The sequence below is a fragment of the Trichomycterus rosablanca genome, chromosome 11 (genome assembly GCF_030014385.1).
Source record: "Trichomycterus rosablanca isolate fTriRos1 chromosome 11, fTriRos1.hap1, whole genome shotgun sequence".
NCBI lineage: Eukaryota > Metazoa > Chordata > Actinopteri > Siluriformes > Trichomycteridae > Trichomycterus > Trichomycterus rosablanca.
This window is the reverse complement of record NC_085998.1, coordinates 32,367,516-32,489,411: the sequence shown is the minus strand read 5'-3', so window position 1 is coordinate 32,489,411 and position 121,896 is coordinate 32,367,516. Positions and strand designations below refer to the sequence as shown.

General features: G+C 37.0%; 4 protein-coding genes across 9 annotated transcripts in view; 2 read left to right on the top strand and 2 right to left on the bottom strand.

Annotated features, from left to right (window-relative positions):
* Positions 1 to 1,044: 1,044 nt before the first annotated feature.
* Positions 1,045 to 18,236, bottom strand: slc6a15 (solute carrier family 6 member 15). The gene is made up of 11 exons (XM_063004742.1): positions 17,827 to 18,236; positions 13,229 to 13,386; positions 12,926 to 13,052; positions 11,324 to 11,505; positions 7,087 to 7,197; positions 5,783 to 6,024; positions 4,976 to 5,165; positions 3,436 to 3,628; positions 3,040 to 3,199; positions 2,200 to 2,362; positions 1,045 to 1,416 (listed from the first exon to the last, which is right to left on the bottom strand). The coding sequence occupies exons 1-11, from the start codon at positions 18,140 to 18,142 to the stop codon at positions 1,045 to 1,047; spliced, it is 2,214 nt and encodes a 737-aa protein (XP_062860812.1). The 5' UTR covers positions 18,143 to 18,236.
* A 10,106-nt stretch (positions 18,237 to 28,342) lies between these two features.
* lrriq1 (leucine-rich repeats and IQ motif containing 1) lies at positions 28,343 to 66,446 on the top strand. 6 transcript variants are annotated; one of them, XM_063004186.1, is made up of 27 exons: positions 28,343 to 28,417; positions 29,197 to 29,323; positions 29,462 to 29,558; positions 29,643 to 29,743; positions 31,003 to 31,069; positions 31,740 to 31,957; positions 32,069 to 32,143; positions 33,043 to 35,079; positions 35,643 to 35,795; positions 35,881 to 36,031; positions 37,226 to 37,419; positions 38,935 to 39,062; positions 39,242 to 39,315; positions 39,957 to 40,050; positions 44,018 to 44,188; positions 47,636 to 48,052; positions 48,314 to 48,488; positions 50,119 to 50,238; positions 50,687 to 50,770; positions 51,750 to 51,874; positions 52,417 to 52,488; positions 52,814 to 52,905; positions 54,537 to 54,638; positions 61,931 to 62,054; positions 63,345 to 63,405; positions 63,530 to 63,644; positions 65,829 to 66,446. In XM_063004186.1, exons 2-27 carry the CDS (start codon positions 29,198 to 29,200, stop codon positions 65,966 to 65,968), a joined length of 5,313 nt encoding a protein of 1,770 aa, XP_062860256.1. In that variant the 5' UTR covers positions 28,343 to 28,417; position 29,197; the 3' UTR covers positions 65,969 to 66,446. The 6 variants fall into 6 exon arrangements, with proteins under 6 accessions (XP_062860256.1, XP_062860258.1, XP_062860260.1 ...); XM_063004187.1 differs by lacking the exon at positions 28,343 to 28,417 and having other exon boundaries at positions 29,301 to 29,323; positions 29,425 to 29,558; XM_063004188.1 differs by lacking the exons at positions 63,530 to 63,644; positions 65,829 to 66,446 and having other exon boundaries at positions 63,362 to 63,383.
* Positions 66,447 to 70,801: 4,355 nt separating this feature from the next.
* On the top strand, positions 70,802 to 76,810 carry alx1 (ALX homeobox 1). Its single transcript, XM_063004794.1, has 4 exons — positions 70,802 to 71,006; positions 72,696 to 72,970; positions 74,841 to 74,969; positions 76,041 to 76,810. The coding sequence occupies exons 1-4, from the start codon at positions 70,802 to 70,804 to the stop codon at positions 76,377 to 76,379; spliced, it is 948 nt and encodes a 315-aa protein (XP_062860864.1). The 3' UTR covers positions 76,380 to 76,810.
* A 44,541-nt stretch (positions 76,811 to 121,351) lies between these two features.
* Positions 121,352 to 121,896, bottom strand: part of rassf9 (Ras association domain family member 9) — a 9,853-nt gene continuing 9,308 nt past the window's right edge. Inside the window, exon 2 of the mRNA XM_063004787.1 lies at positions 121,352 to 121,896. This exon is cut by the window's right edge and continues 955 nt beyond it. Coding sequence (XP_062860857.1) covers positions 121,555 to 121,896 — 342 coding nt within the window. The 3' untranslated portion in view covers positions 121,352 to 121,554.

Below are 121,896 nucleotides of genomic sequence, written 5' to 3'. Positions count from 1 at the left end.
CAGCATGGTGCTGTAGCTGGTTAAGTGGGTGCCACAAAGCAACACTGTTCCTGGAGTGCTGGGGTTGATTCTCGCTTTCCGTCACCACCTGTACAAAGTTTTTGCTGTTCTCCCAACCTGTTTCCTCCTACCTTTTTAAATACATGAAAAAGGGGGCATTGGCTGGTCTAATTGCCCTTAGGTGTGACTAGTTTGTCTGATTGTGTTGCTAAATCCTTGTGGCCAGTGGTTCTAAAAATGAATAAATGAATGAAATACAAGAAAACGTAATGTACTCAAGACATTATGATGACGAATGGAAGGAAATCGTTATTGAGGGTAAAGTAAAAGAAATATGATTTGTAATTTGAAATCAGTGACTGATATTTTAAGTCTTAAGGGATGCAACACAAAATCTGGGATATTATTAACATACCTCTACGGAAGCTGTTTTGTCTTTCTGTCACACACGCCGTCTTCTTACTAGGTAATGTGCTGTGCTATTTTAATTTGAGCCATTTGGATGATTATATTGTTGGATGGTAGCATTTAAAATGCTCTAACTAGAATTTTACCCAGGATTCACTCCTGGTTTTGATTTTTCTCTCAGTAAGCTTGCTGCGTTTGGCTCGACCTCTAGGAGAAACCAAAGAATGTACTTAAGATCAATTGAAATACAGATAGAGCAGTTGGTTCTATCAATAACAAGTGACTATAAATCATTCAGTCATTATCTTTAGGTGTTTGGATGGAAAAAATAAAGACAAGCTTTAGTGGAGGCGTCCATGCTTATCCACTTTGTAGCTTTGAAGCAAAGAAAGAATTTGAAGCAATAGAAAGTTTGAATCAAAATCTGTCATTCGAGTATGATGGTAAGAAGATTAGCCTTTAGCCTGTACATATTTTTTTACATCTGCAGCTTTTTGCTCCCACATTCAAACTGTGAAGCTTCCCAGGGACATTTAAGAGAAAGGAAGGGCTTCGTTAACAGATTCTTTAAATGATATCGGAAGATGCGAGTTCACATGTAAGCAACAAGCTCGAGAGTCACAAATCATTATTTGTCTATAAATTGGACTCCGGCATGTCAGGCATAAGATATTCGGCGGTAAAGTGACCGTTGGAGTCGGGCTCTGCTGGACCCGTGGAGCTGCTCTGCTTGCGGATAGGGGGCATCGGAGATGGGGCTTCACTTGGTGTCTTTCCATGGATCAGACTGGTGTCGTCTCCTTCCTCATCCTCCCTCTTTCTGTGTACGCTCTCCTTAATGATCCGGCCCTTCTGGTAGGCAATTGAGGACGCGCCGCTGGACTGCTCATCGATCAAGTTACAGTAGCGCAGCACAAACACCACAGGCACAGGCAAAATGGCTGCCACCACCAGCGTGATGCAGAGAGCCAAGCCCCATGGCGGGTAACTGAGCGTTTGCTCTTGAGCCTGAAACACACACAAGGCAGCTGAATTCTAGTGCCAAACAACAAGGACAAACAGGTGAGTTCCATCAGTGTAATGTCGGCTCTGCATATTGGTTGTGTTTTGTAATGATTTGTAAATGTTACCATGAAAAAAACGTGTGATCATTTTAAGAAAAGACACGAGTTAAACGCCCCCAAACTTTTTCCTCCCAATCTAGTCGTATCCAATTACCCGACTGCATTACGCTTCCTCTCTACTGATGCTGCCCTCCACTCCGACTGAGGAGAGCCGTGACTAACACTCTGGCACGTGTGCAGTAGCCGTCTGCATCTTTTTGAGTTATTTTTTGGATCACACACTAATCTTCATTATCCCCCCTCTGTGCAGACGACATAAATCAGCCAGCCGAGGTCGTAAGTGCTCAGTTATGAGGAATCCCCCCCCCGAACAACAAGCCAATCATTGTTTGTGTAAGCGCCCAGCCTGATAGTAGCAGAGCCGAGATATGAACCGACAAGTTTGAGATGTCAGCTCTGGTTTGCTAGCATATTTTACTGCTGTGCCACCTAAGGTGCCCTCTTCCTTTTAAATATATTAAAATATGTATCTAGGGGTCTAAGTAGTAACTCAGAGTTAAGGAACTGAGTTGACAATTTTTTTCTCTAGTCGTATTATTAATGGTTTATTAGTTGCATGTAGACGTTATAAACTGTTAAGTGACGACTTTTGTCTGATTTGAGAGAAAATAAGATGGTGATTCGGGGGAATTTCTCTAAACTAAACCACAAGCACGGTGGGACTCACCAGTTCCTGAATCCAGGCACTGTAGCTTGGGGGTGTCTTGCCCAGCTGGATAGCACTAGCAACCATCAAAGCCATCAGCAACAGAGGGGTTACATACTTCCACATGTAGTAATAGTAACGAAAAGGAGTGAAGCCCAGCATATCCTTCAGATCCTCAAAAAACCTGGAGGACAATAACAAGCAGGTTTTAGTGAAATATTGAAAGACTATACACGCAGAAATAGAACAATTTTCATGCAGTTTGTCATAGTCTGCTCCAGAAATAAGTAATAATTAATCAGTCTACTGAATAATTATCATACATTGTGTTCCTCATATTTAAAATGTACTTTACTGTATTACTGTAGTGTGTTATGCAAACATTTGCACACAACTTGTCCATACTTTGATTAACAAGAAATAAAATTATATAACTGCATATTTTGATACAACATTCTTTATATTTTGTTGGCCAGTGTTTATTGGTTAGTTGAATTAAACCTACTGCAACAATAATAAGTGTAAAATAATAGTTAATATGCCATTTTGCTCATTTCATGATTTATTAAATATGTTGAACTTAACAAATACAGTAATTGTGCACCAAAATGTGTAGAAGTTACCTGTATTCCCTGGATTCATTTTTACTACTATTTACTACCCTCAACTGCTTTGATTATATTTGTTCACAATTGTAATTCGCTATGAATAAACGTAAATGTCTTTGTTACAGCAGTAGTAGCTCAGTGGTTAATACTAGACTAGTAATCCAAAGGTTGCCCCTGTTGGGCCCCTGAGAAAGGCCTGTAATGTTCAATTGCTCAAATCGTCAGCTATATGCCATAAATGTAAATGTAGTACCTTTCAGTGCCGTAGACCCAGGCTACAGCCACGTTTTCCAGAGTGACCACGATGAGAAGGGGCAGCGTAGCAGAGTAGTCATCAAACATGGCCACAAAGTAGTTGCCTGATCGCTGAACAAAGATCAGACCGATACTGAACGCCAGTACACAGCAGCCAACTGTGAAAAGCAGAAAAAAACATAAGCACTTATTGAAACTATGAACTACAGGATATACAGTTTAATCAGTTTCCTCAGTGAGGAGATTTAAAACAGAAATGTACTACGCTTGCATTACGTTTATTGATTTATTGTACATTTATTAACTATTCATTATGGGCACTCCTGTGAGTTTACACCTAGATCTTAAATGTCTGCAGTCTTGCATTGCCTCGGATGGTCTTTTTTTCTCATACCTGTAAGATACTCCTTGCGCACTTTGAAAGTGTCCACAATGGGTGTGATGATGCCTTCAATTGTGCCGAACATGCTGCCCAGGCCCAGATTCACTAGCATGAGGAAGAACATGACAGACCAGAACGGGGAGGCTGGGAAGTGGGTCATAGCTTCAGTGAAGGCGATGAAGGCCAGTCCTGTGCCCTGCACTGCCTGTCAGAGAGTGATCAGAGTAAGTACTTTAATAATTACTTTGGCTTTTAATGTACAATAACATTTAAACTACATTCTGTGTTTTGAATGTTTTCTTTGTGACTTTGAAGACATGCAGTTTGTTTAGTGACATTCTAAGCCAGAACTGGTACTCCACTTTTAGACTGGAGCTTTATTGCATTACAATATATTGTTTATTTGAAAGCATGGAACTTCTCTGAACACACTGGAAAAAGTGCATTCATGCAAGTTATGATTTTCCTGCTGAAACAAACAGTTTCAGTTTTGCTAAGCTGAGATGGATGAAGGATTTATTTGCTTTGAATTGTGTTTGTTATTTATTTATTAGGATTTTATCATCATGTTTTACACACTTTGGTTACATTCATGACAGGACAAGTAGTTACTGGTTACACAAGATTCATCAGTTCAAGTCAAACACAGTCATGGACAATTTTGTATCTCCAATTCACCTCACTTGCATGTCTTTGTACTGTGGGAGGAAACCAGAGCTCCTGGAGGAAACCCACACAGACACAAGGAGAACTCCACCTGGGACTGGAACCCAGGACCTTCTTGCTGTGAGGGAAGTAGGTATATATTTACGAGTAGGTAAACATGGAACATGGAACTGAACAACACACACACAAGTATGCACAGATGTATGTATGTGTATGTGTATAGGTCCTGACAGTTTCCCTCTGAACATTACCACATATAAAAGCCTAATCCAGTCTGTGCTCTGAACAAAGCTCTGTGACTCAGAGTCACTGCTGTCTGTGGTTTTTCTTTTGTCAACAGGAGAGTAAAGCATCACTTCAGCAGTTCCGCCTTTATTTCCACTGCATTAATCATGTGAAAATGCTCTGCTAAAATCTCTTACCCTTCATACTGGCTTGTCACAATGAAACATTCCTTATTGATAATATAATATCATGCACATTAACTTGACTTATAAATTTCTTCATTTATTTTTACTAACAGTTTTTTTTGTCAGGGCAGCCACAGAAGTAAAAAGCAAAAGGCCACTGCATGGAAACAAATTAAGTAATTCACTTCTATACACGTGACAATTTTTTAGCAACCACGCCACCTTGTGCATGTTGTGGGAAGTAGTGAAACAGAGTACCCTGACACACACATAAACACAGAAAGAATGTGACAGGCCAGGGTTTAAACCCAGGTTCCAAGACCCCATTCCAGTAGCTGCGCTATTCTGACAGATCAATATGATAAAACTAATGGAGGTGGTCTCTTTCAGCATGACAGTGCTCCCTGATATATAAAGTAAAAAATGACCTATATATAACAAAAATAATTTGGACTAGCTTATAAGCTTTTTCTTACCTTGTTAAGCTCCTCTTTGATATCACAGGTATCCAGGCCCAGATGAGGGTAATCTTTCTCCAACACGCTACGGATAATGTCAGTCATCTTCTGGTAATCTTCTACAGTCACATGACTGAAGTTGATGTGATGCGGTATCAAGTCACGATTTATCTCGTTGCCCAGGTAACCAATAATCTTCTTTGTGTTTCTGAGAATAATTGCAACAAAATAGGTGTTTTTAGGATTAATTAGGTCACAGTTTGTTGTTGCTATAAGAATTTTATAAATAAGGGCAAATTACAGCCAGATGAATCTGGCACTCTGAACATTTTATAAAACATTTAACAGGATACCATATGCCATTATTGCATCATTTATTGCACATATTATGTGTAGTTGGTATATTATGCAAAGTATAGTATAATATATGTTTAATTGCAATTGCTATTGCATATAGTTCACTTTAATGCACGACACTTTATATGGAAACCGGGAGCCTTATACTTTCTCCACTGGAGTAATACTATATATATATATATATATATATATATATATATATATATATATATTCCTGGACTATTTTGTACATATCTATTCTATTTCCTAAGTTGTACTTGTACAATGATTATAAAAGGTATTCGTATTAAGCAGCCATTGAAGTAAAATAAACAAACAAAAAGGCTTAGAATTTCACTGCCACTGGATGAAGTGCACACTGCAAATTCTGTTTTTGAGTTCTTGGGGACTTTAAGATGGACATTAATTACTGATGGGCATTATTAATGCCCTAGTTAATGTATAGCTCATGTATGTTTGTGTACTCACAGCTCAACACACTTGGTGTTCATAATGTTAGCTTTAAAACCCAGCACAGCAAACACCACCAGCGTGGCCAGGACAGATGTGAAGAAGTTGATAAAAGAGACAAGAACGGCATCAAAATGGCAGTTGTTGCTGCGCTTGTTGTAGCTGGAGAAGGCGATGACACCGCCGAAGCCCAGACCCAGAGCGAAGAAAACCTGTGTAGCTGCTTCACGCCATACTTTAGCTTCCAGCATGATCTCAAGCTGATAAAGACCAAACACAAACACACACACACCATCATCAGTTTCACTTATTTTACCTTTGTTAATGTTTGGCCAATAACAGTATTAAAAGTATACAACAGGGACAATAAAACTGCATTATATGTTGTATCAGGGGTGGAAATCCTGGGAACAAAATATAACTAAAAATAACTACTGTATGTCAGATTTTAAAGACTAAAGGTCTGCCATCTACAGGCCATTCTTGGTATTTAAACCAACAGTAATTTTGGTAGCACCTTTTGCGCCCCCCTCAGGAATTGCTTAAGAAAAGTTATTGTTTATGGTTTACCCATCCACCACAACATTGAAAGTAAATGTAGGTCCTTGTGTGGTATATCAAAGCTCCTCCTGACCACATCAGAGTAGCAATTATGTCATGAAAACAGTTATGCAGAGATCTACATGTGCACTGATTATAATTTTAATAATATAAATGCAGTTTTTCTGTTCTGATTAGCAGTCTGTAGAGAAAAACTGATTTAATGAGAATTATTAGAACACAGCCAGTCAAATAACCAGACCTTAATTCAGTCTAAAATATGAGATTTTTCAGAAGCTCTGGTAGAATTAAGCATTATTACATTAGTAAAAGAATTGGGGCTATTAGGGCTAAGATCCATTATCTCACAGGATTTCAGTGACTTACGTGACTTATTTCAGTTACAGAATTCACATTTTGGATTATTTTGCTTTTCTACCGGTTTCCGTACATCAGGGACATGATCAGTGAGTGCATCACAGCCTGGATGAATTCTAAATGCCTGGACAGCACAGTGTGCTTCCGTAGTTACTGCTACTGTTTGGACAGTATTGTAGTAAACACTACAGAAACACATGGATGAATCAGTGATGAACAATTTGTCAGTGATTGTTGAAACTCTGATGTACTGTTGGTGTCCCAGGTTCAGCGTGGTATTTTAATTGCGCTTAACAGTTGTAACTATGGTTACCACCATTCAAGTAATGGCGCTTGCATTATGCATAAAACATGCCCACTTGCATAAACATACACACGCACACTTAGCTGGCTCAGTCTCTTACCTTGGGTGTAAACATGTGAATGATGCCGTCCACGGATCCTTTGAGTAAAAGTGCCCTCACCAGGAAACAGATCAGCACCAAATATGGAAAAAGGGAGCTGAAGTACATCACCTAAAGGCAATCAGAACACAGCATTTTATTTCAAAACCTACTATTAAAGGACAATTTTATTTATTAAGTAATCTATAAATGTCCTGAAGTGTAGGAGCAAAGAAGGGAATAAACAGGAAACTAATTTATTCTAAGCAATGATAGAAGATGGAAAAGCAGTTTATGGAACTAAAGGGGGTATTTTTTACAGACTACACTCACTTACTCTTGCTTGTGTATCACATTTACCTTTTACTTTTCTATATTTACATTCTGGCTATTTTTGTCCACTGTGGATGTTTGTCGTGTTTGGTAAACAGACATGACTGGCAATGTCTAAGGTGTTTGTGTGGTGTTTTGGCGATGGGTAAGGCCCTGCAGTAGCTTGGCATCCTGTCCTTGGTGTGTTTCTGCTTTGTGCCTAGTTATTCTGGGGAAGCCAGAGCCAGAGCGCTTGTAAAATCATTAAAATGAAAAGAAAAATTCCTACATAAACTTTAATGGTTTTGCCATTTTTTGTAGATATGTTGTTCTTGGATGCTCAAAGAGGTTAAGTTTATTTTAAGCTCTTAATCCTCTCAAGGTTTCTTCTACTTAACAGATAAGACAGTTTAAGTTATTACAATTTTAGGTTCTAAAAAGTATCATACAAATACAACTAAATAATATAAATGGAACTGATAGTTATGGAGTGAACTAAAAGATTAAAAACTAGTTGCAGCATTAAATCACATCTAAGAGGTTTATATTTATATACTAGTATTAAATTAAAATGTATTATAAATAGACACTATTTTCAGTGCAACTATAACTTATTTGTAAATTATTTTTATATTCTACTATGTTTCCTGGTAAAGTCTATGAAAGCACAGCACTGTAACATCAGCTCAATGTTATAGGGCTCTAATCTGTAATACCGATGCAATAAACATGGCATGTCCTGGCTTTATCTGTGCAGTAGGCTCAACAGCATCAACATCAACAAATGAAATGTTGACCTTTATAAATCATAAACAGCTACATACTTAAAATGCCATTATACTGTATACTGTTAAGGCAGTAGATAAAAATATAAAACAACAAAGTCTGTTATGAACATGCCGCTCAGGTGGCGCAGCGGTAAAAAGAAACGCGCTGCAACCAGGGCTGGATTCTGAGAAGCGTCGTATCGAATCCAGCCTTGCTTTACCGGTTCGAAGCTGAGTGGCTATATGAGCAACGATTGGCCGGTTGCTCATGTGGGGGGTGGGACAAAGAACCGGATGTGGGTCTCTTTCTGTCAGAATGCGATTGTGTTCTCTGCCGGCTGATTGGAGGCGCTTACACAGAGATGGGAGGGGGTGCCCTTAGGGTGTGTCTCTCCGCATGCAACGCTAGGTGGCGCCAAACTCGTCAATGTGTGGGTGGCAAAGATGCATCTGGCTGCTGCTCGTGTTTCGGAGGGGATACGGGTTAGCTTCAATCACCTCCGTCAGGGCAGGGTTCGGCATAGACAAAGAGGAAGCACGATGCTAATTGAACAATTGGATGCGCTAAAAGGGGAGAAAAAGGGGTAAAAAAAAATAAAAATAAAAAAAAATAAAGTCTGTTATGAACCTCAAAGATGCAAATGCATTTCATTCCCTTACACGTTAAAAAAGGATTGTGAGAGTCAAACATTTTTAGTAGGTTATGGTTAATGATCTGCAGAAGTCTTGAGCCATTATCTAAATGACAAAAGTACAAAAAGATTTCCACAAAAAAGAATTAATGTATGACTTTCTTTTTGAGAAACAGCCTTTTGAGTTTTGCATTGAGTTTCAACCTGCATTTTTTGATGCACGACAAATTGTGTTAAGTGAGAACTGTTGTCTGAAGTACTCCAGAGCTCATGTGGGTATGTTTGTCACAGCAGCATGAAGGTTTCTGCATGGTTTTCAGCTCTGATTATATACACACAAATTTTTCTCCAAATTTCCTGAATCTTTTCACAATATTATGTATGGTAGATGGTGAATGACCTAATTTATTTGCAAAGACTGAGCCTTTGGAGGATCCTTCCAATCATGATACACTCACCTGTTACCAATTCATCTGCTTATTTTGAAATGTTTAAAACAATGTTACTTTATAATTCTATAAAATGTTCACTCTTATTCTGTCCCTGTTTTTGAGTGTGTTGCAGGCATGAAATTCAAAATAAGTTTTTATTAATAAACGAAAACATTAAAATAATTTTTTGTTCTTTTCTGAGTACAATAAAGGTTTAAAAGAATTAACAAATCACAGATTGTTGTTTTAATTGCATTTTATAAAATGTACCAACTCTTTAGGAGATATGGTTTGTAGTTTTGCATAAGTATTGTTTTATATATAAGGTATTCAGCTAAATTATTTACTTCTGTGAAGTTGTTTTTTTTAATCTTAAACTATACTAACAAATCTGCTTGTAACTTGTACATTTTTATGCAGTATACTGTACTGGGGAATGTTAAACAAGCTAATGTTAAAAAGCAGCATGTTGTCTCTCCACTGAATTTTTACTTTGCCCAAAAGAAAAGTGCGGGAAAAACCATGGAAACGTACTTTCTTTTTTAACCACGGGCCAGTGCATGGTTGTACAGACAGTGTCCATTCCTTTTTAAACTCGCTTTGGTGGAAACTTCGAATGGAACATTAATATTCTTTTGTAGTTAATCTTCAAAGACCTCACTGATCCCATTCAGTTACTAACGGAGTCCAGGGTACAGAATTTAGCTGCCATGCTGGCAGACTGAGGCCCATACGGAGGAGGCGAGGTCACAGTCACACTGTAACAAGGCCACCGCTGCTCCTTTTTACAGAGAAGACGTGATTAAAGTTTGCTTGATTAGACAACTTTGGCTTTCACACAAGCCCCATCTGGACTGAGCTGAGCTGTGGGTTTTTTCAGCAGACATTTACAGTGTGGATAAAATTACAGTTTAGAGACTTAAACATAAATATAGACACTAGACTGCTGATAAAAGTTTCAGGTCAAAACAAAGATTCAGGACATGCAGCTGAAAATGTGGCAGATTGTAATTCACTACAGTAATTTTCTTTTTTACACATTAATGTTGAAAGTTTACATACAATCGTAAGAGACAAAATCATGTGACTAAAACATATGCAAATTGAGTTCTTCCACACATACAGCAATAACAAATTATACATTATTGTATTGTTATTTAACTTTTTGGAATGTTCTCCTATTTGCTTGTTTATAATTATTGTTGCTTAGAGCTGGTGACTCTCTGTCTGCATATAAATATGGCTAGTTCGACTGCACCCATTAAAAAGTACATGAAACAGTTCAAAAATCGTTCACCAATTAGAAATACTCTGCCCAGATAAGGATAAAAGTGTCCCCTAGATGCCAAATATGTAAATGTAAATGAATGTGCAGCAGGCCTTACACCATACCATAAGCATACTGGTGAATGAAGTGGTAATTTATTAAAGACAGGCTTTAGTGAAAGAAAAGCATCTGGCTGGTATTGTCTGTTCCTAAGACAAAGGCTCTTGTGGTATCAGCTCAGTGCAGGTAACTATATATATTAAATACCTTTAAAGAGCTGCCTTGCCTAATAAATATTAGATTTTCATGTATGTTTTGAATTGTCTGGCCTGCATCATGCAAATATCAGCACTGCAAATGTCAGCCAATGCAAATGAAATGATAAATTCATCCCTACACTGGTTGTACAAAGAAATCTAATATTTTACATTTGCAAACCATTTCAGTAAGAGATTTATAGATGCTTTCGTTTTATTTTAGTTATGCTGGGCAACATAATGTAATCTTTAAGACATTACGATATACAATTGTTAAAGTATTAATAAGGGGAACGGGTGGAGCCACTAATTCGATCACTTTAAATATCGCCTTCATCTGGTTGCAAGATAGGACTGCTAGATTTGGACCTGGATCTCAGCTGTGCTGGGCTAGTGGAACAAACCACTGCGCCACCCAAGTGCCATGAAGCTTGTAAAATGATTAAATAACACTGCTAATGTTTTGGTCCAGCTTTACACCAATGCTTTATTCTAAAAAGTGGAGCTTCACTGTGTGTCCTTGAAGCATTGATTAAGTTTAGATCACGACTGTATTTAAACATAGTTCCTGTAACCGTTTTCCATTTCTTACCTTCCCTGAGGACTGGATGCCTTTGATCATGGCCAGACACACCATGGCCCAGGCAGCAAACAGGCACAGAGTCATCTTCCAGTTAAGTCCTCCGCTCTCTGAAATAGAGTTGGATATGTCCAGAGCCTCACGGTACCAGAAGTACGTGGTGGCAGAGGTCTTCTCACATTCAGGCACCACATCTGATCAGAAAGAAGAACAATGTCCAGAAGAAACAGGGTGAAGAGTGTTTTTGACAGCTATTTATGTTAACATTAAAAACGTTAAATGTTTTTTTTTTGGGTTTCTTTTACCCTGCATAACTACATGTTTATTTTCACTAGCAAAAACATTCCAAGGAAAGCACAGGTCCTTTAAACATGAAAAATTAAATGTCGTTATTTGTCACTGACAGAGAAATCATTTGCACTAGCATTAAGTTATTGATTTATATCACTTATACAACAGAAGGACAAAATTACATTCAAATTAAACATTATTGCTCTTTATTTGTTTTTGCTATGTGATATTTTTAATGCTGTTATTTTGCTAGTTTGACTTCTCTTAAGCATTGTGCATGTAACAAAGGTTAAAGCCTCAAGACTGTGAACGTGAGTTCAAATCCCAGGCCTACCAAGTTGCCTCCTATTGTTTCTTAGAAAGTTTGCACTTAAACTCTCATTGGCTGTTTCTTACTGTTGAGTTTAACCATTAGTTGTTCAACTTAGCTACACTGCACGATTCATTACTTAGGAGTAATTACTTAGAGTAATTTATAACATGCTAGAGACTTCGTGACTAATCAGTGATGGGAAAATGGTGTTGCTAAATCCCTAAATCACTGGTTGGGTGTTCATACTGTTAATGTTGGGTACTTGGTGAGTTTTTTTTGCCCGTCTGAAGGAAGCTGAATTAAACTTATCCTTCCTATATGAGGTTTAACATAATCTCCCTATAGAACCTACATAGTTGTAATAAAGAACGTCATTTCTGCCCACTGCTGTGGCAATCTTTAATGACTCTCACTGGAAGAGGAGAACACAGAGCCTATAGTACCCATGAAAGACAAACAACCTTGCAAATGGTACTACTTGATACGCACATTTATACAAGGTACTGTTTTATTTGCACAGCACACAATTGCACACATAATGTCTATAAACTGCACATTTCCTTTTGTTCTTTATATGTTCTATATTTTTTAATATTTGTATATCTTTATATATATATTTTTTAGATTTTTATATCTTATTGTTGCATTACATTTTTATTTTCATTTTTATTTTATTTCCATGCAGTACATTGACATGTTTTTGTGTGATGCTTGTGATTGTAAATTGTTGCTGTAACACTAAAAATCAATCAATCAAATCAATTAAAATTCGGCCAAAAATTTTACTGGTGAATGTAAATTATGTCTGATCAATTTTGGGCACAAATGAACTCATGCACACTCTGAAATCTAGAGCCAAACCTTTTCAGAAGAGTGCAGGTTTGGTGGTGGGTGGAATAGAATATCCAGCAAGCTCATGGTCAGATGTCTACATTCTTTTGGCTATATAAATTATACTGCTTATTCCTAATTGATTTAATGAGGAATTTAGAATAAAGTAGTTGTCTTACATGTGCTGTTCTGATTTTTGAGCAGAGGACACGCATGCCAGGGCAGTGGCTGCTGAAAGGACTGAGAGAAGTAGAAGAGACTCCAGCTAATGATGACATTGTAGTAGAGGGCCACAAAGAAGCACACCTGCAACAGAAAAGGTCCCACAAAAGCCATCCAAAGTCATTAATGAGCCCACTCTCTTAATTAGCCTAATTTTGCTCTGTGGCTTCTAGAAAATGGCTTTGTCTTGAACTGTATTTATCATGTGCATGAACTGATGAATGCATACAGATGCAGAGGAGGCCCTGCATGAAACGTACCAAACAGCTGGCAAAGCCGATGCCACCCAGACGAGGGCTGATGTAGTTCCAGACTCCGATGCTGCCTCGCCGGATGCGCTGGCCTACTGACAGTTCCAGGAAGAACAGCGGGATGCCAATCACCACTAGGAGGATGAGGTAGGGCACCAGGTAAGCCCCTACAAAGACAAAAGGTCAGAACATTTTAACACAGACAATGGACTGCTTACAATCAAAAATAAAACTTAAGTATTAAAGATGTGACTTAAATTAAATTAAATTAAATGTATGAATTATATACAATTAGCTCATGAATTAATCGCACGATTAGTAAAGATAGGTGAAAAAAAGACAAATACAGTAAATATAAAAAGTCTACACACCCCTGTAAAAATGGCAGGTTTTTGTGATGGAAGAAAATCTGACAAAGATGAATCGTTTATGACTTATTTCCACCTTAAATGTGACCTATAATGTGCACAATTTAATTGAAAAATAAGCTAAATCATTTAGCTTGTTGCATATATGTGCACATCCTCTTATTACTGGGGGTGTGGCTGTGTTTAAAATGAACCAATCACATTTAAAAGTTAAATTGTAGTCAGTACAAATCTACCATCAATTAAAGCCATTCTGATTAACACTATATAAAGTTTAGCTCTTCTATTAGGATTATCCTGACATTTAGTTGCATCCTAACTATAATTACACAATGCATTTCCTTCTGGCCTTCCCTATACTTCTCCATTATTACTCTCAAAGCAAACAATGCATCTGTGATGCACTTTGCTGGTATAAACCATATTGCAGCTCACAAATCCTTACCTCTTTTTTCAACCTAGCTTTCACTACACTTTCCCAAATCTTCATGCTGTGGCTGATCATCTTTATCTATGTAATTAATAAAATGCTCCAGTTCCCTCATTTTGATAGGAAATTAACCATGTTTTGTCTTTGACCCATAAATAAATTATACATTTGCTGCTTCTATTAATGTGCTTGTTTCATTCTTGTGAGTTCTCAAAGCAAAGGTCGACCGTTCATGTGCAGTGGCCTCGGGCAGAGACAGTGAACAAACTGACTGAACACACAGTGTTTAAAGAAATAAAAGTTAAATAAAAGTGAAACTTCTTTTAGTGTTACAGTCTCTAGGGTATTTTACACATGATAGAGTTGTGAGACATGAGTCTCTCTCTTCCAGTTTCTAAATGAGTCAGGTTTCAAAAATCTAAGTTTTAAGTCTATGTAAAATTATCTTTCTTTGTGTAGTTCCTAATGTTTAACCTCTGTAATGCAGCAGAAACTGTGCCATTAAAACTTGATTAAACTGTTGATTTATTCAAACTTTTGCTTTAGGCATGGTTGAGTAGTAATAGAATACAAATATTTGTACTCAAGCCAAAACAATTCATTTATTGTATTATTATTTATTCTGCAGGCTTGAATATTTTCAAGTGAGCTAGTTTCAAGTTATTTTTTATTATTATTCTTTTGAGCATGTCTTTCCACTGCATCAGTCACCATGCCTTAGGCACAGTGATCAAAAGGTTATTTGCACCTGTTTAGTCTTGAACAGATTATTTATGCTATGTGCTATTTATTACTGATCTTATGAATTTTTTATGCTATGCATTTCAGCATTTGGCCAGTCCTTTTAAGGAATCTTGTGCCTACACTTTGTAGATGAGCTGTTGCTGCTCCTAAACTAACTTACTTCACAATTACCACACTTTGTTTTGTTTGGTGGAGCTCCAATTTAATATCTGCAAGGTGTAAGAGTAAATCTAAACATTTATGACAAGTATTTTATGCTGGCTTCATAGCTTTTTTTCTGTTCTTTTTCTAAATAATTGCTATATACTACATTTGGTTCTTTTTGTCAGCAATCTCTTCACCTCAATCAGCTTCTTTTGACAGCCATCAACAAGACAGCGGGTACAACTCAAGTTGAATCTTTAAGCAGTCTATCTGAGAAAATTCTATTGAAATTAAACCAGATTTTAAGAAATCAGGCAAAATCTCAACCTCTGGAATGGTCCTGACCTCAACTTTTTCGATACATTGTGGACTGTAGAGAAATCTTTGTGTCTGGGGGAGGAAAGGGGGGTTGTTTTACAAGTAAAGCCACCAAAGATCCAACCAGGTGCTGGATGGCTATCAAAAGTGGCTAATTGTAAGGGGAAAAAAGACATAAAACAAATATTAGGTTTGCTGTGTGTATTATTTTCAAGCCAGGTTGAAAAAATTGTGTTATGTATTATTTTTAAAAAACAACCAACTTTAAAGAAGTCTAAATTTATGAATACATTTTATATGTTTCAATTATTCCATTTCAGAAAAGGAACGGTTGCATGAATCATTAAAATTCTAAAAATGTCTACACATAAGTCACAAATGTATTAATTAAGAATGTATAAATTACTGTAGGTCCAATATAGACCCTACAAACATTACCATTAGATAAAGCTTTACCATAAATTCCAACATTATAGTACAAGCAGAGTCTTATAATTCCAAGTGCAATGCTGATCCTGAGAAACAAAGAGCTGTATGACACATCAAGCCGCTATTCAATGTACTATTTACTTTAAATATAATGCCTGTAACATTTATTCTGTTCCTCTGTGTGATAATCAGTTTCCCTCCAAATGCAGTGGTCATCAAACAGGAGGTTATGATGTACCGTCTGAAGAGCAAGGCGTTGTTTGCAACTAGCAGTGGGTGTTTAGGTCAGAGACAGCGAGCCCACACAGAGACAGACAAGCCACCCACACAAACACACGCCTCACACATACAAAGCCTGACATGCTTAATCTAATTACAGAGCAGCTCAGTAGGGCAGCCACACTTATAACAACCTGGAAAACAAGGACTCGACAGTGACACTGTCACTAAGGTCGTACTATACTCCAAAAGTGCTTTCATGTCTGGATGAGACCGCTACAAGTACACACAAACGTCACTAATGAAATAAAGCTCCCTGTACACAAATTCATAATCTCCCTTTGAAATTGATTTAGTTGTATTATATTATTCTACAATTCAATTAATTATCTGTTTATTGAATTTTAACATCATGTTTTACACTTCGGTTACATGAATGACAGAACAGGTAGTTACAGGTTACACGATTCATCAGTTTAAGTTCAATGTCAAGCATATTAATGAAATATTAAGACTATTTTATATGTTTTCAGTGTACATATATACAGTAGCTAGGACAACATTCGATTGTATTCATTAGTTGTCTGTTAATTTATAATATTTTAATTGTCCACTAGACAATTTTTAAGACAAGCTTTAAAACTATCCATTGACAGATCTATCAAAAACGTCTACCATGTCCATTTTATTAGAATTGTTTACAACTGAAACTCCGTCTTAGTCTTATTTGTTTATGATCCACAAATAGAATGACCAGAGAAAAGGCAGACACTAGTGCATAGGCAAATCTAGGCTAAACAGCTGAGCACAGCCAGGCAGTGCACCACACCACATGGTCCTGGAGTCACACCAAACCTGTATCTAAATTTACCATATTCAAAACACAGACTGTCTGAAGATGTGAGGCAGTGAATACGCAATACACCTGAATGTGAAATCTTTTACTTTGTTATCAGAAGAAGTTCATGTTATTTCTCTCAGGCTGCTTTCTATTTTTAACTGCATGTTTAATTAAGATGTTAATGCATTTTTTATGTATAGACAACACTGTTACATTGTTAACTTGTTGCAATGGCAAACTTGACAGTTTGTCCTGCTTCCTTTTTCTTCTCTCTTTCTTCCTTTAAATAACTTTGTACGTTTTCAAAACAAAGCAATGAATACTCACTGTATGGCTTTGTCTGTTACAAATGTAATGCTCTGAATGTTTTTAGATTTTAGATGTGGATAAATTGCTTTAAGGTTTATTTAATTTAATTGTGTATACTTGATCCAACACTGTATGATTAAATTCATCACGGTATAACTAATTTAACACTAGCTAATTAAACACTGATTTAATTCACTGGCATGTAATTGTTTCAAAACTATGATTTAATTAAACACTTAGTAAATTTAACACTGGTTGATTTAACATTGTATAAATTAATTAGTCTCTGTATAGTTATGTAAACTCGGAAAAGGTCAATATACAACTGTTTGACTTTATTAAGAGCACTTAAACACTGAAAAGAGCTGTAAGCTGGCTCGTAAAGGGCCACACACAGACATTAATGCTTTAACACCACATAGTTAAATGCTAAATAGTTGGTTTAACAATACAGCTGCACACTTGATTCAGTGCTGTGCAGTTGACTAGGCCACTAAGCCAAAACTGTCCAAACATGATCTTAACAGGTTTAGGGAATGGAAATGAGCACTGATGTTTCCTCGGTTCAGCAGTGCTTGCTACCCTTCCATTAATCTTACTTTTGGCCTGTCTCTTTTGTATTGTGTTAATTTAGGTAATTGGCTTGTCAGACAGGTTTACTGTTTGTCACATCTAACATGGTGTCATTGCAGTTTTAGTCACCACTAAAGTTAATTTTACACTGTATTTTTTATGTAATAATGACTTCTGAGTAAATACTGTGAAAACTATTAATCGCTTTAATGATAAAACCAATCAAACTTACCTCCACCGTTTTTCTGACACAGGTATGGGAACCTCCAGACGTTGCCGAGGCCGACGGAGAATCCCACCTGAGCTAGGATGTACTGAAGCTTGCTGCTCCAAGCAGGCCTCTCTTCGCCTTCATCTTCCTCCTCCTCCTCTGGTTCCTCTAAGCCTTCCTCTACAGGTCGCTCCACACACTTTCCCACGTCCTGCACAATCAGTGAGCTCTTCTTAAATGCCTCATCACATGCATCCTCATTAGAAAGCAGATCTCTGACAGACTCTGTGACATCATCGTCAAGTTCTCTCTTGACGGCTCTGCTGTTTTTGAGCATTGGATAAGTCAACTGTTGCGGAGGGGTGAAATGTCTTTAAGTTGGATGAAGACAAGAGAGAAGTGCAGCAAACTTGAAATTTCTCCTTCAAAGATCAGAGGTGGTCCAAATGGGATGGAGAGGTGTTTTTTTTTTTTAATGATTTATCGTGTCATTGTTATACGACAGGCTGTTGGGATAAAAAAACCAGTGAATCAGACAATGTAACAATTCTAACATGGCTATGCATTAATTTGTTTTTACCATAGCGTCACAGTGACTTAAGGCACATTCAGATTAGACACCATTCATATTAGATTAACATTACAATTAAGCAATTATTATAATTGATTTGCACAATATAGAACTCATGAGTTTACTAGTTATTCATCTAATTAATTAATCACAATGTATACCAAATGAATAACTAAACTTCCAGTGTTTTAATAAGTGATATGTGTTGGTTGTAAAGGTGCTTGTTTTACTAAAATAAGAAATAAGCAATAAAATTAGCATTTCAACCGACCTTGCACTAAAAGTTAAAACACTGTTAAAGACCTGGGTGTTTCTTACAGCTTAAGTTTCTAAGTCAGTATAGTAAACTAGGTGCTGCACAGTAACATAAGTCATGAGGATCAAAACTGGGTCCTTTCCTCCTGAGGATTTCTGCAAAGCCAAAACTCTGACTTTTAATGATTAATGCAACTATTTGTAGAAAGAAGCTTCTGCTCCAACATTGGAATCTTACTAAATGTAAATAATTACATAAAAAGAAAAAACAAGAAGCAGGGGCTTCGTTTTTGTACAGCAGCCTCTAAGCCCCCATCAATGTAAAGCTCTCTTGACTGTGTACACTGTCAGCCAGCAGATAAATTATGACCTTGGCCAGATATTTGTTCTATCTTCTCTTTATTGGGGTGGCACGGTCGTCTCACAGCAAGCAGGTCCCGGGTTCGATCCCCATGTGGGGCGGTCCGGGTCCTTTCTGTGTGGAGTTTGCATGTTCTCCCCGTGTCTGCGTGGGTTTCCTCCAGGAGCTCCGGTTTTCTCCCACAATCCAAAGACGTGCAAGTGAGGCAAATTGGAGATAAAAAATTGTCCATGACTGTGTTTGACATTGAACTTGTGGACTGATAAATCTTGTGTAAAGAGTAGCTACCGTTTCTGTCATGAATGTAACCAAAGTGTGTAAAACATGACGTTAAAATCTTAATAAATTATCTCTTTTTTATTGGGTGTAGCCAAACTACTCTTATAGTACTCTTATATACTCTTACTGCGATCAATAACAAACAATTAGAAAGCCATGCCAAAAATATAAGTGTCATCTTAAAACTTTTAACATCATCAAATTAAAAATGAAGTTGCTTGTATATTTTTGACCAGGCGGTTTGTCAAAGTCAACAACAAATTAATAAATAAACTCAAATTGTGAACGTTTTTAAATGTGTGCTAATCATTCAGTCACAGAAAAAGAACAGTTTTAGAAAGTATTGAAATCCTAAGACTTATTTAAGTAGTTTCACAACAAACAAAACGTGGATTGGCTGCTCTGGGTTGTCTCTAGTAAATGTGTGTGTGTGTGTGTGTGTGTGTGTGTGTGTATGTATGTGTGTGTGTGTTACCATGTGATGGACTCGCCTGTCCAAGGTTTTTCCATGCATTCAAATCAGTGTTACTGGGTGGCACCAGACCCACCGCGACCCTTATCAGGATGAAGCAGTTAGTTCAGATAAATAAAGCGATAATGAGCTTTATTCTCAGACGGAATGTACTCGGTTCTGACGGTATTGTGTTCGCTCGGAAAATGAGCGGATCCGCGCGCGCTTTAATAATTGAGCCTCCTCGGCATCGCACGAGCTCATTTGCATAAGAACCCAAACACGAGCAGCCATTGGTTCTTGCTAACGCAGCGAATTGGGAAAAAAGAATACGTTTTATTTTAAAATTGACTAGTTTATTAAATATCTTAATATATTATCATAACAGGAATACATTCTGTATAACGTTTGTTTTATATTTTACAGCTTGAAACGTCTGAAATGGTCCTGTAGTAGGAACCTCTTCTAATGAGGCATGGCGCGCCTGTCTAATGCTTTATCTATTGTAGCTTAAATACGATTAACATTCTTCTATCTTTTCTTTAAAGAACAGTCTAGTTTACGACATATTTATTCATTTTATCACATACACGTCAAGTACTAAAAATCAGTGTAACAAGACATGATAAAATAACCTGCATTTTATTCCATGCCCACATCCATGTGGGGTGTTTCATCATACACTGCGCTGGACCCGCATAAGCATCTATACCACAATAAATGAAATGTAGACATATATAAAAATGGTTACCTTTTTGGAAATCCAGAAATATTTTAAACACACACATACGGTATGTAGATGTTAAAATAAATGATTTAAAATAGCTCATATATATCATGCCACCTGCCCACTATGTAATTCTGATGCTCTGATTCTGCCGGCTCTCCTCTCAAGACTCCAGTCACTCGCTCTATCCATTCGCCTGTAGGGGTGGCACCACGCTTTCGATGTCTGAAAATACATCAACGAGCAGTTTGTATTCTTTGATATTAATAAGTATAAATTGCAATAGTAAGTAAATACATTTAAAAGTAATTCCTTGATCTTTAAGATGGGTTAACTTATCAAACATTATTTACAAATGTACAACCCCCCCCCCCCCCCCCCCCCCCCCCCCTATTGGACTGAATGGTTCGGGTTACTACGGAGGGCGCGCGCTCTAATGCTGCTGCTATGTGAAGATTTCGCTTCAGCCTTGGTGAACGTTTAGCATTCTCCAGCTCTCAAAATATAAAGTAAAATAGTGGGATTGAGCTGGCTGAGGTATACAGCTTTTGAGAACAGATTCAAAATGTCATGTGTCATTATTTATTAGGATGTTAACGTCGTTTTACACACTTTGGTTACACTCATGACAGGAACTGTAGTTACTCATTACACAAGGTTCATCAGTTCTAGTTCAATGTTAGACACAAGGACAATTTTGTATCTTTGGACTGTGGGAGGAAACCGGAGCTCCCGGTGGAAACCCACGCAGACATGGGGAGAACATGCAAACTTCACACAGAAAGGACCCGGACCGCTCCACCTGGGGATCGAACCCAGGACCTTCTTGCTGTGACGACAGTGCTACCCACTAAGCCACCGTGCCGCCATAAGGGCATCCCAGTACAATCCCAATACAAATCCAACGCTGTCAAGCAGTATACAATCACTGTGCTGCAGTAGTAATAACACATCCAAGGCAACATTTAAGAGCAGCCAAAATAGCACACCTTGTAATAATGCAAAACACACTCACCAATGACGTTCATTACTTGAAAATTAAAGTTTTCATCAGGTCAAAGTTGTCCATACCTTTTTGTCGAAATCTACCAATCAGTTCAACTGATTTTTCAATTGAAACTTAACATGTATAAAATTATAGACTTGATTCATACTTGATATTTCCTTGCTATAAGTGGCTAACAGAACTGTGATGACTATGGTTAGCTATGTAACACCTGTATCGTATAAAGATGTGTACTTAACATCATGATGTAGGCCTATGCAAATCTATTTTTATTGGTGCTGTTAGCACAAGTTTTTAAACTCCTCACTTGATTACACTAAGGGTGTAGGGCCAGCCCCACCCTCACCAAATTAAGACTGCTAGGAGAAGTACTGGCCTTTATGTAACAGGGACAGAAAGATTTTTGGAATGTATCGGACAACGATACTGCTGTCATGTAATTAACATACTGTGTGAGTGTGTGTGTAGATGCATCACTGCGGAGCAGTGCAGAACACGATCAATGTGTTAAATATGTAGTTGTGTCTGATGTGGATACCTGACCATAAGATTGATTACCACCTGACACTTGACCACAAGCTTTTTTTTTTTGCAGTGTGGCTGTGGGAATTCCGACCCATTTATTTAAGTATCGAACGCCTCTGGCAAATAACACATTTTTACTGACAGTCATTACAATCAAGGGTGTAGCAGAAAGTTGGAAACAGACATTCGTAAAAGAAGTCAAACCAAACATGAGGAATATTCGCAATATAAGTAACACATACGGTGGATACTAATAATAGCACAATAGTTAAAACCTATGGCTTGAATAGACTAAACCTTTATTTTTTTCATTTATTTTCTTTTCATTTCATTGTCATCATCCAATTTATTCTGGTCAGGGATGTGGCAGGCCGGACTCCACACAGAATCCGTCCACAAGTCATCATCACATGTCCAAAGTAATGTTACTTGTAGGAATTAATGTGGTTCAGTAGCTCATTTTCTGTTCTGGTCGTCTTGTAAACCTGTTCAATGTTATTATCTTCCTTCATGAGATTTTTAGCAGTTTTCTGATGCACTTGTTCTCAAAAGCCTGAATGCGTTCCTTCCTGTTTCTTGAATGACCAGCTTTCACATCCATGTGTGGCTACTGGTCAGATCAAGTGTTTCAATTATAGTTTGCTGATTGTGCTAAATGACTTGTATTTTCATTTCCCTGTGAGTTTGAGCATCATCGCAATGTCCATTATAATTCTTGACTTCACCAGCACATTTTGCAGTGTTTGATGCTCCACTTCCCAAATATCAGTAGAGTATCAAGTAATGATATGGACAGTGAGCGTAGAAACAAGGAGGTGGTTTTAATCTTATGGCTGATCAGTACAAAGGTCTCTAGAAATATCAAGCAGCTCTAAAAAATGATCACAGGATATTGTTACTGGACAGGTGCACTAACCATGTTTAACAGCGTGCTTTCAGATTAACAGTAAGGAAGGGAAAGAAACCAGCTACTGTGACTGCCATGTTTGCTACTGTCAGATGCAGAGCTATAAATCATCAGCTCTTTAAAACATTAAAATTCTATTATCTATTTAATACTGGTTATAAACTGAAACATTGTTCAGTGCACTAAACTGAGGTAAATGCTTCTTCACAGCACTGTACACTTTACTATTGACTGTCAAGCAGTCTGAATCTACCAAATACTGCTATATCTAAATCCAAAATAAGAACACAGGTCTGGAATGCTAGTCATATAGTCAGTAGTGTATAACTAAACTATTCATTTAGAGAAAAAGCCTATTCATTTAGATAAAAAGATGGAAACCTTTATTGCACCTTAGAAGTTCCCATAAAGGGTTAACCACACTGAGCTCTGTGCTATTAGCAGCCTTGGAAGCTGTGTTTATAAAACCACTCAATCTTGTTAACAGTGTTAAAACGGTTTAATCTTGGATAATGGTAAATTCAATAGGGCAGAGTTTTTGTACCATGGGATTCATCTGGTGCAATAAAATGATCTCACTTCCCTTTATATGACCACACAGAATAATCAGGGGGTCTAGACTTTCATGAGTTGACCTATCCATTATGGATACACCACAGTGTTAATCAGTATGTAAATGTTTATCAGATGTAGAAAAACAGGTCACGAATGAAGTAGTACCAACTGAATTTGTAAATTGTGAGCTTCACAAAGCTGCTATTTAAAATTCTTTCATATCAAAGGTGGATATACATACAATAATGCATAACTTTTAGAAGCACAGAACATGGAACCCTAAGCTATAAAACTATGGTTTTAATAATTTCTATTTAATAAAGTCTTTTAAACCACAGTGTCTGTTGCCAGCTTCAAAGTCAAGTGGGGGGATACATAACTAGGGTAGCAGTCTGCTGAAAATCTATCCATACGTTACATAGATTACTTCAGTAAATGTATCCCTGAACACTTTAAATCCTTTTGCCACTTGACAGATACAGAAAAACATTGATTGTCAGACTTTTTACAGATGATGCATGTAATGCATTGGGTTCATATAGGGCTCAGATCTCAGTAAAGTGATTATCAATTATCACAAAAAAAATTCAGGTACCAGAATTATCTGTACAAACAACTGTCAGCACAGATACACAGTACATATAGCAGTGGTCATTTTGCCAATATTGTCAATAAAACTCAAACTATCAGTTTATGCTAAGAGGAAATTTGTCCTGTTTTTGTTACAATACACATAGTGTAACAAAACATTAGTTTGTTATATGTGTATTTTAACCCAGGAGATTTCAATCATGTTTTCAATCATTTTGTCACAGAAAAAAGAACAGTTGCTGGAGTAATTAAAATCTGAAGACCATCTGCCATGATGTTACACATAAGCTAGAATAAGGCAACAGTTAGTATCATCAATTCTACCAAACAAACTTTCCAAAAGTGTAATTAACAGGAAAGGTGATGTAACACATTGGTAAACATGCCCCAAGTTTTTGCAGGTATCACTTTCCTAATTTGCATATATTTTTGAGTTTGTCAGTGAAAACATTGAAAAATTATGACAGTGAGTAAGTGCTTTATTGTGGTCTGTATAACAGAAATGTTTGCTAGGCAACTGTACTATATTGTGGTCTGATGACCAGTCAATAAAGTTTATTTGAAGTTCTTTATCTTTAAATGTGCCTTTGAAAAAATGGCACATGACATACAAACTGCACATGGTCCGTGTTTCTGTTTTGAGATGCTTTCTTGGTAAACAGCTCAGAGAATGTTTTGACATGTATAACGTTGAAAAACACCTAGTGAGTCAGAAGTGGCAGGTTGCGTCACTCACCTGCTAAATTCTTAATGTTCTAACCTGACCCTGATTCTGGTAATCTGATGCTCCTGTGTCGTCATGACTTCTACTCTCACCAACTTTTTCTTTTTTTCTTTTTTGCCATTAGATAAGTTTAGTTCATTTTGTGGTTTAAACAAATGATCAAATTTATATATTTGTATACAAACCCCATTTCCAGAAATGTTGGGACCTTTAGAAAAATGCAAGAACCTGTATTTTAATTTTCTGAAAACCTTTTATTTACAAAGAGAAGAGTTATATATATAAATACTCCCTAGCCCATGTGGCTATATTTCTCACAGTAGCATGACTCTCGTTGTACTTGTACAATGACAATAAAGGTATTTGTATTTGTATGGTGGTTTGTCACACACTGCTGTTTGAGGGCTTTTAGGTAACACACATTTAACAGTGTTTATCAGCCTTGCCCAATATAGACTGGGATTTCTCTGAATCCTTGTATCTTTTCATAATATTATGTATGGTAGATGGTAAGTGGAGTGGTAAGCCATGGCCCATGTTTGCTTTTGTTGGCCCTCGTTTTATACCCAAACATGATACCCTCAACAGTTGCAGTTTCCCTGCTTATTGTGGAATGTTTTAATGTTTCAATAGTTTATAAATGTTTTTATTATTTTGCCACCTTCCAACTGCAGTCCTTTCTTTGTGCTTTTGCTGATTAAGTAAATGTTCAAGAAAATTAACAAATCAGAGATTTTTGTTTTACATGTGTCAAGGTTTTCAGAGGTGGGCAATGGCATCATATTTCTCTCAAAGGTCTCTGCCTAGATGATTGTGCATTTAAAATGTACAGACAGCCTAAGGGTCCAACAAGGACACCCACTCACTGGCTGAATATTCACCCTGACCATTAGAAGCATTTACACTAATGCCACAAAATCACTCTGTCTCTCTCATATCAGGTCCTTCCTATCTCAGAATAAAAGATAATGGAACTAATGTGGGGATCTGAAATGGACATCAATGCTGTAAGGCTCTTTGTTGAGGTGGCTGACAATGAGAGGATTAATTATAGTCCTGTCTTAAAGCTCTTTCTTCTCAGGAACATTGTACTGTATCACATGATACATCTCAGTCATGGGATCTTTACTAAATTGTGAATCCTGAAGGGAATTAAAGGAATGCAAAGCAAAAAAAAAAGTGATAATACAGTAAGATTGGACATTGCCGATGTTTTAATAACATTACAGTGCATTAACAATTATACATGTGTAGATTTTATGTAGATTAATGACTTTATTTGCAAATTAATCAAATAATGCACAAGTCAAGTTTTGGATTTGTTCTGTTCTTTGATGTTATAACTGACAATACTCATTACGGTACCTTAAAGTTATTCTCTAAAACCTATAAAATCTTATATATAAGATATAAGGGTTATAATTATCTCAACATCACAGTCTAACCACTGAGTTTATGTTAATAAAGGAATGACTATGGACTTAACAGTGTATCTTTGGGTGTTTATAATACCTATAGGACTGTAAAGAATAACAAAGCTACAGTATGTCTAATCTTGCAGGACTCCACCAAAGCACAGTGTGAGCACTTCTATCCAAATTGAATTGGATCTTGTTGGATAAGAAGACCTTTCTTGCAGTTGAAGTATTAAATACTGTGGAAACAAGTATAAAAAAATACAACTATACATCCATTTATTGATTTAGGGGTATCGTTTAAATAGAGGAAAAAGGGCATTTGGTTGTAACCAAGGCAACAGAGCAAGAAAAGTGGACTAAAATGACCAGCATCAAGCTACAGTGGTCAGTAATTAACCACAGCTGTTAACTATAATGTAAATAAGATGCCCAATAAATTACTAATGTAGTGAAAACTTTAACTGTAACAGTGCATACACTACCAAAAGCTGAGCTGCCTTTAGAGCCGAGCTGCCTTTGACTGCCATAATCTGCAGTGTAAACCTGCACCCCATCTGGTCCATGTCTAGGTTGTGTGTTCTTGAAAAAAAACCAAGAACATGTTACCTACTGACTAGGGAACAGACTTCAATCTTCTCTAATTAGAGGGGACAAGGCTTGCTGATAGAGTCTGTCTGAACAATTAAACTTACTGAAAGCTCTTACTGAAGCACAGACTTCAACAGCAGTTTCACCATAGTGAGTGAAGTTTTTCAGCCACTCATTAATCATTTATACAATATACTAAATATTCACTTTGCTCTTTGTAGAACTGATGAATCTACTAACAACATTTTCAGTACATTTGCTTTATTCAGGTACTAAAAAGCCACACATAAATGTATTATAAAAGTGTTTTCTTATTAAATAAGCTGACAGCAACATTACCACAGCAGAACTAAGCTTACATTACTTGACCAGAAAGATACACAAATAGCCAAAAACAAAAGCTTGAACATCTTTGCAGCTATAACATCCTGCCCTCATCTGGAAAGGCTGAAGGAATGTTTGCACATTTAGTCAAAAGGGGTGCTCGGGTGGCACAGCATTCCTATTTGCTAGTCCACCATCAAGGAGAGGTTGAGCGATTGAATTTAGGCTGCACAGTTAGTAAATATAAATGAATGAAATAAGAATGTATATTTGGATTTGCCCATTTTTAAATTGCATTTGTATTGTTTTCATTCACTAAACAAAAAACCCTAAAACCCCAGATAGAATTTATGAATCTGAGGTGTGAATAATCTTTAATCACCAAGTATTGTTCCCTTACAGGCCATAGTCACACAGACCCCATATTAGTTACTCTGTAAGCAAACATCAAAGACTTTAAACTGTTGCAAGCAGCTACAGGGGGCTTCAGGTCTCATAAGCTGCATTTAATTGTTCCATTTAACATTTAAAATGCAGTGCAAACTTCAGGTGAAAAGAGTGGAACAATAATCAGAAAAGAGAAGAGTTTTGACTGTGTATGAAACCGCACTGTCTGAACTCTGTCTGTGATGTAATGAGCCCTCATGTTTCATCAGGAAACTAACGACATACAGACTTCCTGTGAGCTTCTTGTCAGCTGTGTAAACTAAAAATAACAAAAAAGTAGTAATGTAATGTAAATTAGCTGGGAGTTTTTTTTTTTTTTTTTTTTTTTACCAAAAGTGAAGTCTAAACTTATTCCAGATAAGAGTTATAGCTAAAGCTAGTTTTGAATAGGATTGAAACCTACTATTTATTTCTACTACAACACATGTGGTTTTGCATTCTGATAAGCATTGAGGAAACTGCATGCAAATGCTTTCTGATGAAAGTTTATCTGTTCATTACATGCAGGAGCATAGGACCCCCCCCCCCCCCCCCCTAAAAACCCTCTTCTTATGTATGAATGAATTGCCTTTCAAGGAATACAAAAATATCCAGCTATAGAATAGTCAACAAGGTGTATAAGATCCTAAAAAATAACAATATTACTTATTGGATTTTGTTTCTTTGACTGAAAGTATAAGATTAAAAAATTATATTAGTAAGTTTTGTAAAAAACAAACAAACAAACAAAAAAACGCCGTTAGCAGGTTATTTGTCCCTTACAGCGATCTGTACCACTGGTTTCTATAGCAACCTCAGCGCTGTTGAGACGCAGACGCTGTCAGTACACGAGCTGCTCTGCTGGTTGTTTAGCAGTAAAACAGGAGCTACATTTGAAATGAAGGTAGTTTATTTGATATTATTTTATTTAGTAGGACTTCACAACATTGTCTGCGTGATGTTATGTGTAATGTTTGAGACTGAATACCCAATATGTCAGTAATTATTATTAAGGACAAAACAAACTTGCACGTTACTGCGACACTCAGGGTCAGTATTCAGTAATGATAACGTGCTAAAGGTTATTAGCATTTAATAAAGATTGTAATTCACTCTTTCTTTTTTTTCTGTCGGTCTGTCATTCTGTCTGTATGTCTGTTTTTCTGTCTGTGTATGTCTGTCTTTCTGTCTGTGAATGTCTGTCTTTCTGTCTGTGTATGTCTGTCTTTCTGTCTGTATGTCTGTTTTTCTGTCTGTATGTCTGTCTTTCTGTCTGTCTGTTTTTCTGTCTGTCATTGTTTTTGTCTGTCTTTCTTTCTGTATGTACTTCTTTCTGTCTGTCTGTCTTTATGTCTGTTTTTTTCTGTGGTCTGTCTGTCTGTCTTTCTGTCTGTCCTTCCTTCTGTCTGTCTATTTCTTTATCTCTTTCTGTCTCTTTTATTCTTTCTTTCTTTTTGTTTTTCTTTCTTTCTGACTGTCTGTCTTTCTGTCTGTCTTTATTTCTTTCTTTCTTTCTGTTTATTTTTCATTCTTTCTTTCTTTGTGTCTTTCTGTTTATATTTCTTTCTTTCTTTCTGTCTTTCTTTCTGTCTTTTTGTCTGTCAGGCTTTGTTTATCATATATATATATATATATATCCTGGTGACTGCATAAACAAACTATAATTACCTTTAATTTGTTCAGGATGGATGCATGTGACATTGAAAGATTTATTGAGAAAGAACTGGAAAAGCTGAATGTGAATCTTTTTGAAAGCGATTCTGACAGTGACACAGATATTGAAGAGGATTGTACTGAATCGAATGAAACGGTGTGTATGAAACACTTTTTGCCTAGTTTTCTTTGCACCTCTGAGGCTCTGCTTTGCTGCCAACTAGATTAAAATTTCGTCTTATGTTGCTGGCCTTTTAGAATGATTACACTCTGTTGTGCCTGCTTTTGTGAACAGCCAGAAAACCACCTTCCTGACTCAGTGCTTGCCTTTTTTGAAGCTTCAGCTAACAGATTAAATTATTTGGAGACACTTATCCTTGTTCATGAAGATGGTAAGAAGTGTCTATCTTATTTTTTTTTAAAAACAACCTTTTTTTCTCCCATTATAAATGTGTTTATATGTAAATTATGTTTAGATACCACAAGCAATCGCCTGCCTTGCTCAGGTCTTTGTAACGATGTTCAAAATGAACTGGACTCTAGTTCTGATGAAGATCCCACAAAGCTGAACAAAAGAGTAAGTTAAGCATTGCTGCCCTGTTTTGGCCTTGTTGCTTTTTGTGATATTGGTGTTTGGTTTAAACACTTTCATGACTGTTGGAATTAGCAATGTAGACCTTTAGTTTCAAGAACCTTTTGGAATTAACCCTATTACTGCTTATTTGTCAGACTGAATTAATTTCAAATCATCAAACAAAATATAATATTAACTTAGAACAGATTTTGTAAACCATGTTTACATTTAAGGAATAACTTATTTATACAACTTTATATCATTGTCAAAAGAGTAATTGCCCTTTTGGGTACCTAATAAACCTTTAAATAGCCCCCTAGAAACTTAGTTGCACTAACCTTGCACCTTACAGCCAAAGTCAAACAGCCTCCTCAATATTTATTTTTATAAGAACAGAAAACAAGTAGTTGGACTGCACCGTGAGAAAAGTAAGGAAACCTTAAAAGTTGTGTGTATTTATCTAAGAAATGTGAATGCTGCAATAATTTCTTTAAGGGCTTAGTGCCAACTTATACAAATAAAAATAGAATTAAATGCACATGTTGACAGCCTAAAGTTTAATGTTCATTATTCCATAACAAGACGGGAGAGACAACTGTTACCACCATTTGTCAGAAATCATGTGGACGATCCTGAAACCTTTTAGGACAATGTTTAGTAGACAGGCCAATAAAATGTTCTTCACATCAAGAGTCTCATTATGTCTGGTGATGAGTACACACTGTATAGTATTTCATAGTAAAATTATTATAATAACAGTTAAACATGGCAGTGGTAGTGTGATTTTGTAGGATCCTATTAAAGAATTGATTAATTTCTCTCTATCAGTAAATGCAGGATCATCTGTCCATTAAATAAATCTTAAGTGCAACTGGGTCATGCAGCAGGACAATAATCCAAAATTTAAAAGCAAGGTTCTAGCAATGTTCCTGATATAGTGAAAACACTGCTAGTAAACCTAGCAGTGTGTCTGATCTTAAACTGTTCAGCAAACAAGTGGGCTACAAGTATCTCACTGTGCTGTGATAATTGATGCCAGTGCAAATAGTTAATAATTTGAAAGGGGGAAATATTTTCTTTTTTACTTTTTCAAAAAGTATGTAAGTGTTAATAACTTTGATAACTTTGTTCCTTAAATAAATTACATTATGTTTTATAATGTGTTTCATTTGTGGATCATGATGTTTTGTTAATGATCTAAACATAATGATGTTAATAGTGTGTGTGTGTGTGTGTGTGTGTGTGTGTGTGTGTGTTTACAGATCATTTCTGAAATTGAAGAGGAAATATGCCATTCACATGAAGATAATGATCCACATGATGATTATGGTTGGTTTGCATAATGGAATCGTTGCTAAAGTCTAAACCGTTCTACTATTTTACAATTTGTACCATTATTGTACTGCTAGAACTTAAGATAATATAATTTTCTTTTTTCTAAAAACAAATGCATGAACAAAGTTACTGTGCTGGTAGGATGTAATGGTGACAAAGTTAGAGAGGTGCAGAAAAGGTTTTAACATGTGCCGAGGATGTAGCTGACAGGCAGAAAGAGGAGAGAAAGGCCAAAGAGGGGGTTTATGTATGGTTACTTTTTTCCCAATGTAAATACAGTTTTGTTTACTGGCTCATTTGTTAAACACCAGTTTATAGTCTGATTTTTGATAACCCTTTTGTTTAAATATGTAGACAGTTTCTTACCACTGGATGCTGTTGGCTTGACGACTATGTCACTATCATACCACTGCTTAGTTTAAAATGCTTTATAACTTTAATAATATCTGGTCAGTAGTGGGAAGTAGAGTCTAGTCTGTACAGTCTAGAGTCTGTATCAGAACACTTACAAACTGCACTTATAAGGCAGGTATCACAGAAAAAATGTAGGTGGGCCTTACCTATTTAATTCCCTATTGTAAAATATAAACTTCCATTCCAGATTTTGCCACTAGATGCCATCAGAACCAGAACAAACACAAGTATATGTTTGCATTGCTTTCAGAAACTAACTGTGATTCACACAAGAAATGTGAAATGCAGCTTCTTGTTGAGTGGCGAGAACTGGAGGAGAGACTGAGAAAAGAGGATGAACAAAGGTTGGCTGAGAAAAAAGCAGAGAAGGAACACCATCTAACCTCATTCCGAGAAGAGATGGACATGAGGCAGTGTCGACGTGAAGAGTTTGAGATGGAGCTAAGAGGAATAGAACAAATTAGTCTGGTAACTATATCTGTAAAGTGTTTTAAAGAGACGTTTGGATGCTGACTTCATGTACTTGTGGACTGTGGAAAAATGCAAAAAAACAACTTTCTTTCTTTGTTTTATTAATAGTTTGGACAGTTTAAAGCTGTAGAAGGTGAAGATCAGTTAAGTGAAAGTCTACAAGATGAAATGGTCAAACAACAGGTACGTTCTGTCATAATTATAACATATAGGCTCTGATTTACTAAGGATATATGTGTGTAAAACATATGCAAACTTGACAACACCTGTAAGCACTGTATGGTGCTCTGGAATGAACCAGTGCGCTGCCTTGTGCTTATTCAGCAATCTACTCACTTACAGATGCAATTAGAAATATTCAACCACCCTCACTTTAAAAGCTATTATGGTGATTATTTTGACATGACACAACCATGTCGGTGTAGACGCCCAGTTGGCTGAAGCATTGCTGAGATTCAAACCTGAATCTTAGCAATGGTGGGTTAAAGTAATAGATTTTTTTTAATTATTATATGACATGTTCATAAAGTCTTATAAAACGGAGGTAACTCCAATGAATTTTCTTTCATTTTAGTTTTGAAGGGATTTGAGATTTTGGTATTCAGGAAAATGGTTACCCTCATTTGTGGCTTAACTGTTCAAATGATATTCAGGTGTTTTTCTCAAAAATGTGATTAGGATGTGTTATACTTTTTTTCAAGCCAAAAAGAGAGGATCATTTTTTTTGAGAACATCTGGGTTGTTCAGTATGGGAGTACATATAGTTTATAGTACATATAGTCTTTGTGATAATGTGGAATTTTCACCAATCAATCAGGGTTCCCACTATAGTCGGGCTTTGATGTGGAGGAGGATATACTGTTAAATTCTTTTAAATCAAGTGCAAAAGGAAAGAATACCCTCGACAGGTTGCCAATCCATCTTGTGATAGCAAAATCAGGCTGGACATTGTGCAATGTGAAGTCTGCTTAACTTAAACGTGTGATGCCTCTGATTATCCTTGCAAATCAGTTTGTCTAGGACTCATGAATTCATGGAACATTTGTGAATTTTTCTGTATATTTGTGTCTGTATGTTATCAGGAGATAATAAAGAGATTGGAAGAGCAAATTCAAGAAGAAAGGCAAGTTTTTGAGGAGGCTCAGCAGGAGCAAAGGAGAAAAACCGAGGAGCGACGCTGTAGAGCAGCTACAAAGTTACAGGCCGCTTTCAGAGGTAGGCTGGTACGTCGCTGGACCAAGAATGAGCTTAACAAGAAGAGAGAAGAGGAGAAAAGAAACCAGGAAAAAATTAAAGAGATAGAAAGGAGGAAAGAGGCTGAGGAAAGGATGATGAGAGAGTGGGAGGAAAGCAAAAAAAGAGCGTCAGAGGTGGAGAGGCAAAAGAGAGAAGAAGCCGAGAGGAGAAGAGCCGAGTACGAAAGGGCCAAGGAACAAGAGCGGCATCGCCTGGAGAGAGAATGCAGCCTGGAGATGCAGAGAGTGGATCAAGAAAATAAAAAAAGAATGGAAGAGAGGAAAATAGAGGAGGTACAGGATGAGGTGAAGAAAGGAACAAAGGGGTCTGAGGCAAAGATAATTGAGGAAGCAAAAATAATCAAGGGTGAGGAGGAGAAAGGGACAGTAACGGAAGAGGAAAAACTGGAGGAGAAAAAAAGAAAAGTTGAAGAAGCAGAGATGGTTGATAAAGGAAAAATAATGGACGTGAAACAAAATGTTATAAAGAAGGAAATCATTAGAGAGAGTGAGAAGACAAAAAGGGACAGAGGAAAGAGCAAAAGACTTGAAGAGCAGAAAATAGAGGACAAAATAGTAAATGAGGAGGTCTGTATAGGAAAGGAAATGGAAGATCCACAGATTGAGAATGAAAGAAAAAGAGAGGAGAAAGAAAAGAGGAAAAGAATAGAAACAAAAATAATGGAGCGTATGGAACATGAAGTAGTTCAGGAAAAGAAAAGAAAAGAAGAAGCAATGAAAACTGAAAATGAAAGAACGACACAGGAGGAGGAGGAAAAGCAGAAATGGATTGAAGCGAAACTAATAGAGGATGGTAAGAGAAGACTAGAAGAGGAGAAGAATAACATTGAAATAAATGAAAACAAAGAGGAAAATGCAAACGGTATAAGGTATGAAAGAAAAATAGTGAAGGAGCCGAAAATAAAAGTAGAAGCAGATGAGTGTAAAAGAAAAGAAGAGGGAAATGCAAAAAGGATTGAAGATGAAGAAGAAAGAAAGAACGAAGAAAAAAGGTCAAGAACACAAGTGAAAAGAACAAAAGAAGAAAATAAAAATATAAATATAAAGGAAATTAAATATAAAGAAGAATCAAAGAATGCTAAAGATGAAAGAAAAATGGAGGTGGAAAATCAGAAAATGATTAAAGGAAAGGAACTGCAGAATGAGAAGAGAGAACCTGATGTGGAGATGAAAAAGAATGAATACCAAGAAGTAATACCTGGTGATAAAGAGAGCAACATAAACAATTTGAAAATAACTAATATTAATAATAGACAAACCAAAGAAGAAAAGAAAACAGTTGCAAAAACTGCAACAAGTTTAACAATGGAAGACGCGAAAGGACTGGATGACCTGAAGGGAAATCCAAAGACAAAAAGAGACAACAAAGAAAGTGTGAGAAATTCTGAACTAATGGAAAAGAAAGACAGAAATCTGGACCACGTCCCTCAGCAACATCTTTCTCAGCCAAACATCTTAAACAGATCTCTGTTCTCCAACAATGGACAAGCAGATCAGCTTGACCCATGCAGAACTTCACAATTTACCATTACTAATACCAATAATGACAATGTTACAGTTGAAGAGGGAAACGAAACAGACAGACTTCAGGGTGACGCAGTCGATTTGATGGAGACTCATGAAAATAGTGACCTAAGTGTCCAGGGCTTGAGCTCTGCATCTCTGCCAGACAGCACAGAGGGAAAACGTTTAGCCTGGATGATGAACTGTACTCCTTGGTCCAAACTATCTATACAGAACAAGAGAAAGAGGCCTTGTGATCTCCCTAAAAAGAGGGGGTATAGGAGAGCCTCAGTGCTTAATCTGCCACCTTTACCTATAGAAGCTGTGCTCAGGTCCGGGCCCTGGACTGCTCTCAAACAGGTAACACCAGGACAATAAAGCTCATTCTTATATATTTATTAATTCCTTAATTATCAGGGCAATTTTAAAATAGATTCAGTCAAAAATCAGTATGCACAATGACAAGCATTCCTGACCCTGACCATAAAACATTTGATCATAGACCTACATTTATTTATTTACTTTCATTCTGCAGAATATAATTAGGGCCACACAGTAGCACAGCTGGTGGAGCAGATGCTTGCCAGCTTTTTCTTCATGTGGGTTTCATTCAGGTACTTCAGTGTCCTCACACCTAGTATTAATAAGCCTGAGTAGGGCAGTCTGGAAACTGGAGTACCTAGTGGGAAGTACCTACTGGAAGCATTAGAGACATACACAGAACACAAATATATGTTTATAATGTTGTAAACCTTCAGGAATGCACCATTATGAGATGTTGGATTTATATTGGATTGGTTGCAACTAAGTTTTATTAACCAGTACTCAAACCTTTTGGTGTATAAGAGAGGCATATCCCCACTGTAAAAGAAGTCATTTTCATGTATAAGTCTGTATAACCACAGAACTGTTACCCATATTAGGTGACATCAGTAACTCTGGAAGATCTGCCTGGTTGCAGTCTCTCTACACTATCGGACTGTACCAGACTACAGTCTCTTATCCTCAGGCGATGTGGTCTTCAGGCCCTGGAAGGACTTAACCAATGTTATGAACTTCGACATATTGATGTACAGGTACGCATTGGTGCTTTTTGCTGTTTGTTAGCATTGTAATTCAAGTGTTCATAGCTGTACATGCTTCTTTTTTCTTGTAATAAAGGAGAACAGCATCATGTATGTTGACTGTGGAGGTCTGACCAGGCTTGAGGTTCTGCTGTTGGGTGGGAACCAACTTACAAGCATCCATGGTCTGGAGGGTGCAGTTAACCTGTCTGTGCTGCAGCTTTCTCATAACAACATCTCCCGCATCAGTAAGTCAGTTATTTATGAACGAACGTAAAAATCTCAACTCAAAATGTGCCTGAAATTGTTAGTTAATTTGTATAAAGGCCAGTGGTCTTCATTTATTTTACTTAAATAAATTATTACCATTTTATTATGGTATAACAACACTTTACTTAAGATACTATTGAAAGAGACTCAACAGTGTTTATCTGCTGTCTATAATCCAAACTACATAAAAACACACTGGTTTAAATGTACAAACAAAAAATTACAGCTTATTGCTCCTAAATCTGTAATAGAATTCTCTTGAAATTATCTGTGGACTTAGACAGCTGCTTTGGAAAACCTAAGCAGACACACACAAACACACACACTATGCTTGGGGCAGCACGGTGGCTAAGTGGGTAGCACTGTCGCCTCACAGCAAGAAGGTCCTGGGTTCAATCCCCAGGTGGGGTGGTCTGGGTCCTTTCTGTGTGGAGTTTGCATGTTCTCTCCGTGTCTGCGTGGGTTTCCTCCGGAGCTCCGGTTTCCTCCCACAGTCCATAAACATGCAAGTGAGGTAAACTGGAGATACAAAATTGTCCATGACTGTGTTCAATATAACTTTGTGAACTGATGAACCTTGTGTAATGAGTAACTACCTGTCCTGTCATGAATGTAACCAAAGTGTGTTAGCATTACACAACACTTTAAATCTTGGCTGTGGCTGTTTAATAACAAAGTAAAAGCACCCTGTGCTTATGTTAAAATTTCTTTGCTAACTACTTGGAGCTAAAATAACGTAAACTATACTACTATACTTCGTGTAAATAAAAGTATGCTGTGTATAAATATGCTGTTTAAACACATGCAGTAGGTGGCTTTATACAAACATGCTAATTGGGATGCTAATTCCGCTTGCTTACTCTTTTCCCCACTAGGGGGCATTATTGTTTTGTTATTGCATCTTCTTGCAGCCCTGCTCCATGTGTAGCATGGAAACTGCATTTAACTGTGAAGTATCTGTGTCAAACAGAGTGACTCATGAATGAATATTTAATAAAGAAAGGTTAATAGGTAGTGAAGTGTATGTGCTTTCAATGTGAAGGTCTGCCTTCAGCTCTAAGATCAGATTAATTCCTCAGCTGCTATTACATTTCTTTTTGTTTCTCTTTTACAGACCTCACTATTTAATCTCATTTCTGCATGTTTGTATGACTAATGTCTTTTTCTGCTAGGTGGTTTGGGATCTCTTCAAAAGCTTCACAGACTATCAGTTGATCATAACCAGTTAATCAGCACAAAAGGGCTCAAAGACGTTTTCACACTTTTAGATTTGGATTGTTCCTATAACCACCTCAGTCTTGTAGAAGGTCTGGAGAACTGTGCTCTCCTTCATACTCTGAACCTGAGAGGAAATAATCTGACTGAGGTAAACAACTAAGCATCATAATCACACTGCAATTATAAACAATGATGTTCCTCTTGATGTTCACATTTCTATGGCAATAATGCTCCCATACACACTGAACATTTATTTAAAAAGGTTTGATAAACATCAGAATAAACATCCTGCCATTGGCCATTCATGCCTTTGATGAGAATTTTTATAGGGGTAGTGGTACCTAGTGGTGGTAGTGGACTAGTGATCAGAAGGTTGCTTGTTCAAACCCCATCACTGCCAAATTGCCACTGTTGAGCCCTTAAGCCTCAATTACTTGGTACTTTATTCAGTCACAATGGTAAATCACGTTGGATAAATGCGGATATTGAAGCTGTTCTAAGGGCAAAGGGTGGCCCTAATTCTGTGTTCATTTCTGTATGTTCTAATCTTTTTCTTTTTTTTCTTTTTTTTCAATATTTTCTTTTATGCATTTTCTCCCTTTTTAGCGCATCCAATTGCCCCATTGCATCATGCTTCCTCTCCACCAATGCCGATTTCTGCTCTGATCGAGGAGAACGAAGCTAACCCACACCCCCTCCAACACGTGGGCAGCATGCCGTATGCATCTTATCACCTGCACTTTCATGTGGCCGCTCAGCCTCAGCCGGCAAGGCAGAGCTGAGATTCGATACGATGTATTCGAGATCCCAGCTCTGGTTCCAGCAAGTGTTTTTACTGCTGCGCCACCTGAGCGGCCCTGTATGTTCTAATCTTGCCTGATCACTGATGACAGTGTGTCCCCTAATGGAGACCCCACCCCTGGCAGGTAAAAAGAAGCAGTTGACAGCTGCGTGCGTGTTGGAGGGGGCGCATGACAGCCATGGCCCTTCTTAGTCGTGGGTGGTGGCAGTGACGAGTGAGAGATAAGCTCCAGTTTGGACACAACTAAACTGGGTGAAAAAGTGGAAAAGGAATAAATAGAACATTTAAAAAAAAAGGCTGATGATTCATAAAAAGATAAAATCAGTACAAACTTATTCTAGACTAATATTTTGTGACTTCTCATTATTCACACTTACCCAAAAGCATGACATTTTTGTTTCATTACTTTCTTGCATCTGTAAATTAAAATTAAAATGAACAACCATAAAAAAGCTTTTGTTTCGGCTTGTAAATTAGTTATGTAAATTAATTAGTTAAATTATAGTTGACAAGTTATCCAGAATAAAATAGATGTTATATACAGCACATCATGTCCTTTTAAGCTCAAGTATTGTGCCTAAAGTCAGTGCCATAATGATGACAGGCATTGTTTACATCATCCTCACATAAAAAAGGCTAAAAAAAATCTATTCACTTTCTATTATCGTCTGCCGTTTAATTCAATTTCTCCTGGCAAACAGGCTCGGTGCTGAAAATGTGGTTTTGAAGTTCCACATTTAGGGTGAGGTTTGTGTTTCCCTGCTCATGGGACATTTAATGGCTGACATGGGCAGGATGGTATTTTGGCAGCTTGACTATGTGCTTACTTTGGTTTTGTTGATCTTTCTGTCTCTGGCCTAGTTGCCTGTGCTGAATAACCATGTCCTGCTGAGGGAACTCTATGTGGATGACAACAGCATCTCCTCCCTGAAGGGCCTGGACTCCTGCTGGCTGCCTCTCCAGCACTCGCTCTCAGTGGCGCAGAACAGGTCAGCATTCTCTATTTGTGCAATCCATACTGTGTTCTTGTGGTGCAGGACAAGGGTTTGGGTACGGTGGCTTGTAATCTGTGTTACATTATTATATCATTTCATTATAATCAATTATTATTTTGAATTGACTTTGTACTTTGTGTTTAAATAAAAAAATATCATGCACTGTTTTTTAGTATCACTCATCTTCCACCGCTGGCGGACTTGCTTTCACTGAGGACACTAGATATTAGTTACAACTGTCTGTCAGGTAAAAAAAGCACTGTGTAAATTGGTCACATATAAATGATATTTTCATCTGGGTCAGCAATTTAAAAAGATTGTTTTGGTTACTTTGTTTATTGTCTTATTCAAATTGATACAGTTTAATTGTTATAATATGCAATAATCCATTTAATGCATTATTATTTTGAAATATACATTATACGGCCACAAGTATTTGGACACAACTCTAAAATGATTAAGTTTGGGTCTTTCAGTCACACCCATTGCTAACCAGGGTATCAAATAAATTATACAAAAATTATTACATGTTTTCAACAGAACTGTCATTCTTTTTGAATACAGAGAAATCTGTTATAACAGCTGTTTGTGATTATAATACATAACCTGCAATGGATTTGTATACATAAGATTATCTGGTGGGCACTTGGGTGGCGCTAGCCAGGGTTCTTATCCACAGTGGTGCTATTGGCTGGTCAGGCATCAGCCACATGATTGGCTGTGTCTGAGGGGGAATAGTGTACAGAGCACCCAGTGATTCCCGGGGAAATCTGACCCACCGTGACCCTGACCAGGATAAAGAAGTGGTAAAACATGAAAATGAAATGAAATGAAAAGATGATCTGTTACTGTCTGTATTGTGATGAACATCTGTTTATTTTCTTTCAGAGCTGAGAAACATTTGTATGAGTCTTTCAGGATGCACTCTTCTCCAGGACCTTAACCTCACTGACAATCCTCTACAGCTGGAACACAACTGGAGGTAACGTAAATGCCCATTAAAACAGTCCAGGGCTGATTTAAATGTTCATACTGTTTATTTTTTATTTTTACATTTAAAGGCAGGAACTTGCCCAGATGGGAACAGGAACAAGCTGTGGTTCTAGTTATTTTTGAACAGTTTGAGAGACGGTTGCAACAGTTTTACTTATTGCAGCAACTGAGTCATCATTACTTTGGGCTAGGATGCTTTTATGCTTAGCATGAAAAAGGGTCTTTTGTATTGTTACTGTTTACCAATAATTTACATTTTTTAAATTTAGCAGACACTTTTATACAAAGTGACTTACAATTGAAACTAAACACACACTGAACGCTAGCCATTGAGGGTTAAGGGCCTTGCTCAAACTTTCAGATTACTTGGCCAATACATTAATCGCTGAGCTACCACTGCCTAACAGAAAGTATATTTATTTCTAGTATTTAAAGTCAGCTACAGGATACAATTTATCACATTACTACATCTGTATAAACACATGTCTAGCATGCTGGATACACACTTTTGACTATGATAAAATAGCACCAACCAGCCAGCATTCAGTTATTTGAGGGTTGTGGTGCATTGTGTGTTGCTTGCCCCACTCTTAAGTGTTATAAGGTCTTGCTGGCTTGAACCTGAACATGCACCAGTGGCTCATGGGAAAAATAGTGCTGTTTTTTGGTATAAAACAGCTAGCAACAACCGGTTGCTGTTAGCTCTGTAATGCCAAAGAGCTGTAGTTAAAGCGGTGATGCTCCACCTCCTGTTGTTATGGAACAGTTTTTCTTGGACTGCTCAGATCAGCTGTGTGTGCATTCCAGGAAAAGATACCAGTGTTTCATGCTTGTGCTAGAGTGTGAGCCTAATGTGAGTAGAGACACTGCCCGAGATGGATCAGGCGCTGAATGTAGAATAAACATTCCACTTTAACACTGAGTTTCCGGGCCAAATCACTGGAGTAAGTAAGCATCAGATTTTGGATTACACAGTGACATTTGTCTGCACGTACACTTAAGTGCTTGTAATTCTTAAAATATTTAGCTAGCAGAAGAATATTTTCCTAACAAATACCTTTCAATCATATGACATCAGACATTTGTGTTTTAAATCAATTTAAATGCAATGATTGGGTTCATTAACTTACACAAATGTGTGGAAATTGGGACAAGATGAACGGGAACAACATATATGAAGTTAATGACAATAGAACATTTTGTAAAGCGGCAGATTAATTTGATGTTTTCTCAAAAACATAAAAAAGGCATTAATAATAAAATCATTAAGCTTATATGGAAGATATATAATAAGATCTCATGAACTGGAAAATCTGTAATCACCATACCATCAAAATGGTAATTTAGTGAGACTCCACAAACGTACTGCCTTTAAGATTATATTTTTATGTGAGTTTCCTATGGGTACTCCGGTTCACCTCCACCTCCTAAAAATGTAGATTTGCTGTGTATTCTGTTTAGAAAATCTCTGTGTGCACTATGGTGGCAGAGTTGGACAAGTGGGAGTTCATTTCCAAGATCTTTTAAGATAGCCCTAGTAAAAGGTGATTTTCTGTACTTTTCTTACTGCAGAAAAATGTGCTAAAACCCCACAGCTATGGATGCATTTGATAATAGGCAAAAAACTCTGGACTAATCCTATTACTTCAGCTGACACTGCACATCTGCTGTCTCACAGTACTGCTAATAATGTGAGGCGTTTAGTGTTTAGAACAGCCTCATGACAATATAAAATGGTTGTTGTGTCTCTACATATGCTGTATTTAGGACAAGAATAGGGAGTTTTTTATTCTTTTATCAAGGGAAGTATTAAGATGAACTTTTTCTAAGCCTCCGAGCCAACAATGGCGTTAGACCCCATGTTTTCCTTACTATTAGCTCTTTTATCCTCATCCAATAATAACAGCAGCTAAATTAAAGCACCAAAGCATATCACAAAGAATTACGCCGAGTGAGAACAGAAAAGGGAGAGGGACTTAAGTGTCATAAATTTCACTACTCTGTGAGCCTGTGTTATCTGGGAAGTTTTCATTAAGTGATGTATGGATGGTCGGATTCACAGTAGTGTTGGAAGACAAGGGCCTTGCAGAGGGCCTGCTGGATTCTGTTGTGGTAGCTCAGCGATTAAGGTACTGGACTAGTAATCACAAGGTTGCCAGTCATGTCTGTATGTAGATGTCTGACTGGGCTATTCACTGTAGATTTAAACCCTGGATACCGGCGGTAGTGGGCTAGTGTGATTTACCGATGAGCCACCAGAGCTTTTAGCTGTTTATCTACTTCACTAAACATGAGTAATTTAATATGGTTACTATGGTTATTGCTATGACTATTACATTTTAGCTGACGACTGTAATATTAGTAAACATGATTAATGTTTTAATTCAATTACAGTCCGGCCTCCTAGCTCATGGCAATATAAAGCCTTTTCGAATGAACAGCGACACCTGTATTTTGGCTGCTTTTAAATTAACACCTGGTTGTTCTTTGATTACTCTGAATCATTGAGCATTCAGACAAATATGTATCAGAATATTGTAGCAACAAGGTTTTCTTCCTGACACAAGCAAAAAAGACTACTGTTCCAGGTTCTTAGTACTTACTTAGAATTGTTTGTTCAATCAATCTTGGGTCCAACAGTCACTTAGAAATTGCTTTAAAGGACATTTCTGACTTTTCTGTGGTAATGCCATTGGCAATCCAATGGATTTGGTCACACTAGCCTTATATATATATAGAGAGAGAGACATAAAAGTGAAGAAAGAAAATCATAAACACCCACAAGGGTTGCCACTGGTCAGTTGGTGCCTGCAGGGAGGGGTGACCGGACCATGTGGGTGTGTAAGTACACTGATTTGCGGATAGAGGCGCCTGAGCAGAGTGCATGGGTGGAAAAGGGTTCCGTTAAGTGCTGTGTGCAAGTCGGAGGAGGCGTGAGCAGCTATATACCCTCCCTCAAAAAACTGTGGATCCCCAGCAGCGGAAGACAAATTAACTATGCTAAATTGGGAGAAAATGCATAAAATATAATTAAAAAAAAACTCAAAAGCAACAAGAAATTAGGAGCTTCTGCCACAAAGTCAAATAACATCATAGAACTTTCTGCACCAGCAAATAAATAATCTAAATTATGTGTTGGCCCTTGCAGAATTTGTAATTTTATTTATTTATTTATTTTAGAAAAAGCCATATAAATATTAGGAACTGAACTTCATGGAAGGTGTTCCAAACATCAAGTCCCAGAAAAAATGAACAGCTAGAAAAATAGTTGGAATTTTAAAACTGCTATGACATTAAGTTAAAGTCAAAAGTTCACATATACTTGTAAAGCACATGTATGTCACGGTAGTCTTGGGATTTCAGATTCAAACACACACACACACACACACACACACACACACACACACACACATACACACACATAATGTTATCCCAGACAGAACCATTTGAGTTTGACATTGCAAAATTTTTTAAAGAATAAATGCGACTTCACTCACTTTTTGAGTGGCAGCCACATTTTTGTACTCAGGCCAAGAGTGCCTTTTTCATTTCTAATTTAAACGGAGTGTCATCACGCTGTTTCTCCCTGTGAGAAGCAGACTTTAACTGAAGCTCTTTACTCTGCATGCAGACGGCCTGTGGACTCTCCTGGGTCCCAAATGTCAAACTCATTAAATGTTTCATTTCCATTTCTTAAATGACTTCATCTGCCCAATGTAAATATTTTGTAGAGGAGTGGAGAGTGAGAGAGAGGATGAAGGAATACATTTGCATGGTTACATTTTATTTTGCTAATTTAGTCACCATCCAGGCTTCTTCTATTTGTGTGACGGATTGCAGTTACACACAGAACAGTTTGCAACAGTCCATGTGGCTTTTACAATATCATTTGTGTCATTGGTTTGGATCATGTGATTAAACTTTCTCATACTAAACACTCTCTGTTTTTTGTCCAGGTCTTCTGTACTGGCAGCAAATCTCAACTTAATGAAGTTGAATGGAGAGCAAACAGGAGTGTCTGGATTGCTCTCTGAGGGATCGACACAGATCTGGAGCTTTCAGGCTCTCTGTCAGAGACATCAGGATCAGCTTGACTCAGTCCTACAGAGACACAGCTTGGAGATCAGGTACTAGCACTAGGGTTTAGTACCAGTGGCAATTTCCTCATTAGGGCTTATTTGGTTTATAGTGGGTTGTAAAATGTTGTCTGTCTAGATAAATGTATGTGTCTTGTTTCTGGTTGGAAAAGGAAAATGGAACTTCAGAAAATAAGAAAAGGACCATGTGAACAGAATAAGATCTTGACTTTCTGTGTAATATGGCTGAATCCCATATTAAACTAATGCTTACAGCTAAAAAATTGAAAACAAATTCATACTTGAATGTTAGTTGTATGGTCATATATAAAGTTATAATACACGTCATAGCCAAAAGTACGTAGCCCCCAATTTTAATTAATAGGTTCAGCAAGGCATTTTCCTGATCCTGCATGACAGTGCTCTTGTGCACAAAGCGAGGTTCATGAGTTTGGAGTTGAGGAACTTTAATAGCCTTCACAGAATGGGCTTGATTTCCCACAGACACACTCCATAATCTTGTGATAATTCTTTCCAAAGGAGTGCATGCTGCTACAGACACAAAGGGAGCATATATTTTTATTTTATTTTATTAATTTATTTTAACCTCATGTTTTACACAATTTTGTTACATTCATGACAAGATTCACCAAGATTCAAGTCTTTAATGTCAAACACAGTCATGGACAATTTTGGATCTCCAATTCACCTCACTTGCATGTCTTTGTACTGTGGGAGGACACCAGAGAACTCGGCGGAAACCCACACAGACACGGGGAGAACATGCAAACTCCACACAGAAAGGACCGAGATCGCTTCGCCTGGGAGTCAAAGACCTTCTTGCTGTGAGGCGATAGTAAGCATATTAATGCCTCCCGTTTTTGAATGGGATTTCCAACAAGCTTATGGTGTCCAAATACTTTTGAACATAAAATGTATGTTCATAAAATAAAAAGGAAGTAATATTTTGATTAAGGTTTCTCATTATGAAGATTCAGCATATTATAGTCTGCATATAGCGCAGAGTCTGGGTGCAAATTTCTCACGTTACAATTATTCATTTTTAAGAATTTTAAGTCCAGTTGACTGGATTGTTAGTGTCATCTTAAAAAAGTGTTGCCACTTAATACATACGCTTCTTTACTGTAATGCAGAATATAATGAAAACTGCGAGTATGTTCATTATTTAAAGGAGCTATGTAAGCACACATGCAGCACTGACACAGTATACAAATGTGACTTTCACTTTTTAACACAATGCCTACTCAGGGTTCCTGGGTTAGACCACCTACAGACTGTCCAGTGGTCACTACCCAGCCTGTTTGTATGAGTGACAGGAGTCTCGCTTATTCTGTGTAGTGATGAGACAGTGCTTGGCCCCCTGCCTCTCTTGTGCACCATGGATCAGTCATGATTGTCTGTTATAGCTGGGGGGACAGACGACAGCCCCCAAAATCATCCCGCCCTGCACTGTGCACCCTGCACAAAGCCTCTTTTGGATCCCCACATGGACCACCGCAGCCATTTAACATCTGACCTGACCTGGTGTCAATCCCCAGCTCCAGGGAAGGTGAAGAGTCCAGCGTCTGGCTGGGTGACAGGGCTATTCTGGGTTGCTTAGCGGGCACAGGCTGACTAGCTGAACTCCAGAGGAAGTGCTGTCCTACAGATCACTACTGTGTCCTTTGTAGTTTTGAATCGCACACAGATGGCTTGATTCTTGCCATAGCTTTCTGGAAGGTCTTTTATGTATCAGCTAATAAAGGGTCTGTGTAAAGACTGTGCCGTATTTGTTAGCCTTGGCATATTTTCTGTTACTCGCAGAAGTGTTTTGATTGTTGCAAGTTTATACCATATGTCAAATCATTCGGACAGTAATTTGTTTAATGATTAAATCAAATTAGCCACTTTGTTATTTATTTAAGAACCCGCTGCATTTCCAACAGCAGCTACGGTTCCACTAATTCTATTTTTCTTGACATTTTACTATGTAAGACATTCTGTGTGTGTCTGATTCTCTTGTACCCTGTCTGAGGACTGGAATAGCAGGGGTTTTGTGTGGCTAGAGTGGATAAAGAAGAAGGGCGATGGTACTAAGGAGCTCACAGGGCAAGATTAGGAGGGGGGAAGCAGCCGTTGCTAATAGAATAATTAGCATGGGATTGTGATGCCTTTGTACACATTTAATCCCTATCATGAAAAGCCTCATTATATGACAGTGTGTCTTTCAACAACGGGACTAGTGCCATCCACCAAAATCATACTTGGCTTTGGTGCTGTTCTGTGGTTTATATTAACAACAGGGTCTCTGTTACAGCTGAAGCCTAAAGTATACTTACACTTGTAAGGCAGATATATGTCATGACTGTCTTTCAAAATGTCAAACAGTAGCAAGTCAATCACAAGACGAAGATGTGGCTACTTGAGCAGGCTAAGTTTAAAAGGATTAGTCAATTTATGTGCATAGAAAGAAATGTGTACCACAAGTATGCACTTATATGTGGCTTATAAGCTCATTTTATAAGTCAGTCCATGATGGACTGCCTTGTATGCCTACGGTTAAGGGGGTATGGGGTATTCACTATGTCTTGGGGGGTCTATGGGGAAGGGGTGGCCTAATGGCCCAGCCACTGGGAGAGCCACTTCTCAATGCGCTCTTAGTGCAGGTCCGAAGTCCAGACAAAAATAAGGCAGGTTGGTGGCACCCAGGTGGCGCAGCAGGATAATCCGTTGAGCTACCGGTTGGCTGCGCACTCTCTAGCAGGCACAATTGGACAAAACTGGCCTCCAGTCTCCTGTGTGGGAAAGACCGGACTAAGGGGTGGGTTTATCAATGCTGTGTGAGAACCTTGGTACAGAAAGTGGAGGAGTGCAGAGATCGGGGCATGGCTCTCTGTACCCGAAGCTGACCTCACACGCAAATCCAGCGATAATAAGTGATTGGTGGACTGGGCACACATCGGAGGGAGTGTGTCAGGTGAATATACATCCTACTTGGATGCCATTGGGACCAAGTGGATTGGCTAATCTAAATTGAAGAAAAGGGAGGAAATATTGATAGGAAAAAAAAATACAAAAAAAGGCAGGTTGCATCAGGAAGGGTAACCGGGTATGCAGACCAGAATGATCTCCTGTGGTGAACACCCCCCCCCCCCCCCCCCAAAAAAAAATGTTTGTTATTAATGAGTAATACACCTGTTTCAGGATTGAGTTGTGTATTAGGCCCAATTCTGGTGTCAGATCAGATTTGACACACTGACAATCAATTGATGCCATAATGTCAATCACATCACATAGGGCACACATTTTCCTAAAGTCTTTATCTACACAGCTTGTGGCATTATGCATAAAGTGTCAACAGATGTTTTTTTTTTAATTCACCGTACTAATGTACTGTAGTATCAGATTTAAAGTATAAAAAACTGTTGTCATAAGAGTAGTTCATTAGAATTCTTAATTTCATGCTCCTACAGAATAACCTGTTTTTGTGTAATACAGCTCGACTCCCTCCTCCCTGAAGGCTCAGCTCCTGCTCGGTAACCACATCGCTGAGCTGTTCCATTTGGCTGAAGAGCAACGTTATGCTCATGAGTATGGTGACAGCTGTGTCTCTGGAACAACCACAACAGAACTTACTGCCCCCAGCTGCCTGCATGATTCATCTGAGAGTGAATCACCACAAGAGCAGAGTTCTCAGGCCAAGACTCGGCAGCCAGAGGAAAACAAGACTCAGAGTTGGCAGGAATCACGTCTGCCTGGTTTTGGCCAGAAATGCCAGCCTGAGTGTGCAGGTGACCCGTGTATTGGTTGTGCCAGTAATTTAATAAATCCAGCCCAGAACATCAGAGGCATTCAAGCAAATGAAGACAAGGACGAGAAAATGATTATCCAGGCTCCCAGGATGCATCTCAAAACGTATGAGTGATAAGTTTTATGTAATATTGAGAGTTGCAGGAAAAAGCACGTTTGATGATGTAGATACAAATCTAAACTGGGATTCCATGTTCCCTTATCCATCATTCATCTGTAAATCATTATCACATGACCTAGGATTCCTAACGTGTCTTATTCCTGTAGATAAATTCATTTAAGGCGTGACTTTGGTGATATACACATACTCACCCATAATCTCTCAGCATTCAGTCATCTATAATGACTTTCTGTGTTATTATTCAGCATGGCAGCTACAGTGATCCAGCGCTGCTGGCGTGACCACAGACAAAAGAGACGGATGAGTCCTTCACGGCCACGTGCAAAGCCTCCTGGGAGAATGGGTCCTCAAACGGCTCAGAGATCAAGCAAAACAAGACCTCAGTCTCTTAATAGAGTCCAAGCAGCCACTGTCATCCAGGTAAAGCTGTTATTTATTAGCCATGCTAACCAGATGTTAGCATTAACTATTAAAGAACATTCTTGGCACTCATACAGATGCTTTTATACTGGTGTACTACAGCATGGTATCATCTGTAACACAATTCATTCCTGATTATATGGTGCTGTCATGGTATGTGGATTTCTTGGCAGCAGGATACTGGTCAGGATAAAAGAAAAATAAAGAAACAACATTCTAAGTGATTTAAATTTAAATAAAAACTGATTAATCATCCAAAGACTTGAGATGGCGCAGCAGGATATTTTTCAAGCACACCAACGCTGGGATTCTAAACTCCCTGGTTCGAATCTTAGCTCTTCTACTGATCGGCTGGGCGACATCTAGCGGGCACAATTGGCAGTGCCTGCAGCAGACAAAATTGGCCACAGAGTCTGCTGGGTGGGAAAAGACCAGACTAACAAAGTGGGTGGGGTCTTCAAACGCTGTGCAAAGAACCCTGGTTAGCAGCTCAAGGCACCTCTGCAGAAGTGGAGAAGCCTCATGTGTGAATCCACGTCGGAGGGGGCATGGGGGAGGTGAATATACCCTCCTTGGACACAAGTGGGATCCCCAGCAGTGGAAGACTATTTGACTATGTTAAATGAGGAGGAAAAGGGAGAAAATGCATAAATAACAGTGAGCCAGTAACCCAAAGTACCTGCCAAAGCAACACTTTATTATAATTCATACCCTTGTGTACCCTCTTCTTTTGTTCGCCTCTACCGCATGCATCAATGACCAGATGCTATTTTTGTAATGACACTAACATGATAGTCGCATAGTAACAATGTTCTACTGTAATCATTAGTATTAGGTACAGCAGCATGGGGTTGTTAAATGTTTACAGTTACTATCCTTAGTGACAAAGTCTACCGAGCAACAAAGTTTACCAATGGGCAAAAGTCAGTAATTGTATACCCACAAAGTGTGTCTATTTGGGAGATTTAGTTTATAAAATGGCCAATAAATGCACCTACAAGCAAGGTGGACCAAATAAAGTCTTCGGTTAGCATATGAAGCCATATACAATACAGTAGATGTTCAATGCTGTGGTGAAAACAATGATTTTATGAAAACTCTAGCTCTAATTTAGCCAGTCCTCATAGTTCAGAATTTCACAACTATAGTAAAAAATACCTCCTTTTAATAGGGTAATAAAAAACATTGAAGAAAATTAAATCATCTTCATTAAACTATTACTGCCATAGGCTTGTTTTGAATAGACAGACAGTACATTTAAACACAGGCTATTTGTTTTGCACATGACTTCAGAGACAGATTTTCTCTGCCCCACTCATGCTTGACGACTCCCCTGAGGTTTAACAGAGAAAAAAAGATTAATCAGATTCCAGCACTTTGGTGAGGTGAGAGATCTTGGATTCTGATCTGTACATTTTCTGAAGTGTTTTACCCCCCAGTCCATGGGGAATATGGAGATTTAGGGACGTCACAGTGTTCAATTTGTCTTATAGCGCTCAAGTCACTGAGAGTTCAAACAGCAGACTGCGGGGCAATTAATTAGAGTTTAACATGTTTTATCTTCCTAATGGGATAACACACAATATTTATGTTTACGTGTGATTCATGGGCTGTGCGTTTGCCCCTGCAGGCAGTGTGGAGAGGATATGCACTACGGAGCAGGCTGGCTCGTGCACTTCTGCTGGCCAGGGTATCGGAGGGTGATGAGGCCTTTGAGGAGGTGGACATGGATGAATTCATTTTTAATGAGGTAGGAAAAGAATTATGTTGCTCAGGCTTAACTGGGAGTTTGGAGGTGGAGGTGGGTAGCTGCCACCAGTCATTAGCTGTAGCACATGTCAGAGTAATCAACAAGCAAAGAGAAGGCAAAGCTTTGCTGCCTCACAGTGTATTTTACTCTTGTCTGTTTCTTATACTCTATTCCATTTTTAGTGTAGAAGTCTTTAGTTTACCTAGCTTTAAATAACATCATTGAGTAAGAAACTGAACTGAAGAAACTAAAACTAGGATGTGGACATTTCAGCAGAACAATGATCCAAAACCTCAAGGGCTTAACATCAAGGAATATATCAATGCTGTTAGGATAATGAGATTTGCAACATAATGCACTTTAGCATCAGCACAACTCATAAAACACTGGGTATTATTTGGTAAGATGGGGTTCTCTTTCAGCTCTCAAGTTTAACATTTTTCAATAGGAGGCGATTGAGAGTGACTGGATGACTCCTGATGCCTTATCGTCCTCAGTGGTGCCATGTTCAGTACATCTGCTGCAGCCAAAGGTAACACAGATCAGACCAGGCCACAGGACAGTAGGAGGATTGTTTCTAAGATTCTACAGATGATTAATTAATTTAAATGTTTTACCTACAAAAACACAGTTACCTTCAAGACAGTCATGAACTTCCTTTGAATCAGCAGATATCATTTTTCAGAGCTGGGCTTCTCTTGCTTTTGAGGCAGCAGAGCTATCTGTATTACAGTAGCAATGCTATGAAACAACACAGCTGCTAAAGTGAAGGAGCTTCATGCTGTTTTTTAATCCATACAGGAAAGTACAAGAACAAATGTATGGTGCATAAAGTACAGATATAACTGTCTGTTTGAGCTGTAGGTATTTATGCCAAAATGACTTTATTTGAGTATTTATTACACTAGACTGTCACCGCTGAGATAAGGTTTGTGCTCTTGGCCGACTGGGCATCAAAACAGTCATGATTGGTTATGTATTTGCCTAAGAAACAATCATTTGTTAAATGGTTCCTGTTAAATTTAATGTATAACATTAAAACAGTGGATTATCATAAGGATTTGATGTATAGTGGATATACAAAAAGTATTCAGACCCCTTGACTTAAACGTTATTGTGTTGTGGATTTGAATTAATGTAGTTGCCAAATTTTCCCACAACAATCTGCACCTATTCGCACTTAATGATGAGGTGAAAACAAAACTGCAATCTAAAACTGCAATCTCTTGCTGTTTTGACACACCTCCAGATATAGTTTGAGAACTTAGTTAACTAGTTAGGACTTGTAAGCCAGGTAAAATAGTAATAGTTAAAATTGCTGTGGAGCAACAAGAAAATATAATCGGGTTTTATTAACAAACTGTATTTGGCAGTTGTAGCCTAGTGGTTAAGGTAATGGACTAATAAGCAGAAGGTTGCTGGTTGAAATGAAATGAAACGATACTCTGTTTGTGGTAAGTATTTTTTAAAGGGGTGTCCGAGCATAACATGCACTGTGCTGGACTTTTCAGCCTCCTCTAACTGCAGTTTATAATGGTGTAACTGAGCAGCTGTGGAAGCCCAGACAGGCCTGGACTGACAATGATGGAACAATGATGGTGTCAGAGAAGAGTCTGTCTCCTGATGCAAATACCAGGTAATTAATTGAACTCAACGTTCAATTATACACAACACTCAGGTTTTTAAACTCTAATTCTTAAAAAAAGGTTTTTAAGTAATCTTCAGTGAACTCTCCCCTTTTGGTCACTCACAGTTTTATATAATGTTAAGGTCAGATCACAGACCATAATTGTGTGGATTTTCAAGTTGGATTTTAACCTGCTGGAAGGATCTACCACAACAGCCAGAATTTTCATCGAAAAGTTTTTTCAAAGAAAAAAACATCAACAATCTTCCAGTCTGGTTTATTTTTACAGTTTAACTTTTTTTTTTTTTTTATGCCGAATGCATCTTAAGTGTTTGGTACCATAAAGCACAAATTTATTGCCATCTGACCATACAACCAAATTTTAGTGAAAGTGCAGGTAGCTCTAGGTACCTACATCTGAGATTATATCTGGTACTCTTTTTTAATTGTTTGTTGGTGTGGAGGTGACGTCTAACTGTGACTTGTTGAGATTTTTAATTAGAATTATCACTGAGTATTAAATGGTGCATCCCTAATTGTGTATATTTCAGCATGCAGTCTTCAGCATCACCACTAGGACTCTGCAATTTGTCAGAAAGATCAGAGAAAATACTTGAAGAATGGTAAGGCCCACTGCACTAAAACGTCTATCAAAATCTACTGTTAATTGATCATTAGTGATTTTGAGAGGACTGCTAGTGTACTATGTGCTGTGTAATGACATTGCCTCCAGTTGCTGTCTGTTAAAAATTTCTTTTTCCTTTGCCCTGGTGCTGATTGGTTTAAATGATTGGTAGCCAGCTACGGTGTCTGCATATATTTAATTGTCATCTAATGTGAGGGACGCTTCACCTAATACTAAAAGAGAAACATATGACTGACTTTGCTTTAACCAAATGCTGTTCAGAATGAATGGTATTAAGGTGTGGCATGTTTCTCTTATTTCAGGGGCTTTAGCAGTGACTCCACCGCTCTCCTCATGCTTAAAAGGGCTCAGAAAATGAAGGCCAGAAAGCAGCAGCATCAGAGAAAATTACTCGGTAAGCAAAGTGTTTGTTTCTATGTTCCGTCAGACCTGCTATCAACGTAACAAACCTCAAACCTTCTATTGTTCCTACAAGACTGGGTTTTGAGCAATGAGAATATGTCAAACATATGTTTGCTTACTGTAATGTACTGTAGTATAATTGTGGAACTTGTTTAATTTTGTTTTGGGAAAGGTCTGTTGCTGTATTTACATAATATTAGGTTTCATTTTTACAACCCGTTATCTGAAAGTTGTAGGAGTGTGATAATGGTTTTGCTAACTTTAAACAATCTGCATTGTTTTAGTGAAGTTTTGGAAGATGCAAGACCTTTTATAAACACTTATAAACACTATTATCTGTTTTTTGCATTGATTATCCTCACACTGTGGTCTGATCCTAATTTAGATCATAATAATAGACACATTCTGCCCAAATTGACATCACACAAACTATTCTAATTTCAGGTCTTTATTTAACTTGATTGATTACTAATTAATCATTTACAGTCCAGGCTAATAAAAGCTTGTATACCCACTTGATCCGGCGTATTAAATTAATTAAAAATATGAGATTGAAAGTGTGTTCTATAGAGGAGTCTGCTGAGTAAATAATTAATAAATAATAATAAATAATTCACAATTTGGGAAGCATGGTAGCAATGTAGTTCTTTGCTGCTTTACTGACGTGCCTGTAATCCTTAATGGAACACTGAATTGAGACAGGATTTTACAGGAGCATGAATTATTTGAATTATAAAACAGGAAAATGACATAAATCACAAGTAAATCATTAACAAATGTTTTAAATAGGTAAAAATCTCTGTTTTGGAATGTCTGAGGCAGAGTCCAGAACTAGCTGAAATTCTGTGACATGATCTAAAGAAGCTGTATTTTTAAGAATGTCCATAATGGACCAAAAATACCTATTATACATCATCTAAATTTTAGCAGCTATAGGCTCTTAATGATCAATCAATCATATCACAAAAATGTTGGTACTTCCTAGAGAGGTAAACATGTTCACGTGATGAACTCTTGACTCAAAAGACTTAAAAGCTTTCAAGGAAAGAAACAATGTCTCAAAGCCTCCCTCTAATGCTTTGTTATTGTTTTTCTCATCATTGTCTTTGGTTAGTCATTATGCTAGCACAGAGCCTTTCCTCTTGGTGTTCTTTATTGTGCAGTAACAGCGAGCAGCTCTGCTCTGCATTTCTTCTTGCTGTCATGTCTAATTTGCCTGAAAAGAGCATTACAGAGTGTTTTCTGGAATTGGCTATTTTGTATAACTCTAAATACCCAAGCTTGTTTTTTATTTTAAGGAGCTTCAGAAGAGTCACTGGTTCTGGGGTTACTTCATCGTGCTGTGAGCATGAGAGAGCTAGACTGGAGAGACTGGAGTTTTGATCTGGGTTTAGATCCCAGGGGCTTGGCTTGAGGCTGGATTTGATCAGGGTCAGAGCGTGACTCTTAATGTCACAAATCCAATCATGGGCCCATGAAATGAGGACCTGTGTGAATCCCACAAAGCCTCTGCTCCTGCTAAATCTGTGTGGTGTCCTAATTCAAAATGAAGGTGCGGTTTGTGTCCATGTCGCTACACAAGCTCATTTAAACTTTATTTCTCTGTGTATTCCCGACCTGTAGACCCAGACGTTCGATTGGCCCTATTCAGACATCACAGCAACCGCCCTGTGGCTGTGGAGCCCCCTAGGAAATCTCAGCCTGAATGCAGAAGTGAAATTAAAGGTAAGATTGAGACGTCACCCCACAGCTCACATCACCAAGCCAGGATTTTTAATATTCAAGAAGACTCGTGTTCTAAACCTTTTACTTGTTTACTACAATAACAGTAAAAATGAGCTCAACCATCAGGTTGTATTCAAGATGTATATATACTATGAGGGAAACATGGTGGAGTATACATCTTTTATTCATGATTCACAGTTTGAATTAAGCCGCTTTTTCATTGCATCTGCTAATGAGGCATTATTTTTTCTTCTTTATCCCCCTAAAATTTGAATGAATTTAAATTTAAGGCACACTATTTGTCTAAAAGTATGTGGACACCCCTTCCCCTTTTCATCAAGTCTACTGTCACTGTCAGATAATAGTATTTACAATAGATCACCATGAATTTAGTATTATAGGCAGTATAGGGTGGCACGCATGGCTAGCATTGTCGCCTCACAGCAAGAAGGTCCTGGGTTTGATTCCCAGGTGAAGTGGTCCAGGTCCTTTCTGTGTGATATAAATAATAAACACCAATGCAAGGCTGCAAATTATACCAAACTACCATATTTTATATAATAAAACACCTCGTATATTATATATTCTTTTCATAATCTGAATGAGCAGCCAGTAAAAACTTTGTACTGTTACATATTAAAAGCATAGGGATAATATTTCTTCCACATTTCTGGAATTAGCATGATGTAAATAATAAACACCAATGCAAGGCTGCAAATTATACCAAACTACCATATTTTATATAATAAAACACCGCATATATTATATATTCTTTTTATAATCTGAATAAGCAGCCAGTAAAAACCCTGTACTGTTACATATCAAAGGCATTAGAATAAGATTTCCTGTACATCTCTGGAATTAGCATGATGATGAAATAATAAACATCATTGCAAGGCTGCAAATTATACCATAATGCTAACTAACATAATGACTTAACACCATCCTATGTATAAAGGCAGACTTGTAGCATGTCAGGTAATCTATTTATCCCAACCCCCCTTTTGAGGATGTAGAAGAGATGATAGGGGTAGTCGTGGCTTAAAGTTTAAGGTACTAGACTTTAGATCGGAAGGTCATGGGTTTAAGCTTCACCATCACAAAGCTGCCACTGTTATGCCCTTGTTAAAGACCCTTGACCCCACATTGCTTAGATTGTATACAATCTCTTTGACTTTTTATGGTCCAGTTTGATTCATGCCAGACTGGTCCAGTTTTAGGTGACCATGAACATCGTCTGTCAGTCAGTCAGTGTTCACTCGGGTGTTAGCATTTTTAGAGAAAGTGTTTTTAGTTAGAGCTTTTTAGTTTACAGAAGCTAACCTTGTGTGTTGAAATACGCTCACCTCCTGATCAAATTGATGGCACATGACATGGTGGTAAATAGCCAGCCATTAAGTTGTTTGGGATGAAAAAGAATAAACAAGATGATTGTATTTCAAGAGGACTTCGTTTACAGACCTGAAGTGTGAAATTGAGTTAAGTGTAGAGGAGGTACAGCACAGAGGGGTTCCAGGCCCCTTAGTGAGAGATCTGTCTGCAGTCCTGTGCCTCTACGGTGGTATGAGTGCCCTTATAATGAGAGGGGGCTGCTGGCTAGAGCTTTGGCCAGTATTGTTGGGGTTCAAAGAAGTGATAGGGGATGAAGAGTTGGAGGTCATGTTTTTGTTTCTTTTTTACTTTGTGACTTACTCTTCACACTACCAGTACAAACCAATGCAATAGAGAAAAATAAAAGGGAAGCAATCCCTCCATTCACGCAAAGGATTGCTTTATATTTTGCCTTTTTCTTCTTTTTTGTTGTTGCGATTCCTTCCTGGATCCCCTGGCGTATGTAAGCCGATCCCCATTTTCAAGTGGGTTACTTCATGTCCAGCACATCCACAAAAGAGAGCCTGGATAAAATAAACACGAGCGAGTCGGATATCTCGGAAAAAATCTGTCACGGCTTTGGGGGGCTAATCACCTCCAGAAGGGGACTTGAAGCGGGGGGCTGAAATGCAAGCCTTAGCCAGGGGAATAGCAAGGGAGCGGCAGGCGGCCTAAGGCACAGGGCCGATCCTTAGGGGTGCGGTGTTGGTGCCTTCCACAGGTCAGAGTTATCTGTGTACCCCAAAATCATGAAGTGAAAGAGCTTAAGCTGTCAACCAGTACACTGCAAATATGAATTCCTCTTTCAGGTAGATTAGGCGGATAAATGTGAGTATGATTTATTTTAGTACAGAAATCTATGCAATGCATATATACAGATGATATACGAGGGTTCTTAAAAAAGTTGAAATAAATATGGGATGCCCTGTGATAGACTTTAGTTTGTCCAAGGTGTACTACTGCCTTGTATCCAGGTACCCGGATGGATTCCAGACTTACAACAGCTTTCAGTTTCAACTTTATTATGTTTTTATATTTCAGTTCTTTCATTTGTTGTTTTTTGCAAGTCTGCAAGCTGTACACTGCTTGACATTACGTTCTGTTTTTCCATACATAATGAGTGAGATTTTAATGCCTTATAATTATAATTATATAATAAAGCATTTTTTAATCTAGAAAATGTTCTAGAAAATTGTTTTTTCATTTTATTAAATGCTTTATCCTGGTCAGGGTTGTGGTGGGCCTGGCTTCACCTGGAAGGAGAAATACCCTGTACAGGGCGTCAGCTACCCACACTCTCAGACATAGCCAATCATGTCTGTGTAGATACCCAGCCAGCCTTGCTCAAGGGCCCAACAGTGACAGCCTGGCAGTGATGGGGCTTGAACCAGCGACCTTTCGATTACTAGTCCAGTACCTTAAACACTAGGCTACAACTGCATCTTAAATTTTTGTAGACATTATACTGTATATTGTTTTACATGTTTGTGAATAAGGCCACTTAAGTGGACGTTACATAGGAATGCAGATCAGTATGTGGTCACTGCCCCTGGCATGGCATTAGCACCCTGATCAGGGTTCTTCTTCTGTCTTGTGTCCATTGTTTACAGGCTCTGAACCCACCGTGATTCTGATAGTATAAAATAGTTGTTGAAGTTAAACAGATTTAAGAATCATTTAGTTAACATATATTTGAATAAATGTATTTTGCATTAATAAGCTGGTAACAGTTGTTGATCTGCATGATGGTCATTGTTTTGTACTATCACTTGATGAGCAGACCGTGTGCGTGTGTGTGTTGATATGTGTGTTGACCGCTAGTTGACCGCCTGTGGTCTGCTCTCTGGAGGTGAAGGCTTGACCTAGGGCAAAAGAAAGTAGGAGACAGAACCTCACGATAAAAGACCTGACCTCCTCCTTTGAGTCTGCCAAGAGAACTCCCAAACACTTGAAGCCCCATGGGTATAACACACACTCTCACACACACACACACTTCTACTCACACATACGCACCCAGACAACAGATTCCTACATACTTTCAGGACAAGAGATCACTTCTTGCTCTGTGTGTGTGTGTGTGTGTGTGTGTTACACCCATGGGGGCTTCAAGTGTTTGGGAGTTCTCTTCTGCACTTTGCTTACTCATTGCTTCATTGTTGTCAGACATCTTCAAAACTAAATTCCAAATTTATGAGCCAATCATGGAAATCCTGAAAGACTTGGTTATCATGAGCTGTCCTCGCACTTGCTGACAAGAATTATAAAGATAAGCGAAAATTATATAGACACCCTCTAATCCCAAATTCAGATGCTTGTCACACAAGTTTCTAAAAGTTGTGTAGAGTCAATTACATAAAAATAATAGTATGCCCACAATATTTCTGCAATAGACTGAAGAAGCTCCTTATCTTTTCAGCATTACTTGGCCCCTGAGTGCACAAAGCACAGTTTATAGCAGACTTGACAAGGATTGGTGTGATTGAACTCTAGTATGAAGCAATACCTTGATTGGGAATCAGGTCTTCGTCCAACATCATTGCCTAATCTGACTAATGTTATTTTACTTAATTGGGCAGAAATTCCCACAGACATACTTTGAATTTGGAAAGAGCAAAACCAGAAGAATAAATGCTGTTAAAGTTGCAAATGTCTGAACTCTATATTAATTCTATATTATGCTTATGGTGTTTAAGGATTAAGGAATAGCCTAGTGGTTAAGGTACTGGACAAGTAATCAGAAGGTCGCTGGTTCAAGCCCCACCACCGCCAGGTTGCTGCTGTTGGACCCTTGAGCAAGGCCCTTAATTGTAACTGTAATGTAAGTCGCTTTGGATAAAGGCGTCTACTAAATGCCTAAAAATCTAAATGTAACTACTACATAAGCGCATATCCAGGTAACCTTAAGTTTTGTGTGGTGCTTGTGCGTATCCTTAGAGAATAAAATATAGATGTTCAATTCATAGTAAATATTACACATGTAAATAATTTGTACAAAAACTGATCTAAACTATTTTTGGACGATATGACTGAGTATATAGTTTGTAGTTTAATGCAGCTACCTAATGTGCATAATTGGTTATGTGTAAGCAAATTAAAGTTTGGTTTTTAATAAAAAGTTACATTTCACAATTCTTGCTACATGTCAACTTCTAAAATATTCAGATAACTTACATCTGGGAATGGCAGTATGTTAAGAAGCACATTCACATTTCCACCTCTTTGGTCAAATTGAACATTTAGAACTGAACATGCCATGAATTACCAATAACTCATGAAATTCTATTTAAATTATCCGAAACATTATTACTCTCAGTTACGACTTCCTACACAAAACAAATAAAACATGCTGCTGAAAGCCAGTAATTAGAAACATGGTTGCAGGTTGTGTTTTCCAAGTCTGTCGAATTCACTTGTTAGGTCTGTCGGGGTAAACTATGTTTGACCTTGTGTTTGTGTTCCGGGGCGGACAGGGTGACCTCGGATACCTGCCCGCTGCTCTTTGACGGCTTGGTTAGGGGAGGCTGAAAGAGCTGATTCTCTGATATGGTGACGTGTGCTGGCGCTGTTTTCATAAGCAGCTCTATACAGCTTAATGTGCTTAAGAGCCTCTTAACAGCCATGACTCCTGGGGCCCCTGGCGTCCTGCGGCTGGGGTGATCAGGGGCCATGCTTGGGCCAGAGAGGGTCCGATTTCTGAAGCGTGTCTTACATTCTAGCTATGAAAATGCCTGTAAATTTTTAGTAGTCATAATCTCTTATTCTTTCATGTGATTAAAAGCACAGTTTATTATTTATACTTCTGTAATCACTATATATGGGTTTTATGCATATATTCACTGACTAAGTGAACATTTTCTGTCCATTATTTTACTTTAAAAAACTTCTAAAATATTCCTATTTTCTATGGAGACACATTTTCTATGCATAAAAATAACAAAAAAAAAATTGTTTTAAGATGTCAGGCAGTGTGACTGGAAGCTTTGAAAAGATTTATATTCATTTTTGTTTAAATCTAGGCAAAATTAAGCTTTTGTGACACTTTTTTAGTCAATAAAATCTAATTTTGATCAACATCCTGCAGCACAATTGAAAACTATTTTTGGTATTTAAGTGTGCACAGGGTCTAAAGAACGAGTATGGTTTGTGATGCAGTTACAAAGTCACTTGCTCTTTCACAAATATTGAATGAATTAGTGAGGGATTCAGCAATGTTGCAAAGCTCTATTGTCCTGAGGATCCTGGGTTGAAACGTTGCCTCTGGTAAATAGCACATATTCCCAGTCTCTCTGTAGATTTCCTTCAGGTCCCCTCGACCCTCTAAAGCATGCTGAAGATGTGTTGGCTAATTAAAATTGCCCAGTGTGCAGCATATATTCCTGCCATGCGCCTTCTGTTTCCAGGTAGGCTCTTAACCTGTGGAACCCTAATCAGGTTAAGGTTATTACTGACAATAAAATGAATAAAATTAATTTAGTTTATAGTTTGTGTCTTAAATCTAGATTGAAATATGAAATGATTGTTACTATAGTTTCACTGTTTTATTACATCCTTTAGTAAATTATACTGTGTATTATGTTGTGTAATATAGATAAAAGAACCAATACAGTGTCATCATACTAATTTAGATGTAGCTATTTTAACCATTTTTCTGTGAAGCTTCAGTAAAACCACTAAAGAAAGCATGGACCTATAAAACCCTGATTGCAGACAGTACTGTAAATTGTCTGCATCTGGTCCAGACTTGGCGCAGTTTTTACGCTGGATGCCCTGCTTTACACAACGCTTCTATTTTTGTCTGGGCTTGGGACCAGCACTGAGAGCGCACTGACATGTTTTATTAAATGTATTAGGGGGTTTAGATAAATTGTGTGTAAAAGGCAAGGCTGAAAACCACTAGTAGACGCCTGTTACCTTTTACTCCTGAGACTGCACTACCTTAAAACTTGCGCTTTTAGTTTGTGCAGTATCTGAGTGAGGGAGGGCCAGATGGATAGCCTGTCCATCTGTTTTAAAAATGGCCAACTTCGATTACACACCTTAATTTTTTACTATATGACATTTTATTACTAAGGCATTGATTTAAAAAAGTTTTTAATCATTTAAATACTGCCTTCCCTTAAAGTTGATTATTTTAGCTTAATTATGTGCACAGTAGATAATTTTATAGTTTTCATCACCAGCAAGTGCTCCCCAGTTCTTTCATTTAAACTATAAGTGAGTAGTTGAGGGGTTAATCACTTGACATTTTTATTGGATTTCTAATTAACCCCTGATAAATATAACCCATAAAACTTGTCTGCTCTTTACATATTGGCTAAACCATGAGCAGGACTTAAATAAATGTCTCGTTAGTTCCAGCACTTGGCTGTCAGAAGTCGTTATCGATTCACACTCCTCCCTGGCTGTGCTAAACTCCACAGAGTCTCTCCTTTTTTTTTCTTTTCTTACAGCTTTCTGGTAACACTGATCTTAAATCAAATGCCTGCTTCCTCTCTAGATGTTCGGCCTGAATTAATATCACAGCACAGCTCGTTTAAAAAGAGACCACAAGACCCAGTGAAAGCAAAGTTCTTGATTTGTCTCAGAGACTTTTGCTGGAGCATTATAGTAATTACCTCACTAAGCTTTCCTAAAACAAATGGGCTTTTAACCATGAATGCAAACAGGCCACGCTGTGCACACTACTGTCTTACGGCTCACCAAACTCCACAGTGTACCTGCCTGTCAAACAATCAGATTTTCTTATTTGTATTTGGTTTTAGCTAGCTTCTCATCTTGAGCATCTACAGTGCATGATCTGTATGTTTTTATATTGTATCCCTTTTGAAAACTTGGTAACTGCGTTGTGGTAGCCGGGTCTGTGCATGACAGAAACAAATAATCATCTCACAAAAACTTTTGATGTTTGATGTCAAGAGTAGCTGGCAGAGGAAAAGTACACGCTCAGAATACACTGACAGAACAGCCAGACGAGACGCAGATGCAGCACAGAACCTACCAGTGGCTACAAAGCCAAGCCGCTCAGACTAAGAGAAACTCTGAGAGGTGAGTCTGCTCTGCATTCACAGAAATTTCTGACCACTGACGTAGCACTTTGTGGTAATCAAAATTGTTGTTTAAATATATGTGGTGTTTATTGTGGATATATCCAGTGTTTTTTTTTTTTATTGTCATTGTTATTATTTATATCTTAATGAATACTCCTATCAACATAGTCTGTATTATGAGAAATTGTAATAATAATAATAATAATAATAATAACAATAATAATGACAGTAATAATAATAATAATAATAACGATGGTAATAACAATAATAATAATAATGATAATAATAATAATAATAATAATAACAATGGTTATAATAATAATAATAATAATAATAACAATAATAATAATGACAGTAATAATAATAATAATAATAACGATGGTAGTAATAATAATAATAATAATAATAATAACAATAATAATGATGGTAATAATAATAACAATAATAATAATAATAATAATGATGGTAATAATAATACTACTACTACTACTAATAATAATGACGGTAATAATAATAATAATAATAATAACTATGATAATAATTATTATTGTATTTATTATAAACAACTATTTAATATCTTTTTCCACTAAGTTAATGTGTGAAATGTATTCTTTGTAGCATCTTTATTGCATAACATATTATTACAAATAATAAATAAAAAAATACAATTAAAATGAGTTATTATAATTGAAGAATTCAAGGACCATGTTTTGAATTTTTTACTATAGGTTCACTGTCTTCCCAGGGCCGTTATAACTAGTAAACTGTACCACAGGGGTCTTTTTTATGAGACAATAGCCTCCCCACTTTTATTTTTACAAGCATACTTAAGTAGAAGTTTAGATTTATTTTAAACTTTATATTTTTTAATTATTAGAATAAATAGAATTGTTTTAATTGTTTAATGTAAAACATAATTTAACTAGATTTATTACATTTTTACCAAATTACTATTTTTTTAATTATTCACCATATCTAAAGATATGATTTAGATATCAGTTGTAGCTTCAAACTTTTTTGGTTTTATGGATGCACAAATACCTACTATTGTATTTTGTCATATATAATTGGAAAATGAATGAATAGTTGGTAAATCTTTTATTTAATAAAAGCATTTTTAGCTAACTAATGTACCTAAATTCAAAACATCCACATTATTTCACTGACCCAAACATGGCAGCATAATTTTATAATTCTATCTTTAAATTAAATTTGCAGGTTAGTGCTTGTATATGTAACATGATTGGTAAAAGTACGAACCTTGTAACTTCACCTATTGCATTTACAGTGATCATTTCCTCCCAGAGATTGATCCTGATATTCTGAATGGTGGAAGGGTTCAGCTTGTGGTAAGCATTAAGATTTTTATATTTGAAGATTACAGCTTCAGGTTGAACAACTTGAGTATGGAAATCTACAGAAAATGTATCGACTTTAATTGGTATGTGTGTGTGTATGTGTGTGTTTTTATAGGCTTGTGCAGGGTACACGGAGCGTTCACATTCAGCAGCGAGGTCGTGGGTTGATGGTTTTTCTTCACCTCATGACCGACAGGCTCACTCTCGCTCACACTCAGCTGGACATGCAAGTAGGTCTCAAACAATCAATATTTAACACTGAAAACATTACAAATCATTTACTTCATTAAATTTACAACAAAGACCATATTTATTATAGAAATAAGATTATATTTTATATTTTATTTTAGTTATATTTCTAACAGTATTTAGTTACATTCCATTTGTACAAATTATTATATTATATAATTATTTAATATTTCAAAATTAGTTTTAACATTAAATTTGTTTTTAATTGATTTTGTTTAGCTATGCTGGACACAGAATTGCTTTTTGTTGTTCACTTTATATACATTAAAAATCTAATCCACAAATACACATAATTATACATTTTACTATTTTATTAACCCACTAATTAAGAAAAAATAATAAATAACACCATAACATGAAAGTTTTTAATAAAGTGTACATTGTTTTTTTCAATGTAATTATTTAAAATTATTTTTTTAAATTAAATATTCATGTTTAATGTTTTGGAATGTACAAAGTTGGTTCCTAATTTAAATATTATTATAGCAGGTACTGTTGATAGCTTACCAACATTCGTGTCTTTAGAAAGTGCATTATATTTCATAGTTTCTAACAATGTTTTTTAATCAGTATGGTCTAATTATAAAATGATGTAAAAACATTTTTAAAAAGCTTATTATTTTATTACTAAAATTATTATTATTATAAAAAGCACATCTTGTCAGAACCATACTGTTATAGGAGATTATTCTGACCATCAACTATATAAGTGACATAACAAAATATTAGTTACACTGTAATATAATTATTGTTGTGTGAAGCTACTGAAGAGTGAGAAAGTGTGCATGTACTGGTTTGTGGGGTGAGGTGGGGAGTGATAAGCTAGACTAGGAGATGTCAGAGTAAGACAGGCGACAGATCTCAGGTCTGTCTGAATGAGTGGCTCCTCTGTTACACTCACTTAAGATTAGGCTCTAAACTGACGAAGATGCTTGTCAGTGACTTAAGCAGCGCATTTAACACACTGATCCTGAGTGCTGAAGGCACACCACTGTTCCTTCTAACTAAGCTAAATTAGATTCTGGGAATGATTTGAAAATGAAATCCACGAGGATGTGGGCTGATGGGTGTCACATATTTACGTGGGAATGTTCAACCAAGCAGAAAATGGTCTTTCTCCTTAGATCAAAGTGTATTCCTATTAGCTATCCATGAAGAGTTGTTTAGATTTTAACAGTTTACTGTTCCTTTAGCAACCGAATTGTGATTGCACTATTAATTCTAATACTTAAATACATAAGTACTCAAAGGTATTTTGTGTTTAGTTCCAAAGATGTTTAGCATTCTTCTAGGTAAATATGCTTTGGTATTATTTTTCCCCTTTCCATCACGAATAAAATCAAAATGACTGCAAAATATTTGTTTGGTCATAGTGGTTAAGCAAGTATGTGGGCATTTTGAAAAATGTTTCTTTATTGGTGCAAAGCAACATGTGTCTTTTTTTAAGCAGTTCTTCACAGTTTGTGCTTTAGATATGATTTAAAAGCCATTTGAATCAGATTTTTTTAATCTGCGTGGTAGAGACATGCCCAAGGTTTAATACAACGCAAAATGAGTTACATGCAAATATTACATTTACAAATGATTAAGTTTGTTACGGCTAAAGAAATTTCTGCACTCTGCGCTCAGCGTTTCTTGCTCATTGCTCATATGCATACACCAATATCATCCCTGCCAGTAACTGTCCTGTAGGGACACCTGGAGCGTGCTGAGGTGTTCTCAGTACCTGTTCTCAGTTCAATGCAGTGTGTATTGAACTAAGTAACCATGTCCTTGCTGCTTTGTATATTTTGCTGTGTGTGACTCGCTCACTGCAGCCATGGGCCGTACACATGGAACACATCAGCTACAGAAAAGAGCCAGCTTTGTTCCATGTGTTTGAAAAGAACTGCATTAAACACACACTGAAATAGAAGCAGCTCTGGCACAGTCGGCAGCATGCGGCCCAAGGGCCTGACGCTCAGCTTGCAAAGCGCTGCGTATCTGGGCTATGACATTGCGAGCAGTTGTGCCCGACTTGGCAAGACTATTGCAAGAATCCATTAACACATTAGAGCTCATGCAAGGAAAGCTTTTGATTTTCTTTTTACAGATATAAAGGATAGCTACGTACTTTGGGATCCATGTGGCTGTTTTGAATGACAGTGCTGATTCTGTTTGTACAGAGAAAGAAGTGCCGTCTCCTCAAAGAGTCACCTTGGCTCCAGCTAGGAAGGAGAGGATCTCATTCCGAAACAACCCGGTGCAGCTGAGTGGAGGCTGGGGAGGAGGGAAAAAAAGAGTTCAAGTGAACAAGATAAAATAACTTTTCTGCTCTATGTTTATAAGCATGATCTAGTCCCAATGCCTTTGTTTTTATGTACACCTATGAAAGTATGATTTTTCAAAGAATGATAGATGGTTTTAAATAAGCCCTTAAAAGCCTTAAGATTCACTTTTTATCTCACTGCAGCTTCTGTTTCACTAAAACTAAGCTTCTTCCGCTGTAAATTAATTAAAAGCAATAGATGAGGTATAGCCCAAATATCTGCAGGCGGTTCTGGGATGAGTCTTATTCTCAAATATCAGTGCATTTCATTTAACGGCGGCAGGCTGTGGAATGGGTGGAAACCATTTACAAATGACACGGCTAATATTCAAACAACGGCCAGCATAGGAAGCAGCTTTTTCTTGTTATCTTCTACTTGGGGTTTGTTTAATGGTTAATACTTGGTTGACCTATTGTAATATAAGAGAGTTTCTTTTTGTATTGTAATTCAGCAATAAATGCAGATTGAAATCGCTTAAGTTAAATTATTTATTGTGTTTGTTTTATGTCTTATATCTTATATCTCCCAGTTTGTCATGTTTTTTTTTATAATTTCAGACTTCTCTAAAGTCTCTATAGTTTTATAGAAAATATATTTTGTAATGTCACTGATTTTTTTGTGTATTGGGGACAGTACTGTTTCACAAAACAGAACCTACACATGAACATTGGGCACGGAGTATCTCAAAATATATTACCATCATTTTCTGCTTACACTAACTTGCCTGTATAAAGTCGACTTGGCTGCTGTTAGCATGCCAGTAACAGTAGTATATTAATATTATATTAGTATAGTTCTTTTTATCTTATTGGTAACAGGTAGAAATGGAATCAGAACATCCCTAATTTTGTCATTAGTCCCAATATTATTATCATATTAATATACATTTAAATTTAATAGCATGCAAGGGTTCTTAACCTGTGGCCTGTGGGCCATTTGCAGCTCACAACACTTGTAGTCCAGAATTCTATGCTATAGGCCTCTTATTTGTAAAGTGTGTGTGTGACCACTGGTTTAAACAAGACATGCCGGACAGGGGCCCTATGAGTAAATATAGGACTTTTAAAACTCTAAATATGTAAGTTCTTTTTTTTATAAACATTAGCATTGGACTGTTCTTTATTTAGTCTTAGTTTTAAATTAAAGTAGTCATGTTTGTGTATTTTAAGATTGACATAAAAAATCTGGCGGATCATAAACACAGTGGTTCAAGCAGGCACTGTCTGGGCAGCAGTATATGTTTAGTATGATAATTAAGGTAAAAACAAACAGCCAGTAGTACAAACAGAAGTACCGCTTACCTCTTAGAAACAGTATGTCAAGTATTTATGTTCTCCTGTCCATATTTAGATGATCTACCTATGTTTTGGCAATATGATCTTATAAAAAGTTCTGCCTGTGTTTGAGATTCCTGCACCCACCGAGCGAAACTTATACTTAATACACTTTTATACACACAAAAGTACAAAATAAAGACTAATAAAATAAAAGTAATAATGTTAGGGCTGAACAACTTGATTTTGTTTTGTAAACATTTCAGGCCACTGAAGCTGTTTTACGCAAAGAGAAAGTTACACATTAATACTGTGCAGAAATGCTTCAGAAATCTCTGTATTCCACATGTAAACTGTAACAAGCAGTATTCTTGTTTGCCAAAACTATTAAAAAGAAATATCAAAACAATCCTAAAATCAGAATGTTTCTATATTTAAAAAAAGTAAATTAATTAATCAAAACCATAGCACTGCATATCACTGGCACTTATTACAACAATGACTTTGCATTAATACTATTTTCTAATTTCTAATTTCTATTAATAGTCTACTTCCCAATTTTTATTCTAAATCAGAAGCATTAAAATCATTTGGGTTTACTTGAGCCAGATCACTATCTGAGCATTGCCCTGAATGTTCATGACAGCATAGCCTTTGAGGTGAATGGTATGAATGATATATTTCCATGTCCCTGTATGAAGGAAGCCCGTGATATGAGATTGGCAGTGTAGCTTAACCTCTGTCAGTGGAGAATGATACACATCACTGGTTGTCCAAGACAAGTCAAAAAACTCAAAACATCCAATATTTATAACTACTCAAGACAGCAGAGCTGCTCAAGTTAAAGGATGATGCTGTAAAGCCATAAAATCCTATACGTTTGTTTATCTTTCTGTTAGCTAACATTCTTTTTTTTATTACTTAATAACACATTACTGGAAAATTAAATATGTATGGGTGAGTCCGTTTGACAAAACGTGCTGGGGGTTTGGTGAAATGAACAGACCTTTTTAAAGTCTGTGTTTATGGTTGGTTCTGTCTAGGCAGCAGCTCTGTACAGTTTATTATTGTTTTAATTAAGCCTTCTTAAGTGTGTATATACAAGTCAGAGTGACACGCTTACTCCGATCCCCAGATTTCACTGCAGCCTCTCCAACACTGTGTACAAATCAAACAGTGAACATTTCTACTGTGGGTTTCAACACGTCAGTTTTGATAGACTACCATGGCTAAACTGATGATGATGTTAGTGGATGTAAATGGCCTATATGATTTTGAGGCTTATAATCACTTTTATTAAATTAATTAAGGTAGAGTATATAATAATTCTTCAAAAATGAAAGGTGCCAGAAAGGTTTCTTTACCACAGTGACACAGAATACATGGTTCTTTATGGAACCTTGTAAGGTCCTTTTAAAAGTTGCAGGTAATACAGGAGTTGATGAATCATTTTACAGTCTACACAGAGGGATTGTCCAAATGAAACAAAATGAAATGAAATTCTGTAATTGGGGTTTGTAAATAAAGTATTTTCTGGTTACAAAAAGTGGATGTTTGTAACTGTGTTGATCTATATGTAGGAGCAGAACTATTATTCACTGTCTATTGTTTGGATTTAGGCATGTGTGTTTTGATGAGTTGGATTTGGCAATCAAGTAGTGCCCAAGCTTGTGACCATCAATCCTATCAGACATTTAAATTCTAGATAGGTGTGCTAAATCTGACCACCAGTTCTGACTTTGCAATTTTACTAATGTATAAGTTGAAAAGGTGAAGTTAAGTAAATGTATTTATTTATGTTGTTTTGTTTTAACTTAAGGCTCAATGCTGTCTTATGTCATATTTGTAAAGGCAGAATGAACGCCAAATTAACTACGACAGAAATTGAGCTTTAATTTTTTTATTCAACTGTTATGTTCTTCTGTCTCTTCAAAATTCAAACGAACCTCCACAAACCTGTGGTATTTTTGCTCAGCGTGATGCTGAATGAGAAACCTGGATGCTTTTTAAAAGCACCTATTTATTTGGTTTTGGAATGGAGTGGCACCGGCTAAGCCTGGCCTTTACTGAGAGGATATGGCTAGCATGGCAGGTGGTAGGACTTAGTGAGGAACAGCATCTACATGTTATAAAAGCTGTTTATGGAGAATATGTGCTATCGGATATCAGATTTACCCGGTCAAATCTATGCGTTCAGGTGATCTGCAACAGTGGAAGCAAGAGTGCAGGCGAAATATTCACTGAAACATTAAAAAAATATTGTACACCGACTGTAATCTGTGTAGTTTATTATTCAACTTATGATTAATGTCTGCATTTCGCGTAATTGTTATTAGAGTTTACAAGGTTGTTAATATAGACTCGGTAAAGGAAATGCGCTCTTATTTTATGATATTGAAAATTAAAAATGTTCATAATAATAATAATAATAATTACAACAATAATGATACTACTACTACTACTAATAATAATAACAATAATAATAATTTGCACACTTAAGGTGTTTTAAACTTTTACATAACGCACACGCTCGAAAAAACCCTGACTTTTAACTTTCGTGATTAAAAAGAAAGAAGTTCATATAATTAGGCGAAAATCAAATGAATTAAGTCGTCGTTATAAGTAAAACGTTTAAGTTTAGTTTTTTGTGCGCCAAGTTAACGTTAAGCCAAATTAACCAACGTGTATCTACATATTTGCATTAAAATATGGCACTGAGATAAACACAGCGTTGTGGATAATCTTAGAATTAATAGATATAGTTTACCATTGTTAAAGTATGCACTTATTAATAAAAGTAATAATAATTATTTTCGGCTAAATCATTGTTTAGTATATTTTGCGCATGTGAATGTTAGTATCTATAATGTGTTCAGTAATAATAATTGGTGATATATAAGCTAATTTGAACTGTAATAGCTGTAATTATTTCTGTTTTTAGTTGCGTTTTAATGTAAAAATTATTAATAATGAATAGTGAATGTAAAAATATTATTGTTATTAATACTTTATGTGGGTCATAACCAATATTATTACTATATAGACCTACATTTATATGAATGTTAATCAGCAATTAATATTAGTACTAACTAGTGCTTTTATTTATTTTATTTTTATTTTTTTGCAAATTGTAATTTTAAACAACTTTGCAAGGCATTGTAAATACTGACTTTTTAAACCATGCTTTCTCTCAATTGGGACTGTACATCAAGTTTAACAAATTATATTTTTCACTTAGCAGCTTAAATAACCATTAAATATATCCAAAAAGTCCATAAGCTAATTCTAACTGTAATAGAGTTGTAATAAATCCTTAAGTGAATGTGGTTCATGGGTGGAGTTTAAACTTTCAGCAGCTGGGAGGCTGCAGGAAACCCTCTGCTCTGCTCAGCCATATAAAGAGACTCAGATCCTCTCAGTCTCTGTAACACAAGACAAATGAACGGCTGGTTAAAATAAGTGGCTGAATCAGCGCCTCACTGCAGTATCAGTACCAGCAACACTCCTCTAATCTGCTGCGAGCTGCGGGGGAGAAAGCGGGCTAGAGAGAGGACCATGATGGACTACATGACTGAGAAGTTTCCTCTGAAGTGTGAGGTTATAAAGGGAGCTGATTTTTACCTGGACCCTCTGATGGAGCCCACAGACAGTGTTCAATACTACAGCAAGAATTCAAGCAAGAACAGCCAGCATTACACACTGCAAACCCCTGATCATCACGCCATCATGGACCGATCATCTCCCTGTGATAACCAAAACTGTAAGTGTGCGTTTATTCAGATTCTAAATGTCATTGCCTAAATATTTTAAACCATAATTGTGCTTGAACGGGTTTTACTGCTAACTCGAATTAACTCGTAATTCATAGCGAGTAAAATAAAACGCAGGACTGATTATTATCTAAATAAGTATTTACACACTTTACATTTACAGTAAGACTACAAGCGTGTTTGCCATATTGCAGAGGAACCAAAGAATAGTCAATATATTAAAGAACTTAAAATTGCTTTTAGTGTTAGTGTAGTGTTAGATTAACTTTCAGTGCTGGATTAATAAGACTGTTATTACTTTAGTACTTTTTATTGTTATTAACTTTCCCAGTGTTGAATAAACTTTTCTAATAATGAATCAGCTACACAGGCCTAAAGTGTTGATTTTAAATGTTGCATTAACACATAATAGTGTATAATAACAGTATATAATAACAGTGTATAATAACAGTGTATAATGAAAGTTAGTGATCGTTTTCCGTGGAACGAAAACGTGCGTAATTGGCGGCTACTTGTGCAAAGCATTTATAGTTCATAAGAAATCGACGCAAAGGGTCGTCTTCACTTTTAACTGATATTTCTAAATATAGAATTTTGTTTTTCATTTCATAAAGCAAAGCAGTGAACTACACAATATTACACAAGGCGTGTGCACGGTTCATATTTTGCCGGCTCGTATGTTCACAATGTTTTTACGCACAAACTCGCTATGTATTTGCATAATGTTAAAATGCTCCAAAATCATTTATTGTCGTGTGTTTTAATCTTTACGAAAACGCCGATAGTAAAATTACCGTATTAACCAAATTAAATAGCTTATTATTAAGGGGAAAAATACATGTAGGCCTATAATTTACTATTGTTCCGATAATTCGGTCCGTAAGTTAAAAACGGGATATTAGTAACATTCTAAATATGTTTATTCCAATAATTAATTCAGCAATTCATACTCTTTCATATAAATTTACATTTTAAATCTCAATAAAATCTTGAAAAAACTGAATATCGTGTTTTTTACTCGCACATGGGACCTTTATTTAATTAACTAAAACGATTTAAAGTTTTGATTTATAGGTGTTCTGATCTCTAAAATAGAATTTTCTTTTTAGTTTGTACATTGGAAATAGTAGGTTTGTCCCAAATAAATTACTAACTGTTCACACAACTATTGTTCCAGTTGTTTTTTTTTCTTTTAACTGTTTTAAAAGGGAACCGTCAGTTAAGTGTACATGTATAATCTATAAATATAATTGATGTAATATTTAACATTTTCAATACAAACGTCTGCAACACACAGTTGGACTATTTAGTAACTTGTATTTAATGGCACTTTAATTTAAAACAAAGTCATTACAATATAGGCTACTTAAATTCCTGCTAATCTGACTTTAACATCATGTAAACTACCTTTATATTAGCCAATAAACTATTTAATTGGAGTTTAAAAACACCCTTCACTCCTTTCCAAAGTTTGGTTTATAGCCAAACCTGAACTAATCCTAATTTAGCAATATTAAATTAAATGCAAAAGGCGCAGTTGGAAACGCTGTCGCCTCACAGCAAGAAGGGCATTTCTTAGTGGAATTTGAATGTTTTCCCATTGACAACCAATTAGTTAATTAGGCCTGTCGTAATGAATATTATTTAATACCTATAAACTTAATTAATTGCCTTAACAGCTACAGGTCCTCATTTCTGCGGGGGAAAGACTGATGGACCGCTGGATGCAAAGACTTCCCCGATTTCAGCTCGGGATAAAACGGAATTAACAGACGACCTGAGTGAAAAATGCGACAGTAACGTGTCGAGCAGCAAAAAGCGACGCCATCGAACCACATTTACCAGCTCCCAGCTAGAAGAACTGGAGAAAGTCTTCCAGAAAACCCACTATCCAGATGTGTATGTGAGAGAACAGCTGGCCCTGCGCACCGAGCTCACAGAGGCCAGAGTGCAGGTAGGTAGTTCTGATTCATCCGCGTTTAGATCTCGCAGTGTACGATTAAAGCTTATCCTCTTCCATTTTACTAGCAATTTAGTAATTGCTTAATTACTTTAATTTAACGTAATTTAGGAGAGATGCATAGAACTTCTGCCGAGTTTTATAACTTTTATAAGTTTTGCAATTCATGCTAAGTATGCACTTTTGTTTATTTATAAATGTTCATTATTTTATGTGAACCCTATATAAAACAATTTAGTATCCTGCAACTCGTAGTTTGTGTTTTAATCATTTATACTTTAAATCAAATTGTCAATCCTATCTTTAATCTGTAACCCATCTGGAATTTCCAACACGCACGTATAACAGACTCTCTTTTAAACACATAATATAGGAAAAGTAAGAGGATGTTATTTGGAAAAAATCTAGGCTATAATTAAATTATATAAACTGGACTGGCAAAAAGTAGATTTAAGTTGGCAGATGTGCCCACTGAACGACAACAGTGTTACAGTGACAGAAAAAAACATTTTCCTCCTAAAGTCTAAATGTATAATTCATACAGACCTGTAAATTACAGTTATAATTCAGAATGTACTTAATATATAGTTTTAAAACAAAAAGAAAAATTTAAAATGCGGGAAAATAAAGGATAAACAAAGATTTGACTTTTTATACAGTATTTCTACCACTTATTTAAAAAAAATGTAAAAGTCAGACATAACTGTTTACCTTTTGGAAGGATCGTCGTAGGAAAGAGTAACAAGTGCTGTGGGGATTTCAGCACTACCGAGCAACCGTTGGTGTTGGATTTTACAGCAGGATAAAAAAAATTACTACAACAAACTCAACTTAGTCACAGCGTTTTTACAACCACCCATTTTGTCATTTGCAACGTTGTAGAAATGCTGCTAAAGAGTCCCAATAAAACCCTTAAAGGAATTATATACATACATATGCTCTTGTATTATGCTGTAGCTACAGGCTATTACGCAACTTTGTGACGTTATTGGTTTTCTATTTCACTGTTAAGCTAAGAACAGTTAAATCAGTTAAGCTAGCCTTTTTTCAGTTAAACAGTTTTGTCAGTTAAGCTAGCCACCCTTTGTCTTCCAATTTACTCCAATTAAAGTACCATTGGGCCTAATTAAACTTACAAGTGCAATTAATTTGGAGATAATTAAATAAATGTAACACAGAAATGTCGCTTTAGTACTCACTCCTAATCACCAAAGCTATTGAATATAGCCAAAATATAGCCAAGCTAACTTAGCTATTACTATTTTTAAACAAAAGTTATGCCATAATTTAACATGCTACATTATAGTAACATTATATGATGTGTAAGCTAATAATATAACAAATTCTAAACATGAAGTTACGTTTATTAAGTTTAACCTTATTTTCAAGATTTTTTTGTACTGTATGCTAGCTGTTGTTACGCAGGCATGATAACGGTCGTTTTTAACCTTATTCCAGACTAGTACACAGACATGAAGGGAATGTTATTAGAACATACTTCGTTGATTATTTTGTACTAACCTACATAATAAAGAACCGAAAATTTCCTTTACATAGGCTATTGATATACAGTAGGTTAGACTAGACACAATATCATGTTGCGTGAAATGACGACATGCATTTGATAAAGTCGACGCCATTATATTTCAACAAATACATTGTTATGTGGACGTTGTGTGTTTACTGTATCAGTGCTTAACAACAGTTACATTATTTCCTCCAAAAACTACACTGACAAACTAGTTGTAAAAATGAGCAAAACTTAGATAAATGTGCCTAATGGTGTGACATACATATGTGTAGATTCAAGTTTACATGATCAGTAAATGTAACAGAGTTTGTTGTATTTTTTATGTTGTTGCAGGTATGGTTTCAGAACAGAAGAGCAAAATGGAGGAAGAGGGAGCGTTATGGACAGATCCAACAGGCTAAAAGCCACTTCTCTGCTACCTATGATATATCAGTACTGCCCCGTACAGACAGCTACTCACAGGCAAGTGCAACTTTTTATTTATGAATTCATTTTTTTTTGTAACAGTTGTTTAAATTTCTCTTCTATTTTTATGTAACATTTTGTCACTATATTTTTGCCACATCACCCACTCCTACCTAAAAAGAGGTCTACTATTGATACTAAAATGAACTAAAATCTTTAGAAGAGTGTCATAAAATGAAATATTTAGCTTAAACATTTCTCAAACCATATCTGTTTGGGGAATACACAAATAGGTTTAATTTGACATACATTTTAAAAGAACAAAAGAAGTTGGACTTGCTCAGATTGTTCAGACTGCACTTTAGAGAGAATCACAAAGAACATTATATATATATATATATAGAGATAGAGATAGATAGATACTAAACAACTGTCTATCTCTGTAAACATGTAAAAACATATAATGTAGGCCTATCTATGTCTCTCAATACTGTGAGACCTAGTGACTGGAATAAAAAAAAGAAATACTGCACTAAAGCATGCTCTGCATCAGCCTTCATGATTTGACTGGAGTATTTTTGGGATTGCTACATAGTCTGCAGTATATTTTCAGACATCTCTTAAAAAGCAATCACAACTGTGTGGTCACAGCCCTGTTACAACCACTTATTTTGAAATTTTCAATGCTGTATAAAGTTTTTAACATTACCTATTTAAAAAACTTCAGCCTGACATTGTGGAGATTTTGTGACCACTTTTTCCACATATGTAAATTACACTAACAACATTAAATAAATTGTACTTGGAATGGCAGTTTCAACTATATGGACTTTTTACTCTTACTAGGGTAGATTTGCAAGGACAAATGCAAGAAAAAAAGAACAGTGTGGACAAAAAATCATTAACGTATTAAAATGACTGACAGTTCATCAGTGGAGTTATTAATGCACTGATATAGACAAACAGATTCATACAATATTATGACTTATCACAGTTAATCTGATACTTTGACCAAATTAGGTAAAATCCAAGAATTTACTTGTGCTGTTTTTTTAAAGTATGATGTATAATAGGCCTTGTATCCTGAAAAGTCTTCTTTTTAACACATTCCATTCTCACTCTAAACAGATTCCTAATAATTTGTGGCCAGCTCCATCTCCCGGCGGCTCTGTGGTTTCCTCCTGCATGCTTCCACGTGGTTCTCCACCCTGTGTACCATCACCATACCCCCACTCACCAAGGGCCCCTGAACACAGTTATGTTGGCTTTCCCAACCACCAGCAAAACCAGTTTGGTGTCAATCACGTCTCTCTCAACAACTTCTTTACTGATTCTCTTTTGGCCCAGACGCCCAACAGCCACGCAGTCTTCGAGAGCAAGCCTGAGTTTGAACGCCGATCATCCAGCATTGCGGTTCTGAGAATGAAAGCCAAAGAGCACACAGCTAACATTTCATGGGCCATGTGAGCCCCTAGCTCAAACTCTTATTTGCATTAATATTAAAAATTACAGTACTAAAATAAATAAAGATGGACAACTAATCATGCAAGGATGAATCAATGCTGATAAACCAAATATTGACTGAAATGGTGGGACCTTTGAGGATTTATTCAGCACCTGTTATTCTTCAAACTTTGAACAACTTGGCAAAATAAAACATGCAGTGTATATAGGAATATATGAATCTTTGAATGAACTCTTTCAGTCGTGTGCCTTATTATATTTGACGCACTTATGGTGGTGTGAAAACGGTAACACAGGGAGCTTTAACAGCTAAAAATATATTTTGTACTCAGGACCTGGCGTGGCAGAAATGTTTGTAAAATTTTTTCTTTGTGCTTTGAAGTAAAGCTATTATAAATTTGTTAAAGTTCCACAACAGAGAAGTACCTTGCATCTGTAGGAATTATATTTTAATAAAGATTTTCACTTAATTTTTGTGATTTGTTATTAGCAGTTAAAGTTTCCATACACTTGTAAGGGACATATATGTCATTGGAGCCCTGCAGTTTCAAAGATTTCTACTGTTCTTTTTCTGTGACTAAATAGTTGGAACACATTTCACAAATTTAAGTTCATCATGGGTTTTAAAAAAAAAAATTTTAAGTAAAGAATCTACATACAGCAACTTATATTAAACAATATTTACATTGTACTTTTATATGGTCTCCTTATGGACAATGGTTAACTATAGCTGGGCTAGCTAAGTCTAGTTTGATTGCAATAATAAGACTAAACCACAACTGTTGCAGTTGGGAAGTCTGGAAAGTTCTGTAAACACCTCAGTGGTCACGAATGTCATTTCTTAGCAACCTCAGGTTCTACGATCATCTGTACAAACAGTTGTCACTCTAAGCTGAAAGAAAGATTTATGCAGTTGGTCAGATACATGCAAAAACCACAAAACAGCTCTGAAACCCTAAAGCTTCAATGAAATTGGATGCAGATCAAATGGACAAAAAAGCAGGAGATGGGGCTTTGTTCTTGCATAGTAATGTAAAGGTCAGTTTGCACAGTGTGACTCGTGTTTCAATAGCTTCCAGAGTTTTTTGTGGGTAGTTCTGTCAATAAACCACTATTCCATGTATTTAGTACTGTACTCAAGGACAATTTCTTGTTTACTCTAATAGATGTAAAGCTAGTCACAGCCTTTTTCCCCCCAAACTACACGTCCAAAGCTAAGACAATAGTAATAACTGCATCTTTTCAAAATCAATTTCACAAATAGTCAAATGCTCTGTTTGACTAATGGTACCTTGCCAGTAATTAATATTAAAATCTGACCATAAAAGGGCAAACGCATTCTGTTGTGCTTTATGAAAAGCATCCAGTGTGCTTTTGACCACTATTAATAAAATGGGGTTTTAACAATGTGTTACGAGTTAGTTGGAAATTTGTTAACTTTTTTTCCATTTAATTCACAACAACCATTTTTGGTTCATTGGGTGAATTATTGGGTGCATGGCATGAACGCACACTGTAACACATGCTCCTCCTCAGACAATCATGGCTGTGCTGATGCCCAACCGGTTCATAGCACCACTGAGATTCAACGATGCTCTTCCTGGACACTGTTGGTTAACATAATAAACGTCATTTGTAAACAAAACAGGTTGTCTTTTTGTGTGCCAGACAATAACCTTATCAATATGATTTAATAGTAAAGACCCCATTTTTTAGATCTTGTTTGGAAAAATAAGTGTTTTAGTCTATTTGCTAATGTAAAACTCACTGCATCTGTCTATAGTAAAATATACTGGATTCTTTTACTATTGTTATACTGTTATTATAGCATTAGGTGGCCATAAATATCAGTGTTCATTATTTTGGGTAACTACAAATGTACTTTATATTCAGTGCACAAAATTCATTTCCATTTACGATAGATGTTTACTTTTGCAAACTATAAAGATAAACTCTGGAAGAGGGAACAGAAATATTAAGCACTTGATCATGAACACACCTAAAACCCTGTTCCAGTGCCTCAGCTAACCCATGCTTTACGCAGGGTCTCAGAGTGTCCCTCCTTGCTGGAGTGCTGTAAGACGGATGATGTAGCACATGTGAGGAGTTCAGACGAGATCTATCAGCACGGCTGAATGGTTTTGACCTGGGAAGGTGAGCTCAGTCATTAATACAGAGGCTCACACATGTGGGAGGAAACAGGTCCCCCTGCAGCCCCACACTGCTTTCTGAACACATCAAACAGTGTGGAAATGCAACAGAGCTGCTCGTGCTCCTCACATTTCTTTTTTCTTTTGAGATGAAACTACAAAAAACCTGAAAGTTTTGGCTACAACTTTATTTTTATACCATGATAAGATTCTTGCCAACAGATTGCTTGTGCTAAAGGTTCATTTGGTTAAAGATGGTGAAACAAATACACCTATTCATAAAAAAAAACATATGAACTAAAGTTTTAATAGTGTTTTGCAAGCCACTTAAATTTAGTTAAATAAGCTACAAATCAGTAACACAAATGTAACCCAGCACCATAGCATAATTTAGTAACAACAGCAATAATAATAATAATAACAACAACAACAACAACAACAACAACAACAACAATAATAATAATAATAATAGGTGCTTGGGTGGCTCAGTGGTAAATTACTCTTGGTTGGCCATGTCTGAAAGAAGAAACAGCTGAGGCCCTGCAATGGATTAGCATCTTGTCCAGGGTGTTACTGCATTGTGCTCAGTCATTTTGGGGAAACCAGATACAAAGAGGTGGTAAATCCAAAGTGGTAAAAAAATAAATACAATTATTTAAAAAAATGAAATAATAACAATAACAGTAGAGCGCTTGTGTGGCACAGCAATAAAATATGCAAAACCACAACTTCTGAGGTTTGGGTTTCAAAATTCAGCAGCTGTTTGGGCATCTACACAAATATGATTGGCAATGCCTACCTGTTACTACTAGTATTATTAATTGGGCTAACTGGGCTTCTATTTTAGCTGATTTCTTATGTTTTGAATTTAATCTACATATATATATATATATATATATATATATATATATATATATATATATATAAATAACATATATTGAAAATCATAACATCCAATGATTTTTTGCATGGTCATATAACACCCAACAAACATAAGACAAATCAGCAGGACCACATGCACAGGGCACATCCCATATTTATAATTTAATGTTGCAACAAACATGGCGAAATTTTCAAGTGGTTTGCAGAACACCAGGATGAATGGCATGACTTTCATAAAGTAATTTACTGTAGGGTTGCTACCCAGAAGCTTTTAGTTTCAAAGACCAGTATATGAAGACACATAACTAGAAGTAAGCAGCACTAATCTTGGACCCCCGAGCAATGTGAAAAATAATACATGGTGAAGGATCAATAGTGGTAACAATTGTGAGATACAATAATTGATTTGCATAGCTCTATAGCATTCAACAAGGATGATGATTTTACCAGACCACATGAACTCTGTGGTGCAAACACTTTTTATGTATGATGTTCCCATATGCCATGATTATAATGCTTCCATAGATACTGTTGTAAATTATTTAAGTTGTCTAACAAAAGGAAAGCATAGTAAGCATAATAAGCTTTGAGACACTTACTGTAACTTAACAAATATATACTGAGGTTCGCTGGCCCTTTGGCATGACATCTGGCATTACTTCTTTTTTTAATATGAGCACTACATATACTTTCTCTCTGATGGAAGTTTCATTCGGGTCCCATCAGTCAGAAAAAACACCCAGCATGCAGCGGGTCTGTGTTTTCAGAGCCCGCAGAGTCTGGGGCCACCAATTGCTCTTCTGCCTCAGACAACTCAGTCAGTTCAGTAGGAGCAGTGGTGCTCACTTCAGCACCGAGCGTCATGATTTATGAAGCCGTTCCCAGACCTGCTTCTTCTGTGTCAAGTGAATTATTGTGTGTGAAGTGATTTTTTTATTGGATTCTCACACAGAGTTGATCTGCATCTGAGGGCAGGATAAAGTCATATACACAGAACAGACTGAGGAGCCATAACACTTCTTTAAATGTGTGGACAGTGGTAAATAAAAACGCCACAGTAAAGAAGATTGCAATCTCTTCTGCCAGGAGCTCAGGCTGGAGAAATTCTTTTTAGTAAAATATAACAAGTTTCTATTGACAAGATATTTACACAAACACGTTATACTACCCTACTTCAGGATTATAACAAAACACCATATATGCATTTATTTCTTCTTAACTTAATTAATTTCATTGAATCTTACACAAACACTGGACACAAGACAGCAATACATCAATACATCAAGGACAAGGTACCCATCAATCATAGAATAGCATACATTCATTTAAAATTACTCCAACCTAAAAGCATCTCTACACTGTCTGCAATGAGTTCTGCATGTTCTCCTTATGTTCAGTTGGGTTTCATCTGGGTATTCTGTTTTCCTGCCACCTCCTAAAAATATGCAAAGGGAGGATTGGCTACTGTAGTGGAGTGTGTCCATCAAGTAGATCAGACTTCATCTGATATTCAATTTTAGGTTTACATCCTACACAAAGACATATATTATAATGCTGAAAGTAACACCAAAACAATACAATAAAAATAATAGTGACAATTATTCATTCATTTTCTTATCCACTTATCCAATTAGGGTGACCCTAATTGGATAAGCGGATAAGAAAATATGATTGGCAATGCCTACCTGTTACTACTAGTATTAACAGGTAGGCATTATATATATGTAGAATAAATTCAAAACATAAGAAATCAGCTAAAATAGAAGCCCAGTTAGCCCAATTAATAATACTAGTAGTAACAGGTAGGCATTGCCAATCATATTTGTGTTTTCAATGGGTTTTGTGTTTTCAATGGGTGCAAGGCACACAGTAACACCCTGGATGGGATGCCAGCAATTCAGTACCTCCAATTAACCGGACCGGAGCTCCCGGAGGAAACCCACACAGACTTGTGAGAGAACATGCAAACTCTGCACAGAAAGGACCGGGACCGCTCCACCTGGGGTTTGAACCCAGGACCTTCTTGCTGTGAGGCGACAGTGCGACCCACTAAGCCACCATGCCGCCCTTAAGGACAGTTCTAACAGTAATAATAATATAATACCATAAGTAGTAATAACATACAATTTGTGTGTGCATCTCTCTCTCTCTCTCTCACACACACACACACACACACACACACACACACACACACACACACACACAAAGTAAACATTGAGAGCAGATAGCACTCCCTCACTCAGATGGGTCAGATGTTGAGGTGTTGATGTGTGTTGTACTCATGAATAGTTAGATGCTGGCTGCTCCCTGCGGAGATAATGATGTTTACTAATGCCACCACAAACAGGACCAATAAACACACAGTTAATTATCAGTGACAAACACACTCAACATGCACCAGCATTAACTCTGATACCCTCGCTTGAGCCATCAAATTAAGAGCCCGCAAAAATGATTCATTATCATAAATCAGATTTTCACACCTAATCTTCTAATTAAACATCTTGCATTCTGGCTGGTCACATACAGGCACTGTCAGTTTTAAGTGCTGATGATTGAAGCCTTATTGTTTTATCCCGATCAGGGTTGTGGTGGGTCTGACTTGTGGTGCTAATCCCTTGCAGGACAACAAACATATATTATACATATATATTAAGTCACTCACATATAGGGAGCCAGGAAATTAATGTACAATTAGGAAAGGGTTGTCGGACACCTCGGAAAGGGACTGGATCCTGGTACTGTGCTCCAACGCATTACCTTCTGTGCCACCCATGCTGCACTGCTACACTATTTGACTGTATTAAACTTTTCTATAATATAACAAATTATTATTATTATTACAATTTTCATCTGCATTCACCTGATCTGATACCCTTGTGGATGTAACTCATTGGGTAGGATATGGCATGTTCTCCCAGTGTTAATATAAATACCTTGGGCTCCCCTGAGTCCCTCCCAAAATCCAAATGCAGCTAGGTGGATTGGCCGATGTTAATTGTCACTGTGTGTTTGTCAGTGTGTGTTGCCCTAAATTGGGACCCTGTCGAGTCTGTATTCAAGCATTACGCTTAATTAAAAATAAACAAAAACACAGTGACCCTGACCAGTTACTAAAAAGAATGAATGAACCTGTACTCTGCATGTTGGTGAGTTACAGTGAACACCCCCCCCCCCCCCCCCCCCCTTCTCCCAAGTAAATTCCATATCAGATCATGACAGATCAGTCAGTCCCCTCTAATCAAGCTCCAGCAGGGATCCCAGCAGGAGAAATCTGTTCTAAAGCTTCACTCTAAGCTCACAATCCTCATCATTTGCAGTAGCTCATGTGTTTTGTAGCATACACCAGCCCTCCAGCCTCTGCCCAGCATGCCCCAAGATGTATCACAACACAGAGCACAGTGAGATACAGTGAGAGACTTTACAGCGGAGTCTAGGTAAATGTAATTCTAAAAATTCAAATGTTTCTGCATCTTTGTGTTTGATTTGGAGTTCATATAATGTGAAAATCATTGGTTGTACCAAATATAAAGAGCATTCTTTTTTTCTGTTATTTCATTATTACTCATTGAACTCATTGTTTGTCTCTAGCAAATTTTCAGCTTCTGATTCAGTATTTCAACATTTTACATACATTTTTAACAACCTGGTTACTTTGTTATTTAAAAACTAGTCCAAAATCTTCAACTCCAATATTTTTTATGTAACAGCATATCTACCTAGATCTTCACCAGATTGTTATTTATTTATTTATGGTATTTGGTAAAATATGAATATGACAATAAAATGATTATAAATACAATTTATATTAGTATAAATATTTAAATGTTTTATTAAGCCATAACTCACTAAATGAAAAACAAATTTATATATATATACACAGTATATATATATATATATATAAATGTCTGACTTACTGTAATAAATATTTAGGATATTCCTTTCTAAAATCATTCAATAATAAATAAATGCCAAACAAATACAAATAATAAAATATTTTTAAATTAATTAATTTAAAGTTCATAGTGATATTTAATGAAATAAAAATGTATTGTAATCTTTCATATTTTTCTCATTTTTTGTAAAGAAAGGAAAAAAAGTGATGAGTGTTAGAAATTTATAATTTTAAAAATATTGTACATTACCGTTAATGTACCAAGATAATAAATAAATGTCAAATTCTTGAATTTACTGCATTTTATTTTACATAATGTCTCAACTTTTTAAAAAATGGGTTGGTATAATTTCTTGTGGCTTAAATACATGCAAGATATTTAATGGATTATTACCAAAATCAGTTTTTATAGTTGCATGTACACTTTGTAGATCTAAACACATTTACATATATTTTTTATACAGCAAAATTCAGTTATGTGACATCGTGTTTCTTCCTCAGTATTAATAAAAGCATGTGATTTCAATTGTTTAACACTTTACCTCACTCTCCGTCTCTGTGATTAACGTGCTATTCGGAGGGAGAATGTGACCTGTCCTTTGATGATAAAATGTGCATTTTGAACCTCCCACTACAAGTAATCTGCAGAGGCTGGACAGTGACATATAACCCTTTTTCCATCTCATGAACTAATGGGGAATGTGTTCATTTCTTATCACATTTATTGTTGTGATTGTTTGACCTTTTGACCATTTGAGGCAGATCTACTTTGTCTGGCTGCATCTAACCCCTATGGCTTTGAAGTTGACTTGCCTTTGTGAGAACTTCGTAGGGGTGAAGGAAATCAAAAGTTGAAATTCAAGAACTGGCAAAATCTGCAGGGCAAAACATGTTACGGGTAAAGATTCATTTTCTTTCTTTCTCTTGTTTTTTTTTCAACTTTTTTAATTGAAAAGGAACGTGGACAAAGTGTCAAATTTTGCAATTAAAGGAAATCTTGTACATCCTTCAGCCTAATATACACCGATCATCTAAAACATTATGTGCATGGTATTGTCTGTGTTGTAACAGCATGTAACAGTCAGAGATCCATTAAATGTTTGGCTGATGGTGTAGTACACATGTTGAAGGTAGCAGATATGGACAGGTATAATAACCTGATTTACTTTTATAAGGGCCAAACTGTGATAGCCAGATGACTGGGTTATAGTCATACTGGAACAAGATAAAAGCTAAAATACATTATCTTAGACATCATTGTGGGACGTATTCAGTTAGTCAGTCCAACATGCACAATACGGCCTAAAGTAATTGGTTTCCTGACCAAATGGTTTCCCAAGTCAGTGGGAATTTGTGCTCATTTTAGTCAAAAGAGCATTAATATGGCTGGGCACTGTTGTTGGTCAAGAAAGCCTTAAGTAATGTTCCAGATCATTCCAAAACAATTTAGCTAGGCTGATGTCAGGGCTCTGTGCAGGCTACTGGAGTTTCTTTAAACCAAGCGTGCCATAATAGGCTTGGTCTTGTCCATATACTGTTTATTTGGGTACTAGTCCATTAATGCCCTTACAGATAAATAAAAAATGACTTTAAATTGACCGATATAGCAAGTAAGGAGATTTGGGAATATGCAGTAATTGGACAGAGTGGGCTCATCTTCACAGACTGCAGCCTGGCATACAATCACCTCATTAATCTCACTGAGGGAGTGGAGTGGGACTGCTCAGAGATTAGATTATCCAGATAATTCAAATGAGATTCAAATGCACAGGGTTAGTGTGGAGGTTGCATATGATAAACTGAAGATTACAAATTGAACATTGCTTTTTACTATAGGCCAAAAATAATCAAATAAGGGAAAGAGAATCAAAACACAACTATGTGCCACAAAATACTATGTCAACAATGTAAGACTACACCTAATTAAGTAAAATTAATGTAAACTCTAAGCAGATATGCAGTGCTGTACTTAATCTTACACTACCCACCTGATTTTAACATATTAGTTTAAAATTTCATTCTTCATTCTTTTCAATTAGAAAAGAATGCAGCAATTTCAAAAAATGTTGAAATTACAAAAATTAAGATAGAAGATATTAAAAAATCATTAATTCATTCAATATTCTTTTAAAAGTATTCACTTCATCCTGGTTTTGATTACAATGGATCTGCCACTACATGGAAACCCTGGGGACCATTAGCAACTTGCAACAGTGACCACATACAGTTGCTCATGGGCCAACCTGGCAGTAGTGGGGCTTGAACCAATGATCCTCCGATTAACTAAAGCACTAAGCTGTCACTGTCCAGAGAAAAGCAGGTACTACTTAACAGGTACTACTGCAAACGGTACATTTATTCACAATGATATTGATTTCTTTGCATTAATTCTTTTCAAATCATGCTGTTATGTAAACAATATTCATTTTGGACTCACCATCATGCTAGTGGATCACAGATCTCAAGAGGTTAATTTTACCCAAAACAATGTTTGCTTGTGTATTATTCTTCATTTGTTCTCATGTTGTTGTGTCTGTGTGGTTGTTTATTTGTGAAAGCCACTGGGTAAAGGGATAAGAGCTTTGTGCTCCTGTGTGCGATAATCAGCTGCTGACAGACAGCAGAGCCTGGTGTAATATCTGTATCCCTCTCGGGTGACATTGTTGCTTTTAAAGATCTACTCTAAAGAGGTTTGTGTCACTGAGCCTGGCATCATGGAGCACAGCAAGCAGCAGCCACTGGAGACCCTTAATCGGGGAAGGGGAGGAAAAGGGGGCACTGATTCACCATGATTAGACAAGCTGTTTGCTTCAAATGATTATAGAAACTTAAGGATTCAGATTTATGCTCACACTTGTTCTGTGGGAAATGTGCATGCAATCCGTTCACTTTGGGTGTGGAGGATTCTTGGGTTTTACCAATCTAGCTCTAACTATTCTTTGAGAGAGTTAAGACTATCAAGACTACATGTGACATTTTAACGCAATTATTTTATAGAATAATAAACCATCCTTGTTTGGTTTAGTGGTGTAAGGATCAGATTCAGATCACATTTTTTAAGAGAAGTGCGAGAAGGCGGGATCTAAAGAGAAAGGTATAATCAGTGCAAAAACACTGAATGGTGAGTGTAGACTACAAAAGCCGAATCCTGGACATTTTGTTGATTTAGAAATCCCAGCCGGATGCATTTTTAAGTCCAAAAAAGAGGACATGTCCGGGAAAAAGAGGTCATCCTATTTTTAAGAATATGTGCACATTAGTCATGGACAGTAATCAAGTACAGTAATGTAAAATTTAAATATCTGTACTTTATTTGCACTTGTAAGTAAAAACAGACAAACAGCTAAGTACAGAACATCTTTGTGCAAAATAAACAGCATTAACAATACAAACATTTATTACTGCAAGTGGAAATGTTGTCATTGTTCCACCCGCTCGCAAACAACTAAGCTGTTAATAGATGATAATTTATCCAAATAACGGTCCTTGCCATCGATGCTGAGTTTGTCTCTGTATTGTGTCCTCTCATTTCACTTCTACGAAAGAGTATAAAAGTGATGCTGGTGTCTTTGCTGTTACTTTTACTGTACCGCTGATTAAACAATACATCCACAATGGTGCCTCTGTGACGCCACAAACACTAAACACATGTGACTGTCAAAGACCTTGGTGGGTTAAAGCTCAACTGAAAAGAGGTGGGTTACACCTGAACTGAATAGAGGTGGGTTTATGAAAACAGTGGGGTTATGACTAGAGGTGGGTTGTGAATAGAAGTGGGTTTATGAAAACAGGTAGGTTACAAATAGAGGTGGGTTGTGAATACAGGTGGGTTACGAATAAAGATAGATTATGAATAGAGATAGGTTACGAATAGAGATAGATCATGAAAAGAGGCGAGTTATGAAAAGAGGTAGGTTACGAATAGAGGTGGGTTACGAATAGAGGTAGATTATGAAAAGAAGCGAGTTTTCAAAACAGGTAGGTTACATAAAAACACGTGTGTTTTATCGTAACTAAATAGAGGTGGGTTACATAAAAACTGAAAACAAGCAGTGGTGTAACGAAGTAATAATACTTCGGTACTCAAGTGTTTTGGAGCATCTGTTGTTTTTACATTTCCGTCAACTTTTACTCCACTACATTTCCTAAATAACATGAATATTTTTACTCCGATACATTTGCCCTAGCCAAATGTATTACTCGTTACTACAAAATAAAACAGCAGGAACTTTGGTAGCTAAATGATGTAAGCTGTATGACGGTACTGTACTGTGGTAAAGTTAGATTTAAATTGGATATACGTCTGACAATCGAGTTTTTTTCGTCTCGTTCTCGGCTAATTTACCAAAGATGAGATGAAAACAACTGCATGAACCGACTCTGCAGTAAACAACCAACAAACTACAATCAAATATATTTTTAAAAGCTTTTCTGTTCATTTGTATTTAGTATTTTGGTGATGTTTCGTGGTGTGAAATGGTAAAACTCCTAAAAAGACCTAAAAACTAAGGTGAAATCAATGCAAAGAACACATACACAAAATCCCTGTCGGTCGCACTTTTAGGTTCCAAAACGAGGACGTGTGGTCACCCTATTTTAGCTCCCATAAAAGCTGGTCTAAACACGTGGACTTGAATATGGGTAGCAGAAAAGCTCACCTTAACCCAGCGTGTGTATTCAGGAAACCGTGGTTCACAAACATACACTTATAAAAGCGCCACCTGTTGGTGAGAATGTTCAAAATTGTAACTGAATTGTACTGATGGGGAAAATAATTGCACAAGGATTTTTTTTAGATAAATAATATAGTGTTTGATTAAAAACTCAAACTCAAAATAGCTTTAACCACAGTCTTAAATGTACAACTATACATTCCATTTCCTAGGAAAGTTGAGATGCTAAAATGCAATAAAACAAGAATCTGTAATTTGTTAATACAATTGAGCTTTTGTTTAACTGACAAAATACAAAGAAAAGATTAAAAAGAAAATATATTTCCACTGACCAAACTAATTGTATTTTGTAAATACAAACAAATTGTAAATGTGATGCCTCAAAAAAGGCAGAGGCATGTTTATCATCACATCTCTGGGTTACACTGTGTATTAAAGCACTATTAGTTGGAGAATTGAAACACTTATCAGGTAAATACTGCCAGACAAAGGAAACCATAAGCTTAAAGTAACTGAACCGTATCTTTAAATCAAAAGGACTAAAAACTCCACTAAAGTAGACATGAGTTTTACTCAGAAGCATGACACAAGGACAAATAGGTGCTGACATATTATTTAGCACTGTAAGTAATTACCGGACTGCCATATCTTTACTTTCATTTTTAACTATTGTCCTTTTAGAAAGGTATTTTTAAATATGTGAAAACTTAAAACATTAAAAATAAGATGATAATGATTTGCTAAGCTAGTTGTTACAACAACCAACGTTAGGAAACCACTTAAAACAAAAGCTGTGCAGGCTGAAATCAACCACAAGGTAGCAGTGTTAGAGTAAAATCCAAGCAATGAGGCTGAACCTTGAGGAGCATCTGTGGATTTAATTCAATGTATAGCTTGATGCCTCCAGGAAAATTTTACATGTACATTATGTATGTAAATGTATATAATATATTTAAATTCATATATTGATAGTAATGGTGTTATAAACATGCAGAACTGATTTCAGGGCTCATTTATCTCATTATACAAACTCAACTACAATCATGTAATGTACTAATCTAGCTCCAGCTCTACAATTTTGGACTTTAGATAAATGCTTTATATATAATAGTACTATAGTGTAATTAAGTTTAATTTAACACACTGAAAGGTTTAGGCTTTAAAATAGACAATCCTACAAACAGTATGTTATTACTCTGCACTTGTAACGTGTTTTAAGGCAATCTTAATGTCATCTAATATTACACCCTTTATGTTGCCTTATGCACTTTATTTACTTTACTGAGGGGTGAGAATAAGACTAATTCGAAAGCAAATACCTATATTGTCTATACCCAATACCCTGTCTGTCATTCAGGATTAAAATCTTATTAATATCTGAGATAGTCTTTTCATTTAACTAGCCACTGTGGTGGGAAGCCTTATGGTATTGTCCATAAAATTATGTATGTTGGCATAAGCAAAATTTTGTTTACTTATCACTTTGAGGGCATCCAGATTTACTCATACTTACCTAGACATGTAAACAAAATGTTGTGAATGTGTCAGGACTTTTTTCTTCATAAGGAGGAATTGATATACAGTACAGTATTATGAAGTGGAAAACATTTGAACTCATTAATAATGACAATTGGGTAGGACAGTTTTTATTAGCTTCAGTTGGCCTGACTACATGTTTTTGGACTTGTGAGAGAAAACTGGAGCACCGTCACAAACTCCACACAGAATGGGCGCTGGCCACCCAGCCGCGGAACCAAACCCAGACCCTTCTTGCTGTGAGACAACAGTGCTAGCCACTGTGCCACCTTGCTAACAATGTTCTTATGTATACAGTGTATCACAAAAGTGAGTACACCCCTCACATTTCTGCAGATATTTAAGTATATCTTTTCATGGGACAACACTGACAAAATGACACTTTGACACAATGAAAAGTAGTCTGTGTGCAGCTTATATAACAGTGTAAATTTATTCTTCCCTCAAAATAACTCAATATACAGCCATTAATGTCTAAACCACCGGCAACAAAAGTGAGTACACCCTTTAGTGAAAGTTCCTGAAGTGTCAATATTTTGTGTGGCCACCATTATTTCCCAGAACTCCCTTAACTCTCCTGGGCATGGAGTTTACCAGAGCTTCACAAGTTGCCACTGGAATGCTTTTCCACTCCTCCATGACGACATCATGGAGCTGGCGGATATTCGAGACTTTGCGCTCCTCCACCTTCCGCTTGAGGATGCCCCAAAGATGTTCTATTGGGATTAGGTCTGGAGACATGCTTGGCCAGTCCATCACCTTTACCCTCAGCCTCTTCAATAAAGCAGTGGTCGTCTTAGAGGTGTGTTTGGGGTCATTATCATGCTGGAACACTGCCCTGCGACCCAGTTTCCGGAGGGAGGGGATCATGCTCTGCTTCAGTATTTCACAGTACATATTGGAGTTCATGTGTCCCTCAATGAAATGTAACTCCCCAACACCTGCTGCACTCATGCAGCCCCAGACCATGGCATTCCCACCACCATGCTTGACTGTAGGCATGACACACTTATCTTTGTACTCTTCACCTGATTGCCGCCACACATGCTTGAGACCATCTGAACCAAACAAATTAATCTTGGTCTCATCAGACCATAGGACATGGTTCCAGTAATCCATGTCCTTTGTTGACATGTCTTCAGCAAACTGTTTGCGGGCTTTCTTGTGTAGAGACTTCAGAAGAGGCTTCCTTCTGGGGTGACAGCCATGCAGACCAATTTGATGTAGTGTGCGGCGTATGGTCTGAGCACTGACAGGCTGACCCCCCACCTTTTCAATCTCTGCAGCAATGCTGACAGCACTCCTGCGCCTATCTTTCAAAGACAGCAGTTGGATGTGACGCTGAGCACGTGCACTCGGCTTCTTTGGACGACCAACGCGAGGTCTGTTCCGAGTGGACCCTGCTCTTTAAAAACGCTGGATGATCTTGGCCATTGTGCTGCAGCTCAGTTTTAGGGTGTTGGCAATCTTCTTGTAGCCTTGGCCATCTTCATGTAGCGCAACAATTCGTCTTTTAAGATCCTCAGAGAGTTCTTTGCCATGAGGTGCCATGTTGGACCTTTCAGTGACCAGTATGAGAGTGTGTGAGAGCTGTACTACTAAATTGAACACACCTGCTCCCTATGCACACCTGAGACCTAGTAACACTAACGAGTCACATGACATTTTGGAGGGAAAATGACAAGCAGTGCTCAATTTGGACATTTAGGGGTGTAGTCTCATAGGGGTGTACTCACTTTTGTTGCCGGTGGTTTAGACATTAATGGCTGTATATTGAGTTATTTTGAGGGAAGAATAAATTTACACTGTTATATAAGCTGCACACAGACTACTTTTCATTGTGTCAAAGTGTCATTTTGTCAGTGTTGTCCCATGAAAAGATATACTTAAATATCTGCAGAAATGTGAGGGGTGTACTCACTTTTGTGATACACTGTATGTATATGAATTATGATTACTGCAGTACCCTACTAGCATGGTTTCATTTTTAAAAAACAGGCACAGTAACTTACTGTTATCATTAATTTAATTGAAATCAAATATGATCAGGCTCTTATAAAAGTCGTATCCTAAAGCACTAGTCACATAAGCTCAATTTTCATAAGCAAATGCAAATTCTACTGCTTAACAACTAATTCTATGGTGTACTACACTATAGTTTAAACACCAACAAGATTTTCCACTGCTGATTTACTTAATCGTTCTTGGTAAGCAACACAGTTTATTTCAAGCCCTGCTGACATTGTAAGCTTTGTGCTCGATATCAGCATAACACTGTGCAATGATTGCCTGATTTTGTTGTTGCATCCAAAATCGTTAATTGCAAAATATTTTCATTGGTTGTAAGCATCAGTGGTCTTAGAATGTATAATGTGACATACTTAAATACAGCAAATGATCTGAGGCTGCTGCAACCAAACACAGCCAATGAAAACAGTGTCTGGCAGTGTCAGAAATTTTAGTAGTGTGAAAAATGCCATAAGGTTCTTCCAAATATTTACCAAAAGGGAGACAGTAGAGGAGCCAAACCTCCATAATGTATGGAATATTGTGACTTCATTATATAGATTGAAGATGTAACCAAATAAACAATCTTTTAAATACAGGATTAATTACTTACAATAGTCTAGACCAATATACACAGGTTAGTCTGACAATTATTTCAATAGCACAGCAGCTGGTACAGACGTTTTTAGATTGCTACATTTCCATCATACTACTGTATATGTTCTCTTTTTAGAATGGACCTCTCGTGTTCTCTTCTTTTACCAGTATGAAAGAGCTCCAAACTGTCCTTCATTATTTAAACTGTGTTTTATTCAAGCATAACAATGCTATCATTATGTCAATGCGTCTCTGTGATTGATGAGATAACATGATGGTGTATTTGCAAGTCTGTGGTTAAAGAATCTGATTATATAATCTGACACTGAGAACACGATGTTGCTCAGTATGTCGAAATCAGATATCAGTTAATAATCTCAAAATGTGTGGCAAATATCTTATATAATCTTATAAAACTACTAAGATTGCGCTGTGTAAAGCTAGCTTTACTGAGTTTATTCATCACTTAACGCCTTTAGGGAGGCAGCGATGCTCATGCTTTTCCATAATTAGGATGGACTAGATGTTTTCTGCTGGACCTGGCAAAACCTCTGAGTGTGAAGCGTAGAGAGGGAAGTCCCAGGAGCCTCGGTCTGCATGAATGCATCTCTCCAAACATCAGCTCATCAGCATTCAGCACACTCACCGCTACGCTGGACCTATCAGCACTGCAAATGCACCTCGGTCTTTAAGCCTTTATCTGTAATGCAGCGCCACATGCTGTTTGTGTTTTTGATTAATTAGTGATTAATAAGTATTTCGTGGAACAGTGATCTTATAAAAGTAGCCTTTACGAATAAATGTTTTTTTTTTTTTCAACTGTTGTAGTTGAATTCACTAGTGTAAAATATGGAAAGTAAATTGTTTTAAGATGATGATTCAAATGCAAACCTATTGCGCATCTTGTGCCCGACTCCATCCCTAAATTGTGGTTATCTCAATCAAAAGTGGCAGAACAGTGGCAGAGCAGGTAGAATGGATGTTGCACAGCATTAGGGTGCTTGTTTTTAACCTCTTTCTTGGTCACTGTCTGTTAAAGGTTTGGTATGGTTTTTCGCATGTCATCATGTAGTAGTTTAGGAAGGAACACAGGAAGGGAAGCTGCTGCTCTAATGTGGCTATATATGAGAGTGACTAAGAGAATGGGTGGGTATGAGGTGACCTGTAATAGATCAAAGCTATACAACTTCCAAATGCTTTTTGTTAATTGTTGTAATTTGGTCAAATGTCCAAGTGCAAAGCAGAACACGTTTTATTATAGTGACTGAATATTTTTCTGCTCTTTCTTCCCACCATTTTTTTTGTTTTAAACATGTGTTTATGCTTATAAATACATAAAATGTAATGTAATGTAATTGAATGGACAGGGATTTCGTTACAGCCACTTATTTCTAGCACATGACCATGGGATGGCTAATGAATGACTGATATGTAACTGGCTTCAAATTAACTACTTTCTATGCTTGGAACGTTTTTGGTACATTCTTTAAAAATTCCTTACCAGTTGTTGGGTCAGAGCTATTTACTCATGCTTTAACTGATGTGTCTTTTTTGTTAATGATTGGCCGATTAGATGCTGGCAAGGGTTTACTCACCGGCATTTGGTGCATGAATGCACTGGAAGTATGTGTGACAGTTACATACTACTACTTACCAGTTATTTTTTAACTTTAATCTTGCATCCTAGACATTAAAATCCCAGACATTTCACCTGCCATTTACCCAGACTCTGCATTTATTTAAGTCTGGATGAATCACTGGATAATTCATCTATCTTATCAAACATTAGATGTAAAGAGCATTGCCAATATCATGGTGACCAAAGCATCTTAGATCTTTTAGACACAGCCACGATCTATCTAAATACACTGAAAGATTATTGACTTCCAATGATGAATAAAATTCAGTAAAACAAGTGAGACTGCTACATCGAAATGGACACCCCTGTATTTATTATGTATGTGGTTGACTAGATAATGTACCCTTTATGGTTTTTGGCTCAGGAAGCCCACACTTCCATCAAACAGCGAGCAATCAGAATAAAATATCAAAAGTGCCCTCGAATACGATTGACCTTTCGAGGTGATCCACGACCCGATCCTGCTCTTAGCTACTGGCACACTATTAACCTTATCTAGCAGCCTTATGATGGACGCCTGACTGTTTTAGAAGCTTTTTTTTAAACCAGCGCCTCTGTCTTTCCTTCACCTGATGCTCAATACACCATCTATCCTTTCATCATTAGATTCTTAGACAGCAGAAAATATTAACAGTCGCTGCAGTATTTTTCTTTGCCATCTTTGAGGTCATCTTGAGTGGAGCAGTAGGGGTTCTTGAAAGGCTTTTATGGCAGCATTTTGATGTAAACTTTCATCTGGACCCAAGGTGCGTTTGTCCTGCTGTGAGCTGGGATTGCTTTTGTTCTTGTCATGACTTGGGTGTTTGTCAACAGGGACTCATATCAAAAATACATATCGGAATGCATTTAGGTTTGAATGAGTTTTTTAAATTAGTATTTTTTTATGAACCAGAACAATTAGTTTGGTCAGAGCATAAAAGTATATAAATTTATTTACCCATTATTTGCAAGGCACAGTGTTAACAGATAACAGAAACCTTTTGCGACAATAGTTGCTGGTTGAGATAGTTGTTGGAAAGTCCTTCCTGAAATTAGCAAGTGAACTATTACTTTGGAATTTAATCAAGGTTAGGGTTGTTAGATTTAGGATGCAGTAAAACCAATCCGAACTGTGGTAAGGGGTGGACACAAGCCAGAAACACATCCTAACTAGGCTCTAGCTTATTGAAAGGCATCATTAGACACAATTATTCATATTTACTTCTGCCTGAGGACAATTTGGAGGTACCAGTCAAACTTTTGGAGTGTTTTGAGGGATTGGATTAAGCAGGACTACCCAGAGAAAACACAACAGACACCATGTAGACAAACCTAAGGTTAAATCTGGTCGAATCACTATATAAGGAGTTTTAATAATAATAAGCATGGTATTAGCAATTACTTTTAGATGACTCATATGTATTGTGAGGCTACTAGGTCAGATTGATGTTATAATTGGAATGTAATGCCAGGCTTTTAAGATAAATGCTATCGTTTGAAAAGCCACCTTTCTGACCTTCAGCTCCTGCTTAATTACTAAATGTCAATGGATGTCATTCAGTTTTTTACTTCCCTCTATTAAACCAATGGCTTTTTAAGTTGTTGGATTATTAATATGCCATTCACTTATGAGACATTTTCTTATTCATCTTGAACATACGATATGAGTAAATATGATGTCATAACCTACTGAAATAGTCCTATAAATTCTACTAAAGTTCATTAAAAAAAATCACCACCTTTGTTTGAAATACTAGAATTAGAAATGCCTCAGAGTACTCTTATCATCCAACAACAGGCAGTGAGGCAAATGCATGAAATAACAGCATCCATAATTTTGGCTTAGTCCCAAATTACACACTGCACTTAGATAAATAACTTGATGCACTCTGTTTGATTAAAGGAAGAAAGGAATTAATAAAATTAGTAAATAAATGTGATATGTACAGTATATATATAAATACACACACATATTTATTATATGAATTCCTTTGCAGAAATGACGACTGCCCGGGGAAAGCCATCAGTCCCATCATACAAAAGCGTAGCTGAAGCGAATAATTTAAATGAGCGCAGTACAAAAGTGAATCTCGCACAAACTGTCTTTTTGTGAGTCAGCGTGAGTCACTCTGGCAGAGATGGAGGAAGCAAGATTATGACAAATTTAAAAAGTGTTTCCAGGATTCTAGGAAACCACTCAAGTCTCACTGAGGACGATAACAGAAGCAAATCTCAAAACAACAGCTTTAGGTTGCAGGCACCTTTCTATGACTTTCTCATTACTGAGGCAGTGTGATGCATGTATAGTATTAATAAAGCTTTAGAAAGCTTTCTAAGGACCAACAGAAGGACTACTGGGGTTAAAATTGCAGATAATTTTATTACTGGGGATGAGGTGAATGTATCACAACACAATCAATCAGAACCCTTCTGTGTAAGGGGTTGAATCAAAACCAAGTGCCCAAGCTAACTCTGATCCACCATCAAAATTACCTACAGTGGGCACACAGGCATCATAACTGGACATCAGAGCAATGGACGAAAACTGACTGGCCTGACAAAATGTTTTCTCCAAGATGTGGACAGTCGGGCATGTGGGCATTGTTTACCCATGGAAAATATCGCACCAGGCTGCAGTGTAGAATCTTTCACCTTACAACAAGAATTTAAAGGACCTGCTGGTAATGTATAGATTACAGTATCATGCCCACTTGCAAAGTCATTACAGGCCAATCAGTGACAGTGCCACTTCCTGTACTGTCTCACTTCAACAGTTTCTGTGCTTCAGTAAGTGTTAATTTGTTGCAGACAGGAGAATTATTTAAATACTTACCACTGGTCCAATGCCTTATGAACTGCTTTTTACAAGAGCTCGAGTTACTGGGCATGTCTCTTTTTTAAAAATGTGTTATTCTTGGGAAGTCTACCAGTGGTTTTTTGCATTTAGAAGTTGGCCGCCACATTTTGACCCTCCCAGGACACGAGTTGCCTCTATTGGGTTAATGACATCATGGCATCAGGTATTGAAGTGGCAGCTGCAACCAGTTTTATGCCTGGGCTGGCATGTTAAGTCTGGTTTTCTCTATTCTGACAAAGGCGTGTGCTTAACTTCTATTTCCAGCTGATTTATTTATGGTTTTGTTTTAGTCATTTTTGTCACTTATTATTTTAGGTACTATGTCTTTTTTTCTTCTTATGACTCCTAAACAGTATTAGTTTACCTTGGTTAACCCACAACTGGGATCAGTCTTTCAATAAAGAGCTTCACCTGGTGCCACTGTGGCGAAAACATCTTTAATAAACTCTCTCTCTACTTACTGATCATCAAACAAAAACACTTCAGTGGGCACTAAAAACAAGAACAAAATCTTTCATGTGGAAAATAAGTTCTGGCTTGTAAACCACTGACTTTATATGAAAACAATCAAATGCTTAATTGTTTACTTACCATTCAAAAAGCAGTTTGCTTTGAGAAGGATTTGCTTTTGTTGGACCAAACATGATCCACTAAATCAACTACTGACAGAGGCAGAGGTAAAAGTAAGAATAATAAGAACTGGGCAAAAAGCCCAGTTGAACCATTATAACATTCAGAAAAATATATAATATTTAGAAAACATGTGTAACGTGCTTCAAAAAGAAGCATCAGCATCAGTCAAATCCTGAAATATGCAGAGCTTATACTATAAGCCTTGGTTGCAACTAACTAACTACTGGAAGCAAAGCCAGCACAAGAACTGCTCAGTAAGAGCTTAATGGAGTAGATTTGCATGGTCGAAGAGCCGCACACAAGCCTTATATCATAAAATACAATGACTTCAGTGGTGTAAAGCACATCACAATTTGACTCTAGAGCAGTGACTACCTGTTCTCTGGAGCGATGAATACAGTCACAATGCTTATGTGATTAAATGATGGAACTTTTATAGCACACAATAATATAAAACTTGTAGGGAGAACCTACATTTTGGGGACAGCCCGCTTCTGTACAGAATGACAATGGTGAGTCAGACTAATCAACCTAAGTACCAGACTGTGATTGTGAAAAGTAGTTCTCTTCCTCCTACAGAATTAAAAATAAAATCAATGTTAGACAGTGTTTGCTTCTGTCACAGATTAGCAAGTCAATGGCTTTGTTTTGCTCACACAATTAGAAAATTAGTGCAATGACGTTCTGCACTTCACTCCGCTCTTTTTAGCATGCTGCCAACATTAGCATAAATTAGTTGTAAAATCTGTTACATGCACAGCTGTGCTGTTTTAATGAACGTAATCTCCCTAGTCACTCACGATTTAATTGCTATTAAAATCCAAACACTGTGCTCTGTTTAAAGTGGACAGAATCAAACAAAGAACCAGATTTTTTGAGGACAGAATACAAAAGTAAACAGGTGTTAAAAATAGATGGGTTTGTATTTTCTATCCCAAGTCAATGGTATTAAAATGTATTTTCAGAAATGTTTGTCATGCATTATTGTAAGATAGCTGTAAACACTATCTGCCATATTCTGTTAACATGAACTCCTCATGAAGTCTCACTGTTATCTACTTTTGTTTGGATTAATTGGTAATCAGGGATGTAATTCCTCTAACTCACCTTGTGAGTCAATAGTCATTTATGACCAACAGTCCAAAAGATAATATGCCCCATATTATCTTTTGGACTGTTGGTCATAAATGACTACTGAATCATTTCAATTTCAAATTGTATCTATCTTATTACAGTGCAAATGCTTTAGTGATGTACATTGTGATCAGATTTATTAAAAACTGTTACTGTTGTGGGCGACACAGTGGCTCGATGGGTAGCACTGTTGCCTCACAGCAAGAAGGTCCTGGGTTAGATCCCTCTAGTGTGTGTTTTTATCGCTGCGCCACCTGAGCGGCATCAACAGTTTTTTTTAAAAATATACTTGCTTTGATATTAGATTTTTCTTCATAGTTCGCAGCCTTGACATAATAATAATTTTAAGCATATTTATTTTACACAAAAAATTTTAAACTATTATTCTTCTTCAAGCCACACTATTTAATAATAAAACAAGGCAGATTAAACATTTTTTAATCATCTGGTACTTTCTGGAGTCCATTGTGTCATGTATTCTAACAAGAAGGAATAGAAGGTACTGTATATGACTATGCCTACCTGAACAAGCCAGTTTACACCAAACAGTATAAGAAGGCTGCAATGATGTTAGTGCAATTACTGACCAAGATCAATCTATTGATTAATCTATGAAAAAGACCAAGCACTGACTGCTCATTTACAGAGGACATACCACAACAATTAGCTTCTAATTTCAAGAGTTTCTGACGTATTTAGTCATTTGATTGACTTTTTTTGTTGGTGTTTTGTGACAAATATACAGATGTTTCATTCCGGACTAATCGTTAGTCTACGGGCTGAACCTATAGGTTTTGACAGTAATTTCTCTCAGTTTAGGTGAGATTTCACTGATGTGGTACTGACAGTCACACAAGCAAATTAGCATGAAGTATAAAAAGTGTGCAATGTACAAAGCTAGAAATGCAAACAAAAAACAAATTACTTTAAACAAAAACACACCTAGATCTTCTCTTATATTCTACTACCTGCTTTGACCTGGATCAGACATAGGTTTATCCTAGCATGCAATATTTTCCTTGGCTTTACAGCAGATTAAATAAATCACGTGTCTCATTTTCATATCCAACAAGACTCTTCAGGTACATCACCCTAAGGCTTTGTAAACACTTGTAAACACTCTTCTCAGGCAAAAGTTGACTCCTAGATGAATTTTCATAAAGGTGAAAGTAAATCACAAGACAGACAAGAACAAGACATCAATGTACCTGACATGCACAATTACTCAATTCTGGAAGCTGTGATACAGTGATATAGTATAAAACATTACACATTTAAAATGTCTGCTGACGTATAGCTCTTAATCTCACTTTCTTATAGCTTGTAGAAAATATTTCACAGCTCTATATGATTCATGGCGATCTAGCTGAAGAATGTGGATTGTCAACTTACAACTGGAAAGAATTCAAGGATTTCTTAATCTAAAGTCCATAATATTCTTTTAATGCAGAGATTTCTTATTGTTGCATGAGGGTGGGTTGGTGCTAAAAGCATGGGTAATTTGTACATCTGTGAATGCATCATCAATGCTGAGTGGTACATTTTGGAACAACATATTCTGCCATCTAGACAATAAATTTTAGGGACATTCTGCATTTAAGAAAAGCCATTTTGCATGTGTTATAACAGTGCTGGATCATAATAAGAGAATGCTGGTACAGGCTGGCCTGCCTGCAGTCCAGACCTCCCGCTCATTAAACACATGCCGTGTGTCCACAAACTTTTGGCTATGTAGTGTAAATACTATGATATATGTATGCCATATATACATACCATGTTAAAGGTATGTAAGATGTTATTAACAATGCATATATTTATTATTTATTTATTAGGATTTTAATGTCATGTTTTGGTTATATTCATGACAGAAACAGTAGTTACTGGTTACACAAGATTTATCAGTTTAAGTCTTTAATGTCAAACACAGTGATGGACAATTTTTTATCTTCAATTCACCTCACTTGCATGTTTTTGGACTGTGGGAGGAAACTAGAGCTCCTGGAGGAAACCCACGCAGACACAGGGAGAACATGCAAACTCCACACAGAAAGAACCCGGACCGCTCCACCTGAGAATCAAACCCAGGACCTTCTTGCTGTGAGGCGATTCATTGTACCACCACAGTGCATTAAACAAAAATTCAGTAGCTAGAGGTCCATTGCAGAATTTTGCATAACACCTGTGCTGTAGTGAACACAATTTGTGCTGCATGCTTGGTAATGGTGTTGAAGGGAGTCAGATTTCAGCACATTGACTATCTGTACATGACAATGATGTGAACAATAATTGCAGATCCACTTTCAAGTAAAATATTCACTGTTAGCTTTTATTTGTAACAATTCCTGATATAAACAAAAGACAAATTTGCCTATAATAATTTAATAAAGTCAATAATTAATTTGTATAACCTATTAAAAAGTAGTTTTAAAAACATTAACAGAGCCCTTTTACTGTCATAATGCATGACATGAACTGAGTAAAAGCTCTCTGATGTGGTGAGTACACATTCACTGAACTTAACAGCTGTACACTAATACTGGAAATAACCCTTCTGATGTAGTGCATGTCTTCTGACAAAACAGCATAGCTCTACGTTATTTATTTTGAATTACATGTGCCATCCCGCTGACAGATGGATTCTCCAGCAGTTCCAGAATTAATGATACCGTTGGTAAAGATGGGCAGAAACTGTCATGAAGAACATATCTCTGGTGTAGTTGCTTAATCTCAGCTCGATATCTTGTTAATACCATGTGAACACTGGGAGAATGGAATCATACCCCCAAAAAGTGACAACTTTATCTTGTTTAAGGTTGTAGTAGATCTGGTGCTTATTCTGGGATGCAAAGCAGACTATCACAAGGAAAAACTGCTGTGCTATTTATTTGCATACTCAGACCTGTGGAGGATTTGAAGTAGTCAACACACCTACCTGAGCAGGTTGGTAAATGTGTGAGTACGTATTGCCCTGTGATTTCTTGGCACCCTGTGTAGGAGGAAAATGACTGAAAGAATCCATCCGCAGCAAAAAGTATATAAAAAAAAAGACATGAATATATAGGGAGAACACAGACAGTAACCCTGATAGAACACAACAACCTAAAACAGTGCTGCTTTTTTCTGTTTGAAAGGGGAAAGCAAGAATTTTGTCCCTATATAAGTCCTTATATAATTACTATAAGAGTTTATGCAGCTTTCCTAGTAAGTGTTTGATTTGATCTTTCCTTACAAGCTTAAATTACCCGTTCAAGAAAGCAAAGAGGCTTTCTACTCAACTGTAATCAATAATCTTTGGGATTTCAATAGACAGTAAAATAAAAATCCACACCACTGAATGGAAATGATCTTAATTGCACCCACCCTGTGGGTAAAAGTGATTCACCCTGATGAGACTCCTGCATGCGTGAGTAAAAGTATAAACTGATAGTAATTATCAGCACAAACTGTTGAAACTGTTGCGTCTGAAGGTGCACTTATTGTTACTGTTTCTCTGAACACTTGAGTTTGTGTGCATCACATTGCTACGGGCCAATATCAGGTTATAGAAATGCAGCTTAACCGGTTTGTGGTTTGACTGCATAAAATGTAAGTTTGATATAAAATACTGGTAAAAGTTTAAGCGCAAGTTTCAGTTTTAATGCACCCGAAACCTAAAATTACAGTTTAAAATGGTGAATTATGTCCTTAAACGGTAAACCTCTTTAACTTCTGCTCTATATTCACGTAGCCAGGAGCGGATGCTGCCCTTTTTCATCTCCTTTTCACCACATATTCAATAGGATTAGGTGAAAACCGGTCTGGGCTACAGAGCAGAATGTTCCACATGACATTTTTTTTTTCCTTTAAGACATGCAGCTTACACAATAGCTCAGCTGGCAACATGATCCATATGAGTAAAACATATTAAAGACGTCTAGCATGGAGTGTATTGTACGTAATTCTATTGTTATATGCAAAAGTTTTAAAAGAGTCTTAAACTGTAAGGAACGTAACATCTTATTACTATATTATATGCAATGTATTTGATAATATATTTCCTAAATAGTTTTTAAAACAGTGACATAGTGGAACAGCAGGTAGAATGTGTCCCACAAAGCAGTGTGCTTTTTGAGGTCCAGGCTTTGTCTGTCTTTTTTTGCCCATGTGGGTAAACTGGCAACCCCCCTAGGTGTGAGTGTGTAAAGTAATGTGTCACCCTTTAATGGATTGACACCATGTTCATTGTGTGTACCTGCTTTGTTCTACTGTGATCCCGACAGGATAAAAGTTAGTAAAAAAAACACAAAAAAACAGTACATATACACTGACCAGGCATAACATTATGACCACTGACAGGTGAAGTGAATAGGTGAATGGGCGAGCGTGAGGATTTGAGCGAGTTTGACAAGGGCCAAATTGTGATGGCTAGACAACTGGGTCAGAGAATCTCTAAACCTGCAGCTCGGAGTGTTCCCAATCTGCAGTGGTCAGTATCTATCAAAAGTGCTCCAAGGAAGGAACAGTGGTAAACCGGCGACAGGGTCATGGACGGCCAAGGCTCATTGATGCACGTGGGAAGTGAAGGCTGGCCCATGTGGTCCGATCCAACAGAAGAGCTACTGTAGCTCAAATTGCTGAAGAAGTTAATGCTGGTTCTGATAGAAAAGGGGTCAGAATACGCAGAGCAGCACAGTTGCAGGGCTGTTTTGGCAGCAAAACAATATTAGGAAGGTGGTCATAATGTTATGCCTGATTGGTGTACACTTATTTACATATGGTATACACTCACTGAGCACAGGTACACCTATTTGGTATGTACATTAATTGATTATTTTATAAGCTATCTTACTTTATTTAGGAAAAGGAGAAATGATGCATCTGACATGCCATGTCACTGGAAGCAATAGTAATAAATCACCATAGCAAAACATAAAGGGCACAAGCACAGAACACAATCTAACTGTATTGTGAATATCTTACTTTTCATATTTATAATAATACTGTACATCGCTGCATAGGTTTCAGAAAGAGTATAAAATATCCAGCCATAAATACTTGTTCAGTGTATTATATTAGACCAAATCAACATTTCGAACCCTAAATATTTATATTGTACACCAATACTACGTTATTTACATTCTTATCCAGGAATAAGCAATTTTCATGTCATAAACCCATTAAAATTAAATATTACCCTTAAAGCTATTCATTTCCCACAGGTGCCTCCTTAAAGAAAGCCTGCTCGCTTGGGGACCTCCGTGTGTGGCGATCCAGGCACATGAAAGCCTACTCTTCATGCTGTGTGTGGGGGTTCTGTTTTATGCTCAGGGTGGTAAGCTTCTAAAGGAAAAGATAAGCAAGAACAAAATCATGCTTCCCAGACTGTCAATACGAGGACTTCCTTCCTATTTTAGCTTTAACTCAGTCTTAAATGAGCCACGCTGTTTAGAAAAAGCAAAGTTTCTAGTCATAACTATTTTCTGGGACACCTGTGCGGGGTGTTTTTGCCTATTATGTACTGTCTGTTGTAATCAGGAGGACCTTTTATTATGTGTGAATAATGTGATGAAAGATGATAGATATCTGATTATTACGAAATATAAGTCAACAAATAATATAATATAATATAATATATAAAATTATATAAATATATAAGAATAAACGGATATGTTCTTATGTGAAAGCCTTGTTAATAAGACAAAATCCAATATGGAAATAAGTTGTGTTAAGAAATAATGTAATCTAAACCAAATCAACAAAACTAGAGACTTAAGTTAAATGTAAGTTTCGATCTTAGATGCTACCGGCTACATCAGTTCTTTGTGAGGCTGCACCTCAATCCAAGAACATAACGCCCTGAAATGTAGGTGAAAGAAGCGCTTCAGGGGAAACGTTTGAACTTTTATTGAATTCCAGAGAGGTGACAGAAGAGCTTTGGCTGGCTTGGGAAGTCATACATTTATAGAGCAAACATTAGAATCATTTTTGTTAAGCAACTGGGACTAAAAAACAGTGGAAAAAAAAGCTAATCCAAGTTGTTATCACCTCTTTGAGCTCTCTTCCTGAGATCTTGGCATGACTTATTTGAAACTGCAAATAAAAGCATTTTTATTTATTTATTTAATTTAAAAAAATCACACGAGGGTGGTTGAGAATGTGGACGTGGGCAGGAATGCAGGAATAAACCCAGTCTGACTAACAAAGACAGACTGCAGAGTAAAAGGGCAGTGATTGAAATGCAAAGTATTACAGCATTGTAAAACTAGCAGTGGACATGGACAAAATGTCACCAAAACAGGTAGGGTTGAAGAAAACAGACACACACACAAATCACTCACTGTCCATTTTATCAGCTCCACTTACCATATAGAAGCACTTTGAAGTTCTACAATTACTGACTGTAGTCCATCTGTTTCTCTACATACTTTTTTAGCCTGCTTTCACCCTGTTCTTTAATGGTCAGGACTCCCACAGGACTACTACAGAGCAGGTATTATTTAGGTGGTGGATCATTCTCAGCACTGCAGTGACACTGACATGGTCGTGGTATGTTAGTGTGTGTTGTGCTGGTATGAGTGGATAAGACACAGCAGCGCTGATGGAGAGAACACCTCACCGTCACTACTGGACTGCTGGACTCCACCAACCAAAAATATCCAGCCAACAGCGCCCTGTGGGCAGTGTCCTGTGACCACTGATGAAGGGACCCTGACCATTGAAGAACAGGGTGAAAGCAAGTACGTAGAGAAACAGATGGACTACAGTCAGCAATTGTAGAACTACAAAATGCTTCTATATGGTAAGTGGAGCTGATAAAATGGACAGTGAGTGTAGAAACCAGGAGATGGTTTTAATGTTATATATATACAGTGTATCACAAAAGTGAGTACACCTCTCACATTTCTGCAGATATTTAAGTATATCTTTTCATGGGACAACACTGACAAAATGACACTTTGACACAATGAAAAGTAGTCTGTGTGCAGCTTATATAACAGTGTAAATTTATTCTTCCCTCAAAATAACTCAAAATACAGCCATTAATGTCTAAACCACCGGCAACAAAAGTGAGTACACCCCTAAGAGACTACACCCCTAAATGTCCAAATTGAGCACTGCTTGTCATTTTCCCTCCAAAATGTCATGTGATTTGTTAGTGTTACTAGGTCTCAGGTGTGCATAGGGAGCAGGTGTGTTCAATTTAGTAGTACAGCTCTCACACTCTCTCATACTGGTCACTGAAAGTTCCAACATGGCACCTCATGGCAAAGAACTCTCTGAGGATCTTAAAAGACGAATTGTTGCGCTACATGAAGATGGCCAAGGCTACAAGAAGATGCCAACACCCTGAAACTGAGCTGCAGCACAGTGGCCAAGATCATTCAGCGTTTTAAAAGAGCAGGGTCCACTCAGAACAGACCTCGCGTTTGTCGTCCAAAGAAGCTGAGTGCACGTGCTCAGCGTCACATCCAACTGCTGTCTTTGAAAGATAGGCGCAGGAGTGCTGTCAGCATTGCTGCAGAGATTGAAAAGGTGGGGGGTCAGCCTGTCAGTGCTCAGACCATACGCCGCACACTACATCAAATTGGTCTGCATGGCTGTCACCCCAGAAGGAAGCCTCTTCTGAAGTCTCTACACAAGAAAGCCCACAAACAGTTTGCTGAAGACATGTCAACAAAGGACATGGATTACTGGAACCATGTCCTATGGTCTGATGAGACCAAGATTCATTTGTTTGGTTCAGATGGTCTCAAGCATGTGTGGCAGCAATCAGGTGAGGAGTACAAAGATAAGTGTGTCATGCCTACAGTCAAGCATGGTGGTGGGAATGCCATGGTCTGGGGCTGCATGAGTGCAGCAGGTGTTGGGGAGTTACATTTCATTGAGGGACACATGAACTCCAATATGTACTGTGAAATACTGAAGCAGAGAATGATCCCCTCCCTCCGGAAACTGGGTCGCAGGGCAGTGTTCCAGCATGATAATGACCCCAAACACACCTCTAAGACGACCACTGCTTTATTGAAGAGGCTGAGGGTAAAGGTGATGGACTGGCCAAGCATGTCTCCAGACCTAAACCCAATAGAACATCTTTGGGGCATCCTCAAGCGGAAGGTGGAGGAGCGCAAAGTCTTGAATATCCGCCAGCTCCGTGATGTCGTCATGGAGGAGTGGAAAAGCATTCCAGTGGCAACCTGTGAAGCTCTGGTAAACTCCATGCCCAGGAGAGTTAAGGCAGTTCTAAGAAATAATGGTGGCCACACAAAATATTGACACTTCAGGAACTTTCACTAAGGGGTGTACTCACTTTTGTTGCCGGTGGTTTAGACATTAATGGCTGCATATTGAGTTATTTTGAGGGAAGAATAAATTTACACTGTTATATAAGCTGCACACAGACTACTTTTCATTGTGTCAAAGTGTCATTTTGTCAGTGTTGTCCCATGAAAAGATATACTTAAATATCTGCAGAAATGTGAGGGGTGTACTCACTTTTGTGATACACTGTACATATATATATATACATACATAAACAAAAATAAGGTGTGGTGGGTGAAAGTCTTGACTTGAGTCCCACTGAGATGCTTTTTTTTTTATGTATGAGGGTTGTTCAAAAAGTTTCTGCACTTTTTTTTGCTCTATTTATTAAGAATTTTAAAAACACATGACGTCACTTTTCTACATGGTCACCTTCCTTTGCAATGCATTTTTCCCAGCGTCGTACCATTTTAATGCCATCAGCAAAAGTGTCTTTGGTTGAGCGCGTAGCCACTGATGCACCACTGTTTTCACATCAGCATCGCATGAAAATCTTCTTCCCCTTAAAGCTTCTTTGAGCTCCAAAAAGGTGGAAACCAGATGGCGCTAAATCCGGACTACAAGCTCTCTTTTAGACACGACCAATTACTACTCCTCCCACCCTCACTGTTTCCAAACTAAATATAAAAGTGCAGAAAATTTTTGAAGATCCCTCGTAATTTTAGCTATTAAACAAATGACACCCCACATATATGGTGCCATGATAGTTTGAGTCCCTCTCAAGTGGAAGAACACAAAGGAACCAACTATCATATAACAGTAAAAGTACAATGTAAAAACAGACAAAAAGCATTCTTAGAGGGCCTGTAATGACAAATGCGTATACCATTTCTAGCAAGAATTTGACATAAAATGAAAAAAAGTTTAAAGTTAGACTTAAATATCTAAATGTACTGAATTAATTTATTTAACAATATTTGCATAGTAAATAAATGTAAATGGTAAAGATCTCTATAATGGAATGATTAAGTTTACAGGGCCACCTTAAACATTACTGACACCTTTATTATCACCAGAGGCACCCAGCAGGAACAATGGAAGGTATTTCCTGTTAGAACAAAAGCAGTCACCCCTGAGTACTGCCTCTATGATTATGAGCAGGAGGAGAGGACTGCAGCATGATCAGGAATGGCTGGGCCAGCCCAAAAGCACAGGAAGTGCACTGCCTTTTTCTGGATAAGTTAAAAACACGCAGACACACACACACACACACACACACACACACACACACACACACACACACACCCACACCCACACACAGTAGTTTTAGATAGATGATGGATTCTCAGAAGGGAGGTTCTTGACCTCCTTCCCCTCATGCCACAGCTCTGTGCGTAATCGAGCAGGTGTTCCCACTAACCTCAGTGACTTCATCTTCTAACACAAAAACACATCAAACCCAGCTACTGCCAAAGCAAGCACAAACAGGAGCCGGTGGCAGAACAAAATAATACCAGACAAAAATACTTTTTCTGCTCATACTTCATACCTCTGAGGATAGCTGAGTGCACAGTGCACACAATGTTTATGAGACAGGAAGCAGATTTGTAGGCACAGGAAGCAAACCTAAAGGCAAGATCACTTTTGATGAGTGCAAAACAAGTCTAATGAAGGTCTTTGTGCAGTTAATGTACAACTACTGTTTATTAACTAAATTTAATTTAATATTAAGGATTTGGAACTTTTTTAAACATAAAAAAGGCTAAGGTCAGGGCTTTTAGCAGGCCATTAAAGTTTTCCAAACCAAACTTGTCCTTGCTATATCCAGAGGGGCACAGTTATGCTAAAACATTGATTTTATTCACCTTTTAACAGTGAGTGTGGCTAAACTGCAATAGCCTTAGTTTTTCCATGTGCCTACAGATCCTGTAAAAACATAAAGCATTTACTCTCACTCACGTAACCGCTTATCCAATTAGGGGAGGGGGGGGGGGGGCAAGTGCTGGAGCCTATCCCAGCTTTTCAATGGGCGCAAGGCCATGGAACACCCTGGCCAGTCCATCGCATGGCAGACACACACACACATACACACACCCATTCACCTATAGGGCAATTCAGTGTCTCCAATTAACCTGACTGCATGTTTTTGGACTGTGGGAGGAAACTCGAGCTCACGGAGGAAACCCATGCAGACATGGGGAAAACATGCAAACTACGCACAGAAGGGACCTGGACCGCCCCGCCTGGGGATCAAACCCAGGACCTTCTTGCTGTATGGCAACAGTGCTACCCACTTAGCCACCGTGCCGCCCCTAAAGTGTAGCCAAAAATGTCAACAACATTTACATTTCTGACATTTGGCTGCATCCTAAATTGCATTTGCGTACGTTTGGAGGGTAGAGATTGCAAATTGCACAATTGCACTGTAGGTTTGATCTAAATAGTTTATTTGGGTTTCTTGCTTTACTTAGGAACACTACTTTACATACAATTAAAAAACAACTGCTGTTTCTGGCTCAGTGACACATTTATTTAATGGTTGCACTTGCTAGTCTAAGTACAGTGTAAAGGTTTATTACATTGTTGAGCTTGCAAGAATTGTTAATTACAGTGGGCACAGGCTCACTAAGACTGTTGTGACTATAGTTGAAGATTAAAAACGCAATGTCAGACTCAATTATACATCTCAGTTATGACATACATGGAGGGTTATAATTTGGCGTGAATGGCATAAATCAGTGGACCCAACCTGACCAGTTCCGGCTGCTGCTGGTGGTGCAATAGTTTGGGGATTTTAAGCTGATCTGAAATCAAGTGGTGGCATCATCTACCCAGTTTTGGTAAGGTGTGTGAAAATGTATTTACTGTTTTGAATTTTTTAAAGTTCACTTTTAATTTACTGTTATTGCTTTTAGATAATTGCATAACCTCGCCGCCTCTAAAGAGAATGTAATACAGCAGTGTGGTGGGTCTTGATTTACAAAATCAGTCATACCTGAGCTGAACCCAATTGCACTGACTGTAGATTAAATTTGAGGATTTGATTTCTTTAGGGCTTCTCTCATGCCTCTGTAGAGGTACACTGTGTTCGGACAGTTAAGTACCTCGACAGATAAAAGTGAAATCATGGGTGGATGAGTGATGAGCTAATTTGTATCTAGGAAGAGATGTTTACTGCTTCATTTTTCCACCTATACTGACTGAGTGTTATGGACGAATGCAGACCTGTGGGATATTTCATTATAATGCGTTAAAGTCACTGAGCATACAGCTATGAATCTTCATGCTAGCTGTTTGCTTACTTAATTTTATGCTGGCTGCCCCCATTTTTCTTCAGTTTTTTTTCCAGCTGTGCTAGATCCATGCAGTGTTCAGTGATGTGCATTATGCTGTATCTGGGACATTTAGTGAAACAGCTTCCTACAGATTATCCCAAAATAACAGTGAGTGCATTATTAAAGAAAAAAAAAGAAAAAAGATGAACAAAGGTATGAAGTTACATATTTCAGGAGAACAAGAATCATTCAATGAAATGTGAAAAATGCTGGAATGTGGTTTTTCTCCTCAGCCTAAAACACTGTGGGGAATTTTAAAACCTCGGCTTATCTAAAAAATTTTTTTTACACACATTAAAATTAAAATCTGTGATTATGTTGAGCCTGTACCTGAACGTATTTCTAAACCGTAGTTTGCTTTATTAAACACAGCTGCAAACCTGATCTCTAAAACATTTATTATTTACTTACAATTTATTCATTTATATATCCTAACTAATTTCTTAATCGGGTGGCACGGTGGCTCGGTGGGTAGCACTGCCACCTCACAGCAAGAAGGTCCTGGGTTGGATCTCCAGGTGGGGCGGTCCGGGTCCTTTCTGTGCGGAGTTTGCATGTTCTCCCCGTGTCTGCATGGGTTTCCTCCGATAACTCCGGTTTCCTCCCACAGTCCAAAAACATGCCCTATAGGTGAATGGGTGTGTGTGTTTGTGTGTGTGTGTGTCTGCCCTGCAATGGACTGGCGCCCCGTCCAGGGTGTTACGGTGTGCCTTGCGCCCACTTAATAGCTGGGATGGGCTCCAGCACCCCCCACAACACGACTGTAATTGGATAAGCGGTTAAGAAAGTGATTGAGTAAGTGTGTAATTTCTTAATCCTGGTCAGGGGTGTGGTGGATTTAAAATTTTAAATCCTGTAATCACAGGGAGCCAGTCTATCACAGGGAAATATATACTAACTTATAAACCATTCTACCTACTGGCATGTCTCTGGAATGTGGTAGGAAACCAGAGATACCAGAGAAAATCTATGCTAGACTTTACAAAGACAGTAGACAAGGATCAAACCGAGGTCCGTGGATCTGTGCAGCTTATACACTACTTTTTGTAATTGTATCGAATTGTACCCACTGTGCCTGTGATACCTTTAAAGAATAATGTAAATCAAACATAGTTTAACATGTCTTTTTAAATTTCAAATGTAAAAAACATTAAATTAATAATGTACAAATGTTTCTGTTATTGGTAGACAGATTGTGATGTCTACTGTTATTACATAATTGAAGATGAGACAACATTTATGAAGAAATTTTGTGAGAGCATAATATAACAAAATATACTTTACTGTACATCATGTAAGATTACCAATGTATGTACTCCGTTTTCTAAAACAAATGCTTTGCAATTGCATGATAGTTCCTCCATATTATATAACAGAATTAGACATCCAGCAATAGTACATTAATGAATACACATTCTCCTTCTTTGTCCTGTGAATTGTACTCATTGGCATTATAAAACTTCAACTCTACAAGACATACAGGATTGAAATATCAACAGGAAACGTTCGGCATTGACTGCAGAGGAAACCACTCCCAGCAAGGGCACAAAAGCTGGAGGGAAAAAAACCTTACATGCCAGTATTATCAGCCTGCTGATATGAAGGCCAGCAAAGATCAGGAATTTCCCCTTTTAAATACTTTCTGTTTTATATAATATATTGTAATAATTGTTTTGTAAGCCTGTTTGTCCGGCTGATTGTTAAGATACAAATATCTCCAAGGATGTATGCTTTAATACCTTTAACACAGCAGCTGGATTATTCTTTTATTCTTAAAGTTTATTATTCAGAAACCAACATGAATTAGAGTGGAACTAAAGCGGAACTAATATGAAAAGTATGTACTGACACTGAGGGATAATAAATAGTTAATAAATATACAGTATAAAGGGTCTAATAAAAAACACTATTATACTGTATAATAGTGATGTAAACATGTTATTGTAAAAATAAAACATGCAAGCATACAAGATCGTGCTTTAATGTTTGTGTTTAAACAGTTAAATTTTCTGATCCGGTGTACACATCTAGTCTTGTCAAATGTAGCATTTCTTTAAGGAAATATTTCCATCTGTGTGTGTTTGTCACTGTGGTGGTCCCTCAAGGATACATATTTTAGAGCTTTATTTCATAAGGTGCCAAAGGTTTGAGTTTAAGGTATAATTATAGTACATTTGACTGTAAATTATACAATCTAAACCTACAGTCTATCACAGGGAATTATATACCAACTTGTCATATATCATTCTACCTACTGGCATGAAACGCGTAGGAAACCGGAGATCCCAGAGAAAATCCATGCCAGACTTCACAAAGACAGTAAACAAGGATTAAACCAATGTCCATGGAGCTGTGCAACTCAAAAACTACTTTATTTTTTAGGAAATATTTTCATCTGAGTGTGTTTGTCACAGTGGTCCCTCAACGATACATATTTTAGAGCTTTATTACATAAGGTGCAAATGGTATGCATTTAGGGTATAATTATAGTACATTTGACTGAAAAATATACAATCACAAAGTTGTAAAATGTATACCCCTTGAGGGTACCAGTATAATAAAATGAAAGTGCTTTAATTTTAGATGTTTATAGGTATTTTTTGTCTTACACATGGTGCCATCAGCCCACCAACACTGCTACACTGCTACAACGTGTGCTTCCATGAGAAAAACCACATTAAAATCATTTGGTTGTATTTTTTTTTTTTATAAATACAATCAAATCTTTATCATTATCATTATCATGCAACAGCACTTTACTGTTTTTGTAAATATTCCACACGCTGCTAACTTACAAATCTGTATATTACTGTATATTACCATTGGTATGTTACCAGGTATTGTGTACCTCTGCTTATATGTACATACATACATTGGTCACTGAATACTGTACATACATACATGCACACGTCCATGCATTTTCTATATATTGCTTGTATATAGACTTAGTTTGTAGTTTGTATATTTTTTGTGTTTACTGTTTAATGTATACATTGCTTGTATACAGAATTTATACTAGAGCGATACCATCAGCCGGAACCAAATTCCTTGTGTGTATCCACATACTTGGCCAATAAACCAAACGCTGTATTATCTTAATATTTAGGCCTATAGCTTTGCACATTTTTTAAATATACTTTCCAGTGTTTCCTCTTTAAGGAGATGCTTTCATAGAGCAGATCTTAATGTTAATCACTGGTAGTTAGTCCAGTAAAAACTCTGTTCTGGCCAGCATAACAGCACTAAGTCTGCTCCTTAAATGAGAGATTAGAGATTAGATCAGAGAGCACACCACAGGTTTAGGTCAGGGGACTAAGAGGGTCATGGCAAAAGTTAGATTCTGGGGTCATCTAACCATGCTTGTATAGATTTAGATGATTTAGAGGTTTTAGATTGTAGTGGTGTGGAAAGATACAATCATGACCCAGTGTTATATTTTGGCAGGGACAGCCAGATCTTTTAATCCTTTATGGAATCTATTACGACATGTACAGCATATATCTTAGGTTTCCAGGGATTCGGGAGAGCAAAAAACACAAACATATAACTTTACAGATGGAAAACATTTTTTTTTATGGCAAAAAGCTATTTGGCAAGAGTATTCTGACTTACAAAGAGCTAAAACAACATTATTGCTGATGGCTACTGTTTTGTATCTGTTGTGATCTGTTGTGATCTGTCTGTTAAATAAGGCTGTGGTATGTGTCTCGCTACACTTTGCAACTTTGTACCTGATTTAAATGACTTGTCTACAAAGTAAAGCCCACTGGTAAGAACATGTGCTTCCATAGGTAAAATGCACAGCTAAAAAAACAAATTGAAATAGACATTTGGGGCAGGAGCTAATTATTACCAGTTCATGTAACACCTACATGGTTTTTTATGGATTTTAAGTAGCTTTGCTAGTAATAAATGCCTCTAGGTGAGAGTGAGTAGGTGAGTAAATGTGTGTGTGATGTCTAGATGTAAATTTCCGCCATGCACCAAGTGTTTCTGAGTAGCACTGCACCCACTGAAACCCTGATCATGGTGTCTTGGGTTGCAAACTTTTTCAATTTTAATGAAAGATGAATGTTGAATATCCAGGTAAGAGCAGATATATGACTGCTATGGTGATGATTCAAGTGCGGGTGGGAAAGAGGCTTCCTGGAAATGAACATCAGATCAGATTAATCTCCCAAACAGGCTGGGGACCTTCAAAGTAAAATTGAGGCAGACGCATATCAAGATTAGTGCTATTGCCACCATGTCGCAAAGGAAACCAGCGAGAGCTGTTAGGAGATGAGCGGGCTCGTGGGCGATCAAAGACTCGCCATACAAGATCTAACACAGGCAGCGACGGTTCTCAGTATTTTGCACTTCAAGCAGCATTGCTGCAATCTGTTCAAAGCCCTCATCATGAACATTTCTATATGAGTGCGCTGTCACAAGAGCTTCTGCATTCAGGTGCGAGTCAGTATTCAGTGATGCACAAGGAAATAGATATTTTTAGCAATGATTTTAATACACCAACACCATCTTATTATAAAATTCATCATAAATGGATTTAATAAAAGGGTGAAAAGGCAGCATTGTTGTGTAGCAGCTGTTGTTTGTTTCAAAGAAGAAGCTTCACGTCTAGTCACGTTCTGTGAAAAGTTTGTTCTTCCAAGTTAAATCTCTGTACTGTGTGTTTGGTTCCCTGCACCCTGTCCAGTGGGCTGAAGACTGCATGTGCTATGACTAAACTTTGTTTGCAGTGTACATCTGGGATTCGTTGATGTCCTATTTTCCAAAAAAGCCAAAGGTGGATTTGTTCTCAATTCTTCCAGGATGTAAGTGAATGAATAGATGAGTGCATTGTGCTCTGTTTAGGATTAGCACCCTGTACAGAATCTATTCATGATTTGTGCTCAGTATTTCCAAGTACTACAGGCCCATCACTACACTGATAAATAGAAGCTGTTAACATTATTGAATTAATAAATACATACATTTATACATTTTAGAATAAAAAGGATCTAAAGCAGAAAATAAATGGCTATATAATATATAATAATTGTGTGTCAGGCAATTAGAACTCATCAATACATGCAGGTACATGCAGGCATTGTGGACATTAAAATAGAAGATTGGCAGAGCAAGGGTCACTAGGAAGTGCAAAGGTTAAGGTGGTGAGGGCAGGAACCAAGGAACCAATCAGTAAAAATAATAACGGTCTAATAAAGGTTTGGCAGAGTGAGGGTCTGAACACTTACATCTTCTTAGCAATTAACATTTATTTGAGCTCTGGGATTTACTATAGAATTTGAATACAGCTTGTTTTACAGTTTCATACTTCAGCATGACATTTGGTTTAAAAAATCTAATTTTTACCCTGTCCTTCTCCTCTGAGACAGAAAGAGCTCTTCAAGCTGGCCTGGTCCTAATGAAAGGCTGTTTGATGAGCCTGAGTGAACACCTGTGGCAGAGCAAATGCAAATAACAGTAATAGTAGGGGCGCAGTTGGAGCATGGGAATAAGGAGAGACATTAAACATAAAAGAGGCTTGTGAGGCTGGGTTATGAAAGTGTCACAGACCCCGCAGCACAGTGTCAGAGCAATAGATAGAGACGCCAGACCAAACAGATTGTCTATGTGGGCACAAATCCATATTATATATATGTATATGGAAATGATGCATACGTTTCTGTATGTCTGTGTGCAGATGATGTTTCGTGAGTTCAGAAAGTCCAATTTCACTGTGTAAATAAAGAAAGAAGTTGGTATTAGAATGATTCAATATCAATGTCAATAGTGAGACTTTCACTGAAGGGCTCACTATTGAGCTGAGATAAAATAATTTTGATAGTTAACTGATTCCTGTAGAAACCAGTAAGAAGCATATCTTACTAGACAGTTTGTCCACAGACATCCTTAATTAAGACTGTAAAAAATATTATGCTATGTGCTTTATAAAATCCAAAGATCTAAAGGAATTAGAAGGACGGAGGACGTGCTACCATCAAATTAATAATCGCTGTGGTTGCATGTGTATTTTTGACCCAGCACAAGATCTCAAATCTTTCAGAAGACCTTTAGACAAAGGAGTATATGTTTGAATCATGTACTCACAGAAAACAAATCCTGAGATGTTCCCTGTATATACAGTTATGGCCAAAAATGGACACCCCAGCACTTATTTGAGAAAATGCACCACTTTTCCTAGTAAAAGCAGTTGCAGATACTTTGGTATTTGCACTTATTTATTATGTTTGCACTGGAACAACACAAAAAGCTGAGGAACAGTCAAATCTGATATAATTCCACACAGAACACCAGAAATAGACTATAGATACTTAGATTTTAAGTAACAGAGACAGTATGAGTTGACTCAATCCCTGTGTCTGTATGTACCACACTGAGCATATAGAATTAAGAGTAAAGAATTGTGCAAGGATATGAGAACCTTGTGCAAAAGCATGGACAATCTTAAGGCTACAGGTTCATCTCAAGAGAAATGAATGTTTCTAAGTTCACTGTGAGCAATGCCATTAACACACTTACAGCCATGGCACTGTAGCTGACCTCCCAGAATGTGGACGATAGAGAAAAATTGATGGAAGATTACAACAAAGGATTATTTGAATAGCAGATAAAGAACCTAAATTAAACTGTCGTTATTTGAATGAAACAGAACTCCATGGTGGTGCTTACACAGATACATGATCAGACATGGTCAGAATTATGGTGAATCTGAAGTCCTGAAATCACTGAGGAAAATTCAGATCCTGGAGCTAGTTTGTGTTATTTAGTTGTATATTTACCATATAATTTACCACACAATTTATCGCTGTATGTGTATTTTACCCAGCGCAAAGATGAGATGATCCTGTTATATGCAGTTATTGCCAAAAAATGGACACCCCTGCACCACTTTTCCCAGTATTTGCAACATTCACGATATTCATGATATTTTAGCATTCACATTTATTTCCTTTGTTTGCACTGGACCAACACAAAAAGCTGAGGAAAAACTCAAATATGATATTATTTCCCAATATATAGATTTTTAAAGAAACAATTGATGTGGTCAGAATCAGGGTGAATCTGGAGTCCTGAAATCACAGAGGTAAATCCAGATCCTGGAGCTAGTTTGTGTTATTTAATTGTATATTTACCATATAATTTAACACACAATTTATCATGATTTAACAAATGCTCTTAGGACTGTCCAGGGTGTTTCCTACCTTTCCCCTAGTGAATTGTACCCACCGGGACCCTGAGTAGGATAAAGCGGTGGTAAAACAAATAATAAATGAATGAATAAACTGCCCTTAGGCCTCTATTTGACCAAATATTAGGAGGTTTGCTGATGTATAGGGACAATGTCCTCAGTCACTAAATGTTCTCAGTCCCTGAAGAATGGGTGTAAATGAAAAGAATCTGGAAGAACGGGTGTAAATGAAAATCTGTACTGTAATAGAAGTTACAGAAAGGAAATTAAAAAGAGACAATATTTGTTAATAACACATAGAGGAAGTTTGTTCATGGTGATCATCCTGTACTCCTGTGTGCCATGGTTAAGTGCTTTAGGCTGTGCTTTTTTAATGATTAAGGGACACTGTATAATTTTGGCTTAATCTTATTTTATATGATAAATGATAAGCTTTTGTACAATTTAATAAAAGCTAACTAAGCAGAAAGAGTGTATACTCTATTGTGTTTATTACTGACAACATGTTCTGACTTTTGTCTAATTATCACAAAATTTATAGCTTTGTGCCTGATGGCAGCTTCTGTACCAGTTCTTAGCTTTAGAGCAATTGCTTTTTGATGTTGGTGCTGTTCAGACATGCCAACGTTTAAATCAGCGAGTTCCCTGCTTCACTGACTTGCTTAGTATTTCTCTAGGATCAACAAAATTAAACAATATTTAAATGTTGACATGCCATTTCGTTCTGGCTCACAACAGAGCACAATGAATAGGCTTCAAGGACATTTTATTCTCTATATTCTTTATGCTTTTATTCTATGTTATACATGCAAAATGTGCATTGATACTGCACTGAAATACATTAAGTCGGTTTTCTGTAGCTTCATTTTATGCCTCCAGGTTCCATGAACATAAATTACACACCAGTCGTTATGTGTCACAAAGTCTTGCAAAATAAAACCAGCTTAAATGTTACATAATAATGTTTGCGCTGACATGGTGACAAAAACTAAAGAATAAAGAAGCTTACTAGTACAGTAACATGCAATTTTATGCTTTTAAATGTGCACAAAGTGAAGTTTATACAGCTAAGTTTAGTGTGAAGGAGCTTCATTGGCCTAAATAGAAACCCCAACATCAACCCCAGGAACAACTTTGGGATGAATTGGGAAGTCTATTGAGAGTAAGAAAGTCATGGTCAGGTGTGAACATTATTTAATATCAATATATTATTTATATTTCTGTGGTTCACATTAATTTTTAGTATCAGGGTAGAATGACTCGGCTCAGGTAATGTGGCATGAACACCCAGACTTCAACCAGCATAACTCGTCTGCCTTACTTAACCGATCCCTATCAAACCTCTTCTGACTCAAAACACATGTCAGATAAGACAAACTCAAGTTCTTTTGCTTGGGTATGTCTGGCTTATCTCTGAAGATAACACTGCTTAACATAATCTGTATACATTGCACAAATGTATGCAATCATCTGATGTTATGTTTAGGGCGTTTAGGTCATACACCCAGTGTCTAAAACTGCCACTATGTCCAGTCAGCTACAGTCCAACACAAGAGACAGCTCTTTTACCTGCCATCCAAAATCACTGTTTATGAGAGTTGACTCAAGTAATTGTTAGCGCTGGAGAAGCTCAGCGGAGGGAGATAAAAAGAGGCAGTAATTGCAGTTTTCAACAAGGTAATTATGGCCATTTTGCAACGTGACTGAGTTCTGGCAGGCTCCTCGTTCCTCTTCAATGCCTGACGGAGGAAAATAAGTTGACAGTAATAGTGGCAAGATAAGCCATCTTTAACTAATGCTGGCTCCGTGTGTCATGCCAGCAGGGCAAGAATTAAAGCATTTATCACAGTGTGAACCAAAAAACCTAAAACTATTTAGATGAACTCGATTTCAATCAATATTGTTTCAGGAATACAAGTATGTCTAGAGAGTGGAGCACCCTACATCATGTCTGTTATTTCTGCACAATTTCTAACATTCCACTCTAAAGAAAAGCTTAAACCCCTATATCGTGTGGTGCATACCAAACAAATAAACCCATATGATCCTGTGTGAGTAAGTGGGAGAAAAAGATTGCATTACATGGCAGCAACGGCAATTTACCAGGATTGCTTTGCCCTGTTCCACTTTCAAAGCAGAAAAAATGAGACAATTACTTTTGTGTAAAAGCACTTAAATGTCTGCTCTACCGGCCTGTACTAAATGGGTTTACTGATGTTGTTCTATTAGAATTTCTCACTTAGGCCCTTACTGCCCTCAAGTCAAGCTGCATTTATGGGGTATGAGACAGTTCACACAGTATCTGAGAGAGTGACGCAGATAAAGTGATGAAGCTGTAGTTACATAAAGCTACTTAAAAAGAAAGAAGAACAGAACTTTTGTGTGATATTTTATTGGACAAAATGTAAAAAACATGGGGTTTTCACATGCACATAAATTTAAGATTTTTTTTTATGTGTAAATACGTAATGAAACATCACATATTGGGTTATATATATAAACATTATTGTACAAATAATTTTCATCAAATTTAAAACTATGTTTTTTACATTCCATTAAAAACTCTGGACACAAAATCTTAATTGTAATGAATTGCCTTCATCGGGGGGAGTCCAGATAAAGCAGCTTACAAGTGCTTAACATACCTGTATGTAGAAACTCATTACAAAACGTCAACACCTGAACCATTCAAAACAACATCTAGATAAGCCAAATGCAAGTGATAAAGTAACATCATTAACCATTTTGGAATACAAAGAACACCTTGTCAGCTACTGAGTATGGGGTGGATTTATTATGCTTTGGAGTTTTGTGGCAGCCAGAGGCACAAGAAATTTCATATAGATAAATTCAGAAACAAATTCTGCTAAATTCCATCAAATTCTGGGTGCAAATTTTAAACAATTACTTAAAAAACTAAAACTAAAAAAGGCTGGTCTTTCCAACTAGATTTTTTTTCAAAACATATCTCAAAATCCAACACAAACTATTTCAAAAAACACTAGCTGAAGCTTTGAGTGACCTTTATCATTTTCGGATTTAAACATCACTTAAGATTTGTGGTTAGATCTTCCCGTGCATACAAGATGGCTAAAGTATATGTCCGAGAAGGAGTGTTAGTGTCTGAACTTTTGGGCTTTTAGGTTTATCAAATATATAGTAACCGTGCATTAACATTTCATTTATCAGATTTACATTTTATTACATATATACACACACACACACACACACACATTTTATGTATTTACTGTTCTTAAACTTTTCCAAACTTTTTCCAGTAGGATGTCACAAATAAGTCATATCATAGCTTATTAAATATTAGAAATAAAAAGACTGATGCAGCATATCTAAAAGCCTAATTACAGTTCTAAAACAATATCTAAACAATATAAGTTTTAATATAAAACAGTTATTCTTTAATTATCATGTTTATAGATCTCATGTTAAATATTTTCATTCAATGTAAAAATGTAAAAAGTTAAATGTGTGAAGAGATTCTATTAAATGTAAATAGTTTAGAATTAAACAAAGAAAAAAGTAATGAACAAGGATACTTTAAGCTTGTAAGTATTAAGGCACATTATGCTTTTGTTGTGTTGTGTGATGACAAATATTGCATCTTACAAAAAAATCTATTTTAAAATTTGATGTCTTAAATGAACTACAATAATGTATGTACAAGGGTCACTACAGAGCAGGTATTATTTAGGTGGTGGATCATTCTCAGCACTGCAGTGACACTGACATGGTGGTGGTGTGTTAGTGTGTGTTGTGCTGGTATGAGTGGATCAGACACAGCAGCGCTGTGCTTCTATATGGTAAGTGGAGCTGATAAAATGGACAGTGAGTGTAGAAACAAGGTGGTTTTAATGTTATTGTTGATCGGTGTATGTTAAACTGATATCTATAATATATAATAAGCCCAGAAATTTTAAGATTTCACAAAAGTCCTACAATTTCATACTGAAAAACATTTTACAGTAGCATTTAACAGTTTGAAAGCAATGATTACACTACAAAATGCATCTACTAGTTTTAATAGCCAATAATTCTAATATCTAAGCAAGTACGGTACATTTCTGGCATACAACAAACAATAAGCTGATCTCTATAATAAGCAAAATTTCTCTTGCATAATAATGCATAAATGTAAGAACGATTAATCATACATTTCTTAAGTTCATTTAGAAACAAACTTTTAAAAAGATAACAAAGGATAGTGCAAACAAAAATATGCCACAATTGTAACGTATTAATAAATAACTGTTTAATAGCTAGGCTATTAATGATTATGAAATGATGTCCTTAAACATTTAAAGACACCAATAGCTGCAACAGATGTGCCACTCTTTATTTTTACAAGGTAATTTTTGGAGATTCACACCATTTATGTGCTGGCAATGACGAATACTTTTCCACATTCATAGCTCAGACATCAGTGTCTAGGGAACGTAACCTGTCCACACAGGGGGACAGTGAGTCCTGACTATGGGTAGAACTTATACCTGTGTCTGAGTCTGTGTCTGTCACATCAGTAGGGAAGATATTTTTCCTGACCTTCCCTATGGTCTGCTGAGAGACACCAGGTCTGATTGGGCTTTTTGTGGTTACCGGGCTTGGAGGCTCAGAACAGTGCTCTAGTTGCATTGAGCTCAGCTGCTCAATAAGTAGTTGGTATTCCTGGTTTCTGGACTGCAACAGAGTTTCATTTAGTTGAAGATCCCTTTCCAGATCCTGGTTTTGAGTGTGAAGGGATAGTCCTGCCCTCAT

Excerpts from the sequence above, each read along its gene's own strand:
- slc6a15 (XM_063004742.1), bottom strand. The coding sequence starts at position 18,142 with ATGCTCAAAAACAGCAGAGCCGTCAAGAGAGAACTTGACGATGATGTC. Across the intron at positions 13,053-13,228 it reads TCGGCTTTGCCAGCTGTTTG|GTGTGCTTCTTTGTGGCCCT; the intron begins GTACGTTTCATG and ends TTTCTGTTGCAG. Across the intron at positions 5,166-5,782 it reads AACACCAAGTGTGTTGAGCT|AAACACAAAGAAGATTATTG; the intron begins GTGAGTACACAA and ends AATTATTCTCAG.
- lrriq1 (XM_063004186.1), top strand. The coding sequence starts at position 29,198 with ATGGATGCATGTGACATTGAAAGATTTATTGAGAAAGAACTGGAAAAG. Across the intron at positions 39,063-39,241 it reads CTCTCAGTGGCGCAGAACAG|TATCACTCATCTTCCACCGC; the intron begins GTCAGCATTCTC and ends ACTGTTTTTTAG. Across the intron at positions 50,239-50,686 it reads ATGAATTCATTTTTAATGAG|GAGGCGATTGAGAGTGACTG; the intron begins GTAGGAAAAGAA and ends ATTTTTCAATAG.
- alx1 (XM_063004794.1), top strand. The coding sequence starts at position 70,802 with ATGATGGACTACATGACTGAGAAGTTTCCTCTGAAGTGTGAGGTTATA. Across the intron at positions 71,007-72,695 it reads TCCCTGTGATAACCAAAACT|CTACAGGTCCTCATTTCTGC; the intron begins GTAAGTGTGCGT and ends TTGCCTTAACAG. Across the intron at positions 72,971-74,840 it reads TCACAGAGGCCAGAGTGCAG|GTATGGTTTCAGAACAGAAG; the intron begins GTAGGTAGTTCT and ends ATGTTGTTGCAG.